Here is a 142,111-nt window from a genome sequence, read left to right as displayed (position 1 = left end):
AGTCTACTAAAATATACTAATATATGGTTTTAAGGAAAGTTTAATTCATACTGAATACATTCCAAAGATACTACTGCACGTTCCAGCATATGCTATGTTAGTTGAAAATAACATATTGCTATTACTGCAAAGAAAATATATTAGTCTTGACAACAGCATTAATTACAGCTGTGTATGATCCTGTGTTATGCCAGTACACTAAAATCTATTCTACATGAGGAGAACTGTTGCATCAGTGGAAATGCAAGTTGGGTACAGTTGTTCAGGTTACAGTTTACAGATATAGTGGCAGCCCAATATGCAAAAATGTACCCACCTTGTTTTCATCATTTCAAAAAAAAACAACTTATGAAACACTAGAGATTTCAACCAATCAATTTTCCCCTACGAAGGACTGCTTTGGAATGCCCAAATATATTTCTGGTAGCTTTAGATAGGTTCCAATAGGAATATCACATCCAGATAAACTGTCAGAAACTTGTCTTGGAAAAACTGGCAAACCTACTCTTCAGATCTATTAGCATAACATCTTTCAGAAAACATTAATTACAATCATTGATCACTCACTTGATCCTTTGACTAAATTGTAATACAAACTGGCCACAAAAGAAAGAATACATAAAGCAAAACAGTGGATTAAAAAAATTAAAATCACTAACCTGCATCCAGCCCTTCCATTCCTCCGTTTGATGGCGATTAAGATAGAGTATAGATTTCCCTGAGAATGCTGATTTATCATGGTGCTTCTTAAGTGATGTTAATGCCGATGCTATGATGAGAAGAATGTACAAAAACAGAAACAGGTCGCGGTTGTAACTCTGGAAAAGTCAAGGGGAAACCAATTATTATCAAAAGATGGCCATAATATGATAGCAGAAAAGAGGAGAACTGTCTGAAGTTGGTTAATTATCTAATATGTTAAAAGTTTAAAGGGGGGTTTGATAGAAGAGCCTAATCAGTGAAATTGATCAATATTATTTGGTTGAGAAACAAAAAAGATTACAGCATATGTCCTCTTATGCCCATTCATTTGAGAAGATAGAATACAGTATTGCAAAACTCAGAGAAAGGCTAAGCAAAGAAATGAAGATTCTACTTATTTATTAGTATAAGTTATGAATGCAGAAGTGTTGGGAGTTTAAAACAGAAAAAAGAGGGAAACGTATAAAAAGAAGCAACACTAGTAAGGTGGGAAGATGGCACTACACTAAGGCCCCGTTCGGTAGAGGAGGGAGAGGGTGAGTTAGTTATCCGGCGCGGAAAACGTAGTAATAGATTAGTATATGATTAATTAATTTTAATTATTAAAAAAATATAAAATAGATTAATATGATTTTTTAAAAACAACTTTTCCTATAGAAAATTTTCGCAAAAAATACACCGTTTAGCAGTTCGGAAAGCGTGCGCGCGAAAAACGGGGGATAAGATAACTTATGGGGGGCTGCCAAACACGGTCTAATATGATAATCCAGCAAAGAATACCTATTGCTTTCCAAACATATGCTGCGATGCATCATTAAATATTAAATGATCATTAAAAGAACAATGTGTTGATACCTTCTTGCTTTCTGGAAAAATATTTGTCCGATCACAAATGTAGAAATAAACTAGAACGATGCCAAATTCTGCCCTGTAGAAAGTTAGGGCCTGTAAATATCAACGTATATTTATTTTCAATAAAGGCAAAATAATTCTATAGGGGTCTTACATTGCTCTCAAGACAGCACGATTTTCCAACAGGAAAGACTCGTCCATTGTTATGAACCTAAAGCTCACAACATTGTTAATTTTCAGCATTCCACGTTGGCATTCATGAACCAAACATCTTCTATCATTCAAATTACCTTATGAGGTTTGCTTTTGTAGAATTGATCCGAAACTTTGTAGATGGTGACTTTGACAGGCCTCCTTCAAGCAATACTGTTTTATCATCTTCTTTGACAGTTCCATTCTCCAAATTAGAATCAGAATGACTACAGAAAAAGGAATAAGCATGAAGAGAGCAAGGTTAAGTATTTGGTACTCAATTGCAGGCTTATAAAAATCATAAAAACATCAATGTAATACTGAGTTAATACTAACTTACACTTTCATAGACGAAGATTTTCTGTATTCCAAGATTTCTGAATAGACCCATGCAATGAGGACAGGGAATAGAGCAAGCAAAAATGACACCTGAAGGGATGGACAAAACAAAAAGAGTCATCAATTGTACTGGTGTCGAATCTAAGATGACTGAAGTTCATAATTAACATGTGCCCTTAGCTTACATATGTTGCCATAAGACAAAAAAAATTGTGCCTTCAGCTTGCCTACTAGTACCCCAATATCATGATATAACTTAATTATAGTCTCTTACTCTAAATAATATCTGTTTAGTAGTTTCCTTTTTTAAGTGCCCCATAATCAAGCTAAGAATATACAGATCAAAACAACGAGCAATGCACATTTCCTGTAAGCAATTTAGGTGGAATTCGAAACTTTAACTTGGCAGAGCAACCATGTTCCTGTCACAGGTGGTACCAAACTAAATACTACTAACTTCATATCTAAGACACCTGCAAGGGAACATAAGTACACCTAACCTCCTAAAGCGTCAGATGCAAGATACAAGACGACAAGCAACCAACAAACCAGTGGTTGCTCATTGCAGAGGCTGGAGTGTGTCAACTTTCAGTCGCATCCCACAGGACCATTCCATGAAAAATGTTTTATTCCCATACCAATATATGCCCCCCAGTAATAAAGCAAGCCGCATCCATCAACGATCAATCAATGCTCATCCTCATGCTCTCCAATTCAACGAACGCCACGACCACCGAGGAATGCGTCCATTTCAAACTAATCTTCATCCTTTTCGCTGAACGTGCCAAGCAACAAACCAAATCGAACTTACACCGCGCAGTCTAGAAGAAACAAATCATAAGAGCGGCCACCGCAAGTCCAGAACAATACGCATTACCCAATTGTTTAACACATCAGTCGATACGGAACAAGCATTGAAACCTAAGCCCCCCCAGTTTCGCTACGCGCACGCAGCCTATCGAGATAGCGCGAATCGCGGGGAAGAAGGCACGAATCCAGCGTTCGGCCGCGCACGTACCTGGCCGGCGGTGACGGGGCCGAAGACCTCCATTTCCGCCGGGAGCCCTCCCCGGAGCGTGCCACGACCAGATCCCGGGAGCTCGACGGGTCCGGCCGGGATCGCGGAGGGAGGGAGGGAGGGATCAGAGGTCGCCGCGCGTTCGGTGAGCGGTAGGGAGGGGGCGTTGTTATATGGGACAGAAAGCGAGCGGGCGCGGGGCCCGGCCGGCGGGCGGGAGGATGAGGAGATCTGAAGCAAGCGGGAGGCGGTGGGCGGTCGCCGTCGGAGGCCGGAGGGGGGGGGGGAGGCGCGGGGCCGGCCGCGGAGGCGAAAGAGAGAGAGGTCAGAGCGAGGGAGGCAACGATGGTTGGGAGTTTGGTTGGTTTTCTTCGGAGTTCAGACTCGCGTCGCGTACTCCTGCAGGGCTACTCGCGTCGCGTGCGTTTTTTGCCTGCTGCTGCTGGTGATGGCCCGTGTCTGTGTGTTTGGGATTCGGGGCTGCTTGTTTGTCTAGGAGAAAGGGATTTGGGTTTGATGGATTTGATTAATCGGCGGTTGAGACGTGGGGTTTGGAGGTTTGGTCGTGGGATTCATTCAATCATCTGACTACAAAAGGTGAAGCGACTAGAGAAAGGAATCAGTGTACCCTCCTAACTAACGTGAAGATAAGTAGAGGGGAAGGAGAAATACTGGTGTTATGTGTGTAATCTTTGCATTCTTGTTTATTGTCCATGGTTGCGTTAAATATGGAGACGTGATAAAGTGATTTTAACACGCTACGTCCAATGATGATCGTTGTGGAGAAGAGAGAGGGCAGAGCGCGTAGCTTTACCAGGCTGCTCACGTCTTCTACCGGATGCGAGGGCCTTGACGAAGGGTGGCGCAGGGGGGTGACTAGGAATAGCATTGTGGAGGTTGCGTCTTCGCTTCCTTGCGTCCCAGCATGGGCCATACCACTTGCAAGGAGAGAATGGAGAGGAAGTGACGTCGGCAACAGAGAAAAAAAAAGAGAAGGGTGGCGACAACGAAGAAGGCGCACAAGCTTGATTTACCTCGTCGAGTGACTGCCACCGAGTAGATCTCCACGCGAGCCTAAGCTCCGTTCCGGCGGCGTCACAATTATCGCGCGGGTTGGAGCCACTGGATCTGGAAGGCCATCGTCCGCCGAGCTTACCTCTACGACGCTGGAGTCTCTCACCGCTAGGCTGAAGAATATCGCGGCGAGCATCAAAAGGTAGGAGCATCATCCACTCCGAGCTTGGTACCACCGCTGTTGCATCAGGAGGTTCGAGAGGACGAGGCAGCAACGAAGCAGCAGTTTTGTCAGAGAGGGGAATAGGGAGAGGGAGAGGATGAGAGGGGAGAGGGGAAATAATATAATCTTGAGTATATTTCATGAAACCCCAAGTTTAGAGGCATGTGTAATATAAAATCACATGTTTTGAGACTAAATGTTTCAAATAACCTCACATTTAAGCTTAATATTATCTATTTGGCTAATATATTTATGCATAATAGTTTTAAAAATACTACGTGATATCTCTCTATATATATACACATTAGCTACATTTTCAACACTTGTTACTTATCAGTATTATAACTTTTTTAGATATAATTGGTTAATATATCATTAGTATTAGTAGTATGGATTGTGATAAGTTTTTGTAATCATGTATTGCGAGAGTAAGGAAGAAGATAAATTAGGTGGGAAGGACTTGCATTTTGGACCTATTTACATGTAAATATATATTAAAAATACTCCATCCCTCCATAATATAAGACACAACTACTTTTTTTATGTCTCATAATATAAGGCGTGCATATATCATAATGGAAATACATATTTTACATAAACATGTGGCTTTTGAAATATTTTGCCTCAAAATATGGGGTTTCTTGAAACAAATTACAATAATCAGGGTTTTGCATTACATATGCCACAAAACCTCGGGTTTTGTGAAATTTACTCTATAATCTTTTTTGGACTCTAGGGTATTTAATGTAAACTTTGGTTCTTTAGCATCATTTGACAAAATATAAGGATTAAAATAGGTAATGGTAAGAGCTGACATGAAAATTTGAAGCCACTCTGCATTATGGACAAATAGAATTTTAGACTCATCTCCTTGACCTAGGTGGCACTATGAGGCCACTCAAATGAGTTGCTTGCACTGGGAATGGTCCTTAATGAAATGGCAACCATAGTTTGCAATCTTGCAGTGTCTGATTAGGGCATTCACAGTGCAGTGGACGTCTGTCGCGATTGCCAGGGAGAAGAGAAAGGGATGGGGTGAGTAGCCTAAGGAGGCTACTCGCATCTTCTGTAGGGCGTAGAGAGCCTGACCGAGGGTTGCACAAGGGCACGACGGGGATACGCGTTGTACAGGTTAGGGCTCTACCTCCTCGTGACCTAGCGTGGGCCCTACCATCGACCACACGCGACCAGAGAAAGAAGAGAGCAACTGCCGGACTTACCTCGTCACCGCAAGTCAGAGCCGCATCATGTCCCCAAGATCTCCATTGTCAAAGCTCCATGCCCCGTTGCCTAACCGTCGCTGCCATCACCCGAGCTCCACCGCATCTGCCCGAGCTACGTCACTACCGCCCAATCTCTACCGCTGCCGCCTGATCTGCCCCTCTGCCGCCCGATCTGTGCCACCATCACCCGAGGTCTGCCGCCCCAACCTGATTTACGCCACTGCCCGAGCTCCACCGCCGTCACCACCTATGTGTGGTTTCTGCTCAGTTGAAGTTGAGGGAATACCCCCATTCTGAATGACCTTAGTCATTTGTATGTTGCGTCGTGTTCTTTTTATGTGAATGTTCTTGGCGTTGAGAGTGCGGTCGTTCTTTGGAGCTTTTGTTTTTAGTTTGAACCGTTTGAATTTTGAACATTAATTGTGACCCAGATGGCATCAACATCGACATGGTTCCACGAATTTAGGAGATTAATTTTGTTTCAGTGCAGTAATCTCTTCATATTTTAATAAATGATACCATCAATTTTTTGTTAGAACATATTTTTATCATTTATCTTGTTAAAAAAAATTGTGCAGATATAAGAAATGCAAGTTATAATTAAAATATATGTAATAATAAATTCAATCATAAAATGATTAAATATACAAACAATTCAATAGTGATATATATTAAAACTAGCATGGTGGCCCGCACATATTGCGCTGCTAGCATCGTTAATTGTATCTATATATGGTCTTTTATCTTAATAATATTTCTTACTTGTTAAATCGAATTTAATTTTTTTTCTAAAATATATTTTTAATGGAACCATATTTACATGTATTTTAAATTGTACTCGTACATAACTCTTTTCTGCATAATATTTAATTTGTGATTCAATTTTGATATACTTCTAAATTGTATTTATCTCATTTAACTATATTCTAAACTGTACTTTGCATAAACTCTTTTCTGTATAATATTTAATTTGCAATTCAATTTTTAGACTCTTTCTCTTAATTTTATCTATTGGTGGCATCTTTTTGACCAAATTTGGATTTTTAACTAAATTTGTATATTTACGTGGACTCTTATTTCAATATTTATTATTATTTGTTTCAAATTTTAGATCTTTCTAAATTGTTTCCGGTTGGATTGTACTTTTTGGCTAATGTGTAAATTTCTATATGTAGTGGCTCCTATTTTATCACTTTATTAAGATGTATTTCTATGTAGACTCATAGTCTTAATATATTATTTCAAAATTGTATTTATTACTATTTTTAATTCAAATTTCCTATATTTATAATTTGTATTTCTACTAGGACTCTTCTTCTCGTTCCTATTTCTGTTGCTAGCACGGATTTAACAAATTGTTAGACTGTTTTTTTTATAAAAAATAAATTCTTGTCCGATTTCACACAAATATGTTTTTTTTATCTCTTATTCTCCTTTCACACGGTTGTAACAAACTAACTACACGGTTTTTTTAAAAAAAAATCCTAGTCCGATTCCACACAATTACACAAACATGATATTTTCTTTTTATTTCCCTCTTATTTTCCTTTGATTAATCTCAATTTTTCTAGCCTGTCCGAGAGAACCTGAAGACTTTTTTCTGTTACTACTTCGATAAGTTAATAGATACGAACTGTGCTTCTGGGAGCTAATAACGACATGGTCAGTGTTTAATAATAATATTGCTGTGCGCCTTAAAAGCAACGGATATTCTGCCGTAACTTGCGCCGGAGTCGTACTCCATGTCACGAGCCCACTGCAAACCAAAAGAAAAGCCCCATCATTTTCCTATGGCAGACTCTCTGCTTGGATCACATGAGATTTTACGGCCCAATGTGGGTGGGCCGTGGGGGTAGGCTCCATCTGGCTAACCTGCAAATCGGGCGCCCGTGCGCAAACGAGGCCCCATGTCTCTTTTGGAGATGGTCAAATGGCGAAACTTTTTTCAAAATTGAAATTATAAAATATTTTATCTCGTTTTGCAGTCATATAAGCCTATCAGAGTAATTTGCAAAAATATACATATGCGCCATGTGGGTTTGAGAAAAAAATACACGTGTCACACGATGGGTTTGTGGCACCGCAAAGTGTTGTACCGAACCCCTCGGTGTCGTGCAATCCACCACCATCACGCGATCCAAATTATTGTCATTGATTATCATACTAATTCTATTAATTGGTTTATTGGTTCTTAAAAAAAGGTACAATATTACTATTTTAGTTGGAAAAATATATGAAAAGTATAATTGTGCTAATTTAGACACAGAGGTCAGTTTAAATCTACGAATTTAGATAGTATTCACAACTAAATTAGTAATATTAAATTTTGAGAAAAATCAATTAAAAATTATGTTCATAGACTAATACGATGGCCAATCATGGGGTACCATGGAATAAGACATAGGACCACGTGGTGGTGCGGTACCGGGATAGGGATGTAGCACCATGTGATGTCAGCATGGTGATGTGGAGGATGTGGCACCACCGTGTGACACATGTATATTTTTGAAAAGTTTTGCCGTACATACACATACAAAATGAGATAAATATTATATGTTTTCAACATATTTTGGTCAAATGGCTCATCTTATTTACCAACTGTGATCACGAGTACCAGACGGGTAAGATGTCCCGGTTAAAAAAATCAACTAGTAGCGTGGATGCGGTGTACTGGTTCACAGTGCGTAACTACCGACTTGTCAGAGACCATGGAGGGTATCTCGGTTTTGTATTGAACAACCAATGCCTGCTGAAGGTGAGAAACAATTTGAAGGAAGCGGAAAAATTGTGAGAAAAATATAAGTTATTGGCAAGTGATATACATGTTTGTCTTTTTTACTTTTACTTATGTTTACGGGCCAATCTTTTAATTTTTAATCTTAAAATTAGAGTTGATTTTAGGATTTTTATGGTAGTCTATTTTTTAGACTTGGTTTTTAGATTGCGATGAACACATATAAAAATTTTATTCATAAATTATTTTTTATGTTTAAATATGTTGTTTCACATTTTTCATAAAAATATCAAGGAATCACCCTCATATTCTAGGAGGTGTCATCAATAAACTTGAGTTCTACGAAATACTATAAGAAACCGTTTTTCTCATGATTTCTCCATCGCCTTGTTACCGTTAGTTGACCTCCATTAGCCCTTAAAAAGTCCATTTTACCCTTACAATCATACTAGGGAGTACAACTATTCGAAGGGCAAAATAGACCTTTTGCATAGGCTTAAACTGAGTTCAACTGACCGCGATGACACAAATAGGAGAAACATGCTTTGTGTGATGACATTTCCCGAAACTCATATTCACCTATTGCAATTTATAGAATCAATCACTTGTCAAGGGAAAAACATAAAATTACTCATATTTGCAAAAAAAAATTGTAATTAAAAATTATATATATATATATATGTTCTTAGTGATAAAAAGCAAAGTCTGGAAAATACATTACTATAGAAACACCAAAATCAACTCTAAATTTAAAGTTAAAATTTTAAATTTTAACCTTTAAATATAAGCGGAAAGACCCGCGGATAATTTTGGTGAATTTCTGACCGGACGTCTCTGCAAGGCCGGGTATCCATATGACTAAGGAAATATGCTACTTTTATTGCAAGTTTGTACGGTTACACTATTACATGAACTTTCTCGGTGCCAATTGGGAACCCCTCGTATATACCGGTTATTTCAATCAACATCCAGCAGCAGGCAGCACCAATAACTCAGCGAAAAGGTATACGGACCATTCTTCCGCACCGTATGTATGTACTGTGCGTCCCTTAGGAGATATGGGCCCTCCGCCCTCGTCATTTGTTTTATAAAAAAAAAAAAGACAAACACCATATTTATAAATAAAAAATAATTTATGAATAAAACTTATATATACATGTTCTTAATGATATAGAAGCAAAAGCTTAACAAAGAATTACAATGCAAAAGCTTAAAAAAGAAAAGAATGATGATGTCATCATTAAATCTGTCACTCACCAGTTCTATTGCATATACCACATGCACTTTAACATTATAAAATAGTTCTACTCGTATTGGTTCTATCTTATTACTAGCTAAATGTCCATACGTTGCAATGAGATTTTAATAAAAGAATTCATCATGTATATATGAACTTGTTGAGTTAAGACTTGCGCAAAAGTGACTTAAAATTTTTGACAATGTAATTATAATTAACACATCATTATAATCCTATACCCAAAGCATCATCGTGAGAGTAAAAAGAAAGAGCGAACCACTGGATGGCTAGCTATAGGTTAGAACCAATCTTTCGTTGAACATATCACTAAGAAAAAAAGAAAAAAGAGAAAGAAATGGTGTTGCCAGATTTTAATAACATATTAATGTAATTTTTAAAATATAAAACCCTGAGGAGGTTCGTTAGACTTTTAAATGTTGGCCCAAAGAAAGCCCAATCAAATATCTAACCTAACCTCTCCCCACCTGCTCTATCTCCCTCACACGCAGTGGCAACGGTGGCCCGGCAGCAGGGCAGCGGTCAGGCACTCCGGCGTGGCGAGGGGCTACGAGGTGGTGGCCGGGTGCGATGGCAGAGCGGTGCGAGCTCCGGCGCAGCGGCCGCCATCTTCACGCCCTCTCCGGTGAGTCCTTCTCTCTGTCTTTTGCCCAGCCTGGCCTAACCCATCCCTTTGCCAACCCTATCCTCCAGATCCGGGGTGGCGTGGGTCGCGGCGGCAGCGGATCGACGCGGTGGCAAGCGAGGCTAGGGGCGGCACGCCTCCTTCCACCGGCATCGTCCTCCCTCCATCGGCCCATCCTCCCTCGGCCACCACGATACTTCCTCCTCTCTCTTTGCAGCATTTTTAGTATGGTACAAATATTTGCCCACTACGAATAAATATTCTGTACCCCTCCCATCTCTCCTGGTTTATTTTCCAAGTTAACTATATATATTATTTTAATCATTAATAAATGAAACTATTTTAATTGTTAATAAATTGTTTCATTTATGCTCAAATTAAACTAAACAATCAACGAGTCCGTGAAACAAGGGCGGAAGCGAAACGCGGTGAAACGCGCCAGTCTCCTTGTGCCGCAGTGTTGCTAGGGCCGGGGCGCCTGGAAAGAATGCATTTGTCATCAATCTGTGCGACTGTGGCCTGTGGGATTGCGCCTATGATCAGATCATCGGCGCTGCGCTGCTCACCTGCAGGCTGGCTCACGCAACGGCCAACTGGCTGTAACGGGAGGTGGCAGTAAAGAATAATTGCTCTACCCAGTGCCCGGCCAGGAGGGGGCAAAAGCGTGGACAAGTCACAAGTGTAGAGTCCCCCGGCGGGCACGTGGCGCACCAGCTGCTGGTGACCCCGCGTTGCGTAGCCTAACATGCCCGCACATGTTCATGCCTATAGCTACCTTACCTAGCTCGGCTCGCCCGGGTTCCCTTCGCTTGCCACGACGACGGGGCGTCGATCGGGAGTACAACCTGGCCTGCACCTGCGCGCTCGATCCATGGGCACAGGACACGTACGTACGTAGTGTACGTCCGGGTGGCAGCCTGACGCGCGCCTCCCCCTTCCCGTCCCGGCCCTGCCGCACGTTCCCCTCGAGCAAGGCCGGCCCTGATCTCCTCTCCGCGTACGCGCGCCAAGCGTGGCTGCGTCGACAGTCAAGTCGCCGTACGTGATGCATGCATGCGGCGCGGGACGGGGAGGGCGGGCGCGCCTTCGCTAGGAATTCGCGTCGATCAAACCATGTGGCGGGACGGATTCTCCAGCCGAACCGGCCGGCCGGCATGTACGGGGACCGGGGAGCACGGCGGTGTCGTGGGTGGGTAGCTTGATGTTGCGTTTACTGCTTACGGCAGCTCACCGCGCGCGAATGCGTCTCCGCCGGCAGCATCGGTCGTCGCACTTAGGTGGGGGAAGGCTGGAAGGGGGGTGCCGCGGCGCGGGGTCGCCATGTACACATACTCGCATGCACGCAAAGGTGCAGCCCAGCAGCCGTGCAGCTGCCAGCTGGTGTCACGTTCAGATGATCCGGAACCCGGGTTGACCTGTCAAAATAAACGCTGCACACAAGCCAACATATGTATGCGAAGATCCTAGCTAGTATCACCGTGCGTGATGCATGCCACTTCTCACTTCTGCACGTCTGGCTTGCAAATTAACAGCACAGCCTCTCAATTTGCGGTGCCGATATAATAGTACAGACTTTTATGATCACACGATCAAGACTCAAGAGTAAACAAAAAAAAAAGAGGAAAGAGAACTCAAAAAACAAATAGGAGAGATTTTGAGAAGAGAGATGCTAGTATTATTCAGTACATTTCGTGATTTACAGCTCAACGTTTTATTGGGTGCTATATAGCTTTCATGCATGTTGGCTTGTCTGGTTGCACGGCACCTGTTCCCCGTACAGGACATGCATGACATCCACCCTGAGTACGTACTTCTTAGCTAGCCTTATCGCACAATCAATGAATGTCACCACTCACTAATAATATGTGCATACTGCATACATATCCTGTACGCGAGTACCACGTCTGAAAAGATGATAAGATTGAGTTACCAGATCAGATGGAGATGAAGGAAGAAGAAAAAAAAAAGTGACGTATCGTCTTCCGTGAATGTACAAGTCCACAACACACTGGCTACACAGCTAAGGTAAGCCCCCACAAGGAAACCCCCCCTTCGCTACACGTAGCAAGTTGACTAGAGGCGATTACAGGCTAGCTCGTACTAAAGCCACGCCCAGATGCGCTGCACTCCCCCCACGCCCGCCCACATGCGCCTGCCACCCCGCGCCGTTCACTTCCCCCCCCATCGCGACAAAACCAAGACGCCGTTACGCCGCGCAAGCTAGCAAATAGCAATATTTCTCCATTTCTGCAGCGCACTAGTGGTCTACCTCAGCAGCGCGCGCCGTGAGATTCTCGCCGGCTACCTCCCCGCGCGTAGACGATTTATAGGAGGCGCCACACATGGTGCGTTGGTCACTCGTCACACGGTTGCTAGCTCAGAAGACCACCCAAGAAAAGAAAGACGCGCGCGGGTGGCATGGACCGCCGTGTCGTGGCCGTGCAGGCGGAGGACGTCGACGAAACGGTGCGACAGCGGCAGCGGCTCGTGCGCGAGCGTGGCAGGCGCATCAAGGCGGCCGCGGAGCTCGGGCTGGCGCGGTCGTCGGGAGGCCGGCAGTGGGGCCGCGCGCTGGGCCGGCGCGCCCTCCTGCTCCGGAAGGGTCCCGCGACCGCGGCGCTCTCGTCGCCGGCGCTACTAGAGGCTTCGGCTGGCAAGGAGGAGACGAAGCAGGGGAAGGCGATGGCAGGGGAAGCAGGGCAGCAGGAGGAGGAGGAGGAGGAGGAGGAGGAGATGGTGGACGAGAAGGTGGAGCTGCTGCGGCAGCTGGTGCCGGGGGGAGAGGCGATGGCGGTGGAGCGGCTGCTGGACGAGACGGCCGACTACATCGCCGCTTTGCACGCGCAGGTCGGCGTCATGCGCGCGCTCGCCTGCCTCCTGTCCGGCCTCGGCTCGCCACCAGAGAAGCCTCAATGAGACTGATCGATCGATGGAGTGATGATGCCTCGTAAGAGGTCTCGGTGTAAGCACGCGTTCTGATCCTCCTGTAGTAATTAAATTTCGTCCGTTTCCACTCTTCGTATGCATCACTAGTTACTTTTTTTTACCTCTTCCGAGGACGGCAGGCAAACGCATGTTATGTATAGTGGGGCAGCAAGCTAGATGCAATTTAGTAGGGATTTTAGTGTAAGTTCAGCCACTTGAATTTCCCACCTCCTGGTGTGTAACGCAGTGGTGTTGTTGGAACATGGAAGTAGCAGCAACACATGCAGCTCAGCTAGCTAGTTAGCCTAGCTGTATGGAAGTAGGAGCTGAATGCATGGCACACCAGAGATTTTATTGTATTTTGATAGTCGGAGTACATTTGTAAAGGGGTGGAAAAGGCCACAACAAGAGAGCATGCATGCATGCTCGCCCTAGCATCCTAGGCTGATAAGAAGTATAGCGATGCGAGCATGCATGTGGCTCGATGTTTGCGAGGTACTTTTCCCATGTGGCGAGCGCGATCGTAGATTCGTCGGAGGGATCACGGATCTGTAGCTTTGCGGTCATGCAGGTTCTCTTCTTAATTCAGACAGCTGCCTCAAACGCTATGGCGGAGAAAAAGGGACTTGCACACTCAATGCTGCGACCTCTTCTGCTTCCGTGAAGTGATTCCCCCGCGTTCCTTTCTGGGTGAGGCAGAAAAACATCACATAGAGTGAATTCTCGGTTGGTCAAACAAAGCGATCAATATCAAATCATAGTCTATCGGTTCTTAAAAAAGACAGATCCATCGCGTTATCAAATCTCAATTTATTAGCTACTCCAAATCCGTAATAGCAACGTTGCAATGAAGCAGCTATTGACGGTAGTAATAGTAATAAGAACAACGACCAAGTCAAAATCTTCGATAGGCCACACTTGGTTCTCCTGTACTCGGGGAGCACGGCCAAACGTTATATCTGTAAACCGAAAATTGTTTATAAATAAAACTTTTGCATTATATTCTTAATGATTTTTAAAACATTGGATAAAAAATAAAATACATTAAAAATGATAAAATTAATTCTAAATTTAAGATTAAAATTTTAAATTTCTACTTATAAGAATAAGAATAAGCAGAAGCAAAACGATGAGAGGTTGTTTTACTTCCCAAATCCCAACCGTATACTCCATCTGTAAAAGAAAAAAGAAAATTGTGAAAACCCACCAAATGCCACTCTTTGTTTAAGATTATCCATATATGTTGATTTGTTACAAATACTCCCTCCTTCATTTTGGTTTGAGATTTTCCTAGTCTTTTCATAGCATCGCATCTTACCGTCAATGTGGTTATGAAACCTGCTATATCAATCGATCTTAGCAACTAGTTGATACTCTTGCTGCTGCAGGAGCTGGATAAGACTACCGCTTGCATGGAGCTACTATCACGGTGATATAAGAATGATTGAGCTCCAAGATCCATGTGGATGCACACTTATTAAGCTCATGCTCAATGTTGGCGCTCGGTGTTCCATCCATGAGCATACTTGGCTTACGGACTAGGTATTCAGTTATGACACAGACAAAAATCGTCTTTGTTGACCTACAATGCTAGAGTAGGACTTACTGACAATGCATCTAGCACCTAAATCGTGTTTTGGATCATTAATAATAATCCTAGTCAAAGCATGTATGCGCTAATGATTTATGATTGTAGAGAAGTAGAGAATTTGACTCATGTATATATGGAGTGCGCAAAAATAATTAAAGCGAGAGTGATCCAAAAGGCAAAAAGCGAACGGAGTCAAGACGGTCAAAGATGTTTATCTTTTTCATTTTGAGTCGTAGGACAATCCATACTATTAAGAGTGGTCACTAAGTTGCTACATGCATCCCTGAGTGAGTCATGAGAGTATGAGATTTAGGTGAGTAAAAATTCAAGAGAGCCTGGACTAGACTGTCCGGCCCCTGGCAGTAGCTAGAACATAAGTATTGGCCCCTGTAACTTTATCAAATGGCTAGCTGACGTTTGACAATCATATATAATTCACCTCGAGATTCTAGCCATTAGTGAGGTTTTCAGTTCAAACCCTAGGGTTACTAGGTCAGTTCTAGCCCCTACCAAGCCTCCCCCACTATTCCACACACATCCTAGAGTGATTAATATGAGGATCAAAGCCTAGGTTGAGAAATTAGGGATTAGTGAGTGATGTTGAGAGCCAAGGATGGATGCATGTGGAGACGCGGTAGCCTGTTGCTCTTGGAGTTCCTGCTCCTAGACGGATAGACGTCGCCCGCGAGCCTCCAAGCTTTATGGATTTCCCGGGATCAAGTTTGTGAAGGTCCGTGCCTAACCTCCGCAAGGAAATAGGTAAGTTTTCTAGTGGATTCTTGTGCTTTTTCATAGGAGGTTGCCGGGTAAAGCGGGTTGCAGCCTAGGACAAGGCATGTCGTCTTGATATTGACCTTGGTGGTCGATCAAGGGCTTGCTAGTGCCTATGTGTGAATCCGAAGACCCGCGTTGGTCTTGTGGGAGGAAGCCAAGAGATGGAAAGAATCGAGAGAGATCCCGCTCATAGGAGCGCCTCAACGTAGGATCGAAAGATCCGAACATTGGGATAAAATCTCTTGTGTCCATCTTTGTGAGTTTCTCGGTTTCTTGGTGTTCATGTGATCTTTATGTGTTCATCTCTTGCACACAAACACAACACGTTTCCAGGAACTTCACAGAAAAATGAGGACTTGAATGTCTCTTCTTTCACTGACCGGACGATCCAGTGTTTATAGCTGAACGGTCCGGCTAGAGCCCTCGATCCAACCCGTGAGCCCTGACCGGATGGTCCGGCCCCTGAGCCCGGACAATCCGGCCCTACTGGCCACTGCATTTCGAAAAAAATTTTAGGACACCGATTCGCCCCTAGGCTGTCTCTGGGACTTCACTTACCTAGTTTATCTGTACGAAGCTCATTAAGAACAACCATGTGTACCTATTGCTTGTTGCATAGACTTTATACTTGCCGATAAATACAAAACAGATTACTCGTTCAATCCACTTGCTCGACCCGTACTACGTTGGCTTCTGCGCATTCAGTTAATTTATTATTGAAATCCGTCTCAGACTGTGGATGAACATACCTATACAAAAAATACATGAGTGACCATAATAGAGGTAATTTTAAACTAAAATAAATTAGGAGAAAGTATTTGAAACAAATTAATTTATAGGGGATCTCTAAGTAGAGTGATATTTGGGTGGTTTTTGCAAATTTCCCCTTAAAAGGAGTGTCTCTAAAATGCCATGCAAAAATAGTTGGAAGAACAAAAGACTAAATTGTCTCTATTTAATGCAAAAGTAGCGTTGGTTGATGGTTGCTAGGTAGGTAAGGATATTGATGGGATAAAATTTCTTGAATTACTGATGCACGGTACTCTTGAAATATTAAAGTTGATTTATTTTTAAATACTTTTAAAATTAATTTACTTTGGGATAGAGAAAACATCAGTGTATGCAGTTCCCATGTCAAAGTCAAAACACCTCACCATCTACCGTTGACACTACAAATCTTTGGGATTGTGGTCAACAAGAGCAAGACTAATAATATAGCCAACAAGCTGGCTATAAGACTATTTATAGTCTTTTTATAGCCCACTCATTTAATAGTTAGCTCTCCATCTTTAATACATGACCCATGTGTCTCTCACATAGTATTTTGGTTCTGGTGCCTGAGCTGGCTATAAGTTTATAGTCAGTTTCTCCTCTCTCTCCTCCCTTCTCTCTTCCACATCAGCATTTAGTTGGCTTATAGCCTGTTATTATACTTGCTCTAAGGATGCTAAAGGGTACTACGGCCGTGTTCGAGAGGTGGGTTAAGTTAACCAGATTCTCTCTTTTTCCGTGCGCACACTTCCCGAACTACTAAACGATGCATTTTTTAGAAAAAAATCTATTGAAAAGTTGCATGAAAAATTGTATTAATCTATTTTTCAATTTTTATAATTAATAATTAATTAATTAATCACGTACTAATCCATTGCTATGTTTTCCACGCCGGATAACTAGCCCCCATCTACCATCTCCCGAACACGGCCTACGTCTATTTTATAACAAAGATATTTTATTTTCTAGATTCATTTATAAACACACACAAATATATACATATACATACATATATATATATACACATATACATATACATATATATATATATATACATACATATATATATATATATATATATATATATATATATATATATATATATATATATATGTATATGTGTGTGTACACACACAAAATATAGAGAAAGTCAAAATATATTGTAACATGAAAATTTGATAATATATGATAAAGAGTAGCATCCGTAGAGTAGGTACAATAGCAGACTATAAGCCAACTATAAGCATATTTTAAGGTGATAAGAGAGGAGAGAGAAGAGCAACGGGCTATAGATTTGTAGCCAGCTGCAGCATGGACTCCAAGACACATGTGCGTATGACAGGTGGGGTCAAATATTAATTATGTAGTATATGACTATTGTATGAATTGACTATTAAGTTGGTTATAGATCATTTGTAGCCAGCAGTTAGTTGAACTTGCTTTTTTTGGCATATTATGCTACCACGTGTATTTTTCATTATTGGGCTTGTGGTCTCATGTTATCATCGCACAGCCTTTTGTGCGGTTTCGGCCCACAACGCGCAGGTTCTTTTGCCGGTGCAGCGAGACGTACGGAAGAGGGCCGTGTCAGTGTGTCACGGCCTACGCCACCGCCGCCGGTACTCTACCAGTGAGGCCCAAATGCCCAATCCTTGTCTGAGACTCAAAACTCAAGTCACTTGAATTCATTCCGGGTATTTTTACAACGCTTTTGCGTTTGGTCAGTTGCCTGAAAAATTCGTATGTGTTAGTCGATTGTTTTGACCATCAGATTTGCTTCATGATGCGTGCAAGCTGCTGGGCTTTGGCTTGTTGTGTCTTTTGTAACGCACTGAACTTCTTGTTGTGTCTTTTGTTACGGGCTGTTTTCACCTAGCCCATTAACCATGTGAACCATGTGGGCTTGGGGAGTTCGAAGAAATAATTTTCCACCTATAGATCTGAGAGAGGGTTTACAAAACCATGATTATCGCGACGATTATCATGATAATCAGCAAGATATAGTAACAGTTTTTTGATACGGTTTCGCAAATATCGTCTCAATTAAAAAAATTAAAAAAATTAGTAGAAAAATCCAAAACAATCATGGTGATAGTTGTACTTATCCTAAGCTTAGAGGTGAAGAAAATTTTTAAAAACAAGACATAAACCAATTAAAAAAGTTAAAAGGTGAGAAAACAATTAAAAATCTCACTATTCCTGAGGCCCAATACGGCCCAATGCGGAGAAATTTAAAATCGTCGCGATAATCGTAGCAAACTATGCGATAATCGTATAAAACCGTGTGATTATCGTGATCGAAACCATGATTATCGTTGTATGCAAAATCATGCGATAATCACACCAAACCACGCGGTAATCGTGATCGAAGCTGTGATTATCGTCGTCTTCAAAATCGCCACGATAATCGTACCAAAACACACAATAATCGTGTCAAACCGAGCGGTTTGACGTCTAAAAACCATGACGATTTCTTTTGAGTTTTGAATTCGCATGATTTTTTTAACGATAATCACAATTATCGTCACCCCGCCCAGGAGGCTATGTCCGGTTTCGGTCCCCTACGTGGTTAATGAAACCCTGTCTAAGACTCATCGTCTCCCCTATCGTTGTTTCTCTATCTACACTTACGACTGCATCCATTCCTTCGAATTAATAAGTCGGATTTTTCTTCTTTTCATGCGCACGTTTTCCAAATTATTAAACGGTGTGTGTTTTATGAAAATTTCTACAGAAAAGTTGCTTTAACTAATAATTATTTTACACTTTTTTAAACTAATAATTAATTAACCATATACATTCATATACATTAGTATGTTTTCCGTGTCGGATAACCACCTACGTCCGAACATGGCTTATGTCGACTGGGTCGACTGACTCCCATCGCTCTACTTATGGGTGTTGCGTCTACTTCGGCGACAACCTCATGTCCTGGTCCTCCAAACGCTAGGCCATCGTCTCTTGCTCCAATGCCAAGGTGGAACACCGGCCTGTTGCACACGCAGTTGCCGAGACTTGTTGGCTCCATCAACTACTCTGGGGAATTTCACCATCCCCTCTCCTCCGCCACAGCAGTCTTCTGTGACAATGTCAGCCCAGTCTACATGTCTGCCAACCCCATGCAACACAAGCGCATGAAACACATCGAGATCGACATCCACTTCGTTCATGAAAAGTCACCCTTGGATTTGTGTCCTCCATATCTATTGAGCCTAATTAGTTCATGATTAGCGAATATGATGCTACACTAAATATTTGCTAATATTCGCTAATCGTAAATTAATTAGGCTAAAAAAATTTGTCTAATGAAATAGTCTTTATTTATGCAATTAGTTTTATTATCAGTCTATATCTAATACTTGTAATTAACGTTCAAACATCCGATGTGATACGGCGAAAAAAATCCCTAAACCCAAACACCCATTATTTAGCATTTCAGAGAATATGTCTTCGTACACGAGGAATTAGCTCATACCATAAGCAACACAGAACAGGGCCTTTGGATGTTTAGTCTACAATTTTTGACTTTCATGAAATTAAAAAAAATACGATCACTAAAGTAGAACGTGTCAGAGACTGATAATAAAATTTAAGGCTCCTTTGATTCAAGGGAATTTCATAGAAATTTTAGAGAATTTCATTCATATAGAAATTTTTTCTATAAAGCCATTTGAATCAAAGGAATGAATCCTATAAAATTCCTATGGAATGCATCTTCCTATACAAGTTTTGGAGAAAATTTAACAAGAGGTTGAAACCTCATGGAAAAAATCCTTTGAGTCTATCTCTCTCCTCAAATTCCTGTGTTTTTCCTACGATTCAATCAAACGGTCATTCCTACGTTTTTCCTGTGTTTTGCAATCCTCTATTTTACACTTGCATTCATATTAGAATCCTATGTTTTTCCTATCCCTCCATTTTTTATTCCTGTGATTCAAAGAGGCACTGACACTATCCTTAAAACAATATATAGGAGTACCATAGAAGAAATGACGAATGCATATCAAAACGTGGCCCGAGCGACCCGGAGGCCTGAACCTCCGCAAAGTATACAGTCAAGGTCGAAACTCGAAAGCGAGTCCTTGTCCTGGTCTCCCGGTCTGGCCCTGTGTCGCCGCATCGCTGTCGCTGCCCTTCTGTCAAATCACCACGTGCACCAGTGCACCACACACACACCACACGATCCCTACGCACCGCCGCTGCGCTGCTGACCAACAACTGTGCGGCTGTTGCACACACTCCTCTCCACATCTGGCCGCGCGGGCGAGCGCGACTCGCCGTTTCGTACGCCAAAAGCCCTTCCGTTCGCCACGCCACGCCACGCCCGGCCCCGCTCCACCGCACGCGACACCGGCAGTACCCACCGCACCCAGCACGCAACACACAGATGTCTAGCGGCGCGGAAATGGAGAAAAGAAAGAGAGAGATAGGGAGAAAAGGTTACTACAGCCTACTGTACAATGCATAGTGCGCACGCATAATGGCGTACTAGGCGCGTGGCGTAGCACAGGTGAACGGCACCGATCCTACGTGCGGTTTCGGCGATTTTCTTTGACGCGTACGCCAGTGCAGCGACAATCCAACCGAGTTGACCGGACCACCTACCTAAAAACCCAAAGATCCGTGTAGCCCAGCAGCGAGCAGAGAAGCTGTCCAGCCATGACGTGCGCTCCTGTAGCCTAGTCTCCCTCCACTGCTCCTCTCTGTCGGTCGGTCACAGGGAACAAACATTTGGTGGAGGTGGTACTTCAGTACATAGCACTAGATCCTTCTATGGGACCTACATGGGCCTAGCAAGTAGTACTTCTCCGTATCCAAATAAATCAACTTTTTAGTTTTTAGTATAACGATTAATAATTTTATTTTCATTAAATATTAAAATATGAATAGTATTTTATATGTGACTAATTTTTTAAAAAATTTTAAATAAAAATTTTAAATAAGACGGATGGTCAAACATTCGACACAAACACGAAAAAAATTTTCTTTTGGGAGGAGGGAGTAGAGCACAACTTAACACAAATGATCAATCATCTTACCCAGGATACTTCTATAGACGCCATTGGTACTGCCTCACTCCCGTAACTTCATTTTTCGTTTTTCCGTGTTTAACTTTTGATCATTCGTCTTATCTAAAAAATTTGTACAAAATATTAAAAAAATAGTCACACATAAAGTATTATTCATGTTTTATCATTTGTAAGAATAAAAATATTAATCACAAAAAATTTAAATAAAACGAAGAGTCAAAATATTGTATAAAAAACTGAAAATGATCTTATTTCGGAACAGAGGTAGGTAGTAGTATTTTAATTCGAAAGAAGTACTACTGCTGCCAGAGTTCTCTAATTACTCTAATTACTAAGCTAGGCCGGCCATGCCATAACTTGCCCTATATTATCTCATTTTTCGCGCGTACGGTTCCTGAATAATTAAACGATGTTTTTTTAAAAAAATTTATAGAAAAATTATTTAAAAAACATATTAATCTATTTTATATTTTTATAATTAATAATTAATTAATTATATACTAATCTAATACTATGTTTTCGCACCGGATAACTAATCCACCCTCCCATTCCTCCTAAACACGGCCTAATTAATTGTGGAGATAAAATGTTGCCATAAAAATCAAGCATTACAATCCACGAGAGTCTTTGTGTATTAAAGATCGGACATAAGTAGAATATATATATGAGTTACATGGGGTAATATTATTTACCAACATTATATATACAAATATACAAAATAATAGTCGAGCAAGGTTTTCTTCAGAGGATTAGCTTACCATAGGGCAATTGTTTTTGGCTTTTTCATAGAAAAGCCAAACGGCATATTTGGAAATGACATAAAATTTAAATCATAAAAATATTTTCATTTTAAAATGGAAGAAATACTACAAATCCTCATACATCAAACGCTTGCCAACACCATCTATCTAGAATCTTAAAGCCGCCCCTGTTTTGACGCTTTCGGAGCGTTCGAAGCTGTCGTGGCCTTGCCGCCTTGCTGCCACGTTGTCAGTGGTGCTTTTCGCTCTTGCGTACGCTCGGTCCACGCTGCTCCCCGTGACCGCTGGGTGGGGTTTCCTTGCCTCTTGTTAGAAAACATTAAGGCGCGCGCTGGGCGGCCGCTCGCGCATGCCAGCCACGTCGAAAATGAATAGTGCCGGTAGTACATGAACAGTGCCAGTTTTTGAACATGCGCTCGCTCGGTTGCTGTGTTGTCTGCCCTGTGGGCCCGCCTCTCTTTCTCGCGACGGTAGCGATTCCTTCCTGGTTTCTCCGTGCTCACCTGGTTGGCTGCCTCCTCGGTTTCTATACAGTCGGGTGGAACTGTAGGGGTACATTTTTCCATTCCCAAATTGCAGTGTGCTCGGGTAGAGAAGCGAGGGGGCTGTTGTGTCAGGCTAGGCTTCTGTTTTGCCTGTTGGACATTGCTGTGAGTGGTGTAGTTTCCCAAGTGACTTTTTTTTGGGTATAGGCTGCTTTGCCTGTTGGTCCACTGTCATATGGGTCCAGCCTTTGTGGGTCCTGCATTTCAGCTATTGGTTTTGCATGTCTCCGGTTTTGGATTTTTTTTCTCCCTCGATTTGGTCGCTGCGTCCTAGGGAGGGGCTGCTTCGTCTCTGCATCTGATTGGTTCGCTCGCTCAGACTGGTCGGTGGGGTACATTCCGCGTGGCTTGTGGCGGCCGCTGGCAGGTGGCCCTCCTGAAGGGCTGGTCCCTATCATCAGTCTCGGGCTGCTTGGCATTGCGCTCGTGATTTCTCTCTGCCGTGCTCTGCTCGGCTACGCTTTCCCTTCTTTCCTCTCGGTGGTCTCGCCTTTTTCTCACCTCCACCGTCTCGCTCCTTGCTCTCTCCGCTCTTCTGTTCGGTTCTTTTGGTTGCTTGCTGCTTGCATTTGCTTACTTTGCTTCCCATTCCCTACTCTCCGTTTGCTCCGCGATGGGTTCGGCCGGCTGAGCAGGTGGACGATTTGGTTTATTACGAGCAAGATTTCGCTGCTTGGTTGCTTTTATCCTTTTGTTTTAGTCATGTTCTTGTTCTTTCAATGTTGTGGCCTGGTTTTTGCAGGGCCTCTTCCTCGCTTCTGCGCATAAGCGCATTGCGTCGGCGCGATCCTCCCCGCTCAGCCGTCGGTTTCGTCCTCACTGCAGGTGCGTTCTGTTCTTTTTCGTCTTCCTCTCTACGATCGTGTTCCCTTCTTTTTCGTTTTGCTCTGGTTACGCTTTCGTTCATTTGTTCCCATTGCTCCTGCTCTTTTTTCCCTCCTTGTCTGCCGGTGTGGCTCGCTCCTCGCTCCCACTCTGCTCGCCTGCATTCTGCCTCCTTCGGTCCGCCTGCACGTGCCTAGCGGTGGTGTCGCATGCCGCCGCCCCGATGTAGCTGTGCGGCACGCCACGCCAGATCTTGGCCCAGCGGAGGTCGGCACGGCGGACCCCGTCCAGCTGTAGGTGGACCGGGTGGTCTGCCCGCAGTGGATGCGGCAGGTGTACGACCTTGCCACGCCGCGATGCAGCCTTTGCGACCGATCGCATCGGCGGGCCATGGTGTCTTCTGCTGGAGACCAACCCGGCGGAGTCCGCTGCGCCGTTTTGGTGCCGGCCTGGTTGGCTGTGTTGCGGTTCGGTCAGCCCGACTACATGTGGCTGGCACCAATCACAATATTGCGGTCGTCTCGCACGGTGCCGCCCCCGGCGTACATCTACGCGCCGCCGTGGCGGATCTCGGGCCAACGGATGTTGGCAGACGGGCCCCGGCCGGCTGCCGACGGATTGGGTGGTATCCCAGCGGCGACTGCGACAGATCTACGAGTTTGCCCCGGCGCGGTCGAGCCGGCCGTTGCCTCCGGTGACATCGGCGTCGGCGCCGGTGGCGTCTTCTGCTGGAGACTAACCCGGTGGTCTGCACCGTGCCGCCTCGTCCTCGGCCTGCTCACCTAGGTTGCTTCTCGATCAGACCAGCTGTAATTTTCTTTCTGCAAGAGGTACTCTCTCAGACTCATTTTGTCCTAATGGAAATGTTGGAAGAGGTACTGGATTCAACCAGTTAATAGACCAATTTCTTGATATGTGATGTTATCCTTTTTTCTAATTGGAAAATAATTACAGGAGATTGGAAATAATACCGAGAGAAATAAGTATGTACTCAGTACTCAACACTTATATTGGTTCCACTCATTGTGTTCTGTGCTTAAATATAACTGTATGTGGTTTTGAATTTTATGGATTACTTTACTCAGACAAAAACCCATGGACTTTTCTGTGCTTACATATTATACTGGGGTTATTTCCTAAAAATATCTCCTTAGTGACTAAGTTTCAATGTTTGATAGGTGTCAAGGCTTTTAACTGAAGTTGTGAGCTTAGTTGGGTTATGCTTCATAATTTACATATAATTTCCTAAAAAAATTTGAGTTTGGTAGGTCTGGATTTTATTATGTAGAGTTATATGTTTTTTTAGAAAGATTATGGTGCATTTAGGTTTACCGCCAAAAATAGTATTTTCTGCTCCCTACATGGTTCGACTGCATACCCCAGCTCAAGTTTAGTATGTACATCATTTCTGATCATCTAAACTTATATAAGATATATGCTACTACGTATCATTTAGTAGACATTCTACACATAAGACTGCCTCAGCTTTCTAGAGGGAATTTTGTGCCTACAAACTACAAGGATAAACATACAAATTTTCGTGAATACTCACCTCTCTAATATGTTTCTCATTTCCTTTCCAGATTTACATACAGTGATCTTTGCGCTCAAGTTCCTGAGTCCAAACTTAGGCACTGCTTATTAAGAACCCTTGAGAGTTTGTTTTTATTGATGTGTTCATATTATATTATAATGAGCTTCTGCCCACGAGCAAAGGTAACTTCTATTCTTAAATTTTTGATAATGCCATATGTCTAGATTGACGGTTATGAACTGAAGACAATCACTTACAAGGCCCAGCAGGTCAAAATTTGTATGTAAAATTGTAAACCATCATAAGAAATTGCAAAGCCGGTCTTTCTATGTCATTTCAGTGTTCAGACTGTACAATATTTTAGGAAGTTGAAAGAACAACAGTAAAAGCTGTCATAATCTTAGAGCTGAACAAACTTCTTTCTATAATCTCCAGCACCCTCCTTTCTGTCTTGTCATCACGTTTCGTGTTTTTGATTCATTCAACTTTCGGTTCCAATTCTGTATCAAATGGTAATCTTTTGTTGTTTAGGTGCAAGTGCAGACACAAACTCCAACTCTAGCACACAATCGGTATGGTGAGACAGATAATCGTGACTGACGTACACGAACAGTTCCGCGTCCGGCAGCTAATGAAGAGATGTCCCGGACAACATTTGTGAAGCTAAAGAAGCACTTGCCTCAAGTGGCCGGCAACAAGAACATGTTAACACTTAACAGGCAGGATCAATTACACCACCAATTTGCTTGAAAACCTAAGTATGTTAAGACAGCAATTACATGGTTGTTATTTTTGTTGTTCCATTTGACCTTACTTATTACTCCTATTTTTGCAACGTGAATAAGCTCATATTTCTTGCTGCGCTGAACTATGTTACTTTGGAAGTAGGTTTGCTTTCTGCTTGCCATTGATTCTGAATTAAGGTTGCCTCCCTCTGTTAATCATGTGTGATTTATTGATTTAACCTACTTGGTTAATCAATGGCTATGATTATTCATCAAGTTAGTAGAGCAACTTGGTTTTGCAGTCGCTTCAGGTGTTGGGATGATCGACCCAACTGAATGGTGTTGTTTAAGCATGTTTTGCTCCCCCGTAATACGAAATTGATTGTTACTGCCATGTATGTGCTATTGACATATAATTTTTACCATATTTTCCAATCAGTGCTGAAATGTAGACCAGTAAAGAAGTATCGGCCTATAAACATTTTTTTGCTACATAATAATGTCAATAAGTCTTAGAAGTGCATTATTCTATTATTTTGTTATGCAATCAATTCACATGTAATAATGTGTTGTTTTTTGGCAACTTGTATACTTTATTTATTGTGATCAGGCCATTGCTGATGTATGCCTTTTTATACACTTATATTTTTGTTCATATATTATCATCATTCCATGTCATTTTTGTTAATAAAGGTTGGTTCGACTCCTGCTCTTAGCAAGGCTGAAGTACGTTGGTCTGCCCGAAGAGGCAATGTCTCAGAGAAAGATAGAGTCCTGAACACAGTCAAAGGGTAACATAATTATCATGCATATCTTTTTTATTTTTTTGTTCCTTTTTTTAATGTTTTTATTTTTCTTTCTTTATGGACTAATTAAGTTTCAGATGCATGTAACTATTGTGCCAAAATTATCAGTTTGCTACAACTTTAGATAGAAACTTCAGAAAACTGCATCAATAATTTATGATTTATCAGAAAGATGCAACTTTATTTGTTCAAAAAGTTTTGTGTCCACATGTCATACAAACATGCTGTTGTAAGTTGGACCCACATATCATACATACGAAAGGGATAAAGTTGCAGTTTATGATAAATCGTTTGCTATTATTGCAGTTTTATGAAATGCCAATATAAAGTTGTAGCAAATTGATAGTTTTGACAGAATAACTACAGTTTTTTGAAATTTACTCTTCATAATACTGAAAGTTGTCTTACAATCTGCTTACTTCTCTTGCTTATGCAGTATATTAAACAAACTAACACCAGAAAATTTCGATCTACTCAAGGGCCAACTAATGGAGGTTGGCCTTACTACTGCTGATATTTTAAAGGTTCAATGACTTTTGACTATCTGGTCTCAAGCTTCCTTTTCTAGCTAGCTTTTGTGATTAATCTATCTTTTGCTTTTGGTTCAGGATATTATTTTCCTCGTATTTAAGAAGGTTGTTTTTGAACCCACCTTCTGTCCAATGTATGTCCAGCTTTGTTCTGATCTCAATGAGAAGCTCCCATCGTGCCCTCAAGAAGAACCAGATATCAAAGAGATTACATTCAAACGTGTGTTGATCAACAATTGTCAAGAAGCATTTGAAGGTGCTGAGGGCCTAAGGGCTGAAATTGTAAAATTTACTGGCTGGCTCTTTCCTCGAGAATGATGTCCCTATCTCACTATCTCTGATCAAGAATATGTCTGAACATGTACATGAATCTATCAGTTTCTTGATTTGGAAGTGACAGTTTCTGCTTAAAGGAAACGTTGGTGTAGCCAGCCATATTTATTTATGCCTAAGATTTGGCTGATCCCAGTGGTAATCATATTTCTTGAAACCTTTCTTTTCCAGAATTCAACCAACATATTTTGTACTAAGACATCAAGTTGTTCTAGGTTTTTTTAAGAGTGTTGAGTTCTCATTTAATGTGACTGAAAATACCTGTCTTTTGTTGCTGTGAAAATGGATTGATGATATTTTAGTATACCTGATTTCTATCTGTTTGTTACTTTTCTATATTTTTATTTGATTTTGAACCCTCCTTTCTCACAAGGAGTTGCAGTGATTTGGTTGTTGCTTGTCCATAAGCGGCGTGCGATAGCGCGCCCCAATCCAATCCTAGTACTCTTCATTCTTCAACGATTCTCTCACGCATGTACCGCTCGATATGGTCTTTTTGCGCGCATAAGTGTCAATGTCATCAGGACCCATGCGTAATCAAATGGAGAGATGGGCCATATCATAGTATACACAGGAATACAGGACGCCCATGCATATATGGGACACCTATTGCTATAATGCTATTGTTCCATTTCCATGGCTCCATGGACCGACAAAACAAGTCCCTTCTATAACTTCATTTGTGTGTGAAGGCCGGTCTATTTTAGCAATGACTTTGGGACAGCACCAAAAAAGATTTTGGCCGGTCAGCCAGGCACATCACTGGACCCATCGAACGGGCAACTAGTTATGCAACATGTGCATTTTTTATACATTTGGACTGCGATCCCATCAAACGTGTACAAAATATAGCGAGCAACGTTTGAGAGCTTTTTATTTATTCCACCAACCAAAATATGAGCAAAGTATATAAGGAGCGGCCAAGAACTATTTGTAATGATGTGTGCAGTGCAATTATATGCCAATGAGTGCCCTGTGTAACGGCTTTTTTATTAAGATATGAGTGGCTCATCTGAGGTCTAAAGTCAGGGAAAAGGTCAGAGGAAAATAGGCAGCAATAACCTTCTAATTAATCACGTGAGACTAGTGTAGACGATCGTCACTTCGTCAGTAGGTAAGGTATATTTCTCCAATAGCTGGCGTGTCCATGCGGGCATACGGTGTCAACCATCATTTAATCAAATTAGCTTATGCGAAGTGTGTCACTGGCACACTCCACACTGCGTCATATTTCTAATTTAATACGTGTATCACGTCATAACTTTATTTTTCGATTTCCGTGTTTAATTGTTTGACCATTTATCTTATTTAAAAAATTATTAAAAACATAAAAAAAAATTAGTCACATATAAAGTATTATTCATGTTTTATCCTCTAGTAACAATAAAAATAGTAATCGCAGAAAAATTTTAAATAAGACGAAAAGTCAAAATGTAGCTAAAACACCTAGTACGGCAGAGTCGTATATATATAGCTAAGAAATTATATATAGCTGACACAGATTGTATACCAACAGCCTCCGAGTTCGCCCAATTGTGCAACTAGCATTCAGTCACATGGGTGCATACCTCGCTGCTTCTTCCGTCATTTCTGGACCAGAGTAACACAACAAAGGCAATTTCAAATATGTTTATGAGGTAATTTCATCCGTATCGCTGAGGCTACTAAGAACAAAAATTAATTTTGAATCGCTTATGTGTGAATAATGTGAGATTGTGGATAAGTCCTCAAAGACTCAATTTTTCTATCTTTATTTGTCCCACAAAGATTTCATCTTTAAACTAATCAATGCATTAGAGGTTGCTAAAATGGAGGATAAATTGTACAGGTCGTTTGCTAAAGTGAGGATAAAACTAGGGACAGCCCTTGAAACTTTGTATTGGTACTATGATATATATATGCTATATAGACTTTTTTTTTCTAGGACGATGGATGTAGTCAGCCGTTCCTTTCATGCAATAAAGTTAGTCTTCAGCTCACAAAGTGTCATTCAGTTTGGAGAAATTTCAACAGTCTTCAGCTCACAAAGTTAGTGTCATTCAGTTTGGAGAAATTTCAACACATAGAAAGAGAAAATAAATAAATGAATATGAGTGCATGTAGACACCAATCCATATGAAATTTTTCCAAGAGGTTGGAGTGAATATAATTTTTCACTAGTTTTCTTTCTATAGGAAAGAAAATTTTCTTTTGATTTCCCTATACTTTATTCCTACTAACCAAATAACACTAGAAATTATTTCTTATGAGTCCAAATATTTTGTTTTTCTTTCGAATGGAATGGGCCCTTAACAACAATGATTGATATGCTCTCAGAGGCCATTTCACTTGTTAGAAATTATGGTGTACTTTGGGGAGAAGCAAACTTTGGATTCTATTTGGGAATTAAAAGATTATGAGAAACTGCTACGAGTAGTTAGCCATTGAGAATGAAGGAAAATGTGTGTGTTCTTTTTAAAATTTTTTAATTTTAAAATTTGATTTTCACAAGAGCCCGTATGGACGACTTAAACGACCATATGTGAAATCAATTTTGTCCATGAAAATGACTTGATTTCTTGCATCACCTCATATACCTTTTTTTTTAAAAAAAAAGAAACCTCATATACTTTTTGTGGGAGGTAGATTCTGTGGGAAGTTACACATGCTAGAAGCTTAGATAAACATGATTTTAAATATATGAGGTGATGAAACTTATGCACGAAAGTTTGATGCTTGGATAGTTTATTGTGATGTGCCAAATAGTGGCAGCTGCTATTGCAAGTGAACTAGTAGTAGAAGTTTTTTTTTTAAAGCATTTTCGTTCAAATGAGAGTAACTTTTGGCACGGGCAGTTTCTTGTGGTTAACTGGCAACTTTGTACTTGGGTAATGATATTAGCCTTTTCTCGCAAGATTTGTATAGCTGTAAAGCTGTAAGTACGACGTAGACTACCAAACGCTCGCATGTATTTCTGTTGCTCGAAGAATTAACCGAACGGAACAGTCAGTGACGAGGCCTCGGGGGCAGGGGTGTTAACGGACTGGATTCGGATGGATAACCATATCCTAAATCATAATTTTTAAATGGACGCGGGTGGATGTGGATGTTTTCGGATGTGGATGCGGATGTCAGAAATGGTGTGGAGTCGGTGCAGAGTCGGCTCGAAAATGGATTATTATGACCGGATATGATATGTACATGTTATCAATACATTATCATTTAATATTGTTGAAAAATATTTGGACTATTGATAGACTAACCAACTCGGATTATCCACTAGAATGACTATTGGATAATCCGGTAAGAAAATCGGATAATCCGCATCCATTGATATTAATGATACCACATCCGAATCTGAATCCACAACTCACTGTCCAAATCCAACTTCGTATCCACTGGATAGTTACAAACCTCTATTATATCCTCAATTTAAACGGATTCGGATTGGATCGGTCCGATAACACCCCTAAGAGCAGGTATAATAGCAGGCTATAAGCATATTTTAAAGAGATAAAGAGAGGAGAGAGAATAGAGGTAAGCTACTAATTTGTAGCCAGCTATACACGGACTTCAAGATAAAATATGTGTATGACATGTGGGACCATGTATTGATGTTTTGTAGATAACTATCGTATGAATTAGCTATTAGATTGACTATAGATGAATTGAAGATAGTAGTTGGCTATATTATTGAAGTTGCTCTGCTCTAAAGGGGGAAACCGTGATCGTGGTCGGTGATTTGATCTTACTCCATCCCCTCGCCGTCATGCATGGCAGCGGCTTCACGGCCTACGAGAAACCAATGGAGTGAACTGTGTAACGCAGCCTTCCCGAAGAAAAATGAAAAATGAATGAATCGGAAGCGTGCCAGTGCCGTGTGCGTACGAACGGGAGAAGATCTCTCCTCCCACACTGCCGCCCCCGGACGATATGATGATTCTATCTGAAGCTAGACAGCTAGTAGTAGCAGTAAAAACAACTCGCAGTCAACCCCGAGCGAGCGAGCCACAGGCCTCGCGACACGTCGCGCCGCGCGTCCACCGGCGACGCGCGGGCGTCAGTCACAACAGGCTCACCGCTCACGGCTTGTGGTTGGCGCGCGACGCGATCGAGCGCCACCGACACTCGTCACGGGCACGGAGAAGACGACCGGGCCAGAGCGCGGCCCCGGCCGGGTCAGGTGTACCGCGCGAGCGACGCCATCGCGCGCGGTCAGCGCTTCAGAAAACGCATACAAAAATACGGCGAAACTTTCCCCGAGGAGGAGAGGGGGATGGCGACACCGCAACGCAAAACCGTTGCGCGGTGCGTGTAGCCGTGCAGGCGCGGTGCGGTGCGGCCACACGTATGCATAGGCGATTGACTATATATATATTTTGCTTCTATGTGCTGAGTACTCCGCCCGTCCTAAAATAAACTAATCTTTCACTTTTTATCTTTAATTTTTAACTTTTCGTCTTATTTAAATTTTTTGTGATTGATATTTTGTTTTTTATTAGATGATAAATCATAAATAGTATTTTACGTATGACTAATTTTTTTTTTAATTTTTTGAAAATTTTTCAAAATAAGACGGATGGTCAAACGTTGGACGCGGAAACCGAAGAATTCGTATTTTGGAACAGAGGGAGTATGAGGGAGTATGTAGGAGTACACCATAGACAATTAACTCTGCCCAAGGTCGGTCAAGATATAGAAAGAGAATCCTGCTAAGATATGCCAAAATGCATACACCCCGTGCCAGATGTGTGCCTTTGTAGAACTCGGACGATGTTTTAGAGAGGTGCAGAGAGCTCTCTTTAAGAAAACACGCACACAGAGAAACGGAGGTGCAAGAAAGAGCTTCTAGAACTGTAGTTTAGCAGTCCTGTCAATGTGTGTCAAAGTGGTAGTTGATTGGAAAGCTCTTGTGGCGTGATAGTATATTTTTCTTGAACACTGATCGTGTGGTGCATAAATTAACAATTAATCAATTATAAGGAGCAACTAAAGCCATGATGCCAGTGGTTTACAATCACCCACCTGTTACTTCCAATAATATGCATATGCACATGCTTTGCATGATCGAATGAGGCATCTTGCACGCCTGTGTTGTTGTTGGCAAAAAAAATAATCACTCAACCTGTGGAATTTGGGGCAGAACTCTGTGGTCGGATGAGACCCGCTTATGAAACAAGCCAGATAACAAATTATGTACCCCCTCCGTAAAAACAAAATAACCTCTAGCAATGAATTTGGATGTATCATGTCTATATTCATAGCTACAATTTTTTTTTCTAGGACGGATGGTGTACTCCCTACCATCCCAAAATGGAAATTTAAAAAATTACTTGTCAAAGTCAACAAGATGCTATTTGACTATGTATTCTTGTACATAAAAATTTCGGCCAAGCGTGTCTATGAAAACTTACGTTGTAAACAAAATAATTTTGGCCAAACTAAATTGCCCTTCTGATCACTCAAAGTGTAATAGACCAACCTTCAATGGTTTTAACATCTATTTATCTATGACAAATACATTCGAAAATAGCTCAAAAAAGAAGGTTTGCTTTGGATGTTAAAAATTATCGTGTTAATGTAAGAAACCGCTGGATCATGGTATGCCTAAATTATAATGATATAATTAATTGATATAGTCGTACAGAAAATTATTTTATAACTACAGAAACATAATCTAAAAATTGTATATAAAAATCCAATCCAAACCCATGAAATAGTATATAAGCGGTGTATATGAAATTTAAACCTCATAGAAATATAAGTTACGAGCTGTACGTAAAATCCAAATATATTTCTAAATACAATGGTATCTATAAAAATAAAATTTTAGAGTTGTATACTAAATATAATTATATGTAAATTATGTAGCTCGGTACAAAACTATATAGGACAATCCCCTAGTTTGTACTATTGTATATTACACGATCGAGTGATATTAAAGGTCCAATAACTCACAAATTGGTCTACGCTGGATATTCGGTGGGACCTAACTAATTTTATACCTATAGAACAATATAAATAATCATTAAAATTATATATGTACAATAACTAATGGTTTGATACAGTGAATCCTAGCCATTCTAAATTTTGGAGCGTGACTGGTTGCATTCATGGCTTAGATTATTCATTTATTCTTAATTTATTTATCGACTTTTGCATCCATGCTCCTTGAATTGTTAAATACAATGTATTTTATAAAAAATATATATACATAAGTTCATCCCAACATCTTTCTAAAGTATCCTTATAATCTTGTTATAGTTAATTTCATTATTTATATCATTAAATAACTATAAAAATCAAAAAAAAAATCTTTCATCTTCATCTTCTCATCTACAAAAGAATGCATGCATATACGTATTCCCTGCAATATATTTTGTGAGAACATGCATTAGACGTGTACAATCGCTATTATAGCAATGTTACAGAGTTACAAATAGAATGGCACAGTTTTTAAGCTTATTGTTATTTTTATTACTATTACTATCATTAATAATTTGTAATAACTAAAACCTATGTTTTAAATAGTACCGCGCGCACTTGTACCAAATTTAAGCTAGTCACATCACAACTATGAGCTCCTTGAGAAATTATTTTCTTGATGAAAAAAAGGGCAGCACTGGATGAACCTCGAGGATACAGCAAGAAAAAGGAACCTCGGGGTGTTTAGATTGTGAAAATTTTTGGAAGAAGTGTCATGTCAAATGTTTGACAGGATGTCGGTTGGGGATTTCGGACACGAACGAAAAAACGAATTTTACGGCTAGCCTGGAAACCGCGAGACGAATCTTTTGAGCCTAATTAATCCGTCATTAGCATATATTGGTTACTGTAGCACTTATGGCTACTCATAGACTAATTAGGCTCAAAAGTTTTATCTCAAGATTTCTTTCATAATTATGTAATTAGTTTTTTGGTTCATCTATGTTTAATGCTTTATTTAGGTGTCCAAAAATTTGATGTGATGTTTTTGAAGAGAGATTTTGGGAACTATATAAGGCCTTAATTAGTTGAAACCTCAATTCCAACCCAAATGCGCACCACCTAATGCACCACCCAAGCTAAAAAAGCCACTCATGTATTGACGTAGGGCGCGTTCGCAACCGACCAACCATGAAAATTTTTTTCCTCTTTTTCCATAGACACGTTCCTCAAGTTGTTAAACGACGTATTTTTTTTAAAAAAAATTTATATGAAAGTTGTTTAAAAAATTCAGATTAATTGATTTTTTAAGTTTAAAAAACTAATACTTAATTAATTATGTACTAATGACTTTTTTATTTTACGTGCGTTGATTTGATAAGCTAGCTACGTCAACTTCGAACGCGCCCGTATGCACCTAAAGAGAGAGAAAAAAAGAAAATTTAACATGTGTGCTAGTGCAAATACGTCTCCTCTTTCTACAAGCGCATTGGCTGTCTACCACGTTCTTTTACCCAACGGAGGCGTATCCAATGGCCAACCAAGCTACAAAGTGAGCAGCAGGCTAAGAACCCGAAACGCAAAGTAAAAGAAAAGAAGCAAAGTTTAAAACAAAAGAAAGAAAAGAAGCAAAGTTTAAAACAAAAGAAAGAAAAGAAGCAAAACATCGGGTGAGAAAACAGTGAGAGAAAATAAAAGGAGAAGTAAAATGAAGAGAGAAGGGGAGAAAGAAAGGAAAGTTGGGGAAAATTTTTTTGATTTTGCGCCCGCAACGGTAAAGAGGAAGATTCGGGTGGCGAGGCGCGCGCTGGTGCGGCGTGCGGTTGTTGTTCTGGTGGGAAGGAAGATGCCTGTGAGGCACGCAAAGCGGCCGCCGGATCCGACCGACCCGACCGATCCAGCGTTCGAGCGGAGCGCGCCTCCTAAACTTCGTCCCATCTAAAATATAATTATTTATACCATATAAATATAAATATATATTATAACATAAATATTTTTATTAATTTTATGATTTCAATCATTTTAATAATATTAAAGCTAATTAAATTAATATAAATATCGAATTAACTATACTAAGGAATACTCATTTCGTCCCAAAATAAACCAATTTTTTATTTTTTACCTATAATTTTTGACTCTTCGTCTTATTTAAATTTTTTTATAATTGATATTTTTGTTTTCATTAGATGATAAATCATAAATAATATTTTACGTGTGACTAATTTTTTTCTAATTTCCTAAAATTTTTTTAAATAAGACGGATGGTGAAACGTTGGACACGGAAACCAGAGAATTGATTTTTTTTTGGGACAGAGGATAGAAACGAACCATCTGATATCTTTTAATTAATTTATAGCGATAAATGAAATAGAGGTAGCTATGTTTTGAACGGGGGTTGGAGTATGGAGGGTACTTCAGCCCACCGACGGCGCCGCTGCGCTGCCCACGCCGCCCCTGCCCCGCGGCGAATTTACTGAGGCTGCCACCGCCCCGGCCGGCGCATGCACGCACGGGACGGCTCCGGCGGAAAACACGCAACGGGCAGAGGACGCGAGCCCGTTAAAAAGCGCACAGTACTTTGGACGGATCGCCTTGGCTTTTATCCGTTTTATCCGATGCGGATAAGCCTCTCTCCCTCCCTCTCGTAACCGTCCCCGCTGCCAAACACTTCCAGCCTTGGCTCCCAGGGTGGTCAACGATAACACGCCAATTTCTCGTCCTCTTGCTCTTTACTACTACTAACGTCCGGGTTTTACCGATAACGGCAGTTCATACAAAATCAGCCAAAAAAGGTCGGTAGTTATCCGGAGAGGGTAAAAGCGACCAGGTTTTGACCATACTTGCCCACCGAGCTCAGCTGGTACGGAAAAAAGGGATTGCGCGACGAAACTGCCGTATCCTGATTTTTAAAATGAATTAACAAAGGGATTGACCTTGCCCCCGGATGGCCCCGTATTTTTCCCGTTATTCGCTGGCCGCCCACCGTGCGTGCAAATGCATGGGGCGCATTCATAAGAGCAGGTTCAATAGTATAGACAACTAGTAGCTCTAATTCATCTATAATCTATTCATACAATAGTTACCTATAAAATATCAATATATGGTTCCACATGTCATACATATATTTTGTCTTAGAGACCGTATATAGCTGGCTATAAATTTAGTAATCCACCGTCCTTCTCTCCTCTCTTAGTACCGCTTTAAATGAGTCAGATGGTGCCGGGGGAAGCAAAAAAGAGACCGCCGATCGGACGGCTGCGGCGCAGCCCACCGCACGCGACCCACGACAGGTCGCCAACCCAACCGGGGGTGGGGCCCGCAGCAGCAAAGCGGGGCGAGGGGGCAATCTCGTCCGGGCGCGAACTTTAAAGCAAACCCGCCCCCGAGATTCATGGCGAGAAAAGAAAGCGCACCGGCCACCTTCCACCTTCGTCTCCACCCCGTCCTCCGCCTCCGCCCCTCTCTCTCCGTCTCCGTCCCGTGCTTCTCTCTTATTCCTCTCTCTCTCTCTTGAGGGCTCGCGCAGACCGCGAGAGGAGAGGAGAGGAGGGGAGGGGGATAGAGAGAGAAGAGGGAGGGAGCCCTAGCCCTGCCCCAGCCGGCGCAGGCGTCGCTAGGGTTAGGGTCTGGGTCTCCCCCGCCTCCCTTCCTTCCTTCCTGCCGGTTACGGCCTTTTCCCCTTCCGTCGTCCCCTCCCCCGATCCGCGCGCGCCCTGCGGCGTGTGCGCCTCTCGGCCTCGGCGGCGCGAGCCAATGCCGTGTGTCTGACCGTCGGTTTTGGCGGGAGTCATCTGGAGGTGGGCCTCTTGTTGCTGCTACCGGAGGAGGGGGGCTGGGGCCCTGGCGCGGGCGTTTCTAAGGTTGTTTGGCGCGAGATCCGGCGAGCGGCGAGATGCAGCAGGATCAGCGGAAGAAGGTTGGCTCGGCTCGGGAGATCTCTCTTGGTCTTCGAGCGTTCTTGCTTTGGTTTGAATTGGTTCCCTGTTTCAGATTGGCCTGGCGTTTTCGTGCGCTTTGAGCTGCTCCCGCGGTTTCGTTGCGATGATTTGTGTCTCCGTCCGTCCAAAAGTTGGAAATTTCCCCCTTCGGACCTCGTTGACGTTCTTGCGTGAACGGATTTTTTTAACCTTCAGAGTTAAGTTCGCGAGAATTTTGACGTTGTTACATCATGGCATCATTCTAATAGTAGGATTTTTTTGGGCTTCCAGTTCGGTAGAATGTTTGACACCGGTTGTGACCTTCTGGCATCTTCTGATGGAGCGTCCGTTTGTTTTATTTTTTCTTTCTTATTTCGATGCCGTGTCAATTCGAAAGTTTGAATCATCGTTGCTGTTCTGTACAAATGTCTTCTTTTCTTCTTGTTCTGTTGTTGGTTAGCCGTTTATGATCCTTTTCCTCCAAACTGAGCCCTTCTCATGATTATGGCGCCCTTCTTCCTTCCTTCGTGCTGTTGCTCCATTCGTTTTCTGCAATCTGCATTCCCCTCGCATTTGCACTGTGTTTAGAAAGACCTTTGGCTATATTTGGGAAGAAAAGCTGAAATTTGGTGCTCCCATACTATAACAACTTGTAATTCACATGCAAAAGTTGACCACACCCTTGTGTGTCATCGAGGCGCCGGCCACGCAGAGACATGGGGGCCATCCCTTTTCCTTGTCGCTGAGCAAAGCTGTTGCCTTTTCTTGTGGGGTTCTCCCGATCTGTGCACGAGCACTTGGCTTCACAAGTGTTGCATGCGAGGATGCCAGTTCTGGCAACTAGAGCTTCAAGATCTCTAGGTCCTAAAGATATTTGTCTTGATCTGCAGAGCAGCTGAAAATTTTGCACCATTTCGTAAATGCTCGTTCTAGCACCACAATTGTCTGTTCATTTGCATTTCGGCCATCAAAAGTTCCTGGAGATCTGCCATGTTTTTTTGCGATATACATTTTTTTGTGCCATTCAGTCTTTCTGGGTTAAGCACTGACCATTTTGCGTGCATTGCTTGCATATGCTTAGAGCAGGCTGTCCATTTGATCATTGAAGCTTCTTTGACGCGGCGAGTTTCTAAAGGCTGATTTTCTTTATGGTTAACTTGATATCTGCGATTGTTTTACAGAGTTCTACAGAGGCAGATTTTTTCACGGAATATGGGGATGCAAGTCGATACAAAATTCAGGAAGTTATTGGCAAGGGAAGCTATGGGGTGGTGTGCTCAGCGATAGATGTCCACACTGGAGAGAAAGTGGCAATCAAGAAGATACACGATATCTTTGAGCACATATCTGATGCGGCACGGATTCTCCGTGAGATCAAGCTTCTGAGGCTGCTAAGACATCCTGACATAGTTGAGATCAAGCACATTATGTTGCCTCCATCGAGGAGGGATTTCAAAGATATTTATGTAGTTTTTGAGCTTATGGAGTCTGATCTTCACCAAGTTATAAAGGCAAATGATGACTTGACGAAGGAACACTACCAATTCTTTCTTTACCAACTACTCCGGGCTCTGAAATACATCCACACTGGTAGGGAACTGTCACTTTCAGTACATTTTTGTTTTTCCTTTGAAGATCATATGTTATGCGAATTACACAATATATGTGCTTAGGGAATCTGCATTGAGCCAGTGTCTCATGGTTTGATATATTATTACCTTTGGAAACCTTTTTAGTTAGTGTACTATATGTAAGAGGCTCTTACGATATTTATTCAATTTCCGTATAAACATATGGTTAGCATGATTTGCAAATTTATAGCGAAAAACAACTGGTCTCAAGTATCACCAAGCGCCTTGGGGTGGGTATGGGGAGAGAGATGCTAACATATGGGCCTCTTGAATTCAAAATGAGCTCTAAAAGTTCTGTGTTTTTGAAACCTTAAGAATAGGAAATGCACTGTGGATCCCAGGCATTCTTGATAGATAATGTGTTACTTCCTCATTATTTTAGTATTGTTGTATTAAATAATCTGCTAATTACATGCATATTGGTTGATTCCAATGATACTCCGGCTTGCTGTAGTCTTTCCGAACAGCACACTACCATTTACCTGTTTTCTTGTCAGCAGAATGTGCATAAATTTTCTATTTACCTTTTCCTCTTGCAATCGTGCTTATGCTAAGTCCACGTGACTGCAGCTAATGTTTATCACCGGGACTTGAAGCCGAAGAATATATTGGCTAATTCCAACTGCAAACTGAAAATTTGTGATTTTGGACTGGCGCGAGTTGCATTCAATGATACCCCAACAACAATCTTTTGGACGGTATGTGCATGGGAGTATCTATGTTTTACTTAATTCTGTCTAAACCTTTGGTTTTTTAGCTTGCTCGGTGTATGCTGATCACTCTTTATCTCTTTGCTCATTTATCTGCAGGATTATGTCGCAACAAGATGGTACCGGGCTCCAGAGCTCTGTGGATCCTTCTTTTCAAAGGTTAGTTTTGTGGTGGTCTCTACTCTCTAGCATTCTTGGTTGAATTTGTGTAAGACTAGGAGAGGTCAATGATGCTATACTGCTATACACATTTTGGTTGACTGGCATCATGTCTGTAATTGTGATGGCCTGAAGGATACCAAATAAGTATTCTAGAAGATATAGAATTATGCAAAAGTAACATCCTCAAGTAATCAAGTTTAACAACTATATGCATAACCATTCGAGTTCAACGGACTGCTCAAAGAATGTAATTTTAGTACAGTATCTTGCAAACAACCCATATATATACATAAATCTAACCACATAGCATCTCCTGGAATATGGTATGCATAATGCACCTCCAACTCATTTTAAAAGTGCAGATATCAATGAACCATTTAAATATGATGAATTCTTCTGTGAAGTTTCAGTTAATTTTTGTCCTACTTTACACTTTATAATATTGAATCATTCTCCCTTTACATTGGTAATTCGAGTTTCAAGCATATGAGTTACACTAGGTCAAGAATTTTGAATGCATTTTAGGAAATAGAATGTATAGCCCTAAATAACTTTATCATCATACTGATTATTGTAAACAGTGAACGTCTTTCTTCATCAGACACATTTTTTATTTTCCATCTATGGGTCTGTCATTAATATATACAAGCTGTTATTCCCAACAAAATTGCAGTATACACCAGCCATTGACATTTGGAGCATTGGATGCATCTTTGCTGAGGTGCTGACAGGAAAGCCTTTATTTCCTGGTAAAAATGTTGTCCATCAATTAGATTTGATGACTGATCTTCTGGGCACACCATCCATGGATACAATTTCTCGGGTATGGTACTGGTTCTTTTTGGGGGAGCCTTCTGTTGATTATCTGCCAGGCTTTACCTAATGTATCGAAGGTTGACATTGCAATTTATTCCCAGGTTCGGAATGAGAAAGCAAGGAGGTATCTGAGTAGCATGAGAAAGAAAGAGCCGATCCTATTTTCGCAAAAGTTCCCAAGCGCAGATCCTTTGGCCTTGGATCTTCTGCAAAAGCTATTAGCTTTTGATCCAAAGGACCGTCCAACTGCTGAAGAGGTAACTATTTGAATAGTGTGTACACTTCTGTTTAATCTCAGCAGCACGAAATATTGTATCCTTAAACTGTGACAATAATTTAGTAATTCATGATTCATGTCAGGCATTGGCTCATCCATACTTCAAAGGGCTTGCAAAAGTTGAGAGAGAACCATCCTGCCAACCTATCACAAAAATGGAGTTTGAGTTTGAGCGTAGAAGAGTGACAAAGGAAGATATACGAGAGTTGATATTCCGTGAAATACTGGAATACCATCCACAATTGCTCAAAGACTATACCAATGGCACTGAGAGAACAACGTTTCTATACCCAAGGTTTTTGCAATCATAACTTTGGATCTCTATATGACTCTTTGAACATGAATGTACCAATGAACTTTTGTGCTTTTAATCCAATCAACTCCTACTCAGAAGTACTCTCATTTTTGCTATGCAGTGCTGTTGATCAGTTTAGAAAGCAATTTGCGCATCTTGAAGAAAATAGTGGAAATGGCCCGGTAATTCCAATGGATAGAAAGCACACTTCTCTTCCCAGGTATTTTCATCATACTTTCTGTTCTATTTAGCTTGTGTTTTGTCATATCGGCTTTGTTATATCGGCTGCAGTTGTTTAGAACACCTTTAAGCACATTATAGAGCTTGATAGATCAGTTCTTTTCATGTGGTCTATGTTTCAAATGGTGTAAGAATCATACTGGAAATTTTATTTTCGTCTGAAAGGGAAAGGGCCACAATTTTAAAAGCTTCACATTGGCCACGCTTCAACAAGGTATCTCAAATCAAAGTGGACATAGACAAGACTACCAGTTTCTCCTTTAATACCTGAATGTTGAATATTAGTACTAGACTATGAACCGGAAGTAACCACACTGGTCAAGTTGATTGTCCTTGGTGTTTCTTGTGACTGCAACCGTTTTTTTAAGTAATTTTTCTTTGGCCATCGATGAACTTGTATCCTCTCTTCTACGCATTTTGTTCTTGTGTTTTAATTAAGATTGAATCATGAATCATTTGCTAACTGTTTTGCAGGTCTACTATTGTTCACACAACACCAATTCCTGCCAAGGAGCAGCCCCGTAATGGCCTATCAAGGGATAAACCTTTGTCCGATGAAACCTATAACAATCCCCGGGAATTTGACAGGTTTTCTGGCAGCGCGCCAAGGACCTCACAGGCTCCACAAAGAGTGCCAACAGGTGCTTTGTGGTTAATACATTATACACATGTTCAGTTGATAATAATCGAATCTAATCTTTCATTGGTTCTTAATTTTGCAGCAAGACCAGGAAGAGTTGTTGGTCCAGTATTACCTTATGAAAATGGTGCCGCGAAGGATTCCTATGAGGCACGGAGATTGGCAATGAACTCAGGGTATCCTCCCCAGCAACAAATCCCTCAAGCTTATGGTTATTATCAGATACCTGGTAAGTCAGCTTGCTCTGAGCCGTTGCAGGCTGAAAGGTATACGCTGCACCAGCAGGCCTATGCTTGCGCAAACAGCACCGCTGTGCCCGATGTTGCTCTGGACATGAGAGCACCCCCGTTCCATCTAACAGGAGGGCCAAAAAGTGATTCTTCTGAAAGGTTAGCAGCAGAGACAAACCTATACACGAGATCTCTTAATGGCCTTGCTGCTACTGCCGCAGGAGTGGCAGCAAGTGCTCACAGAAAGGTCGGTGTTGTTCCCTACGGCATGTCAAGGATGTATTAGCGCCCAAAATCATGGCACATCCTACATGCCTTATCGGAGCTCCGATGCTAGCCTGCGGCGAATCACTGAGAACGAAGTGCAGTTCAAGCCTTGGGAGGGCACCATGATGTTCGGAGCACAGGGCGACCTGAGCTTGACGACGATGACTCCATAGTTGCAGTGGTGCACTGCTGCTACCGTTCCTGCTTGATCAGGATTCAGGAACCACCACCTCCGAGGTATCTGCCTGTGTGTAAGAAATGTGCCCTTCATTGCACAATTGAAGGGGGTAGTCCAGTGGCTTGTAATCTGAGCTATTTTAGGCGCCATTTGTATTTCTAGAGTGAGGGGGACAGAAGGGAAAGGAAGGAACACTAACATCTTTTTTCTCCAATGTTGTATAGAGATTTTTCTCATATCAAGGTGCTACATCTGAAATTACGAATGACTTGAGAAAGATATAAAAGCGCACAGCTGCTCGGTTTTCAGTAGCTTTATCGTGCGCACCAGAAAGAAACATGGATTATGAGCTGTGTCGCTACCTATTTGGTAGAACGTCGAATATCCGTTTGTTTATGTTGAGCTGTCTTCGCTACGTTCTGAAAATACAACGAAAGTGACACGGAATTAGGGCGAGTTCTCAAAAAAAAAAGAATTAGGGCGAGTTTTTCTTTTGGCAAAAATAGACTGACCCACGTTCGGCTCTTCCCTTAGCCCAGATTCTCATGTGCTAAACGGTGTATTTTTCTTAAACTGCAAACGGTGTATTTTTTAAAATTTTTTGTAGATTTTTTAAAAAATCATATTAATGTATTTTATAATTTTTATAATTAATAATTAATTAATCGCGTACTAATTTATTACTGTGTTTTTTTCAAATAACTAACCATCGTTCCATCGTGGCGTACACGGCCGGAATCAACTAGGTAAGTTATGGTTATATGATTAATTATGTTTTCGCAAAACAAAACTCTATAACAATTACTTTAAAAACCACAAATAAATATTTTTAAGTTAGAAAAATAATAATAAGTAATTAATCCTATGCTAATAATTTATCTCCTTTTACCTGAGTAAATTGATACTGTCTATATCTGTCCACAAGACCTCGTCGTTAGCCTCTTGTGCAAAAAGTAATCGAATCTTTTAGTATTGCTTCCAAGCAACTAATTCAGCATTAAAGCATGATGTCAATCAATGGTCGTTTCCACGATTTCGTGCACGGAAGTTCATCCCACGACTGATCGCGGATTACTAGCGGCTCCCATGACTCGTATACAAGTCAATTTCTATGACTTCGAGCACACGTCAATTTTCAAGCTCCGCTATTATCTGCTACATTTAAAAGGGTCTTGCTATTATCTGCTACATTTAAAAGGGTCTGAGGTTGAATCATATTATTTTCATTTTAATTTGTTATTTCAATACAAAAGGATGAAATAAAATTTGTCTTTCCAGAAAGAAGAGCCTGTTTTTTTAGGGGAGGGGGGAAGGTTATGTTTCCAATTGAAGAAATTGATTTCGTATGGGCGTTTTACAGACAGCTATGCAAATAGCTGCTCTAGATACTGTTTCGGATACTCCGTCCATTTCATAAAGTATTCGATCTGGTTTATCAACGGCTCCCTAATATTTAGAGGATCTCTTTCCTGAACCCATATATATTTCTGTGGATCTTATTGTAACCGGTTTGTCAGGAAATATACATGCCTAGAATTTTTTCACCACAACGTGCATATCATGTCATTGCTCTTTATCCCGCTTCTATCCATCTCGCTGTAATCCAAGTGGGTTCGCATATCTATCAAAACAAATACGATTGCCCTGGTAGGAGTTCTTTTTTTAGCTTATTATTTCACGGCTTATGCACACATATTTTCCTATCTATTGAGTTATGTGTTTATATAGAAGTTGATCATTTTAAATTTTTAAAGTAAATTTTTAACTTCATATTTTTAAAGTAGATTTGGTACGGCTGATCGATTAATCGTGCTGTTAATCCTTTAGCGCCTAGGGGCACTGTCTTGGTGGTTAGAGCAAGCATGATGAAGTTGATTCTGATTGCTGAAGCATGTAGAGAATGATATATCCTTTCTCAAACTGTGCAGTGAAATCTAATGATTCGCATGCATTATGTTTGCAACATTTTGTTAGCCAAATATTGAGCTATATGCCCCCCTTCTCTCTCCGGCTTGAGGATAGCTCGGTAATTTGGGACTGGTGCTGATGAGCTAAGACCAGCCCCACTGTCAGCCTTGTGTCCTCAAGTGAGGTCTTCGTATTTGCTTGGACCACCTTCAAGCTCTCTCCTACTATGGGCCGTGTGGCCAACATATGGTCTGGGCTCACATGGCATACGAGGGAGTGCCCTCATTATTGATGACCTAAAACGACCTACTATGTACCTTAGGCTCAAAGATCAACCTTATTGACAATAAAATACTATCGAATATTCATACATGGTAGTAGTATAACCTTCAAAACGATGTCTCCGATGAGTATACAATGTTTAAAGATGTTGTTGCCACATATCTAAATATTTAAAAAATTCACCTAAAAAGTGAAAGCAACACAATGATACCTCTAAGGAGGAAACCTGCCATTGGCACCATCGGTACCGACCAAACATGGGGCAGGGCTTTCACTGAAAACTCCCACACCCTGTCGACCATGAGTATCATCTCTGGTAACAAGAAAAAAGAGAGAAGCATTATAGTTGTTTAGGCTCGTCACACTCAGGCCTGTTTAGTTTTTAAAAACTTTTATAAAAACATTACATCGAAATTTTAGACACCTAAGTAAAGTATTAAATATATATGGATATTAAAACTAATTATACAGTTAGGAAAAAAATCATGAGAGGAATCTTTTGAGTCTAATTAATACATGATTAGTCATAAATGGTACAATAATAAACATATGCTAATGGTAGATTAATTAGACTCAAAAATTCATCTCACAATTTTCAGGCGGAATCTAAATTTATTTTATAATTAAAATACATTTAATATTTAAATATATAACCGTACGGATCGATATGACCTCTCTCTCCTAACAACTTTTCCCAACTAAACCGGCTCTCAGCGGAGCAACTGTGACTTCAAAACAACTACTACAAGCAGTGACCCCACCCCCTCGCATAGTACCCGCAGACCACCAAGTTTGCACAGTTAAAGATGAAAGACATAAGAGCTCTGACTTTATCCCAGAGAAATTCAAAAAAGTCATACTCGTAGCATTGATACCAATGCGTTACATTTTGTATATATAATATTGGTGATAATAGCTTGAGCAACCATAAGGATATAAGTATTAAACATCACTCATGCTAATTAGTCAAAGTCAAGCCCAGCCGTGAGTTAATTTAAGGAGTCAGGACTCGTTGACTACGTTGTCCCGCACTGCCGCTTCGCCGAACGGCCCCGTCTGCAACACCCATCCCTCGATCATCGCCTGAGCGGCCGGCCGGTTGTCGCCGGGCGCCATGTGCCCGGCCCCGACGATGACCGCGTTCGCGAGCGCCCCCGACCTCTGCACGTACCCAGCGAGCTGCCCGTCCCCGAGACGCCACACGGCGCGCTCCGCGGCGAGGAACGCGCCCAGGCCAGGCCACGCCAGCTCCCCCACCCACGCCTCCACGGACGCCGGCCCGCTGTGCAGGTCGAACACGCCCTGGAACAGCAGCACCCGGGTGCCGTTCGACGCCAGGACGGCCTCAACGTCGCCGATGGCGCTCTTCATGACGTCCTTGGCGAGCGCCCGGGACACGGCCTCGCTGCGGCGCGCCCACTGCACGTCGCTCCTCGCGCCGAGCGCCGCCTTCGCCTCGCCGGTGTTGAGGAAGTCCCGGAGCGGCTGCGTCGGGTGCGGCTGCCCTCGCGCGTAGTTGAAGGCTGTCGCGACGCCGGTGACGTTCTCGAGGAAGTCTATGATCTTGCCCCTCTCCCTCCTCGCCGCGACGTACTTATTGGATTTCACCAGGCTCACTGCCCTGGTCTGCATTTCCTCGACCTCGGCCTTCTGCGCGGCGTTGATCAGCCCGGCGAAGTAGGCCTGGTCGGCGTGTACGGTCACCTGCGCCACCGGATGCGTCATGCCGTTGCCGATGGCGACGCCCTGCAGGTTCACCCGACGGTTGCTCGGGAGCTTGGAGTTGGCGCCGAGGATGCGCGACGCAGCCGCGGGGATGTACTTGCCGGCGTAGCTCTCCCCTGTGAGGAACAGCGGTCGCGCGCGGAACGCGGGATCGAGCGCCATGAACGACTGAAGAGCCGCGAGGAGGTGGTCGGCGATGGTGGGTTCGTCGGTCGGGATGTCGGCGTCGGAGGCGGCCACGCTGAAGCCGACGCCGAGCGGGTTGTCGATGAAGATCACGCCGAACCGGCGGTTCCATCGGTTGGGGTTACAGGAGAGGGAGGTGTCGGAGTCGAGGAGGAGATAGGGACCGAGCTCGGCGAAGTTGCCGATGAGGGAGGAGCTCCCGGGCCCGCCCTGGAGCCAAACGAGGAGCGGCACGGCGGAGGCGGCCGGCGTGGTGACCGGGTCGGTGGCCTCGTAGAAGGCGTAGTAGAGCGAGTTGGTGGACGTGATGCTCAGGTACCCTGACCTCGTCGGGCGCGCCTCCTCCGGGAACAGAGCGGCCGCAGGGGAGGTGGACGTGGTGGCAGTCAGGACGACGGCGAGGAGGGAGACGGCGCCGGCGGCGCGGGAAAGAAGAGACGCCATGTGGTGGCCGTGCGGAACTGTGACCATTCGCTGCTACTGCCGTGAATGCCCAGGACAGTGCTCCACTGCATTACAGTGATTGACACTAGCCGCATTTTCCGTGCATTACAGTGATTGACACTAGCCGCATTTTCCGTGCATGTGGCATCTACCATGACGCCTCGAGATGTCCACAATTCAATATGATACTGTACAGTACCACTGAGGCAGGAATATCCACGAATATCCACGAGAGTTTAAAACAGTTTGACCGAATACAGAGCCACTTAGGCCGCGTGTTCGTTACCCCCTCGGTTAGCTTATCGCTTGTATTTCACGCGCACGTTTCCCGAACTGCTAAACGGTGTATTATTTATAAAAATTTTCTATAGTAAAGTTGTTTAAAAAATCATATTAATTTATTTTATATTTTTTTAATAATTAATAATTAATTTATCATGTACTAATCTATGTTTTTCATACCGGGGATAAGTTAACTTACCCCCTCTATCCGAACGCGGCCTTAGGCGGTGTTCCGCAGAGCCGCATAAGTTTAACTTATGCCTGAAATATATTAATATATGATTAACTAATTATTAATTATTATAAAATATAAAATATATTAATATGATTTTTTAAAACAACTTTTCTATAGGAAATTTTTGCAAAAGAATATTTAACAGTTCGGGAAGCGTGCACATGGAAAAAGAGGGGACTTAGTTAACTAACCGGTGGTGTCGAAGGCCACGTTCGTCTGGGGTAGAAGTGGTGTTAGTTATCCAACGTGGAAAACGTAATAATAGATTAGTACATGATTAATTAATACTTTTGCTATTGATCAAACTTTTGATTTTTTGTTCTCCTGTTAAACACCCACGAAATGTATGGGGGCTAAGGGGAGGGCGTGCAAGGCCATTTTGACTTACGTGCACGTCTTCATATTATCATCCAATAACAACAGGCACCAGATTTGATTAATGGAATTAAAATGTTTAAACATTTGACATAGGAAGACCCTTAATTAATTATTAATTATAAAAATTATAAAATATATTAATATGATTTTTTAAGCAACTCTCCTATAGATTTTTTTTTGCAAAAAATACACCATTTAGCGGTTAGGGAAGTGTGCGCATAAAAAAGTAGGGAATACAGCGCTGGGAAGAGGGGCGAACGCGACCTTAACTTGATTACATATTTTCACCAGATAAAATCCACTAAAGCCATGTTGTATATGTGTGTTTTGCGGTGTCATTTGGCAGCAATGAATTTCTGTTAAACTCCATTAGAAACTATAGTTTTCTACTGCATATTTGTAGTGTGATCCTATGAAGCAGTAGAGGTGACACCAATTATTTCTGATTCTAGCTCTGCCCCTGCGTGCCTTGTATCTTTTGATTGGGGCATGCAATAAATTTCAACCCTCTCAGTAATCGAGCAGTAAAAAGATCCACCCAGCGAATGCATTGACTTGCAATGTTGTAGGTGCTTGTCAAGTTGTCACCAACGCCTTCCACCCGAGGTTAAATAGATAGCCACTGCCACCATCACAAGGGAATAAATCCTTGAAAAATGATTCAATATATATCCAGATCCACCACGACAATTACCGATCAAACCTATATTACCTAGATTAATTCCTTTGCTAACAATACTACTCGAACTCAACTAAATAGGTGCAACAGCTATCTTCTCCTGTTGCACACCGGAGGCCAAAGCTTCCAATCAGAACGACACATGTAGCTCTATTATGCAAAATTTCAGAAACATAACAGTAAAGATGATTGTAGGCTTGTAGACTCGTTGGTTACATCAGCAGACACTAGACAGGGTTAGAGACTAGACCTTTGTGTTTTCTTTTTCCCTTCTATCCATTATCCATAAAAAAGATAATGTCATCTCTTTTCTGGGAACTCTGGAGTATGGTTTTGGGAGTATTGGAGTTTGTATTACAAGAAAAGACAGGAAAAATTGATTCAGAACCGTTTTATTCAACACTATTGTTCCTGTACAAGGATCTGAAACAGAAAACCGATTCACATATATACAAGCCATGGCGACTACTGCAGTTTATGCTCGCTATTTTGTAACAGCTAACATAACATAAATGGTGAATCTCCTATGCCTAATTTCCCAATAATGGAGTGCACCCTACGGAGTGAACCTAGCTCCAGTGACAGGCTCAGTAGAGGAAAATTATGAATATCTAGACCTAATTCTGCTCAAGTGTATGGTGGAAAGTCCTCGAGATTATTGGCCTAACGTCATCCACACCAACAAGGGTCTCCAGGAACGGGAGCAACTCAACCAATTCCTGGTCTGAAGGGTCATCAAACCAGCTCTTTATTGGTATACCATTGTCCACTTGCAACTGGAAAACCTGAAAAAAAGACGAGATTTACTTAATACAACTTTGGAAGCCATAGAACTACAAGAAATAGCCAGCTAAGAAATAATAAGTATACGTCCTACATATATATTCTCGACAAATTGAAGAGTCATAAAGCTCTCTATTCGTTTTAGTCTAAAACTAAAGAAAAGGAAAACATTTCCACCTGTCAATATAAAGCGAATTCTATTATGCTGGAAAAGGCATGCTACCTGTGGAGTATTGTCAACAATCATGACTTTTGCCAAGTCAACGCCAAGAATCGTTAGATCCTTGGTATAGCAACCGTCAGAGAATATACATGATTCACGATAAATTCGGTTTGAAATCAACCTCCCATCAGGGTCAAGTCTATCTATTAATTGCTCAGCATAGATTCTCTGGCTAGCTGTGAAAATGACAAGCTCAAACATCTGAGCTGCCTTCTCAAGAAACATCTTTAGATGAGGTCTTTGCCTAACATATACGGTATGATTCTTCATGTTAAAGAAAACTTGAAGGGTGAAATCAGCATCGTCACAATGATCCAATGTTGAATGCACAAGAGTCTCTGCATATGAGAAACAGTTAAGACTATGTCAGAAAAGAAATTGTGGTAGTAAGTATGCTGATATATTAACCGAATTTCATCATCCTCGAGTGCATCCTACACCATTGGCTAACTTTTTACCCCATAGAAAACAAATGCAGAAGCTGGCTCCAAGAAGAAAGAGCATTAACCATAAATAGCACATTGGGACCTTAAATTTTTCACACATAATGTGCAGATGTTTTATAAAATAAACTCAGCCAAATTGCCACTTAAACTTCCAGGAGAACAGAAACGTGGTCCACTTCATCCCAGATATTGATGACCACATAACAGGGTAAACTTTGATCATTGTAGAGCATAATCAAATAGTTTTTCTTATAATCCATTTTATTATTTTGGTGGGATATCGTTCAATACGTTGGTCATCAGCTGTTATAGCTTTCAAATGATGTAGAATAATTCAAAAGTTCAGAACAAAGTACACTCATGCAAAAGCAAGATTGAATGATGTGAAGCAACTGCCAGCTTACCATCCAAATCCAGAACAAGAGTAACTTGTTTTGATCTTGCTGATTTTGATAGACGACTGGGTGAGTCGACATCCATTAAATCAGGCAGGCCTCTAGAAAGTGGCTTTTCAAGATCTTGAGAGGCACAATTACTTTCAGTTTCTAAATCTGAGGGTTTCATTTGAAGGTACAATGATGTATCATCAGGGTCCATTATTGTATGATCAACATGGGCCTCATCAGTAGTGTTACTTTGTTCCTCGGTATCATTGAGGGACAGGAGCGCAACAGGCCGTTCTACCATGTCAACAAGATTCATACACTCGTGATGGGAAGAACTAACATCATTTGTAAAACCCATTAAGCTATCAAACTGCATGGCAGAAAAGCTTTCTGAGAAATAGAAGTCCAGAACATCCCAAACTTGGAATTCATTTGCAGTATTGTATCCTTCATCATTGCTACTAAGAATCAGCTGAAGGAACTCGCTACTTTCATCCATCGCTGCAGAGACAAAAAATGACAAAAAGAGGTAGAGAAAGCATTCAGCTACCAAAATATGAAAGCCTGGTTCGAAATACCTACGATAAGCAAACTAAATGATTGGAAAGAGTCAGAAGTGAAGCCAATATTTACCTGTAGCATTGTGGTTCATCTCTTTTACCTGAAGCTCGCTGTATGTTGGGTCAGGTGAGAGGATAGTCTCCAAGCTAGATGATGATGGTACTGATATTGGGAGCTACAAAATACACAATAGTTTGAATAGTCCATATGGCTCCATAGTTTTCCACAAATAGAAACATTTTATACGGAGATACAGAAATATCAAAATTTGATTGTTCCGTTATATTTTACAGTAAACCAGTTATGGTTATATTCCTAGTCATTTTTACTGATACAGATTATAATCTTAGTTGTTTTTACTGGTACAGTATATCTTGTATGAGCATTCACATCTCCAGGCACTGGCAGCTTTATGATAGTGGGAGCTGATGTGCAAAAACAACATTCAGAGTTAATAAAATTAACAACTATATTTATGGAAAAATCACAGTTGAGTATGCATTAGTAATTGAAAATGCCCAATGAGCGACCAGTACAGTTTTCCTAACTTCACCCATCTGCCCATGGCAGTAGATTATTACAGCTTCATAATTTATATTACAAAAAAAGGCTATCTGAGTTGTAAGTTATCATCAGCACTTTAAATTTAGACATTTTGGGCACTAAACAAAGAACACAAACTCTGTCTCTGCACAGATGTATAATATGATAACGTGAGCCTACGCTGTCCCTACATCCTATGCATACAACAGTGCAGCTGGGCTGTCATGGTTAGGTTCCTAATGCATGCAAAACTAGCTACCTCAATACCTCATTGATAAAAAAAGGTTCACATCGTTTTATCTCTATGTTTGAAACAACCTACACCAGTAAGCAAAGCATTTACTTCTGAATAACAGAGAAATCTGATTACAGAGGATATTGAGAAAATATTAGCAAGTATCAGGAACATAAAAATAGTAATTCATGAGGCAATTTATAAAGGAAAAAAATAGTTAATCACCATAGATCTAGGGCCACAAGACAACAATGACGGCGGCAGAACACCAGTGGTTGTTGTGTTAAATTCGTCCTGTGAAAAACTGACTTCAGTGATTCCAAAGTTTGCCCCGGGTACTTCAGAAGTAGAGCAAACTGCAAAATAATAACTAATTAGAATTAAACGTGTAGATTCCATCGTTTTAAGAAGCCAAATTACTAGTATATCTACTAATTACTGAATAGCATTTATATGATAAACTATCAATCCCATCTTTTCGTTTATGTTTATGCTTATAAGCCAAATTTTAAATCGCAACCTTAAATTTGAAGTAGATTTTAGAGTTTTTTTTATCATAGTTTATTTTTCAGCCCTAACTTTTAGATCGCTAAGAACACATATATGAAATTTTTATTCACAAAATATTTTTCATTTGTAAATATGCCATTTGACTTTTTCTCTGAATAAGCCAAACAATCACCCCTTATATTTGTGCTGGACATGCCTGTATCTCCAACTTTTTTTTTTGTAATGGGGCAGTTCTATCTTCTGCGTAAATCATAAATGTGGAATTATAAACAGTAAGGGCATCTGTGGAACACATGAATTTTACAGGGTTTTCACAAGAAACAGTTCAGTTCCTCAAATTTTCTTTTGGTCCCAAACTTGATATTCTTTTATCCAGGAAGACGGTGAAAATAATCTACTTCTAATATTCCAGTTTTTGTGCTCAGCAATTAGCACACAACATAGCCAACAGGATGAGCACGTTTTCATTTACAGAGAAGTTTTCAGGATGACCACGTTTTCATTTACAGAGAAGTTTTGATTGTACCTTGCAACCAGTGTTGAGCAAATACAGCATTACAGGCATCTGAGAGCAAATACTACTTCCAGTGTATTAAATAAATTCAAGGTGTAGTGTTCAGGTCAGCATTCACCCCCTGCACTCAGTACTTCTAAAGAATTGTGGTATAAGTATTAAGTATTCATTGGCACATTTATAATTTATATTTCTAATCGGGAAAAAAATAAATTTCCCAATTGATAAAATGGTCAATATCACCAAAAAATCGAGTGTAACATCATCATATAAACAAGAAATATCACAGTTTTTAGTTCACCTTCTTCCCTTTCTTTTTGTGAAGGGGCAAGTAGTCACATATGCATTTTTCACTGGTTGTTTCCGTTGTGTTGTTCACACAACGAACTATGACTGCTGTTAAAGTGCTAACTCAACATTGCCACACGTCTTGTTTTAGTAACATTTTTTAGATAATGGATATCATTCCGGGCTCTACACTTGTTTTAAACATTCATGATCTCATGCATCCTAGGAAGCAGTGTCGCTACCTCACTGGTGCTAGAAGCATATAATCAAAATCAACTTTTGAAGTACGGCACGTTCAGGTGTATGCTCAGCAGAAATTCTTGAAAGCCAGACGTAGCAAACAAAATCAAGATTAGTGTAAATTCAGACTTTACCATTTTGATGGCTCAGTAGTGTTGACCCCACCGCTGTTCTATCGAACGCAATCTCTTCACACTGTGAGTCTTCCAATATTTCTGTGGTCTTGCAAAATGAATGAAGCTCCTGCGTCCCTAAATAGTCGGTGCTTAACATTTTATTCATCCTTAATGCAGGCATTTGCAAAAAGCATGTTGAAAGTACTGCAGTTCCAGTAGGAAAAGTCCAACTGTTGAAAAATTTGTATACTAAAGACATTAGTGGAGAAAAGTGAAGCTAGTAAAACATCTACAAGCTAATGATCTAGTGAAAAGAACATACTTGACCCATATGTTCTCAAGAAATTAGAACCAGACACTTCTTTTCCCCCAAAATCCACCACTATACTATCTAGGAGAGGGAAAAAAACACTCAACCCAGTGGATTCACCTATCGAACCAACCCTGAGACTTCAAATTCTTTTAACCCTCCTAGCAAGCAACAACTTTAACACCAACTAAAGTCCCTTCCTTTCCCCCATATTTTCTTTGTTGTATGCTTTCTCAGGAACCAAATTTTCATTCATCTCGCCAGGACAGTAGTTAAGATCAGAAACTAATCTATCACAGCCTGCAGAATTCCCCACACCCACGCCACATCTCAAAAGCTCGCTTCTCCCTTCCTACCGTGCAGCCACAGAAACATATCTGCCTCCATACTTCGGCCCAAATTTTGAGCTCACAAAATATTTTTTTTTCACATAGGACTAGAACTCACAGAACCACCCAACAACTTGCAGAAACGTACTCTAACCAGTCAAAACATGGTCGACCCTACAAATTACACAAACCCCACCGGAAAAACACACACACACGAGACGAAACAAGCGAGAGCGAGCGAGAAATCGAGCTCAGGAAGGAAAAACAAATCCCCGACCAAAGCAGAGCTCGAGCGAGACAAGGAAGGGGCCACGTACCACGAGCAGCTCCAAGCTCTCGCCACCGTCCCCCCCTTGCGGAGCACGATCTCTCTCTCTCTTTCTCTCCCCCCTTTCGCTCCGCCTCACTCAATCTCTCGCGCGCGCACACAGCGAGAAGCGAGCAAGCGCGCAAGAGGGAGGGGGAGAGGGAGAGCACAGGTAGGGGACAGCTCGACCGCTCGCTAATCCCGCACCACATATAATCTACGCGACCGATCCGCGTCGCCGGAGTCAAGGTCCCCCCGCTCTCCCGCCACGGCCACTGACGCGTGGGCCCAAATTCCCCCGGCCCCACGGGAGGCGTAGTAGGCGGGTAGCAGTTTACGTAGCTTTCGCATTCTCCTCGGTGGTTTGCGGCTCCTACCCCCTCGCCCACCATTCGTTCCGCTTCCCGTCCGTCCCCGCGTGCCAAGTCGATCAACCACTGACTGGTGGGCCCGTGGACATGTGGCCCCCTGTCGTCAGTTGGATGGGTTAGTCGTAGGGCGGTTGGTACAGGGTATCAGGGGCCGAGGTGTCCACGTGGACGGCGAGGATGGGGTAGCTCATCATGCCCCAGCGGAGTCCACCCGTTAAGTTTAATATTAGCGGTTAGTCCCCACTTTATCTAATCGGGGCTACTGAGCGTACTCGTCGGTTTGGTTAGTCACTGACAGCTCGGGCCAGAAAATTCCGGGCCCAGATGTAAGTGGCCTTGGGTTGGCGACGGCCTGGAGGTTTTGGCATTCATGGAGTTGGTGGGGTACACGTGGACGGCGCTTGATCTTTTGCTCCGCCCTTTGCGGCTGCGTCCACTGGCTAGCCGACGCGTGGAGCGAGGCGGGGTTTGGGGGGTGGTGTCGTCCGTGCCGCTCTCCGGGACGGAGCTGCCGCCGCGCCCAGCCGCCAGGTTCGCGGGAAGCAGCGGCGCAGCGCAGCGCGCACGTGCGGCGGGGGAGCACTGGGGCGCCGCCCATCCGGCGTGCTCTCGTGAGTCGTGAGTCGTGAGGTCGTGAGCTGTTCCATCGTCAGCGTTGACATGCCGTGGACGCCCGGAGCGGTATCAGAAGAAGTAAGGCAGCCCATGCGCCCATGGTGGCTGTGAAGAAATTGAGGTGAAAAAAACTAGCCCTAATCGCAATTTCTTTTGCGGGTGGATGAGATTATGCTTTGATTTTGCGATACAACGGAGGAGAGTATATGGTAATAAATTAGTTATAAGGCCAGTCGCAACATTCAGTTTCACTAACCAGTTTTTAAAATAGCTAACTTAATAAGGCAATGCATGAAACAACTACTTAGAGTGTAACGTTTCATGTCCTATTTCCATAGCTAAATAAAGCATTTTAATTACTGCTAAAAATTTAATTGCATGCAGAGAGTGTTTGATTCCATAAAACGCCTCAAACCACTCAATACAAGTTTCACTAGATTACCGAGAACATGGTAACGGTGCCCAAAGGTTTCATGGCCATGAAACTAATCCCCTCTATTTATGCAAATATTTTATTTTGTGCTGATGTGTAACCTAATTAATATACATGACATCTTTATAAAACCTCCATTAAGACTGACCTAAGATTACTCTCCGATCTTTTCGTAAGTGCTTATGCTTATAAACCAAAATTTGAATTTTTAGACTTAAATTTGAAGTTGATTTTGGGTTATTGTTACCGAAGTTTATTTTTTAGCCTTGGCATTTAGATAGTTAAAAATACGTACATAAAAATTTTAATCACCAATTATTTTTTATTTAAAAATATATCATTTGGCTTTTCTCATAAAAAAACCAAACATCATGTACCATTTTTCTATCTTTTCCACTCACTCATACATTAAATTGAACTATTTTATATCGTAAGATATTTTGACTATGATTCGTCATTAGTATATCTTGTGTGTATATATCTAGATTCATAAATATATATAAATCTAATCAATTCTAAAATATCTTATATTGTGAAACAAAAACAAACTGAAGTGAAATCAATAGATTCATTAGCATCTATTATCATGTAGTATGTGTATAACTTGATCCTTCTTCTTCTGTCCTAAAATAAGTTTATTCTTCAATTTTTGAGTACGATGTTTCACTCTGTCTTAATTGAAATTATATTGTGATTAATATTTTTATTTTTATCAGATAATAAAACATAAATAGTATTTTATACGTGACTATTTTTTTAATTTTTAAATAAAAGGGATGATCAAACGTTAGACACAGAAACGAAAAGGTGAATTTTTTTAAGGGAGTTAGGTAGGTAGTATATAAGAGTCAATACCCACACTTTTATATTCCATGCGCTCTGTGTATGTTTATAGCTAACTTAAAGTTTACCATTATACTTACTCTGATGTAATAAGCATATGAAACAACTGTTAATCTTGTAATGCATTTACTCCTTAAACCCTAGAAATTTATGCCAAACTAACTACATCGCACTCCACAAGAAAACTAACTATAGTACCAAAAAAAAAAAGCAGTATCGCCACACCAGTTATGCAAATGCAGCGTTTCTCGATGGCCGGTCGGATGCCCGAATTCGCCAACACCTGCCAACTAGTAGTCTCCAGTAATTAGCTCCAGCGAACAGGCGGCCGTAGCTTCATCATGGCGCCCATTGATCCGCCTCATCACCTCGGCCAGCAGGCAGCTGTACACGACGACGCAGTAGCCTCCAAAGAACCTCTGCCCGGCCGCCTGCGAGGCCGCATCCTCCGCGACCGGCTTCGCCATCGCCGTGACGACGGACGGTGGCCGGCTGCAGCAGCGCTCCGCCGCCGATCGCGCGCTCCGGGCGACGACCCTCGCTGCGCTCTGCATGATTAAAGTTTCCTGTGTTTACGGGCTTGGGTTTGGCGGTGAATTGGGAGCTTGTGCTTGTCGTGATCGAGGCGTGGAACGCTCGGCCTGATCTTGCCCCCGATTATATGTACCACGGATCGGAAGATTTTTGGTGTCCTGCTCGGGTTCGGATCCACTAATCCGTATGTGAAAGGAATTAAGGAAGCCGAGTCGTCCATCGATGAGAGCCGGACAAGTTCGGCCGATTCGCCGATTCGGGGCCTCTACCTAGGACGTCGTCGGCAGCGGCAGAACGCTCGCCGTGCAACAACGGAATGCGACAGTACTTGCAGTTATCTCGGCAACTAATCCGCTCTCTTTTTCCACTGTTTCTTGTCGACGGAACTAAGGGGTTGTTTAGACTTTTTGGCACATGTCACATCAGATATTTAGATATTAATTTGAAATATTAAACCTAGACTAATAAAAAAACTAATTTCATAAATGAGTGGTAATCTGCGAGACAATTTTTTTAAACCTAATTAATTCAAAATTAGAGCATGTTTACCGTAGCATCACATAAGCTAATCATGGATTAATTAAGCTCAATAGATTCGTCTCGCGAATTAGTCCAAAATTATGGATGGGTTTTATTAATAGTCTACGTTTACTATTTATAATAAGCGTCCAAACATTCGATGAGACAAGAAACTAAAAATAAGTTCCTTATCCCAAACACCACCTAAGTTTGGGATATCTAAATAATTCCAAAAAAAGTTTAAAATTTTGACACGATAGATAATATGAGATATATCAAGTACAGATTTGAATTTATAAGTTAGTGAAAATAACCCGTCCGATACTACGGGTAAAAAATACTTCGAATATACACAAGTACCAACGGAAACACATAGTCCTGGTATGCAGACAATGCAAACAACAATAATAGAAACAGAACAAGATATAGGCCAACTGTAGGTTTCTTATGGTAGAAAAATTTGTCCATCAAGTTTAAATCCTAAATCTGACATAGATTATTATATTTATAACTAATTATCTTTTCTATAGTTAATGATGTATCATCAACAGAGAGACACCATGATAATTTTGTCAAACTCATAAAACACGAAGTTTTACATGGCCTTCTTATAATACAGTAGGAAATATCAAGTTGTCAGCCCCACCATATGACTAATGATCCATGAACAGTCACATGCATAATCTTAGTTAGATGATTGATAAACTCTTTCAGGTTATCGATGAATCGTATGTCAAGTTTAACCTCGATATTTATCCAAAAGATGATTTCATATCAATGGCAGACGGACAAGAACAAGATGGGCGATTAAGAAAATATCGTCAAACAAATCCTAGTTTTTAAATCGCGCTTTTCCTCAAAAAATATCTATTAGAACACAAAAACCAAACTCAAGATATATATCATGAAAGCGATTACCAGCCAGCCATCAAAGCCCAAGTAAGCAGTCAGCTCTGTGAGCCTTTCGTAGATTTCTGCACCTTTCTCCCACTCCATGATGAACGTTCCCATAACCTACGCTCGCAACGGAGACAGATGTACAGCGAAGTCGAAACAAAATCAATGCAATCAATTTGAAGCTGGCATGCAGTCATCAGTGGTATCACACCCGGACCGGACGACACGAGATGTAACTATTCGTGTTCGCTCTCCTTTGACTGGTTGCCAATGTTTTCCAATTAATATACAACACGCTCTCCTCCGTCCGACCGGTCTGCCAATGGGCCTGACCTGATGTGGGCCTCGTTGGGCCTAATACTCCCTTGTCGTTGCCGTTGCTGATCGGACACAAACGACGATGTAACAAATACGATCTGGACAAATACCAGACACATACGTCAACCTAACGTATGCATACGTCAATGACGGACGAAATCTATAGGAAGAATCGTTACCGTTTTTTATAATAATATAGATATAACAAAATATAAAAAAACAACTTTGAATGTGCATATATTAGTTTTAGTTTAGTTTATTTTTTTTTACCATAGGTATGAATCGAATCCAAAGTTTTATATTTATAAAGTGATATATCTTATGATAAATCATCTTATCAATATATGTAAAACAGCAGCGGATATCCAACCGAGCGATCAATATCCATCTCCCCGCAAACATGTCCAATATACGTAGTTCCCAACTGGTCAGAACACCGTCACCGACCTTTATTCAAACTAAAGCATCCCAAACAGTAGCAGAAAAGCAGAGGCTGCATATCAAGCCAGCCTCAATCGCTGGCATGCCTTGATAATCTAGTGCCACTAAAATGATCAGATTTTTGCGAGCTTAATCTGTGCCCCATACTGTGGCTGGAGAGTGGAGACCGGGAACGGTGCGTGCGTGTAGGACGGCGACAGCTCGAACGAAAACCGCTGCAGGATCATGCTCAACGCCATCTTGGCCTCCAGCAGCGCGAAGCTCTGGCCGACGCAGATCCGAGGCCCCCAGCCGAAGTGGAACAGCGCCGGTGAGTCCCTGGACGCCCTGGAGACGCCCTCCGCGAACCTCTCTGGCTTGAACTCGCCGGCGTCTTCACCCCACAGCTCTGGATCGTGGTGAATGCACGCGATCGGCAGCGCGAATGTCACTCCGGCTGGATACGTGATTCCCCCGAGCTCAGCCTCTTCATATGCCTCTCGGCTAAGGAGCAGGATTGGTGGGTACAGCCTAAGAACCTCATGTAATATCATGGTCACCTGTGACAGAGAGAGAAGCCAGAGCTAATTAGAGGGGAAAGCAATAACCAAAACCTGAATTCTGTTTATGTTGGTATATTTGTACAATTGTACTCACAACTTTGAGATGATTTATGCCCTCAAAATCAGAGCTGTTCTTTCCGAGAACCCACAGGACCTCCTCCCTGGCACGGTCCTGCCATTCAGGATACATGCTTAGCAGGACCATTGTCCATGTGAGCAAGACCGCGGTTGTATCCGATCCTGCAAAGTAGAGCAGCTTCAGCTCCCCGATGATGTCCTCCGTAGTCATGATTGGCTTGGAGCTTCCAGTTTCTTGGCTCTCCTTAATGTTGGTCTCCAGTAACAATCCAAGTAGATCGTCGTTGTCTGCATGGCCATCCTTCATTGCCTTCTCCCTCTTTGTGATTATGCCTCTGAGAAGCTCTGCAGCCTCGCGTGCATTTGCTTTTGTCCTCCGGTTGAGCTTTGTAGGCAGGAAGCTGCATAATAAGAAAATTAGCCGGTCACATGTAATCAAGCTGCCTAAACTTACGTGAGCAACAGCAGCTGAAATACCATACGGGCTTACCTGTAACCTGGAAAATGTGTTGCTCTTGACATCTTTACAACATTTTGCGCCTGCTCTGACTGCAACTCGAAGATCCTTCTCCCTTCACTGAAGCTGCTGCCGAACGCCGACCGGGAGATGACGTCTCCCGTGAGATTCTGGAACTCCGGCCAGACATCGATCTCCTGCACACCATCATCCCCCACAGAATCCTGCCATCTACGTATCAGCTCACTGGAACATGTAGCAAATGCCGGCAACATCCTCTGCACAAGGCATCAAGCAATCCGTTCGTTCGTCATCAGAGAACTTTTACAGTTTAATGATATACTGATTCCATGACAAGACTAGCAACGAGTGCAAAGAAAAAAAATTGCTTTGATGGTGTGTCATGGAAAATTTTATGATACTTGAAAAATATTTTTTAAGTTACCAAATATTTAGCGTAAAATATTGGTACCTCACGATACCTAATAATATTAGAGGCACCAAATTTTTTATACTAGAGGTTTTTTACCAGTTTAATTTACCCATCTTAAACAAATATCTTTATGTATTAAATTTTACGTTCAAAATTTGAATTTTTTTCCATCTTTGAGGAGATACTATACCATGATGTACCACTGTTTTCTATGAGGTACTAGGTGGTACCAAATTTTACATAGAAAACAGTAGTACCTCCTCAAGTATGGTGAAATTGCTCTTAAAATTTTAGTAAATCGAGATTCAAAATAAACACTAAACGTTGTTTCTCTTAGTACTTTTAAGGTGCTCCACTTACCTCTCAAGAGGTAATACCTTGGATTGATCCTAGCCTTCTATTGCCTAGGGGCAGTTCGGTAAAACAAACTAGGGACCATGCATGATTTGAGTAAAACAAGCAGCATAATAAATAATTAGGCTGGCATTGAACCATGATTGATGGTTTGATTGATAGCAAGGATGCATGCATGCATTCAACACAACGAAACACGTTCAATATTAAAATCATGATATTTAAGTTCAAATTTTACACAAGAACTACAATTGTTTGCTTTCAAACATTGAATTTGATTAGTAGGATCTGAGTTTTGTTGTTGAAATTCAAATTTATTTTATCAAATTTTAATTTTCTAGATTAAATAAGAATTTTATTTGGTACTTCAATTTTGTAATGCACCAAAATTATTTATATGTATGCATGTAATTATTTCTTTTGAAACACTTGTTTTTTTTTTTGCAAACTAGGTAGAAATACTTGCTTATTATTTATATAATGGAATATTAATAAATGGTAATTGATTGTGTTGTCAAAAACATGCTCTTAATTACAAAGTTTCTATATTAATTCTTTTAGTGTTTATTGCTGCCAAAAGTCATTATTACCCTTCTGTGGTAATTAATTCCATATTACCTCTTAGGAAGTAAGATACTTTTCAACCATTGGATCTTCATAGATGAATGACCTGCAATTAGTAAGGAGTACTGAAAAAGAGCCCTACTTTTAAAGATAGTTAAATTGCTGAATAATACTTTTAAAATGCTTTCCAAAGGGCCGCAAATTACCATTTCAAAGATATTAAAAAAGCTCGTTTGTTATAGATTTTCAGGACAATAAGGTCACCTTCAACTTCTCGAGATGGAAGGCGTGGTTGATTATCCTGCGGTGAGCGACCCATTTCGAGCCTTGGTGGCTCGTCAACCCGTCCGCGAACAAACCCTGGATCGAAAGGATGGACTTCTGCTTCCCGAACCGCCCGTTCTTGTCCGACAAAATCTCCCGGAAAAGCTTAGGGTCATTCACGATCACTCTCGGCTCCGATCGGAACCAAGTCAAGCAAACATTGCCTGCAGGCCAATACATACACTTCCGTTTGATCTCTCTCTCTCTATTTTGTTTGCATATGTAAGCTGATTAGGAGGAGCGCCTGTAGTATGCACCGTGCTGCTTGATGGCGGCGTGGTCGAACGGGAGCGCCCGCTGCGCGACGGCGTGCGACGACGACGGCGGCATGGGCGCGGAGAGCGCGGCGGCGCCGAGCCGCACGTACTCCTGCATGTCGCCGGACGGGAAGCGGTAGGATGTGCCGCGGAGGCCCTGCGCCTGCAGGGCCCGGGCCAGCCGCCTCGGGCGGAGCCAGGCCCCGTCGAGCGCGCGCCATGCCCACCACAGGGCCGCCAGTGCGCCGAGCGCGTAGAGCACAAGCTCCATCGATGCAACGGCCGGCGACGCGCCGTCGACGGTCGCCATGGCGCGCAGCTAGATTGGCCTCTGGATCGATCTCGTCGCGTGTTAGCTACTACGTGTCTCGGTGTCAGCGTGTTGATGTGATATATACTCCTAATAAGTTGCATCGACGGAAGAAAAACATGGGCAGTGGCAGTGGCTCGAAAGGAGACCAAGGGTGGACGTAACAAGTAACAACACGCCCGCCGCCATGACCAGTGATGCCGATGATACAGGTTGGTTTTGATTCGTCTTTGGTTGGTGTCCTTGTGCCATTGCTCCACCGGTCACATCGCGGAGGCAAACCGCGAGACTTTTCGGTTGATTTTTCTGCGTCTCCATCTGTGGCTAATCCCTTCCCGGCTCAAAGCACGGCATGACACGGTCTACGGTGGGCTGATCCGTGAGCCCACGTATAAATCATTTTAAGCAGGCCAATCTTTATAAAAATAATCTATATGAGTTCATGGATCAATCCACTTACATACCTACCTAGAAAAATGCAAGATGGGTCAAAAAGACCAAGCATACCCGAAAACTACTAGCCAAAAATAAACTATCGCATAACACGTCAGAAAAATACTTAGTGAAGGGTGTGTATTAAAACTATAGATTTATCATGAAATTACATATTTAAGATATCATATAAAAATATATTTAGCATAGATTTTTATCATAAAACTATGACTTGTATAACTTTATAAGAGTAACAATGCTACGGAAGTAAACATCAAAAATATGTATTTATTAAAATAACTTAGGATTTTGAAACACTACATTAAATTAGTACTTATGATAAATTTAGTATCGACAATGCACTACCTTAAATTTATAATTTGGTCAAAATATCTATTGCTTCATGAAATTTACTCATAAATATCGTATCATATTGGAATTGTGAATTTATACTGAAGAACCTCTCTAAGTGGGGGGCTAATACTTGTGTGCATGCCAAAGAATTAAGGGGTGATTGCTTGACTGTTTAGGGAAAAAGTCAAATGACATATTTGCAACCAAAAAATAATTTGTGGATAAAAAGTTTATATACATGTTCTTAGTGATATAAAAACCAAGACAACAAAATAAACTACGGTGAAAAAACTTTAAAATCAACTTTAAATTTAATGTTGAAAATTTAAATTTTGGATTATAAGTATAAGTATAAGCGAAAAGATGAGGATGTGAGTCACGTGCGCAATGACCCCTAGCCCTTCTTGATGTGATAGGTTCTAAGAGCATTACCAATAGATTGGCTAAATTATATCCTTGAAATTTTGTTTTTGAGAATCTTGAATATAATTTAACGTGTGAAAAAATATACTTTCAAGAGGTTGGCTAAAATTAACTCCCTAAACATAAAAGGTGAGCCCATAGGACTCTACCAACAAAAATCAATTTATTTATCGAGGCGGAAACATTTTCTACTGAAGGAGCTGTGACCTGCAATTAGGAGTAAGTGTCGCTCCTAACCTGTGAAGACTAACATTACTGGGGAATCAGGGGCGGATCTACCACTGGGGCTAGGGGAGCTTCAGCCCCTCCTATCGATCTGCGCCATTGAAGACCCCCTTAACTCTCGCAACAAAATTTTTGGTATTACTAAAAGGAAAAAAAGGCGAGAAACAGTTCTCTTTTGTCCAACCTCTCCTAATATATTTTTTGATCTGCCGCTGCGGGGGAATGGACATCCAGTTCTTAGGGGATTCGTTGGAAGATCCGTTAGAGAAATGTTTTTAATCTAAAATCCCTAAATTTTGTTATAAGTAGATAATTGAGTTAGACGTTCAAAATATGTCTTGGAAGTTTAAATGTTTTTAGTAGAAAGTTTAGTCCATTTCTTAAAAGTTTGAGTTGAAACATTTTGTTGGAGAAATTCTCTACTACCAAAAATGTACTTAATTTTCAAAATATACAGATCAGTGTGCGAACCTAGCCGACCGTCCCTGTGTCTGTTCTTGTTAGTTATATGCAGGTTACGTATAAGTTATTTGCAGTTCCGCTCAAGTTACAATGTAGTTATACTATATACACAAGTTTTTTAAAACTGAAAAACTTTTGAAAGTTAGTCCCTTCTTTTTAACTCTTTCAAATTATAGTGTGTATGGATATGCATCCTTTTATGGACCCGTGCAGAAGATACTGAAATCACATCAAACTACTTCACTGTAGTGTCCCGTAGACAGACGTACAACATTACGAAAGCAAAAGCCGAGGGGAATGCAGATTCTTTACTTGGCTACTCGCCCACGACAAAATCTTAGCTGCAGATAAACTTCATCTAAGAGGTTGGCCAAACAACGCCATCTGTCCAATGTGCAGGATGACAAACGAAACAGCCTCACATCTCATACTACCATGTGTTTATGCTACATAGACTTGGGCAATCCTATTGCATGGTTTAGGTCTACGGCTCCCCAATCAAGCGGATGACCAAGAGGACTGCCTCCGGTGGTGGAAGGAGATTAGGATGCGAGTTCTTTTGGACTTAGATCGTCTGACATTTGGAGGTAATGGCAGACAAGCACGGTAGAAAACCAGGAAGAAAAATGGTAAGCTCCTGTAGCAAATTTACTGTAGCAAACGACTGCAGATATAAGCAATAATAATTATACTGTGCCGCACTGTAGCAGAGAGATCTGGCTGTCCATCTCGAAATGGATGGCTTAGATTCTTCTCATGGCACCCTATCGTTCATTCTCTACCACGAGAGCAGGTAAAATAGCAGGCTATAAGCCACCTATAAGCATATTTTAAATAGATAAGAGGGGAGAGAGAGGAGAGATCGATGGGCTACTAATTTGTAACCAGCTACACACGGACTCCAAAACAAAATATGTGTGACATGTGGAGCCATGTATTTATGTTTTATAGCTAACTATTGTATGCATAAACTGTTAGATTGGCCATAAATAAATTGGAGCTAGTAGTTAGCTATACTATTGAACTTGCTTTTACAATGTCAGAGGATCCAATTCCCAAAAAGATGCTCGGAAAAGATTTGATGGCATGGTGGTTTACACTGCTTGGGAAATTTGGCTGCATCGAAACGCACACATCTTCGACAATGACTACAGCAACACCCCTCGAGAAGCGGCGGATACAGTCTCTCAATTACTGCGAGAATTCAACTCATAATGACCACTTGGTAGACTGGGTAACCCCAGAATTCGTACTTTGTCTTAACCCTGCGACCCAGGGTTGTAACCTTGTTTCAAACTTCTTAACCGTAATGAAAAGGCAGAGCTCACCTAAAAGAAAAGCATTACTCAACCCTTTACTCGTAGAGGTCCATAATCGCTTTACTAGCTACTCCATGAGTTGTTTGTGCTGAATTACATCAGATAACTTTCCATTATCTGATGTATGTATATTTGAAAATTACACTTTAAACATTATTGTTTTATAATATATTATAGGTATATTATAGCACCATAGCATTAGCACAAGCATAATACCAGTGGCCCGTAAAAGCACTTGCTACACCAATTTTGTAAACATCCGAGCAAACCAAAAACACTTCGCTTATTCATATGCTTCACACTTTGCAGGTAGTTTGACTAGTTCTGAGCATATCATGTCCCTGCACCACATTGGCTGTCTGGGAGGTGTTTCGTGTTTACCCTTTTCTGAAATAGAGTGTTTATCAGTGACGAAGCCTGGTGAGCCTGACCTGCGCGCCGTGCTCCGGCTGAAGCAGGCCGACGGGGAACGGCGCGTGCGTGTAGGACGGCGAGAGGTCGAAGGAGAAGCGCTGCAGGATGACGGAGAGGCCCATCTTGGCCTCGAGCAGCGCGAAGTTCTGGCCGATGCAGGTCCTCGGGCCCCCGCCGAACGGGAAGAACGCCAGCGCCTCCCTGCCGCCCCTGGACGCCTTGGCGATCCCCTCCGCGAACCTCTCCGGCCTGAACTCGTCGGCGTCGGGCCCCCACACGTCCCTGTCGTGGTGGATGCACAGCAGCGGCAGCACCAGCACCACGCCCGCCGGGAACCTCACCCCGCCCAGCTCCATCGGCTTGTACGTCTTGCGCTGCAGGGCCGTCAATGGCGTGTACAGCCGCAGCACCTCGTACAGCACCATTGTCACCTGCAAAAAAACCAAACCCAGTCGCAGTTAGGACATGAAGACACACCATTGCACTCATCATGCATCTTTGTGGTTAATTTACGTACGATTCTTAGGCGATTTAAGCCGTCGTAATCCGGGGCGCGTGAGCCGAAGACTTGCAGGACCTCCTCCCGGGCGCGGTCCTGCCACTCCGGGTGCATGGAGAGCACGACAATCGTCCACGTGAGGAGCACCGAGGTTGTCTCCATGCCGGCGAAGTAGAACAGCTTGCACTCCCCGACCACATCGTCGATGGTGAGACTGGTGGTCGAGCTGCTGCCATTGCCATTGCCATTGCCCTTGCTGTGCTCCACGTTCGACTGCAGCAGGATACCGAGGAGATCGTCGCTGCTTGCTTCCCCGGCCTTCAATGCGCGCTCTCTCTTTGCGATGATGCGTTTCAGCATCCCCTCGATCTCCGCAGCGATCTGCTTCATCCTTCTGTTGGATTTGGTCGGCAGATACCTGCACCACAAATACGTTACAATCTTTGTCCTTGTAGACTTCATTCTCACGAATCTGCAGAGTAAATGGGCAGAACGAGAGACACTGAAGGTAAGAACTCACATGTAACCAGGAATGTATATCCTATTCATGGCGACGCCGACGTGCAGAATCAGCTCTCCCTGAAGCTGGAAAATCATCTTGCCTTCGAGGTAGTTGCTGCCGAATGCGGCGCGTGAGATGACGTCCCCTGTCAGGCTCTGCATCTCAGGCCACACATCAAGTTCATATGGCTCATCACCTCTGGCTAAACCTTCCCACTTGTCCACCAGCTCCGTGCAACACGCAGCGAAAGCTGGCATCATTCGCTGGAAGTGGAGCAAGAAGAATTAGTCTGAAACAACACCGGTTCATCCCCATCTGGAGCCTCAGCTCCGGTCACTACTGCCGTATTCATGTAAGAAATATCACCTTGAGCTTCTCTAGATGGAAGGCAGGGTTAATGATCCTCCTGTGCTTGGCCCATTTCTTGCCCTCGTGGCCACTCACACCATTGTGCAGCAACCTCTGCAAACGTCCAAACGAGAGCTTCTCAAAGTGGCCGAACTTGTTGGACAGCACCTCTCGCACCAGCTCAGGCTTGGTGATGGTCACCCTAGGCACTGATCCAAACCAGGTGATTGACATTTTGCCTGCAAGAAAATCTTTTGTCTTATTAAAATGATAATTAAAAAAGCCTCTAGGTTTATTTTCAAGGTCATGAAATTATTACTTCAATAAGAGAAAAAAGTATGATCCAAGTTATAACGGCCGATATAAAATCAAACAGTCCACTCAGAAATATACTTTAGCAATATGTGAAATTCAGATTAAAAATTAAATAATATTGAAAACAGAGTGGAATCCAATTTAGAAATATATAAAATTTGGATTTAAATTATACTACATCTATTTCGTATCGTAAGACTTTCTAGCCTTACCTAAATTCATTAATTGATGAATATATATAATTTATATATATGTGACATCTATATGAATCTGTGCAAGGCTATAAAGTCTTATATTGTAAAATGGAGGGAGTAGGTCGTATTCAATACCGAGTCAATGTTGAAATACCTTCAATTTGGAAAAAAAATAATACTAAAAAAGTTCATATGAAACACAAACATTTGAAAAGCAGTAATTTGATTTCATTATGATGATTCCAATACGAAGTAAAACAAAAATCACCAAAATTGGAATTAAACTAAAGTGGTAACAACGAACGTACAAAGAAGTGCCCATACTAAATATGAATCGAGAAGAATATTTGTCAAAAGAAAAAAAACACATGTGAAATACCATCTAAGAATAAATTTGCTAGTAAATAAGATTGAATTAAAATCAATATTTTGCTTTTAATGTAAATGTCAGAATAAAATACCCAAAGCCCTATAGTTTAAATATATAGAATATAATAAATAGGAAAATATCATGTCACTACCATCGCATCATTGCCTATTGTAACTTCATATTAAATTGACAATTTTGCCTTTTTGTGTTGTCAAACAACAAATAGAAATGCTACCGAACGGTATACCGTTTCAATGGTATTTGTGCCATGCCATAGGGAGAGAAACCGATGCGGAAGCGAGCATGGTCAGAGTCGAATTGGTGTGCTTTTTTTGGTTGGGGCTTGTTTGCGTCATGCTGATTCATATCAATCCCCTCGCCCTCTCCCTTTCTGTTTTTTTGGGTGGAGTGCATGCACGCATATGTATAATGTATGATACATGTTATACATCCTCTGGTTTTTATTTAATATTGTCGATTTTTATCTACATTTAATCGTTTCTTTTATTTAATACAGAAATACTATAGCACGGTCTACCGTTTCGACGGGATACAACACGGCGGCTGCGGCGGCGGCGACGAGTACAGCGGCTCAGACGGTGACGGCTTGTGCAGAGCCGGTGGCCTTCCAATAGTCGAAGCCGGTGGCGTGGTTTGGCCCGTACCTGTTTGGGTACTTGTGGCCCCGATGGAGAAGAAATACCACATAACCACATCCTTCTTGCACGTGCAGTGACATTCCTGCATGCACACATGCATGGATTATATGTGCGGTGGTGGTTTGGCCCGTGAATCAAAGGGAGAGAGCTTGCATGGGTGAGTCGATGGAGGACTTACTCGGCGACGACAACAATGGCGGCTACCGGGAGCAGCCACTGGCGTCTGACGACGACGAGATGACAATGGCACCAACGACGACAAGGATTCAATAGCTTTATGGTACTACTAGTTGATTATCAGATGTTACCGTACTGGTATCACCTAGTACTGAGGAGGTATCATGTTTGATACCTCGTCGGAATCACCCCGTTACAGTATTAGATCTGATGCCGATAAGGTATCATATTTGATATCTCGTCGAAATCATCTTGTTTCCCGTATCAGATCTGATACCGATGATTTATTGTGTTTGATACCTTGTCGGAATCATCTCATTTCCAGTATTAAATCTGATACCGACGAGGTATCATGTTTGATACCTTGTTGGAATCATCATGTTTTCACTATCAGATCTAATACCGAGGAGGTATCGTGTTTGATACCTCGTCGTAATCATCTCGTTTTCAGTAGTAGATCTGATACCGACGATGTATCATCACATTTCAAAACGGGATCTTATTGGGTAGCGGTCCCCAACAACAAAAAACACCCATTGCTTTATGTGAAAACTCTTGATTGGTAGGTAGCCGACTCGTTAGCCTCACCACCCATCCATTACATATTTCTTTCCCATAAATCTGATCCTTACCTGCTAGCACTGGCAGGTAGAGATTTACAATAGGAACATAAGACAATGTCGACATGCTTAATGGTATTACAGGAAGGGTTCCGCAAGCACACTGAATTAACCATGTAACACTTCATCAAGGAGTATTCTGAGGTATTGCATTTATATTTTTCCAAAGTAAGTGCTGGTGTAAAACAAATATATTCTTCTACCTTGCATGTCTAATTAAATTTACACTATCCAACCATGGGGTAAGCTCGAATGAAAGATAAAGTTGAAACATGGAAGACATGGGATAAAAACACATGTCTAGTTCAAGAGGATTAGAAGGATGAATCGAAGTTGAAAAGAATTTGGCATTCGTAGAACTTGGCAACCTCATTTCTACAAAGAGATTGTTTACTTTGGTCACTGAAGAGCTATTTGTAAAAAAGCATCCTGGTCTCTAACGCCAACACACTAGAGGCGATGTTAACGATTAGAAATGACACATGTTTGTCACCACCCGGTGACTACGTCTAAAAGAACATTGCTATCGCCTAAAGGGGACTTAATAGGTGACTTGTGAAATTTAGAAACTTCACAACTGATTAGCACTCAATACTAGAACTTCCGACCGGCCTTCTCTATCCTGAAAGCTTGTAGGAATTTCCAATCCTATTTGTAGGAACTTCCGATGGGTATTCTCTGTCAACAGAAAAGGTGAATAGAAACTTCTGACCATATGGGTAGGAATTTGCGACGGTAGGAACTCTCGAAGGAGATGCAACTAGGGACAATGCCCACAACACCATGGTGAACCAAGGTGTAAACAACGACAGATGCACATGAAGATATACAAGGGAAAATACAAAGATAATGTAAAAGAGAGTACAAGACACAATTTTTCATTGAAGTTCGGATCCAATGGTCCTATTCTTTATTGAGGGACACCAAGTAGTGGGATCTCTCCCGACCCCAAGCCTTAGCAAGCAAGCACCAAGGATGGAGCTTTGATCTCTAAGGAACTTCTAAAGTAAACCCTATTTTCAAGCGACCACCAATGATCTAAGCTTAGACACAAGCAAGTAAGCAACCATTTTCGATAAAGCTTGCTCTACCGAGCAACCTTCAAGAACAAGCTTGGTTCTCACTCAATTATCTATTCTCTTATGGACGTAGGCAAAAATCACCATAAACTTTTTGGAGACTCATCACAACCTCGGGAGCGTCTCCTAGCCATCGAGGAGACCACGATCTCCAATCTAGATTTTCATTGTTATGGATAGACATACCACGTAGACCCATATCGGCAGGACTATACGAAAGAAGTTACATACATATAGATTCCCCAATACATCACCTTAAAATAGTATTTAGAGAACAAGCCCTAAGACACCCCTTGTGCATGTGAAGATAACTGAACTAAAGAGGTTGCTCTACGGTTAAAACCATGAGCTTTTTTAACATCCTTAAAAAATACCTCGAGATGCTATATTTTCAGTGTAAAAATTTAGTACATCAAGGTATCAAAATTTTATAGTAAAATTTTTGATACATAAAGATATTTTTCAATGATAATAAAAAAACCCTAAAATCATACATCAATAATAGATGGAATTAATGCGCGAGCAGCAGTGATGCTTCAACAGTTCCATCAATTAGCCTCTACTAACATGCACACTGTTTGACAAACCAGCTATTCCTTTGATTTCCTTCATGAAAATTACACAATTCGATGTTTATAATTAATCGGTAGATTTTTTCTGTGCCTCTACCTCGTTCACTCAAGATTTCGGATGGTGGCAATGCAATTGGTTCTTAAACAACTGAGAGGAACTGGGAGACAACAACGTCCAAGAGAGCACCAGCAAAGTCAAAGAAGTTGGTATGGCCATTCTCTTGTTGCAGCAAGCCAACAATGGTCTCTCTTGACCAAAAATCTATTTAGCACGTGCGCGGACACTTCCAAAAACAACTATTTTTTACTTTTTTATATTTTTTATTTTATATGTATAAAGAGATATATATATATATATATATATTTTATATCTATAATATTTTGTATATATATAATTTTGCATATATGTATAAAGTTTATATGCCATATACGTCTAAAATTTATTCGGGTAAAGTGTATATATTCGATCGTGTAGTCCTTGCGCGTGTCAGACTGACCACTCTTTGGAGACACTAATTTTAATGCCATTGTAGCTCATACTCCCTTTGTTTAAAAAAAATAAAACTGTTATCGCAATAAAATAATTAATAATCATGTATTTTTTTTAAAAAAATAAATAGTCGGACGTAGGCTAAAAACTCAATTGGGTTAAACTAAAAAACAGAGTATCCCTGTGTATGTTGGTACTGCTCGATCTATTGCCTCGACCACGAAGATTGTTGTCTGTTGGATTGCTTAGCAGGTTACGACGGCCACATTCATTGATCCTGCTGGAATTGCTGGCTGTCTGCCAGAACCAGTGAGCTAGCAGCCAGCAGCCAGCAGCCGCCACCTGAGCTGCCTCTAAGCGGTAGGAACCAGTCAACAGTCAACACGAGCTCCACGTCCGCTTCAATCGCCGCATCCAACTTCTGCCTCCACGCCTGGACGACGACACACCAAGCGCCAGATCAGAGCTTCTAGACACTCCCCAACACACGACGCACCTCCCACCGCCGCCGAGACGACGACGCCGGATTCCGGCGAACTCGAGCACATAAACGCTCGAACCACAGGGAGCGAGGGAGAGGCCCGACCTGCCTGCCTACTCCTACCACGAGTAGAAGAAGAGATCGAGGAGCCCGAAACCCCTCCTTCGCTTCATCGGCGGCGATCCGCTGGGCTAACGTAACCTATTCTGTTCCTCTCCGCCTCACTAAAAAAGCTCAAAATTCTAAAGCTACGATCAGATGAGAGAGAGAGAGAGAGAGAGAGAGAGAGAGATTAGTTATGCCATACCGTTCTCCTTGATGGCCTGGTGGAACATCGGCATCGCGCGGGGCACGACGTCGTGGCAACCGAGCGGCATGGTCCGTGCCCTCGCCTCGCGGTTGAGCCGCGCGTTGAGCGGCACGTCGCCGGCCGGGGAGCGGTACGGCGTGCCGCGGAGGCCCTGGGCCCGCAGCGCTCGCTCCAGCCTCCGCGGCCGGAGCCAGGCCCGGTCGAGAGCCAGCCATGCCCACCACAGAGCCACCAGTGCTGCACCGAGCTGGTAGAGCAAGCTCCATGGTTCCCATGGATGCGCCAGCGTTGACGCGCCGTCGAGGGTCACCATGGCCGCCTCCTTGCTACTCTGTTTTTCGCTCTCGTTGTGTGTGTGAAAATGAGCACGTGTTGATTTAGGATCAACACGGAAGAAGAAGAAACAAGGTGTTCTTTGTGTCAGTGATACACGTCGTTTTTAATTATGCTTATAATTATAAACTTGAATTTAAATTTTTTTATTAAATTTACAGTTAATTTTAAAATTTTCTCAGCGAAGTTATTCGGTCTGGTTTCTAGACTGTTAATATATATAAATTTTTATTTATAATTTATATTTTAATTTTAAATATATTATCTGACTTTTCGTGAAACACCTATTCAATCGTCTTTTCTCTGTTGCTACCGCTTTATTTACACGAGTCCTTGGGCAATTGTCCCACCCGTCACATCATGGAGCCAAACAAGGTGACTTTTGAGTTGATTTTTCTGCGCCTCTATTGGAATTTGTGTGAAGTAGTAGTAGCTACTTTGGATAATCAAGACAGCCTGGTCGGCACGTGCTCGAAACGGAGCGGCTAGGATACGTCAGGCTCGGCACGGAAGGAACTTTGGCACGTACATGCCCATCCAGAAACTAGAGGCAAGATGGGCCTAAGGGATCAAAGTGGCCCAAAATCATTAGTCCAGAGAACTTCGTATCGTAGTGGAATTCTGTACTTGTACTGAAGCAACCAACTCTTTAGAATTTTAGTGGACTTATACATTTTTTTTTATGAACTGTACTGAAGATACTAAAATTACATTAAACTACTGCACTGTAGGCTGTAGTGCCCAATAGGCACAAGTGCACGACATTAGTCATCATCCTCTTAGATGTACATAGGACTATAGGTGATACCGTGAGAGATCCACTCTTCACGCTAGCACTTGTTACGAGACACATTTGTACAACTATTCGAGCAAAATCAAAAGCACTTAACAAACTTCACAGAAGTAAAGAGAGAAAAAAAAAGAAGTCCGCAAACCACTCCTTGTATAGGTAGTTTGACTAGTTGTGACTTCTGAGCATATATGTCCAGCTGTACATTCAGACGAGACGAAGTTAATTACTCAGTGAAGCCTGGTGAGCCGGACCTGCGCGCCGTGCTCCGGCTGAAGCAGGCCGACGGTGAACGGCGCGTGCGTGTAGGACGGCGAGAGGTCGAAGGAGAAGCGCTGCAGGATGACGGAGAGGCCCATCTTGGCCTCGAGCAGCGCGAAGCTCTGGCCGATGCAGATCCTGGGGCCCCAGCCGAACGGGAAGAACGCCGGCGACTCCCTGGACGCCCTGGAGATCCCCTGCGCGAACCTCTCCGGCCTGAACTCGTCGGCGTCGGGCCCCCACACGTCCTTGTCGTGGTGGACGCACAGCAGCGGCAGCTGCAGCATCACGCCCGCCGGGAACCTCACGCCGCCGAGCTCCATCGGCTTGTACGTCTTCCGCTGCAACGACGTCAGCGGCGTGTACAGCCTCAGCACCTCGTACAGCACCATCGTCACCTGCAAAAACAAACCAAACCAAATTGCAGTTAGGACTCATGCAGTCATGCGTGATTAATCTTTCGTTAAATCATCGTTCGATTGTCAGGTGCTTACGGTTCTTAGGCGGCTTAAGCCGTCGTAATCCGGGGCGCGGCTGCCGAAGACTTGCAGGACCTCCTCCCGGGCGCGGTCCTGCCACTCCGGGTGCATGGAGAGCACGATCATCGTCCACGTGAGGAGCACCGACGTGGTCTCCATGCCGGCGAAGTAGAACAGCTTGCACTCCCCGATCACGTCGTCGATGGTTATGCCGGAGTTCGCGTTGCCGTTGCCCTTGCTGTGGTCCAGGTTGGACTCCAGCAGGAGGCCGAGGAGATCGTCGCTGCTCGCTTCCCCGGCCTTCAAGGCTTTCAGTCTTTTCGCGATGATGCATTTCAACATCCCTTCTATCTCTGCAGCGATCTGCTTCATCCTTCGGTTGGATTTGGTTGGCAGATGTCTGCATCGTAAAATATGTTAGATTTTTTTTTGTCCTTTGGTCACTAACATGCAGGAGGAAGGCATAGGAATTTGGGAGTAAATGACCGAAATGGGAGGCAGTGAAAGCGAGAAAAGAACTCACATGTAACCAGGGATATGTATCTTATTCATGGTCATGACTACGAGCTCAATCTGCTCCCCCTGAAGCTGGAAAATCCTCTTGCCTTCAAGGTAGCTGCTGCCGAATGCGGCGCGCGAGATGACATCCCCCGTCAGGCTCTGCATCTCAGGCCAAACATCAACTTCGTATGGCTCGTCACCTCTGGCTAAACCTTCCCACTTGTCCACCATCTCGGTGCAACACGCAGCGAATGCTGGCAACATGCGCTGGAATTGGAATTAAAAAAAAAAAAGATCAGTCTCAAACAACGGCTTACCACACAGTCGCGATCACTGCTGCCATGTTCATCATGTCGTCAGACGATATCTCACCTTGAGCTTCTCCAGATGGAAGGCAGGGTTGATGATCCTCCTGTGCTTGGCCCATTTCTCGCCCTCGTGACTACCCAAACCATTGTGCAGCAGCCTCTGGAAACGTCCGAACTTGAGCTTCTCAAAGTGCCCGAACTTGTTGGACAGGACTTCTCGCACCAGCTCAGGCTTGGTGATGGTCACCCTAGGCACCGGTCCGAACCATGTGATTGACATTTTACCTGCAAAAATATATATGTTCCCAGTCACGGTGAGTTCTCAGTTTCAACCAGGAAAGGCGGACAGCTCTGAATTTGTAATCGTATGGATCCCTTCTATACGTTTATTCCTCGAGGTATGACCGAATCAAATATCATATTTTGTATATTCCTTTTTCATCGCTTTCAGAAATATTATACAATAAATAACAGGTATCAACGTTATAATTTCTTGATTATATATGATACAGTCAACATCGTTCTTCCTTAAAAGAAGAGGAAAACAGATAGTTTTCGCAAAACAAAATGATAGTGAATATTAAAAATGTGAAGAAAAAAGTGGAACCATATCACTCCTCTATTATTTACTTGAAGACCCTGTTTATAATACTGCATTGTAGATGACGGAAAGTTATGTGAAATATCGCATTCCAAATGGAATGGGCATCTCATGTAACTGTAATGTATGAACTCCAAGGATGCCACAAGATTAAATCCATTAGCAACCCTTGTCCTTCACAAACCAATTACAGTTAACCTGTCATCATCATCATCATCATCATCATATATATATATATATATATATATATATATATTGTGTGTGTGTGTGGGGGGGGGGGGGGGGGGGGGAATGTTCTCTACGTGCGTGCCTCTACCATGTCGTTGGACTTCTCCGTATTGGAAATGTCGTAAGGGGTAGATTTGAGAGTAGTATATATAGGCAATAGGGGAAAAAAAAAATCCTTAGATGCCATACGGAAATTTCCTGCTAACATACACTGTTTTATATAGGAGCCACTTTACCATAAATCTTATTTTCATAGATTTTTATAATAAAAATATGTTTACTGCTATCAATTAGTATATCCCAATAGAAAATGAAAAGATAAACACTCATTAATTTGGCCATCCAAAACATACCCATGCATGCTAAATTAAGGACCAATAAATTTAGTGTACTGTCTATTTCTTATGGAGACATGCACAACAATTAAATTCACAAATTTGTAATATTTGAAACCACTCTTAAATAAAATTCAAACACCCTGGAAATTCAGAAATTTCTTCTGTTGCTTTAGTTAAAAAAATACAGTGTCTTTAGTGTCTATAAATATGTAATTTGGAATTATCTGTTTAAGCTTTGAGATCTTGATTGAATATGATCCGAATGTGATTTGAAAATTTTCATTGAAGGTATAAAATTTAATTGGCATATTGTATTATCACAATACGTTCCATTATTGTACTTATTACTTCACTTGCCTTATTTACATGCTACTTCATCCATTTTAAAATATAAAACTTTCTAGCATTGTCTACATTCATATAAATACTAATGAATCTAGATATATATGTAACAATATACATGGATCAATATATAGATCTAGATATAGATAATAATGAATTTAGATATATATGTAACAATATACAGGATTAATATATAGATCTAGATATAGATAAGAACGTCTTAAAATATGAACAGACTGAGTAGATCTGTTATATTGCATGAAAGCAATGATTAATTTTCTCAACAGTACTAAAATTTGGCTTTTAGGTGGAGCCTGAAACTATTTGCCAGTGAAGCACGTACGCCTTTTTCTGTTATATAAACGAAAAGCAGGAGCACTAGCTACCAGATCATTGCTAGCAGGAAAACAGAGAGGTCAGTCCATTTACAGAGACGAGGAGTTCGGCCACCCCCACACCCCCGCTCTGATTGAAAGCTCAAACTTTTATGGCCATGATCCCACCCCGTCGAGAGAAAGTTAGAAAAGAGATCGAGCACGCGAGGATGCGTCTTACCGTGCTCCTTCATGGCCTGGTGGAACAGCGGCATCGCGCGCGGCACGACGTCGTGGCAGCCCAGCGGCATGGTCCGCGCTCTCGCCTCGCCGTTGAGCTGCACGTTGAGCGGCGCGTCGCCGGCCGGGGAGCGGTACGGCGTCCCGCGGAGGCCCTGCGCCCGCAGCGCCCGCTCCAGGCGCCGCGGCCTCCACCACGCCCACTCCAGCGCCCGCACGGCGCACCACGCCACCACCGCGCCCACCGCGACCGCCCACAGCAGCAGCAGCTGCTGCGGCGGCCCACTCCCACTCTCGTCACCGGCAGCGGCGACCACCATCCCCATCGACCCCGCTTAGCTTGTCGCGCGCGCCTCACAGAACGGGCAGCCTAGCTACTGCTTGCGGCGCCGGCTGCAGCAGCAGGGTGCAGCAGAAGGATGCTTTGCTCACGACCGGCGGTGTCTGCTTCTCAGTGCTCGCCACCACCCTCTCGCTATTATATAGGAGTATATATAATCGTATTGACGGCTTGTGGCGTGGTTTGTTCGCGTGTTTGTTTATTCTGCCTTCGGCACAAAATGCTCTTGCTATTTCCGCGACGGTTCTACACAAGGCTGGCCATTCCCATAGGTACGGGAAAAAAAAGGATACGCGAAAATTAAGACTTTTGCTTAATTCGCTGACCCTTGGATTGTTGGCCACACTTTTCGTCCGTCCAGCCGAGGTCAAATGATTTTTTAGCGGCACCTGGGTCTCCAAGATCACACACGGTCAGAAGTAACAAGTCAGAAGCCAGAACAACCGCGAACCGTTCCCCCGAATGTATTTCAAACTTTCGAGATATGGCGTATCTCCTTTCAAGATATATTATTATACAAGTTTAAATTAAGCACTATAATTGTAACCAATAACAAATTAATCCCTCAGTGGTACACCTATGTTCTATAAAATTTAACCACTATATATATTTGCAACTTCTTAAAAAAAATTAAACTTTCATGTTTATAGTGATATATTACCTATCATCGTATTGTTTTGCAATATTTTTATAATTATTTGAATTATATAGTGATATATTACCTATCATCTACCATGTTTATTTTTTACCATATTTTTTTTGTGATTATTTAGATGATATGCATGTAAGAAACAAGAATTTAAAATCGTATCCTAGGACCAATAAAATAATATATTCAAAATTCCCTCTTACTAGCTTACTAATTAACCTTCCCACATGCATGCTCCTAGTGCTATATGGCTGAATAATAACGATTTAGTTAGGCTAGACCTGTTGTCTTAATGAATTATATCTCCGTTCTACAGTATACTAGTATTTACTGGTTAAGCACTTATCGAAATAATAGTTAAAAAGTTACTGTATATTTAGGATGTATATAGGGATAACTTTTTAAATAACTCATAAATGAGGTAGTTTGATTTGTTTTGCTATCACTAAGAGCATTTTCAGCAATAGCCCCTATTTTTAAAGTCCCCCAAGGTTAAATGTGTGTTGTTCTCAATTTGTTAAGAGCATCTTTAAGAGATTACTCATCTCACTTGCTATACTAAATTTTTTCAATTTGTAAAAAATTATCCTCCAAAAGATTAACTATTTGACTTAGGCCGTGTTCAGCTTGAGGTATATTATCCGGTGTGAAAAATATGATATTAGATCAGTATATAATTAATTAAATAATAGTTATAAAAATTAAAAAAACTAATATGATATTTTAGAGCAACTTTCTTATAGACCATTTTTAAAAAAAACACACTGTTTAGCAGTTCGGAAAACACATGCACAAAAAACAAGTGAATCTAGGTAAATAAGAGGGGTTGCCGAACGTGGCCTTAGTATGCCATTTGAATGGTTAAATATGGTCCCTTAATATATGGTCAAATTTGGCAAGTCATTCTTCTATTAGCAAAATTGCTATCCATGGTCCCACCAGTCATCATCCCCTTGCCAAATTTGAAGAGTGAAGATAGAGAGTCTGTTGGAGTTGGTCAATCAAGTTAACACCCACACCCTACTCGATGAGATGGCTTGTTTCACTGAGTTAACAAGACGAGTTTCCATATCTACTCTTACTATATATAGTTCAGCCATAAAGCTTGATTTCTAGGAGGCCACATCATTGTTAAATCACAGCCGTCCGAACAAATCCGGTGAGCTCTAGATTTTTTTCACATGACCATATATTTCATCTCTTCATATACCTATTAAAGTTCACCCCCAATAAGTACAATTAGTAATATCCATCTAAATGATGGTTCGACTGCTTTGGGCCAACAGCTTATCGTTGCTCTTCTTGATGTTTGCAGCCCTCTCCCCTTCCCTCTTTGTTGCCCTCACATGAAACTGTTGTTGTCTAATCCCTTTTTAATTGATGCGTTTTCTGTAACACTTCTCATTCTCTTCCCCATCCAAACAATGCTCCCCTTCTTCCCTACCTGGTGCTTCTTTTTTCATTAATGTTCTCAGTGTAGCAATATTGTTGGCACTAGGCCATTATTACAGGGGATGGTAATAGGTGTAATTTGTTGGCCTATAAAATTTAAGCGAAGTTTTAAAAAGATGTGGGCTGAAATTTTATAAACATTTGAGCTAAAAACATATTAGGAATGAATTTGGTTGTGAAAGAATCCATTGATCTTGGTCTTGTCACTCCTAGACATGATTCTATATGAGTTTGTCAGAAAGTAAAAAACAGTTTGATCTAGAGCCAATGCATAATTACCTAATATTCAGAACACAAGAAGTAAAAAACATATGCAACGATTGCATGATTACATAATTTAATGCATTGTACAATATTCAGAACGTTTTGCTCTAAATGTTCTATAACAAAAATATTAAGTGCAATCATCTTTTGCTATTGTCTAGCTGCATATACGTAACACATCGATTTCTACAAATTCTCACCGCAACGCGCGGGATATCAACTAGTATGGAAGATAGAGATGCCATCGAGGAGCATTGGGAGTGATCACACCATGGAGACTGAGTATTAAACATGGGATGACATGCATCCTCTTCCAATTTGCCTATCCCAACCAAGCACTAACAAACTATCTTCGCCATCAAGCTCTCACACCAATCTTTTCACTTCGAGCATTTTTCCCATTCTTGATAAGGTACTATGAGGTACCAAATTTTTTATGAAAAACAGTGGTACCTCATAGTACCTTCTCAAGGATGGTAAAATTGCTTTTTCACTTTTGCTTATGCTCATAAGCCAAAATTTAAATTTTCAACCTTAAATTAAAGTTTTTTTCACTGACGTTTATTTTTCAGTCTTGAATTTTAGATCACTAAGAATAGTTTAGATCACTAAGAATACATATATAAAAGTTTTATACATAAATTATTTTTTATTTCAAATATACCGTCTGGCGAACAATCACCCCCTTCACTTTCCTTCTTAAGTTTGTTGTGTTCCTGGTGCTACCTTCTTCCTTATTGAGCTATAATACCCTTAGCTATGCATTGGATAGATGTGGTTCTGCTACCCGTCATGATGCCAACGTTGTGTTTGATAACTAGTCAGCTACTACCTTTATGATTTTTATATGACGTCGTTGACTTTAGATCTTGATCATTTATCTTATTTAAAAAATTTATTCAAATATATAAAACTATAAGTCATACTTAAAATTTCTATAATAAGAAATCAATTATCACAAAATAATTAAATAATTTTTTTAATAAAATGAATGGTCCAACGTAAAATAAAAGTCAACGGCGTCATATAACATAGAGGGTACTATGCATATATTATCTTCTTTATTTCTCCTTTTCCTTTCATTAATTTTCTGCTTTTAAGACCACTTAATATTGATTTCCTATTTTTGTGGACTCATTTTCTTTCTTCTTTTTATGATTTTCAAAAATTATATATATATATATAACCACTTTTTACTCTCTTTTTTACTCTCTGTTGGGTGCAAACGAACTGGACGGCGGACATGAGCTCATCATCGACATCAGCGTAGCAGATAGTCTAGAGACCCAATGGCGCCGAAACCGGCCGGCGGTTCGACGATGAGAAAGCTAGCGATTAACGGATATCTTCTTTTTCGCTCTTATTTATACTTATAAACCTAAATTTAAAAAATTAAACTTTAAATTTAGGGTGTTTAAGTTTTGTCATCATAACCTATTTTATAGCCTTTACTTTTAGATCTAAAAATATGTGTATAAAAATATTCACAATCTTTTTCATTTGTAAATATATTATTCGGGTTTTAAAGAAAAAAACCAAAAAATGACGTGAATGTATGAAACCGTCACGGCACGACACGGTCGGATGGACCATTGAATGGTCATCGGGAAAACGGAGACAGGCGAGACGACCCGTAGCAAGTGGGTGTGCAACCGTGCTGCCTATCCCTGCGACCTCTCCGAAAGTGACCGCAATCTATCAAAGGAGAGAGGAGTCGAACTGGACTTCCCCGGCCACACGGGAGATCTTTGCCGCGTTGTTGAACGGCCGCCGGAAATCAAACCGAAGATTTGGACTCACGCCCTGCACGCACGCATCCATCGACCGATCGATGGACGAGGTATACGCGGCACGGTACGTGGCGGTGGTCACGCCATCCGCGGCCGAAATTTTTTTATTTTTTAAACATTTTTAAGAAATAATTCTATTACTATACCTCTGAAAAAAATATTTTTAAATCTAAATCTTTTGGTCACGCCACCAACATTGGTGTGATAAGATAATGCTGCCACGTAGCCTAATCGACGTGCCATGATGTGATAGTCTTGCCTCGTCATTGTCGGTGGCGTGACAGACCGTTTGGCCACGCTAATGTTGGTGGCATGACCAAAAGGTTCATACGGTAGAAATATTTTTCCCAGAGATTTAGTAATAAAATTATTTCTTAAAAATGTTTTTAAAAATAAAAAAATTCTCCGCGGCCCTCGTTGCAAACGAAAAAGGAAAGGAAAACGCTGGTGGCGCTCGTGTAAAATTAGTCGCTGGAACAAAAAAAAAAATTGGAAGGAATACACGTGCGTGACCTTGCTGCCCGTGTTAGTGCGTGCGCCCTTTTGTCTTTCGCTCGCGGCTTTTGTTGGTTTGCCGCCGTGAGTGCCTGACAAACAGCTGCCGCCTGCTGTCTGCCGAACATGCGCCGATCAGCTCGGGGTGCTTTGAGAGTGTTTTTTTAAGAACAAAGTATCATATAGACGCTCATAACGCACGTATATTAACGCACGCATATAAATTATATCTTTTGACGAAGTCACTGTAGACGTCTTGTTGTCGATGAGTACGTCGTCTGTCACTGAAAGTATAAAGCCGTTAGAGTCCTGAAAAATTCGCTCTAACTAGAAATCAAACCCAGAACCTCAAGTGCTACTGAGCCCTTTGTAATCATTAGCTATGTGCGGGGTGCTTTGAGAGTCGGGAGAACGCATCGGGAATTGGGAGCTAGCTAAGCTAGCTTGGCGGCTCCCCTGTTGGCGACGAGCACGTAACGGCACAGAGGACCATACGTTCTGACGAGCTGTGATGGGATGGATGGCCACGGGTTTTTGTTCTGATCGAGCAGCATGTATATCGATCGGCGTCGAGCTCAGCTTAGCTTAGAGGAACTATAATAGTAAACTATAAAGTAACTATAATAGTAAACTATAAGCTGATTATATGTTTATGTGAAGAAAAAGGGATAAGAGAGAATAAACATGCTATTAGCTTATAGCTAGCTTGGGCATAGGAACAAAAAGCTCTATAAAAGTGACATGTGGGTCTGAAGAGCTAACTAGTATATAGGTGGACTAAGAAAAGACTATAAAAATAACCAGTTTGTTGACCTTGCTTTCTTGGATTAGGGTGGGTGCGATGCATGGGTCGGCGGACCGGCGTGCAAAACTAAGCAGCAGGGAGACGATTTTCTAGCCGAGAATTCATTTGGAAAAGTGTGCGTATGTGCATCGCTGGGTACAAGCAGAACACGTGCCACGCGCTCCTATCGATGCTAGCCGGAGCACGTTGTCTCGGTTCTAAACGTGCCACATGTATGTATGGTACGATTTTCAGGTGTTTGAATTTGACCTACCCTACACCTATCCCTAACCAAGTTTTTCTAGCGGTAGCTAGCTTGGCTAAACTTTTGTGATCAACCTTTGATTTCATACCAAACAGCTAATGCTGCTGGAATTCTCGGCTCGTGTCGTGAATTACGTACCCGGCCCGCGTGCCTGCGCTAGCTTTCGCAAAAGAGGTTTGGCAATTTACTTCGGAAACGTGACGAGGGTTACTTAACATTTTTTTTATATTTGGTTGTCTTGACATTGTCAAACAAGAGCTACCAGTAACTCCTGGCGGGATAAACATTAGCTACTTGTTGCAATCAAATTTATATATTCCAGTATTGGTTAGCGGTCGCGCACACCGTCGAGAGGTACGGTAATCGTGATGATAAGGCAATGACACTAGATTCAAACAAATATAATTCTAAATTCTATTTCTATGTCAAATCTTACTCTAAATATTATTTATGTTTAATTCAAATTTAAAATATTTCTAAATTGTACTCCATAAACTCTTTTCTCCATAATATGTATTTAATATAAACTTTAGGTACTTCTACATTACTTATTTTTAATCCAAATATTAGATATCTTTAAATTATTTCTAAACGAACTCTTCAATCAATATTAATTATTTTTATCCAAATTTAATTGTTTACCCAATTGTATTTATATATGGATTCTTATCTTGAAGTTGTTATTTTCAAATTACATTTCTACAATATGGACTGTCATTTTACTTTATTTCATTTTATTCTGAATTTGTATTTCTAATTAGATTCTGAATTGTACTCCTACATGATATTTTCTGCATAATATTTATTTTTAATTCGAGTCTTATATATTTATAAATTGTAATTCTACATATAATCTTTCTCTTAATTCAACTTATTTTAACCACAATTTTAGATTTTTCTAAAAAGTATTTTTTAGATGGACATTTATCTTGATATTAAATATTTTTTATTTTTTTAATTTATATTTTGTTTTTTTTTAAAAAATATTATTTCAAGATGAACTCCTATTTTACTTCTCCTTATTTGGTCTTATTTGTGTTTACAATCGGATACTACTTTTAAAATTTGAATTTAGATATTTCTTGATGGTATTTATACATGACTATTCACTCAATATTAATTATTTTTATCCTGAGTTTCGTATTTTTCTAAACTATATTTCTCCATGGACTCTTTTTTGACTTTTTGAATATTGAATTCCAAAGTTGATTTCTAATCAGATTCTACTTTTTTGACTAATTTAAGAATTTTTTAGCCTATGAGAGTAAATACGACGGCCTCGTTTTTTTATTACCACCTCCATCTCAAAACTACAACCATAAAAATATTTTGAGATAGATGGAGTAGTACTTGATAGAACATAATGCTCCAGATTGGTTGTATAAGTCGTCACATGCTATTGTTACTAGCCACGAACCGAAAAAATCATGGTAGAAGGCCTACCAAGATACACTTGTGCCATGATCGACGACATAGATGAAGAATCATACTGTTGTTAATGAAGCTATGTACATATCACTTTCGAATTGGATTTAGATATTAGCTCTATCATGGATAGATTCTCTCCCAAAAAAGGATGCTATGTTTTTACATCTAGATTCCTATTCGAAGAAGGCCTACAAACAGGAGGCATATCTGTAGGTTGAGGTTAAAGCTTTGATGCTATTAGGAATGAAACGAGCCAAAAACCCAAAAGAACAATTAATTCTTATTAAGGAGGAAAGGGAATAAGAATACAGGAACAAGGTGCTTCGATATGAACCATCCATTGTAACCGAAAGAATGCACGTCAATCCCTGTAATGTTCGAATCATTTCCCATGAATTATATGCCTGTCCTATAAGGCGCAAATGTTAGAAATTAGAAGCGTGCATAGTATTGTTTAGAATATATCCCGTGTATTGTCTTGGTGGTGTTTGAGATGACCAGGGGTCAAGGGTCATGATTTTGCATGCACATCACATGATCGTTATAGCTTTCATTTCAAGACATAATTTCATCATGAATCTGTAATAGCATCTATTATCATCAATCTTTCGAAAAGACACAGCTAGTTGAGCATGTATAGGACAAACATCTAAGGGAGTGATTGTTTGGCTTTTTCATATAGCATATTCGCAAACGAAAAATAATTTATAAATAAAACATTTATATGCGTATTATTAGCAATCTAAACATCAATGAAAACAATCCAAAATTAACTCAAAATTTAAGGTTAAAAAATATTAAATTTTGACTTATAAACAAAAATATAAGCGAGAAGATGCGGTGCAAGCCTTATCAAGTAACATAAATGCACGTACTCAATTGTAATCCAACTTGTTAAACCAAACATGCAGAGCAGGAAAACAAGATAATCTATTATGTACTATATACTAAAAGTTCATTAAACTTGCTCTAGAATAGGGCTGTCATTGGGTATCTATATATTACCTATCCGCATATCTATATCTAGATAGGGTACGATAAAAAATAATTACCATTTAATTTATGAGTATATGGAGTGTATGAACTATTTACCAAATCCACACACATTTAATACGTATAAATTTACATCTAGAATTTTTAAACTCACGTTCACGTTACAAAAATTTATTAAATTTAATTAAAATTTAGAGTGATGATTTATTATGTGGACAAATAACTTTATACAAAATTTGATCCATTTCTACACGTGAGACCCACGTATTTCTATCGTCTTACCTATTTAGTTTCGATCTATCTAATATATTTGAAAATGATTATCGATAAAATTGGATATGGGTATATGTGTTACCAAATACCGTCACAATGACAGACCTACTCTAGAGCACTCCTAGGACCGGAAATAATTAACTTTTTACCACTCTTGCATTTGGTCATAACAGATTTTTCACTTGACCTACATGTCATAGACACATGATAGCCTATATGTCATAGATAGCGAGTGGCAAATATGTTATCGTCCATTTGTAAGAGTGACCAAAAGTTAAATGCCCCCTGGACCTAAAAGTTTTTTAAAAAAATCTTAAGCATTCCGAGACAAAAGTAAAATATCTGACCATTATTTAATCTGACGGAACCATCATTTATATTAGACCATTAGATTTATGAAGCACTAATCTCCTAATCATACATGGGCACGAGCCCACGACACCCTCGCCTCGTCGTCTACTCTCACGCGTGCGCATATGCAGATATTCACGCCCTCCACTCCATTCTTTTTCTCCGTAGTAGTTAAGATCCCAAAACACATCATATTAGGATCTCCCAGCCACCAGTGTCATGTTCTGTTCATCATGTATGGCTAGATGCATATACACATGTGCATATGTGACCTTCTAGCAATAATTTTTGAATTATATGTTGCGTTTTTTATCAGTTTAATTCTTTCTATTCTAGAGAATGAAACCAATACTTTATTACTATCAATATTGGCTACGTTTTGCTGTCAATTAAGAAACCTTCTTTCAAAATATTTTAACCAATTATGTGAAAAACCCATAACTTAGATTACGTCATTATATGCCACTATGAAAACATTTTGAGCTAAAATAAAATAGAAAATTTTTTAACATAAAATAAATATACTATTAAACATATATTTAACAGTATATTTAATTATATAAACTAATTTAGTGCTGTAGATATGATGTTACTATATCTTTATGTAATCTTAATCAAACTTAAAGATGTCTGAGGTAGGAAAAAGCCCAATGTGGCCAATATATTCACTTTTTAATTTATATTGTTACTATCTCATTTTATATTAAATACATTGCAAAGGAAACAAACATACATGCTATAAATAAATAAACTAAATCCAAGTGATTGCTTCGATGATTTATTTGCTTATATACGATAGTCCTTGAAAGTTATTTAAATTTGAGGAGATAAACACAATTATTAAAAAAATTAAGAAGAAGACACAAATTTTTCTACCTTTAACATGTATTTAATTTGGTGGTATTTTTTTAAGAACTAATTTGGTGGCCGTTGCTTCAAACTCTTGCGGGAGTTGATCATGGCTACTCAAATATTTATCACTTTATTTTTTTTTTTACTCTAAAAATATCTTACGTTGCACAACACGACTGGAAATGGCAGGCACGATTGGGATTGAAGAAACCATTGCAAATCGCTCTATGTTCATAAAAAGCGGACGTTTGAGTTTGCTTGAGATTACAAACTTCTTTGTATTGTTTCAATTCATTAAATTTCCAGTTGCATTTTAAACTTAACGAAACACGGTCAAACCTGTTAGCGATTGTCAATGGTTTTGAATTCTTTTGTTGGAAAAAACATGAATCTTCGCGAGAGATAACCGATTAGACGCACTTGGTGTACAAGAAGAACACATCCAAAGAAAGTATGAATCTTTCCAGCACTCGCGCCCTTTACTGTAAAATGTAAATATACGTACGAACTTAATATGTCTATTCTGCTTCATGAAGAAACAAATCTATCTTGTGTCTTAGAGTTGATGAATGCTTTTCAGGATTTACTAAGCATAGATATAGAACAACTAAATATTCATTTATAAAATGAAAATTACCGAAGTTCAATAAATTATCATCCACACAAAATTATTTACATGTTTAGGGCAATAAAATTCTAAGCAACACTTCATGAGATGCCCATGCATATGGGTGGGCTTCCATTCTATTTGTCTCGATGGGTATCTCCATCTTTTCGTTTCTGATTATACTTATAAGCTGATATTTGAATTTTCAAAAATATAGAGTTGATTTTAGAGGTTTTTTTTTCACCAAAGTTTATTTTTAAAAATTGACTTTTAGATCGCTAACTTTATACATATAAAAGTTTTATTCATAAATTATTCATGAAAACGCCAAACAATTACTCCTAGTAATGATGCTTTGTTTGCTATCTGATGAGGGGCACTGAAATTGAGAAGATGCCTTGCAGGAGTATAGTGACCTCTCTTTTTGGGAAGGCTACCTTCCTAAGAGCACGTACAATAGCGTTAGCGTTTGTCTATCGTTCTTACGTAGGATTTCTACACATACGAAAGTATGAAGCACAGAAGACAAAAATAGGAGAGTTGTCACAGCTTAACGTTGCCATGCGTCGTACTCCAAACATGGCCGTGAAAATAGTTGCAGCGAGGTGCCCTATTGCTGATGCTCAGACTGGACGGACGGTTATCTTCGCTTTCAAGTTGTTGGATTGACACTTGACAGTTAGCATCCAAATACTATTTGGCCATTGACAGGCGTCGAGGCGTTGTTCCGAGGGACATGTTCTTTGTGCTCAAACTTGTAGTTAAAAAATCTTGTGTTTACATGTATGCCTTTATATCGTAGAAGTAAATACTATATAATAAACTATGATAAAAAATCTTAAAATCTACTTTAAAATTAATTTTTAAAGTTTAAATTTTAGCTTATAAATATAGATGATAATATGTTATAGTCTTCGGCTTAGTTTGCTGGCATCGGATTGTGCAGAATGTGGTGATTTGGTGGCTTTGTCTGATGTCTACTTCAAACTGGCTATATATCCATCATGGCCGTAAGATTGGTGACATTTGCATTTGTTTTGAAGTCGAAGCCGCTATGTTGTTTGGACGACATGACACGCTTTCACAATCGAGTTGTTTTGTTGCTTTGGTGGTAAGTTTATCTTCGTCATTTTTGTTGGGCTCTATAATTTGACGATATTTTTCTCATCAAAAGCTATTTTCTGTTTCATGTAATCCTATCTCGATTTTTTTCAGGACTCAAATAAAATTAACAATTCTCCTACAGGTTTTAGTTTTAAAAAAAGACGAGGCATTAATATCTACACGTGGGGAGCTACTCTCCCTACGCAACGTACCCTCGTGGCTTCACCCACAAATTGCGCACATGTACTTGCCTTTATTCTATGGACGCGATATGTGCCATAATTAATGTGGAACAATATTCTATGACATGCATATATATGTTCCGCGTCATTATCATAAGTATAGCGCACATGCCGTTGACACCTCAGCGAAATTGTCACGGTCTTTTGGACAAGCACATAGCAGAGCAGCATGCAGTCTAGCAGACAAAATAATTGAGCATTCTCTGTAGTGATGATAGTTTAATTGTTCTTCCATTTAAAAATAAACTGACGCTTTTGTCGCATATACCCGTCTTGTCTTTGTGCCTCGGCGCCTTTCATTAGCACTAAGCGATCATATAAGCAGGGCGTTATTAGTGGACTAATTGTTTATTGCCGTTTCTTGTTTAATTGGTGGGCCAATTAATTCCTACTTAATTGATTGTGCTGTTGAGATGCTCTGGACAGTATCCAGTGGTATGTATATCCAGGGCCAGGACCCCACTACGCTCCAATGTAAGACGGGAATGGTTTTGCAGGGAGAAGTGATGGGGGTGGAATGGGATGGAGTGTGGGGTTAAGCAACAACAAAAAAATGTTTGCGATAATATATTAAAAGCTATATGTTGGCCTAAAATTTTTTCCTGCTTAAGTAATTTGCTCCTCTACAAAACTAGATTAAAAATACAATTTTTGTTACATACTACCTCCGTTTCATAATGTAAGATGTCTGATTTTTTCGGTTGCAACGTTTGATCATTCGTCTTATTCAAAAATTTAGTATAAATATAAAAAAATGATAAGTCTTGCTTAAAGTTCTTTAGTCACAAGCAAAATAAATGATATTTTCATAATTTTTGAATAAGACAAATGATCAAACATTACGAGCAAAAAAAAGTTAAACATCTTACATTATAAAACAGAAGGAGTAGCCTTCAAAATTTGTGTGTGATTAAAAATATAGTAATTTGTTATAGGACCATTATTTTATAATATTGGGCTAAAACAGTGAGATTTTTTTCTCACTATTGCCCTTGATCGGGCCACCACATTCTAACAGAGTTGGATCTGGTTCAAAGCTAGACCCGAGCTCCATCCTTCTATACCTTTTTTCTCTATGAAACCCTGAGGCATACGGCGGTGGTGGCTTGTACCATTATTAGAATTATGATAAATTTTATAATTAACTAGTTGGTCGTGGCGGCGTATACTAGAACTTTCTAGAAGGAGTGGGAGGAGATTGCAGGCCAATGCGGATCTGGTTTGATCTAGACCCAACCATGTTGGAATGCGGTGGCCCCAGGGCTTTAGCGGCTTTTAGGGAAAAAAAAATTCTTGCTCCACTTTGTCTAGATATTATAAAATAATTACCAAAGTGCTCTAAAAAAATATCACATTTTTAGTCTGCCTATGTCCCGCCCGGAGTTTCATTCCAAGCCTAAATCGTAAAAAGAAATTCGTAAATAACAATTGGCTTAATTAACTCAGGAAAAATCCCTCTAAAAGGAATTAATTCAATTAAATCGAGGCTCGCAAATCAATTAACTGGATTTAAACTCAAATTGCAGAAGTATAAAATTTGGCCAAACAAAATAATTTAAAATTCGGCAAAAATGGGGTTTTTCTTTTTCCCTCCTTTTTCCTTTCTTTTTCCCTTCCTTCTCAAATTGGGCCGAAGTCCAATTTTCCTCCCTTCCTTTTCTTTTTCCTTTTTCTTTTTCCTCTCCTCCTTCCCGGGCCGGCCCAGCCGAGCCGGCCCACCTTTCCCCGCCCGGCCGGCCCAGCCGAGCCGGCCTTCCGCTCCGTCCCCGCGCGCGCGCGCGCCTCCTCCCGGCCGGGCCGCCTCGGCCCAGCTCGCCCGCTCGCGCGTCCGCGCCCGCGCCGCCACGAAGTCCGCCTCGCCTCCCTTGCGCCACTGACAGGCAGGCCCTGCCTGTCAGCGACCAAGCTTTGTCCGCGCCGCGCCGCGCCAGCCGCCTCCGCCCGACTCCTCCGGACGCCGCGCCGCCGCCGCAACCGCCGCCGCCGAGTTCGCCGCGTCGTCGACTCGGTCTCCACCGGCCGCTCCGCCCTAGCCGGCGCCACCGCCTATAAAATCCTCGCGCCGCCGCCCCGCCGCCACTTTCCCCTCTCCGCCCGAAGCTCCCCTCCGTCGCCGTCAGCTGCCGATTTCCCCGTCGGCCGTTGGACGTCGCCGCCCACCCGCGTCACCACCTCCGCCTCGTCTTCGCCGACCTCCCGCCGGCCTTCGTCGCCACCGGTGGTCGCCGAGCTTCGTCGCCGCCCCTTCGTCCCTTCCGCCGCCGTGCCCCGTCGTCTCGACGCCGTCGGCCGATCTCGCCCCCGAACGTCGCAAGCCGTCGCTCGTCCGCGTCTCCACCTCTGCCTCATCCTCGCCGACCTGCTGCCGCTCCCCGTCGCCACTGGTGAGCGCTCCGCTCCTCTCTCCCTCTTTCTTCCCTCTTCGCCGCCGCTGCCGACCTCCCCGTGCAATCGGTAAGTGCCGGTCGCCGTCCGTCGCGTCGCCCGCTTGTCGCCTTCTCATCGTCGTTGTCACGCCGTTGTTGCCGTGCCGTTCGCCATCGCCGCCGTGCGCCACTGCTCCGGTTGCGCCGACGCTCCGGTCGCGTCCGCCGCTCAGCCGCCAAGCTGCATCGCTGCCTGGCCGACTCCACCTCACTCCTCCCTCGTGCTCCCGCCTAGCTCCTCTGGCCGCACCCGCTCGCGCCGGCGCTCCGCAGCGCCGTCGCGCCACCATCGCCTGGCGCCGACCGATCTCATCGCATCGGCCGTCGTCGCCGCGCCACCCCGGTGAGCCCGCTCCCCTCCCTTCCTCTGTTTCTTCGTGCGACCGCAAGTGCGCCCCGCCGCTCGCCGTCGACCGACGTCCTCCGCCGCCACCCGATCCCGCGAGCCGTCGTTTGGTGTCGGGCGCTGCCGGTGCCCGCCGTTGCATCTCCGCCCTTCGCCACCATCGTCGCGCGGCCACCAAGCCTTCGCTGCCGGCGCCCGCCGTCGCCTCCACCTTCCGGCGCCATCGCCATCGCCCCTCCACCTGCCGTCTTCGTCACCGCGCCATCGCCGTGGTGGCCCCGCCGCCGCTAGAGCGCCGCCGAACCTGGCGCGTTGTCGCCGCCTCTTCCCCGTGCCGGCGTCCGTCGCCGTCTTTCCCTCCCGCCGCTCGTCGCCGCTCCGAGCCGCGCCACCCCATCGCTGTCTCCGCCTCCCCCACGCCGACTCGTCGTCGCCGTTCTCGTCACCACCTTCGCCATCGCCGCCGTCCCCGTCGCCTCGCGCCAGCGCTCGCCGACGCCGTCGTCGCTCTCCCGTCGCGCCGTCGTCGTCATCCTCCCCGAGCCGCCGCTGTTCTCCCTTCGTCGTCGCCACTCCTAGCGCCGTCGCCAGCTCTCGCGTGGCCACCCACTGGATCGCCGCCGTCTGCCACATACCCGCCGGTCCGCGCCGCCGTCCGCCGGTCGCCGCCCGCCGCGCCGTCGCGCCGCGAGCCGCGAGCCGCGCGCTCTGCTCCCTTCCTCTCTGTTCCTCTCTCGCTGACAAGCGGGACCCACTCGTCAGTCGCCACCCCGCCAGCCCCTTCCTCCCTCTCCTCCCCGGGCCCGCGTGTCAGCCGCCCATTCCCCCTCTCTCCCACTGACAGGTGGTCCCCACCTGTCAGCCGTCAGTACCCTCTCTCCTCGCTGACGTCAGCAGCCCCATTAATTGCGCAATAATTGATTTAGGACTTTTCTGTTTAGCTAAAAAACCCAGAAAACTTCTAAAATTCATAAGTAATTCATCTAGTCTCCGTTTAGGTCCATTCAAATTTCATTAAATTCATAAAATTATCAAGAATCCATTAAAAATAGTTTCTTTCTCTGTTTCAGTAGTTTTATAGCCTGTTTTGTTTGTTTTGCCTTGTTTGTCGTAGGTTTTGACCCCGTCGCAGCGCCGTTCGTTCTCGAAGTCGTCGCCGAAGTTCCTCGTGGGTCTAAGCAAGGCAAGTGGCACCCTTCTTTGATCATATTGAACCTATGTTTATAAAATCCCCCGCTTTTACATTCAAACATGCGTTGTTTTATGCAAACCTATTTATTGTATTTATCTATTGGGCAATTACCAATATATCCGTTGATCCCCATTTATTATTGTCATCCCAGGGTTAATTTGACTAGAATTAGGGTTAGTCAATGCTTAGCCATGCTTAGTTCAACTAGCTCACCAATTATTATTTAATTATTGTTGCACTTTGGTACACCATCAATGGTTGTTATCATTATTAATCTCCCGAGATGGATTAATACAACTAAAATATTGCTTATGGTGGGCTGTGGGTGCATGGTTTTGAGAGTCGCACCCATGGCAATTAAGGACCGGTTCTCAGGAAACCCTGAAGGTCTTACACGTACTAACCACAAGCCAGAATGGGCAACGGTGAGACTCGTAATCTAGCTTGTCCCTATTCGACGTACCCAGGCAAGGGTAGGCGTGATGGAGTATGGACGGGCAATCGTGGTGTAACGAAAGCTTCTCCTGCTTCCGGATCTACCAAGGCACAAGAGGGGACTGCCCGACTTGGTGTAAAGGAGGGGATGAAACCTGAAGTGTGGTACGATTGTCTAGGGAGGGTTAGGCGAAAGGTCTTATCATGGTTTCCGTACTGAGGTATCGTGGTGATACGTTGGGGCATGGTAACATGCTTGGCAGCCATGTCTTGTGGGTAAAGTTGTACACCTCTGCAGAGTAAAACTATTCGAATAGCCGTGCCCGCGGTTATTGGGCGAACCGACAGACTCACTGGGATTAGCTGAACCCCTTTAATAATTTTATTAATCTTGGAACTGGTTTGACCCTGCGCAATGTGGTGTAACGTTGGCAGTGGTTTGGGTCTGTCGCAACGTGGTTTAACGTTGGGCAGAGGGTTGATCCTGTCGCTACGTGGTGTAACGTTCGACAGTGGTTTGGGCCTGTTGCAACGTGGTGTAACGTTGGACAGTGGATGTTTATTTTAAATGTTTACTTTACTTTTACTCCAGTCTATTTTCTTTATCTACTGTTTTGCTAAATTACTGCAGCTTTTGTGCAAGTTGACCTTAGCCTATCCTTGATACCCTGTTGCATGTATTATTCTCCCTCTCTTGGGTGTTACTTGTTGAGTACGGTGGTTTGTACTCAGCCTTGCTTAATTTTTTCCCCCACCAGAGCAAGTGCCAGAGCCTATGTCAGAAGAAGGTTGCTCCGAAGGTTGAAGTGAGGTTCAGTCCGCCGTCGAGAGTGCCTGTGGTGTGGAGCCGTCTTCGCCAGCTAAAGCTGAAGATTAGATGGTCTAGTCTTATTTTCCTTTTCCGCTGCATTTCGATAGATAATTGTTTTTATTTGTTTTTAAGTCGTGGAACTGTGTATTAATTTGTCATAGTGTGTACTCGGGCTGATGCCTGGACCGAGATTTAATACATGCTATTGTTCAGAAATTTGGTGTAAATTTCTGGGCGTGACAGCCTATGAGCAGCGTTACATTTTCCGGTGTTAATCAGTAAATTACAAATCTTTAGTTATCTCGTAGGCTGTACCAAAGGATGTTTACATGTTCCAGTCCATCATTCCATAGGGTACAGGCTTCCTTCTATGAGACTATACGGCATTATTGATTTTCAGGTCATACTTTTGTAGACGTTTTCTTGGAGATCATTTTATACCAGTTAATACATTCGGTGATTATTATATAAGGTGCAATTTCGTTTCTGCCTCTGGTTTAGATTCTAATACTAACTTTGCTCCTTTTTTTTAGGGTTTTCGTTTTTACCATTGAACGAACTAGTTGCCCCTCCTTTGGATGGAAGGACTAACGGAATTAAATGACACGTTAAAGGACTTTTTTACCCTTGACACGAGAATATCATTTTGAATCATTTTTTTAGTCATTTGTGTTGTAACCCTCCGTTCTAAATCATAGAAATATACAAAAGCAATATATTATTAATTCAAATGAAATGTTTAAAAACTTATAATTTTTTTTAAAATATTTGACAGAGTTTCAAAACTATGTCAATTTTTTTAAAAAAATTATAAGTTTCATATAAATATACAAAAGCAATATATTATTAATTCAAATGTTTAAAAACTTATAATTTTTAAACAGGGGTAATTTCGTCATTAGTTATTTCGGGAATTAAGCCTTTTAATTTTTAAACTTAATATATTGGTTAACTAACAGTCAACCTAACTTTCATCCAAAATAGGGGCAAACGGTTCATTCGGTTCAAAAACAGAGGGGCAAAAACGAAAACCCTAAAAATGAGGGGTAAAATCAATATTAGACTTAAAAATCAGGGCAGGAATGAAATTGTCCCATTATATAACGATACTTCTTAAGTGAGCTTAGCTTAACTTATTAGTCCTTGTGATCGAACCAGTTCGTCTGAATTCAAATACAAGATTTTAGGTCTCTCCGGTGTAGTTTACTGGTAGTATTATACTACTAGTAGAACTAATATCATCTGTTGATTTAAAATGGTATATTTTACTTTGTTAATTAATTGATTAGTACTATTATGTAATTTTGTTTTTTGGCAATAAGGATCACAATAAAAAGAACGATATTATCACTTCAAATTTCTACTACACATAATGTTGTTGGTAGTATAATCTAATCACAGTCCAATAAAAATAGATCAATGGTATGGATTAAATTCTACTACAAGTAAAATACACCGAAGTTAGCCCCCAAGATTTTACATGAGTGCTTTTATTTACGACTAATTGTTATTTCAATGGTAGATGATATACTCACCAATAACGAAGTATTAATGGTGATTATTCACTTTTATTGATCTCATATGCACATTTTGAGAGATACTCATAAGAATAGGGTGTATGTACGCATATGCACATTCATAGCGGTGAATGTTTATACTTATAACCGTGCATTTATACCGTGTTTTAGAAAAAGAGAGCTTTGTATAAATGAGGTTAGTCTGTAATAGCATCTCTCTAAGAGAATGACTAGATTTTGACTCTCTAAATCTAAATTTAGCTATTGATATTAGGTTCGACAACTCTAAATCTGATGTGCACTCTAATAGACTCTTTATCTCCATCCTCCAAATTTGGCAAGGGGGAGGATGACGGGTGGCTTCCACCCATGTGGGACCCATGGATAGCAATCTTGCTAATGGAAGAAGGACTTGCTAAATTTGACCATTAAGGAGTCATGTTTAGGTATTCAAATGACATGATAAGTTAAATATGTAATCTCTTAAGGATAATTTTTATATAAAATTATTAAAATTTAGCATGCCAAGTAAGATGAGTAGTCTCTTGGAGATACTCTAAGACCTATCGAACGGGTCTCATATGATACTCCTAGTTTGCTGTGTCAAGAATTATGTCGACTAATTGGGTCGAGAGAGAAAAGATGGGACAGATGCTTAAAAAAGTTATGGGAAATCACATGTATTATAAATTGTGGCATATAATTAGGGTATTATAGTCCTAAGGTTTCTTTCATTTCATGATCCTCGGGTATGAGGTTTCGAGCCTAAATACTCATATTCATAATGTTTGGTTGTGTGTAATACAGAGGCCGGAATTCCATCCATTATCTGAAAATTATCTAAAAGTATCATACTGAATAAGTTCGCTACCACCACAAAAATGAAATTGGGAATTAAAAATGATGTTCACTATCGTCAGGTAACTGATTCTTTCCTAAATTTCTAGTAAATATACAATTAAAAATAGTATTTATATAATAGAAAATTGATTGCACAAAAAGGGTATTTCTACTTATATAAATTCAGAAATAACTCTAACGTGTGTGCATGTGTGTGTGTGAAAAATAATAGAATAGGTCTGTTTTATCAAATTAAAATGATTATGACCCCTATGCATTGAAAAAGTATAAAATGGTAATAATGAAAATTTTTAACCAGCCAGCTTGATATCTACACTACACCTAAGTATGAAGTACATGTCAGGTTCTATATATAATTTCCGGAAAATGAGTGTCTTCCTCTTGTGACCATTACCGAAACGTGGCTGTATAGTGTAGCTATATAAGCCATCGAATTGTAGAAATAAACATTAACTTAATTATTATGTATCCTCGATAAAAAAGCCTATCTCATACAAATAACAATTGTACAGCACTATTATTGTACTTTTGAGACTAAACTAATAGCCTGCTTATATTGAAAGCAGAAATGTAAAGAATAGTAAGTCACATTTTCAAGGTTCACCAATTTTATATACGCCATACCAATATAATAAAACAACATACAAATATACTTTTTTTACCATCCTTGAAAAGTATCTTGCAAAATATTTAATACTTCAAGGTGAACTAAATTTTTACGTTGAAAATTATGATAACTTGAGTTATTTTTCAAGGATGTTAAAAAAACTCTAAGAATTTAGTAACAAATTTTATACTAGAAAATTAAATATTTTAGGGTACGTTGTAACTTGATGTATTTAATTTTACGCTAGAAAGTATGATAACCCTGATATCATCTTAAAGATTATATAAAGAAACTATGCATCCCCAATTTCTATTTTGGAAGTAATCCAATGTATCAAAAATTGTATGCTCGACAAAAGAACTTCTATAATAACTCCCAATTTATTCAAAAGGTACAAATATCACAACTCGCATCCAACAATCTCAGCGAAATTAGCGCATGACTCTCTGCCTGCCTGGTCAAAATGATCATATAGCTCTAAGCTTAACCTGCGCACCATGGATCGGGCGCAAAGTTAGAACACTCTGTGGCGCGTGAGTGTACGACGGCGCGAGCTCGAGCTCCAAGCGCTGAAGGATCATGCACAGCGCCATCTTCGCCTCAAGCAGCGCGAAGTTCTGACCGATGCAGATCCGCGGCCCCCAGCCGAACGGGAGGAACGCACCGGGATCCTTGGATGCCCTGGAGATCCCTTCCGCAAACCTCTCCGGTTTGAAGTCGTGCACGTCGCTCCCCCAGATGCTGGGGTCACCGTGGATGAGCAACACGGGGAGCTCGATCATCACGCCGGCGGGGTAGGTGACGCCTCCGATCTCCATCTGCTTGTATGTTTGCCGAGTGAAGGTGACGGCCGGTGGATACAGCCGAAGAACCTCGTAGAGTATCATCGTCACCTGCATGCAAATTGAACACGCCTTGAGTTTTAGTGCTTTCTTGGCTACACATTGTATGGTCAAATACTGCAGGGACACACTCACGATTTTGAGGCGATTCAGGCCTTCGTATTCAGGTTTGTTTTTCCCAAACAGTCCTAGGATCTCCTCCCTTGCACGGTCCTGCCACTCTGGGTGCATGCTGAGTAGCAGCATGGTCCAGGTAAGTAGCACTGACGTTGTCTCCATTCCTGCGAAGTAGAACAGCTTGCACTCCTCGATGACCTCCTCGATCGTCAGCCCCTGGCTTGACTGACCGTCCTCTGCCATTTCCATTTGCCTCATGTTTGACTCGAGCAGCAGGCCCAGTAGATCATCTTTGGTGCTCTCACCTTCTTTCAGAGCTTGCATTCTTTTGTCAATTAGACCTCGTAGAATGGAATCGATCTCTTTCTTTATGTGTTTCATCCTCCGGTTGTTTTTAGTAGGCAAGGACCTGAAATGGAGAATGGGCCAAGTGTTACTACCAAAGTAACCCTGAATTTTAAATTAGTAAGTGCTTGTGAACTTTATTCGGTTTATGGAGTATTGAATTCTCACATGTAGCCAGGAATGACAGTCTTCTGGATGCATTTCATGACGCGATCCGCTTGCTCTGCCTGCAGCTGGAAGATCCTTCTTCCTTCAAGGTAGCTACTTCCGAATGCGGTGCGAGAAATGACATCTCCGGTGAGGCTCTGCATCTCCGGCCAAACATCCACCTCGTACGAACCGCCAGAACCAACGGATTCCATCCACCTGCTGATCAGCTCTTCGCAGCACGCAGAAAACGCGGGCAGCATGCGCTGCAGAGTCTCGCGTGCACGATCCAATATTCAGATACAGAAGACAGCATGCAAGTTTAAATTAATATAAATCATGAAAAAATATGAAAAACTTTAACGAGATAGATTAATATGAGTTATAGAGACGGTACTAGGAGTAGGGCAGATTGGGCTAGAGCCCTACTCCTAGGCCTAAATATCCATTAAAATTATACTTCAAAATTTTAAAAATAAATGATAAAAGACAAATTTATGCAAATTATACTAATTCAGCCCTACTCTTGTGCAAATTTTAGTTTCGCCCCTAGTTATATTACTTCACAAACATTGTTGAAGTCGAATTTAAGCTTATATGTTTGTGGAGTGATACAACTCGCAATTTTACGGTTCTTGAGTAGATACCAAGAGGTACCTTCTAGTAACTAAGTTACCAAGAGATACCAAAATTTACATAAAAAAAGAGCAATTTTATTATCCTTAAGAAGGTATCAGTAGGTACCACTGTTTTCTATGTAAAATTTAATACCTTCTCGAGAACTATAAAATTACTCATTTATATAATATGTAAACAACGGATGGAAATTCACCCGTGTGCTAAAAAACACATCCCTAGTCTTCTAGTGCAGGCACAGCATGGGATGATGGGAAACATTTCTGTGTGGGTTACCTTGAGCTTCTCGACATGAAAGGCTGGGTTGAGGATCCTCCTGTGCTTGGCCCACCTCTCGCCCTCGTGGCTGGCGAGTCCGTCGGAGATCACCTTCGTCAAACCCTGGAACTTGAACTTCTCGAAGTGGCCGAACTTGTTGGACAGCACGTCCCTGGCCACCGCCGGGTCGACGAAGGTCACCTTGGGGTTCGGGCCGAACCAGGAGAGGAACGTCCTGCCGTGCTCCCTGCTCGCGTTGTGCAGGAACGGCGCGACGCGCGGCGCGATGTGGTGGCACCGCAGCGGCAGCGGCAGCGGCCTCGCCCAGGCCTCCCTGTTCAGACGCCCGTGCTCCCCGAGGTCGCCGGTGAGGAAGCGGTAGCGCGTGCCGCGGACGCCCTGCGCGCGCAACGCCAGCTCGATCCGCCGCGGCCGCCACCACAGCCGGTGCAGCAGGCGGACGGCCTGCCATAGGAGCAGCAGGCCGAGAAACCCGCGCGCCAGGAGGCTCCATGGCACGGAGGCTGGACTCGTCAGCCCTCCAAGAACCATTGCTAGAGTGATCATCTTGTGAAGAAGCTGTGAGTGGCTGAGTGCAGGTGAGTCATGAGTGGACTGAGAAGAAGTTCGATACAGGTGTGCTTTGTCCACTGGAGATGGAGATGGTACGGTGTTGCCGTGTTGGGGGTGTGAGGTTAAAAAGAGGCGTCGCCACTTGATTGCATTTTAGTCAGCTGTGCTGATCTGCTCAAGGTTCTTCATGGGGCTAATCAACATGGCTGCTTGTTACTATCTCTAACGACAAATGTATTTTTCAATATTTATGTTCCACGTCTAATAGTCTATCTTATTTAAAGTAATTATGATTAATATTTTTATTATTGTTAAATGATAAAATATGAATAGTATTCTACGTGCGACTATTAATTTTAATTTTTTTTATAAATTTTTCAAATATAACGAATTGTCAAATATTAAACATAAAGATCTACAAATACAATTATATGAGGAGTCAAATGTTACACATGAAACTCCATACATTCAGCTATATTTAGGGAGTGTTTAGTTGGGGAAATAAAAATTTTTGGGTGTTACATCAAACGTTTGACCGAATGTCGGAAGGGGTATTCAGATACGAATAAAAAAATAAATTTCACGGCTCGCCTAAAAACACCGAGACGAACACTAGTACAGATCCCCTCATCTGTGACGGCTCATCGTATGCCTAGGCCATTGGGCCGTTAGAACGAAGTCATCTCAATCGGGCCTAAAATGAACCTGTTGTAGATATAGTCGCACAGCTGAATACATGTGCATATATTTAGAGCCCGTCAGAGATGATACTCATCTGTGACGGGCACAAAATGTATGTCCGATTAAGATTGTCTCAATCATCTCAATCGGGCCGAACTATCAAGCTCGTCAAAGATGACACTTATCTCAATCAAACCTAAATTTTGGCCCGTCACGGATGTCTCTCATCTCTGACAGGCCTGATGACCCTCATATCTGACGGGCCTAAATTATGGCCCGTCACTGATTACCCTTATCTCTGACAGAGCTAAATTGTGGCCCGTCACTGATGACTATTTTTAAATATGACAACTTCAAACTATATTTTTAAGTACTAAATGATTCTAAATGGAAAAATTATCAACAACAAAGTTGTATAACTTACGAAGATTTACAACTTTTTTGGTCATTTTTGTATATAACATTTTTCTGAAGAATTTGAATTCGAATTTAAAAATATGACAACTTCAAAACAACATTTTCAACTACTAAATGATTTCAACTAAAAAAGTCATCAACAACAAAGTTTTATGACTTATCAAGATCTATAACTTTTATTTTGGTCATTTTCTATATAACTTTATTTAAAATAGTTTAGATTTGAATTTGAAAATATGACAATATTTTTAAATACTAAATGATTTCAACTAAAAAAGTTATCAACAACAAAGTTGTATAACTCATCAAGACCTATAACTTTTATATTTGTCATTTCTTCATCCGACAAAGTTCTAGTAATACTGTTCATAAAATTGACATATCTGTGCTATAGTTTAAAACCAGATGAGAAATATGTAAATTTCGTGAACAATGTTACTATCACTTTATTAAATGAAGAAATGACCAAAATAAAAGTTATAGATCTTGATGAGTTATACATATTTTTTGTTGATGACTTTTTCAATTGAAATCACTTAGTATTTCAAAATGTTGTTTTGAGTTGTCATATTTTTAAATTCAAATTCAAACCGTTCAAAAACATGTTGTATAGGAAAATGAACAAAATAAAAGTTATAGATATTGATGAGTTATACAACTTTGTTGTTGATGATTTTTTTCAGTTGAAATCATTTAGTATTCGAAAATATTGTTTGAAGTTGCCATATTTTTAAGTTTGAATTCAAATTGTTCAAAAAATGTTATATAGCAAAAATTCCAAAGTAAAAGTTATAGATCTTGATGAGTTATACGTCTTTGTTGTTGATGACTTTTTTAGTTGAAATTATTTAGTATTTCAAAATATCATTTGAATTTGTCATATTTTCAAATTCAAATTCAAACTGTTTAAAAAATATTGTATAGAAAAATTCACAAAATAAAAGTTATAGATATTGATCACTTATATGATTTTTTGTTGATGACTTTTTTAGTTGAAATTATTTATTATTTGAAAATATTTTTTGAAGTTGTCATATTTTTAAATTTAAATTCAAATTGTTCAAAAAATGTTATATAGCAAAAATACCGGAGTAAAATTTGTATGAATGAGGTTGTGTTTAATATATTGATGGTTGTGTTTGGGAATGAATGTATATGAATTGAGGATGTTAGGATGTGACATCCTAGCCTAGGGATTAATAGGATTAAAACGATACTTATATCAACAAATTATAATTTCTTTTCCAGAAGCAATCTTCAAAGAACTATGAGGTTAAACGTGCTTAGGTTAGAGCAATTTCTATATAGGTGACCTACTGAAAAGTCATATGAGTGAGGACAAAAGCTAACAAGATGCCACTCAGAGATGAGTGACCAACAAATGCACGTTAGAGATGACCAAAGGCACACATATTATAAAATTTATTTTTTTCGGATTATACTAATTTGTGACGGGCCATAATCTAGGCCCATCAGAGATGAGAGTCATCCGTAACAGGTCATAATTATGGACCGTCAGAGATGAGAGTCCACAGATAATAAAATTTATTTTTTTCGAATTATACTCATCTGTGACGGGCCATAATTACGGCCCGTCAAAGATGAGAGTCATCTGTGACGGGCCATAATCTAAGCCCGAGTGAGATGAGTATCATCTGTGACGGTCGGATGGCCGATTGAGATATTTTCTCACATCACTGACATTTGTTTAGTGACGGGAGCCATGTCCAATAGAGTTGATACTTTAAGCCCATTAGAGATAACCGGTTCCGTTCTAGTGGAATATTTTGAGCCTAATTATTCCATCATTAGCGCATATCGGTTACTGTAGCGCTTATGGCTAATCATAGACTAATTGGGCTCAAAAGATTTGTCTCACGATTTCTTCCATAACTTTGTAATTAGTTTTTTACTTTATCTATATATAATGCTCTATTTAGATGTCCAAAAACTCGATGTGATGTTTAGACGAAGATTTTTGGAACTAACGAGAGCCTTAGATGAAGATACCATGGTAGATACGGAGTACCTTGCTCGTAAGGAACTTGGTAGAGAAGAAATTGGAGGGGTCTGATAATTTGATTGGTCAAAGTCCTCGCGGGTAGTGACGCGCTGGACGGCTACCCGCCATGTGAGGAGTGCTCCGCTGCTGCTTCGTTTTGTTTTGTTGCTGTTTTCGAACTCGGATGGCTTAGGCTCCTCGAAAACGGGCCATGGCCCACAGGCCACATGCAGCCCAACTAGCATTTGGACGTCCATGACATACGGGCTATATATTTGTCCCTGAACCAATTTACTCACTAGTATTAAAAAAAACTCTCAAGTTAACCAGAAAATAGTTCTAGCTAGCCATCTAGCATATATACCAAGTCATAGTTTGTGGCAAAGATTTAGTTCATATCTCAACTATCAAGTAGACAAAAATTGCAAGGCCTGAATAGAAACAGAAAAAGGTAGAAACTGGTAACAAACTAACAATGTTTCGTACATTGTAATTTTTGTTCAGAATATATTCCTCAAATATCTCAACTGATAACAGAAATGTAAAAGCATGATCACAAGGTTTTTTATGTCAACTATGATTAAACTGAATTCGAGATATAAAAATACTATGAGAATAATGATCAAAATATTTTGTATATATTGATAGGCCCAAATTACAGCCCCTCAACTGTCTCGATTTGTTCACAAAACACCTCTGAACTACCAAACCTAACATTTTACACTCCTTGACTACCAAAATTGGCCACATTTTTTTGACAGCACAATATATTATTTTTACTTACACATAACTACCTTTTGCACATCTTTATCTGTGTGCCATACAAACAAAACATATTTACTACGCGGAATTTTATGGTTCATAAGAAAGTACCATAGATAATATAACTCCATACCAAAAGTATTGGTAACTTGGGATACACAGCACTAAAATGTACTAAATTTTACACTAGAAAATATGATAACTTCCGGCAATATCTTAAGGATTATTAAACAATGTGCATTATGCGATAGCTAGGTTGTATTGCCCCTAGGATATATTTTGACTGGTTTTGACAGTTGGGGATATAAAATGTCATGAATATAGCTCCCATCATTTTTCTTTTGCAACTATTGATAAGCCAAATTTGAATTCTAAAGCTTAATATTGGAGTTGATTTTGTAGTAGTTTATTTCACACCATTAATTTTTAAATCACTATGCATAAGTGTATAAATGCATCCACAAAATACTTTTTGTTTGCAAATAAGCCATTTCGCTTTTTCCAAAAAGAGGAACAAAATATCCTAGTTGATGGGTGTTTTTAGACAAACTTTTCAGGAGATGTATGTGGACTTATCCCAACATACCACTATGTGAAACAACATAATTTGAGTTTGGAACTAAAAAACAGTAAAACATTAATAACTTAATTCAAGTAAGGCCAATCCAAATAAAAAAATGTAGAGGAATAAGGTTGCGTTATTTTGTTAGATGAAGATACAATATTGTTTGATTTTTATTATAACTATTTTATGGTATAAACAATATAATTAACTAATACAAAGTTGAAAATTTATTTTAGAAATATGAGATGATCAATTTATACATATTTTTTTAATGAAATATACACCGTTTAACAGAACAGGAAACGTGTGCGTAAAAGATAAGGAATTTTTTGATAAATTAAAACATAAGGAATAATCTGGGAAATAGATCCTTAGTTGTGGTGTTTCCTCAACAATCATAAAGTAAGTGAAGTGAATAAGTCTACAGTCGCAAACACAAAACTAAGAACCATAGTGGAAACATGATTATTATTTAATTAACTGGCTTGTAGTAGCTCTATACCTTCACATCAAGCATCCCTTGCCTTTTTATTTTCTTTCACCTTCATCAGCACACACAAAGTGCCTCTGACATTCGCCCACAATTAATATACCTAGTCAACACGTAGTTACCTACTGACTCTTGAAACATCGATAACCAACCCTCTGGTGCCACCAGAGCTACCATATAATTAAGACGATCAAAGTTTCTTGAGTATAACTTGCGCACCATGCTGTGGATGCAGTGTGACACTGGCGTAAGGCGCATGGACGTACGAGGGCGACAGCTCAAACTCGAAGCTCCGGAGGATCATGCACAGCGCCATCTTGGCCTCGAGCATCGCGAAGTTCTGGCCGATGCAGATCCTCGGGCCCCAGCCGAACGGGAAGAACGCCGGCTGGTCGGTCTTGGTCGCCCTGGAGATCCCCTCGGCGAACCGCTCTGGCTTGAACTCCTGTGCGTCCTTGCCCCACACGTCGGTGCTGTGGTGGATCAGGATGATGGGCAGCTCAAGGGCCACGCCTGCAGGGTACGTGATGCCCCCGATCTGCATCTCCTTGATTGTTCTTCGGCTCAGCGAGATCGCCGGCGGGTACAGCCTGAGAACTTCATACAGTATCATCGTTACCTGAAAAAGATAAACACAGTATATATCCAGCTTCTCTAGCATTGTGAGCAATACTGAAATTCGTTCAGGTTCGACGAACACTTGCCGTTTTCAGTCGGCTCAAGCCGTCGAAGCTGGGTTTGTCGCGGGCGAAGGCGCCCAGGACCTCCTCCCGCGCACGGTCCTGCCACTCGGGGTGCATGGCTAGAACGACGAGCGTCCACGTGAGCAGCACCGACGTGGTCTCCATCCCGGCGAAGTAGAAGAGCTTGCACTCCTCGATCACGTCCTCCGTGCTCATCCTCAGGCTGGGCGGCTCCCCGCTGTCCGTGTTGGACCTGAGCATCAGGCCGAGCAGGTCGTCGCCGCTGAGCTCGCCGTTCTCGACGGCGCGGCTCCTCTTCTCGACGATGCCTCTCAGGAGCCCTTCTATCTCTCGGCTGTTCCGCTTCATCCTCCTGTTGTTCTCTGTTGGAAAGTACCTGCACGAAACAAGAGCAAACCAAACCATGTCACCGGAGATGCATACGTATGTACGTACAGGGGAGCAATGTTTAAGTTGGTTCTCACAAGAAGCCTGGGATGTAGATATACTGGATGGCCTTGATGACTCGATCGGCTTGCTCTTCCTGCAGCTGGAAGATCCTTCGCCCTTCCTTGAAGCTGCTGCCGAACGCCGTCCGGGAGATCACGTCTCCTGTGAGGTTCTGAAACTCCTGCCAGATGTCTATTTCTTGCGGTCCATCAGAACCGGCTAGTTTGCTGTCCCAGCGGTCAATCATCTCGCTGCAGCAAGCTGAGAAAGCCGGCAACATGCGCTGAAAACATGTACATGAGTTCAGTAAGCAGACACAACAGACAGAGATATAATTAAATCACTCTCGATCATGTTAGCTAGTGGTAGTATGTATGTATGTACCTTGAGCTTTTCGAGATGGAAAGCAGGGTTCAGGATCCTCCTGTGCCTCGCCCATTTCTCTCCTTCGTAGCTCGCGAGACCGAGGGCGATCAATTTTCCAAGACTTTTGAGGGTGAATTTCTCGAAGTGACCAAACTTTTGGGATAGGATGTCCTTCAGTAGCTCGGGCTCCGCGATGACCACCCTCGGCGTTGTGCCGAACCAGGTGATGCAAACATTGCCTACATTCAGTTCAGCGTTCCGTGCCATCAGACAGAGATCATCGATAAGCAGAGTAATTTGAAGTTATCAACACCTATAAAGTACGAGCTCGTGTGCAATTAACTACAGTATTTAGGATTTAATTAGGAAGCAAGAAAGGTTTAGCAGTGGAGCTCACCATGATCCCTGACGATGTCCAGGAGTAGCGGCGCCACGCGGGGGACAATGTCGTGGCACGGCGGCATGGGCTTGGCCCGCGCTTCCTTGCTGCGCCGGGTGTTCTCCGTGAGATCACCGGCCGGGAACCGGTACGCCGTGCCGCGGAGCCCCTGCGCCTTGAGCTCGCCGGCGACCCGCCGCGGCCCGAGCCAGCACCTCTCCGCCGCCCAGTAGAGCGCGCATAGCACTGGCAGCACCGCGACGCCGTAGAGCAGGCCCCACGGCGCCGTCGCCGGCGACGATGGGCTACTACCTTCCAGTGATGCTCCCCCGAGCTCCATGGCTTCCATTCGCTGACTTGTTGCGACTGCTACCACAGCTGAGCGAGTGAGCGTGGGGTAGTGTAGTGTGTGGGTACGAGTGGCAGACGCTGTCACGCTGAGCGTTTTATAGGCACACGCCGCGTCGCCGGTGGCGGCAGGTGCTCCGCTTCGCGTCACATGTCTTTTTCTCCGATTTCTAAGCTTTCTTGGCGGCCACGGTCATACTAGGGCCCGTTCAGATTACAATTTTTTTAAAAAAAAACATCGATGGACACATATTTAAAATATTAAACGTAGTCTAAACATAAAACAAATTATAGATTTCGGCGAGAAACTGCGAGACGAATCTTTTGAGACTAATTAATCCATCATTAGCACATATAGATTACTATAGCACTTATGACTAATTATATACTAATTAGGCTCAAAAGATTCATCTCACGATTTCCCATATAACTGTAATTAATTTTAACATTCATGTATACTTAATGCTCTATTTAAATATCCAAAAGTTCGATGAGATGTTTTTGAGAAAAAAATTTAGAAACTAAACCGGGCTTTCATACGTAGGTACGCCCCTGGCCTTGCAGCTTGCACGATTTGCATCGACAAAGTGTGGCAGATAGCCAGGGTGCTCGCCGCTGATTGCTAACTTGCGGCAGAAGCTGCTCGCTTTTTTTGGAGCTGGCGAGCTGCCCCTGTAGAAATCAGTAGTAAATGGGAATCTGTTGCTTTCATTTTGTGTGGACTCAATAAAAACGGAGAGTTCGAAGAAGCTGTCTGCCGTGTGTAGACACGTAGCCAATGACCAGTAATGGGCCGAGGCCCAACCAGAACCTAAAAGAGACCATTATGTGTTTTTTTACCATACTAAATCTGATCGGCAAAATTTGGAATTCTTCAATTGGCCCCTGAACCCTGAAGGAATTTTTTTTTAATTTTTAACTAGCGTGGTGACCTGCGCAAATTGCGCGGCTAGCATTGATATGTTTTTTTACATAATTACATATTAAAAACAACGATGATTTTAAACTCCTACATAAGTATGATTTTATATGTTTGATATAAGATTATTATAATAAATCCTTTGTCTATAAAATTTTAAATGTTCCTGTATTTTCATATGGACAGAGTCTTCTCCCAATAATAATAATTCTTTTAAAAAATAATTTGATTTTTTTTCTAAATAGTACCTCTATATGGACTTTGATTTTAATATAAATTATTTTTTTATTACGTTTTTATTCTGAAGTTGGCCGCCGAGGGCAATCTCGTCATTTTTAGAATTTTTGACTCCGAAAATAATAAAAAATTAGTCGGAGTGTCCTATAGCTAATTACCACACTTTTGTGGTGCCCTGCAGCAAATTCGTGATATTACGGTGTCCACCGGTTAATTACGCGTTTTTTCGATGCCCTTTAGTAAATTTTGCCTTTTTTTTCTTTGACTAATCTCATAATTTCTAGCCCTTGAGAGAGAACCTAGAGACTTCTTTCCCGCACATATTACATTGCTAGCATCGTTATAAATTGTATCTGTATAGGGTTATAATAATTACTTTTTAATTATTAATTTGAATTTATATTTTCTAAATTGTATTTTTACATAGAACCTCATTTACCTTTATTCTAACCTGTACTTCTGCCTGAACTCCTTTCTGCATAATAATTAATTTGTAATTCAAATTTTAGATACTTCTAAATTGTATTTATATATTGACTCTTTCTCTTAATTTTTCTATTTTAACCAAAAATTTTGATCTTCTTAAATTGTATTTATAGATGGACTCTTCCCTCAGTATCAATTATTTTAAAACTTTTAATCTGCGATTTAGTTTTTTCTAAAGTGTATTTAAACATGGAATCTTTTCTTTATATATATTTTTATTTTCCTTGTGCGATTCAAATCCATCCTGGTCAATGCATGGAGGTGGATCGATGCATGATCTTGTCCGATTGATCTCTACTTTATTCCAAAAACATGCTCTTCAATTTTTATCTTTTCTTGTTCGATTGATCTTTCCTTTTTTTCTCTTATTTTTATTCTATTAATGTTAGAATTTCTAGCCCATGAGAGACAACGTGTAGGCTCATTTTTCTATTACTTTATATATATAATAGATAGATCATTTTCTTTTTTTATTAAAACACGTTATTTTTTATCCAAAAAAATCACGTTCTTTTTCTTTCAAAAACTTCTTATCTGATCAAACACGTTTTTTATCCAAAAAATCATGTTTTGTCCGATCCCAAAAAAACTCTGTCGGACTCACGTTTTTTTTTATCCAAAAAAAAATCCGGTTCATTATCTTTTCTTTTTTTCTCGCATTTTCCTTCGATTAACGTGAGATTTTCTAGCCCGTGAGAGCGAACGTGGTGGCTCCTTTTCTATTATTTTATATATATAATAGATTTTATTTAATAAATAATTTACAAAACTATATTTTTCTTTTCAAAATTTACAAATCTAACCTTCTAACGTGGCAGACGGCAGGGAGGAAGCCAGGGACAGGCAAGGACGGCGTGGTGGCAATTTAAATTTTGGCCTCGGGCAAATTGCAAAATTGCCGCTACGTCTAGGAACTTTTCAATTGAACCACAGTTCGATACATATATGTATAACGTATGTAATAGTTTAATTATAAGCACTACATTGGCTCAGTGGTCACCGCACTCATATTTTCTTTGATTTTCGTAAAATAGGATGAAATATGCTACTACAATGGTTAGACCTCTGGTCTCTTGTATAGTAGAGGGGAGAAAACGAAAGAAGTATACATAGAATTGTAAAAATACTATACATAGAATTATAACAAAATACACATAAAAATGAACACACATATACATATAGGCATGTACATGCTACTTATACATATTAATTTTATGCATAAAAACCTTACATATATAAATTTTATGTATGGATTTAAATAAATTGAAATTGCGTACAAACTTTATACCATGGTCAAATATTATATAAGCATTCTATATATGAATATTATATATAGATTATTTATATTGAGATGAAAATAGAAACCTCTCATTAAATGATGAGATTATTCATCATACATAAAGATGAGATTGTTAAGGTGGAAGGTTGTGAGGGATAAGAGAGAATATGTTTAAACAAGATATATGATATGGATGTTTATATTGTGTACAAATTTAAATGTTGAAAATCTAAGTTTGGGAACAGAGGGAGACATGGAATACTTGATAAATAAAATTAGCACAACTATCCAATATAAGACTAGTGTGGCAGCTCAAATACACCATGACATCTCACTAATCTAGGAGTGAAAACAGATCGGATAATATTCGCTCCAATCTTCTTCGAATCCATCTAAAAGGAAGATATGATAAGGGTTTGTAGATATCCCACGGATGCGGATAGCACATGTGGATGTGATATTGGCAATATCCAATCGATGCAGATTATATGATATTTTAAGGCCGCGTTCGGCAGTGGGTTGGGGAGGGTTAGTTATCCGGCGCGGAAAATATAGTAATAGATTAATACATGATTAATTAATTATTAAATATTAAAAAAATAAAATAGATTAATATGATTTTTTAAAACAACTTTTCTATAGAAAATTTTTATAAAAAATATACCGTTTAGCAGTTCGGAAGCGTGCGTGCAAACGAGAGGCGTTAGATATCTAACTTGCTATGTCGAACACGGCCTAAGAGAATTATCCAATATTTCAAGCAGATTATCCAGTAGTTGGTTTGACGAATAATCCATTTTTAGACCATGTGGCCACACTATTAAGCCCATTTGACATGACCTAGCCCATCCAACCATCTAGTCATTCAACCTAATAGACCATACCATACTACCATGACTCTAGAATTCCAAATCCTTACTTTTCGACTTTATTATATGTTGTTATGTTATTTTGCAACTTATTAGCCGTTGTCTTCTTTTGATTAAGTGATATTTTTGTTATGTGCTTGTGATTGTTGGATTTATGACATAATAATATATTGATTACATATACACGTCAGATCCAATGATTTTAATCTATTCCTGACCCAAGTCTGCAATAGCTCCACGACACATTCTCCATCTGAAACAATTTGCTTCTTATCCGCATCTGCACACTATGTGTACCACTCCAAAATCCATCTAAATTATGGTTTCGGATATAGCACGTCATATCCATCGTAATCCGATTCATTTTCACCCCTAAATCCAACTGCTGCCCCTTTAATAGGATATGTATGATAGGAATTGTATGTAGAGCTTGTATCTATAGTGGTGCACCGACTGTCGTTGATAAGTAGGCTACGTTTGGCAGGAGGGGGAGGTGGGTGAATTATCCGATGCAAAAAAATATAGTGATAGATTAGTATATGATTAATTAATTAATTATTAGAAAAATATAATAAATTAATATAATTTTTTAAAACAACTTTTCTATAAAAAATTTTCTTAAAAATACACCGTTTAGCAGTTCGGGGAGCGTGCGCGCGAAAAATAATCAAATCTAATGTAGAAATGGAGAAGCCGAAAGCGACCATAAAAACCAAATCCATCTATCAGTAATAATCACTGGTGGAATAGTACTGCAAAAATCTGTATTTGCACCTGTAGTTGTTCCACTCTTTTTTCTGCCCGATGCTTTGTCTCGCAGTTTTTATATCGGGGTAGATTGGATTGGATGTTTATAACTTGGGTTTTTTTTTTACCAACTACTGAAAATATTAATATAAAATTCTGATATCTTAAGGCATATTGTACCTTGAAATACAATTTTTTTAGGCTGAAAAATATGATACCATAAAATAGTTTTTTAAGAATGGTAAAATAGCTCTTATAACTTAGGCACTCTTTAACGTGATCTTCTGCTGATGTTGTGAGCTAAATTCAATCGACACAATAGACCATTGTTTTTTCTAAGATTTTATTTCCTAGTTTGACGAAGACAAGGACAGCGCACAATTTTGCATGCTGTTAGGAAAAATGGTGACGCGGGTTCAAGCTAAGAGCTTTTTTCCTATTCTCCTCACGTATCATTTTTTTCTATATAAAATTTAATATCTTCTGTTATCTAAGGTACTAAAAGATACTAAATTTTATATACAAAACGGTGGTATCTCTTGGTACCTTTGTAAGAATGTTAAAATTGCTCTTAAGCTAAATACTACCTCCGTCCAATAATAACCTCATTTTTCGTTTTCCGTGTCCAACGTTTGACCATTCGTCTTATTTGAAAAATTTATACAAAAAATTTAAAAATTTAGTTACGCATAAAGTATTATTTATATTTTATCATCTAGTAAGAATAAAAATATTAATCGCAAAAAAAATTCAAATTAGATAAAGAGTCAAAACATTGTATCAAAAAACTAAAAAATTATCTTATTCTAGAACGGAGGTTGTATGCATGTATCTACTTATTAGACTTGTTTCACAATGGTTTTCTTGTTTTTAATCAGGTTATGGTTTTATAGTTTATTGTAACGTGTAACCTCCGTAATAATTAACGTGAGCTTTTCATTAAGAATGAATTCTATCCTCTTTATTTTTTATTTAACACCGTTAACTTTTGAATCTATATTTAATCATTCGTCTTATTTAAAAAAATTGTACATATAAACCGTTAAGTTTATTTAGTAATAAGTCAAATTATAGGAAAACAATAAATATATAACATTTTAATAAGAATAATTGTTAGATATAAACATAAAAATCAGTTATAGTAAATAGAAAAACAAGAGTCAGAGGGTGAACTATCTTGGAAACGTACGTTCGGCAGTCACTCCTGTGCAGTGTATCGACATGGGAACCATAGGGCCAGGGGAGGCCGGTTCTTACGTAAGCGCTTGGGTCATCCTCCCTCTCAACGTTCTGGAACGCCCGCTTCCGTGAATCGCGCGGCCCTGACGTAATGCATGACAGCACCAACCGGCCATCAAAGCGCATATATATATATTTTTGCATGAGAACACAGTACAACCCCAATGAGCTGACTGATCGGCAAATCCTAAATTCTAGAAAATTTACTCTAACAAGGAGTCGAACCCAGAATCTCAGGTGTTCGAACCCAGAATCTCAGGTGTTACTAAGGCCTTATGTAAGCACTAGCGCATATAATACCAGTGAGTTGTTGACTTTTTGTTCCATCTTTTCGTTTCTAATCGTGGTTAGAAGCCAAAATTTAAAGTTTTATCTTTAAATTTATGGTTGATTTTAAGAAATTTTTCATAAAAGTTTATTTTGTAGCATTAACCTTTTAATTGCTGATAATACGTATATAAAAAATTTATTTATAAATTATTTTTATTTATAAAAATATTGTTTGTTTTTACCAAAAAAACCAAACCATCACGAATCACCTCTTTAATTGACAGGGATTGACTGCGTGACGCTTTTAACTTGTGAGCTTTTAGGGTGTAATCAAGAAGTTTGACATTGTCATCGCTTCATTGCTTGGACGAGAAGAATCCGACCAACGATCTCACTTGGACCAACCGAGAGAGAGGACAGCATCACAGCAAACGTACCAGCAGCATTTTTAATGCCCTGACGACGACATCGTCCGCTAATAATGTAATTAGCAATCGAATTATATCTGCTTACGTTTAAATTTAAAGTTAATTTTAAATTTTTTATTAAAATTTATTTTACAACATTAGTTCTCGTCAAACAAAAGAGGGGCGACGGCCGATGGCCGACGGAGACGCGATGATTTCCATCGTCGCGGACAAACATGTTGATAGCCCCAACAGCTTTCGTATCCTCGACCTTGCATGTATATCTCTTCGTTCCTGATCTGATAGCGATTTTTCTTTTGTCTCTATAGAGCTCTCTATGTGGCTTGCATGATTGCATCTAGAGATTCTAGTAGTGGCCGCGCGCCCATGTCCGCATAGCTACACACCTAGCTTTTCATTTATTTTTGTAGTTAAAATTTTAAATTTTTAATAAGTTGATTTTGGAGTTTTTTTTATCATCGGATTTTATTTTCTAGCATTATCTTTAGACTTCTAAGAATACGTATATAAACGTTTTATTTATAAATTATTTTTTATTTAGAAATACGTCATTTGCTTTTTCCAATGAGCTAATCTGTCCGTTTTTCCCTTTTGCATCAGGCGTGTGAGCTGCGTTTAGTTGATCGATCGGTACATTATAATATAAGATGATTTTAAATTGTAAATGATTTTACGAATATCTTAGACAATGTTTTACTTGTACTTTTAACTGTCATCAAAAGCGCGCTGTGCAACAAAATTGGTAGCAACAACCTAATTAAATTTAGCTTCTAAAAATCCTAAAGTTTGAAAATCAGCTACAACCTCCGTTTCATATTATAAGTCTTTCTAGCCTGACCTAAATTGATTCATAGATGAATGCATATAATTTATATATATGTCTAGATTTATTAGCATCCATATGAATCTAGGCAATACTAGAAAAACTTACATTATAAAACGGAGCGAGTATCTATCTTATCCTCCAACGATACATGGGCTATAAGATGGCTTTGGTAATAAGACAATACAAGGAAACAACCAACTGTCACGTTAGCTAGCTAGAAATATTTGGCTGGATATACTACATCTAAAAATTCTAAATTTGTAATAAGTATGATAAGAAATTATAAAGTTGTTCTATCTACAACTATCATATTTGTATTCTATGAATTTAATCTAGAGTTAAATTAATAAATAATGAGTGAATTGTGACTCTTAATCTAATTTAGACGGGTATATTGTAAAATAACCAGGATATTTAACACATAATTAAATTTTAACATTTACGATAGAGTTAATTAGATTCATGCCTTTACAAATATGACGGTTTAGAAAAATGCCACTACAATTCACTTAATCATAAATATGTCATTACAATTCTCACTCTTTCACAAACATGCCATTTTATACACCTTGAGAGTTATTGGACCCACATACAGACTAATGTATTTCTGTATTGGCTAAATTACCCCTGCTTCATCTCTTCTTCCACCACTCAACCCCACTGCGCACCCACCGGCGAGCTGCTCCGGCTCCTTTCTGCTGCGCCCCCCGACCTCCGACCTCGCCCGCGCCGTCTTCTCCGCCTCCCGCACCGGCAACGTCGTCCTCGCCGTCCTCCGCTTCCCTCCTTCGCTGCCCCGTTCTTCCTCCTCGCCTCGTCCCCGCACCCCCTCCCGGCCGTCCCAACCCCGCCGTCGATGGCAGCGCGCCGGCCACCCACCTCCGCTGTTAGCGCGCCGCCCGCTCGCCACTGACGACTGCGCCGGCCACCCGCATCCGCCGTCTTCGCCACCGAATTTAGTGTGAAAATAATCCATCGCCAAAACCACGACGCAGCAGCATGTCATCGTCGATACACACGAAGAAAAAACTTAACTACGTGTGACACAACACTATTACATGAGTCTTGCATGCAGCATGCTGCTAATCTGCTTTCTTCGATTCCGGCATGGCGGCAGTACTTGTCGAAGACACGGGGGAGGAAGTTGGGGATGAGGAAGACGAGGAGGTTTGTGGAGTAGAGCAGGTTGGCGACGGCGAGGTACCGGCCGAACCACACCCAGGCGGCGTCCTACACGGTGGCGGCGGTTGGCCACGCGTCGTAGACCTAGTCGACGATGACGAACACGTGGCGCACTGTGGAGAGCAGCGCCACCAGCGCCCTCACCGGCGGCGAGAACAACCCCACCCGCATCCGCCGTCTTCGCCTCCGCGGTCGACGTGCCGCCCGCCTGCCGCCGTCGATTGGGTCGGCCGGCAGCCCTTCGGATGGGGAGGACCAGAACCCAGCTGCTGTCGCCTCCCCTTCGCCGCAGCCATCGGCGCGCCACCGTCCGCCGTCGTCAACTCCGACGTCGCCACGCCGCCCTCCCGTCATCGTCCACTCTAACTTCGCCGCGCGCCGCGCACCTGCTCGCACTGCCCGCGCTCATAGCCGCGCCGCCCACCTGCCGCCACCCACTTCACTCAGCTCCTCCGGCCACTTTTCTCCGGCGCTTAGCAACGTGGATATTTTGGTCAATATGGAATTATATTAGTTTGCATGCGGACCTAATAGCTCTCAAGGTGTACAAAATGACATGTTTCTAAGAGAGTAAGAATTATAATGACATATTTACGATTAGGTGAATTGTAATGATATTTTTCTAAACCGCCATATTTGTAATAGCATGGATCTAATTAACCCTTTATGGTATCAAAATATAATATGGGTAACCAAGGGCTCGCAACCATACCGAACTATTTGTATTACCTCTATTTATAAATATAACTACTTTTATTATACGAAAGATGTCGAGGTTCATAGCTAAATATGTTTATATTTATCAGAATGGAGGCAGTAATCGATCTATCCACAATCTCAAGTACTGCTATAAATACATCAGGAAGATTAAAAAGATAACGGACAAACTGCGTACGAAAGTCGTGCCAACTTTATAGTTTATAGACATAGTATTTCCTCCGGTCATAACTATATCACAATTAACATAAGATTTGGTTAAATTATTTGATCATCAATAATTTGTCAAATGCTTAGCTTAGAAATTAAATAACAAAAGGTATTATTAAATTTGATTTGAAGAATACTATTGTAATATTATAAACCCATTAAATTTATAAATTTATTCTAGTCTAAATTATGGCCACAAGTTTGAAACATTTGACTGAGGTGGTGTTTGGGGGCAAGGGACTTATTTTTGTCCCTTGTCCCATCGAATGTTTAGACGCTTATTATTAATAGTAAACGTAAACTATTAATAAAACTCATCCATAATCTTGGGCTAATTCGCGAGACGAATCTATTGGGCCTAATTAATCCATGATTAGCCTATGTGCTGCTACAGTAAACATGCTCTAATTATGGATTAATTAGGGTTAAAAAATTCGTCCCGTTGATTACCACTCATCTATGAAATCAATTTTTTTATTAATCTATGTTTAATACTTAAAATTAGTATCCAAACATCCAATGTGATATAGGGCTAAAAAGTTTAGTCCCATCTAAACAACCCCTGAATCTTTGCACTAAACATTAAATATTTATGATAGCAGGAAGCAGTACTTCCCTGTCCCGAAATATCACACATCATCAGTGTGGACACTAATTATATATAAAAAAAAGTCTAGATGCAAAGTATTTTTTGTCCATTGATCCCCATTTATATTTATGCTATACCAAGTAATAGTTTACTTGAAAATTAAAAGCAGCATTGCTGGACAGTAGAATGGGATAAAAGTTAATAGTACATGTATGAAAAAACTCAAAACCTCTTGATCGATCAATTCATCCGATGAGGTTGCCTTTTATCCATCACAAATCCGGACGGCCACTAGAGTGCCACATGGCAGGCCGACTCACGCCGGAGACGAGCTAATCCGCAATCTCCACCAAGGTAACGGTCGAGCTATAGGAGATTTGGGACTTATATGCGTGCCCCAAATCTTGTATACGAGCGGGCATTAGGAATGTAAATTTTGAAAGCAGATTTAGTGACTTGTTGGAGACATTTTTCTTGTCTAATATCAATATTTTAGGCATGTGGTTGAGAAGCTTCCTTATTTTCTTTTGTAAAGATCAAAAAGTGCTTAGAGCAAGTTCAATAGTATAGTCAACTACAAGCTCCAATTCATATATATAGTCAATCTAATAATTAATTATACAATAGTTACCTATAAAATATTAATACATTATCTCACATGTCATACACACAATCTGTGTCTTAGAGCACATGTTGCAACTGGCTCTAAATTAGTAGCTCACGCTCTTCTCTCTTTCTGTTATCTCTTAAAATATTCTTATACATGACTTAGAGCAGGTACAATAGCAGGCTATAAGCCAGCTATAAGCATATTTTAAATAGATAAGAGAGAAGAGAGAAGAGATGTGATCTACTAATTTGTAGCCAGCTGCATATGGACTCTAAGATAAAATATGTGTATGATATGTGGGACCATGTATTGATGTTTTGTAGGTAACTATTATAAACATTAGTTATTAGTTTAACTATAAATAAATTATAGCTAGTAGTTCCGTTAGGGCCGAGGCATCTGGACGTACGTCGCCGCCCTGATCGATGGCGTTGATGCTTCTACGGAGAAAACAATGCGTCGGACTCTACTAATTTTTTTATTTTTTAAACTGTATTAATAAATAAGTTTATTACTATAGTGCTTGTACTACGCATAGGAGACGCATAGGAGATTTACACTATTTTTTCCAAAAATATCACATCGAATCTTTAGATACCTGAATAAATGAAACATTAAATATATATAAATATTAAAACTAATTACACAGTTATGGAAGAAATCATGAGCCAAATCTTTTGAGCCTAATTAGGACGTGATTAGTCATAAGTGCTACAGTAACCAACATGTGTTAATGACAGATTAATTAGACTCAAAAGATTCGTCTCGCGGTTTTCAAGCGGAATCTGAAATTTGTTTTATAATTAAACTACGTTTAATATTTTAAATATATGTCAAAAAACTTGATGCGATGTTTTTGCAAAATCTTTTTCAAACTAAACAATACCTCAGCCATACTCTCTCTTTCCAAAAAAACGAATTCTCTGGTTTCCGTGTCCAACCTTTGACCATCCGTTTTATTTGAAAAATTTTTAGAAAATTAGAAAAAAATTAGTCACACGTAAAGTACTATTTATGATTTATCATCTAATAAAAACAAAAATATCAATTTCAAAAAAATTTTAAATAACACGAAAAGTCAAAATTTGAAGATAAAAAAATAAAAAATTGGTTTATTTTGTGACGGGCATTAGAGTACAGGAATAAAAGCTGCCCACGTGTCAGCCCAGCGCTCTGACATGTCTCTATTTTAAGCCCACACGGAGCCCGCGGCCAGCATCATCATCGACCATAAGATTTGAGCTGTGTGTTCCCAAGTGCCCACGCCTCTGCTTTCCCCTCAACCGCACCGCCGCGCCACCGGCGAGGGAGGGGCGCGCTGCCGCCGGCCGATGCTGACGCTGGGGGAGGCCTCGCCATGGGGGCTGGCGGCCGTGGCGCTGCTGTGGCTGGCCGTATGGACGCTGGAGTGGGCCTGGTGGACGCCGCGGCGGCTGGAGAGGGCGCTCCGGGCGCAGGGCGTCCGGGGCACCCGGTACCGCCTCTTCACCGGCGACGTGCCGGAGAACGTGCGCCTCAACCGGGAGGCCCGGACGAAGCCGCTGCCGCTCGGCTGCCACGACATCACCCCGCGCGTGCTGCCTATGTTCAGCAAAGTCGTCGAGGAGCACGGTATGGTGTCTTGTTTCCCTTGTGTGTTAAATTACCAGTTCAATTCATTCCTATACCGTCTTGTTTACAGCACTGAGTTAGCATCACAGATTGCAATCTGTTCTTATCAATAGATAGATGCTATATATAAAGGTCAATCGGATGTTGAGCTCGTGCATCATGGTGGAGAAATTAAACTATCACTGGCTTAGGCCCCAGTTTTGCTGTGCTTGCTGATTGGCCATTAATATTCAAGTAGAGTTATTATAACTTTTCATGTCTTCATACATGTTCTCGATGGGACAGCTGAGAGGGATGTACAAAAAATGGATTAGGATATCTGCACTTGTGAGTGCCTGTAGTAACTGGAGGCACTATCTAATTGGAGTGTGCACTTAGATTAAGATATGCTATGATAATCACCTGCAGGCTGCAGCATGTTTGGTGTAGTTCTTATTTTGTCTTCCCCTCTAATAAAAGATTGAAAACGTAACTGCAGGGGAACCATCATTCACTTGGTTTGGCCCAACGCCAAGAGTGATGATTTCAGACCCTGAGTCAATAAGAGAGGTTTTGTCTAACAAGTTTGGTCACTATGGCAAACAACGGACTACCCGTTTAGGAAAGATGCTAGCCTCCGGAGTTGTAAGCTATGAAGGCGAGAAATGGGCAAAGCACCGGAGAATTCTCAATCCCGCCTTCCACCATGAGAAAATAAAGGCGAGTTCAATGGATTTTTTTTCCATGGTTCCCATTTTACCATTTTTAAATTTCTTCTTTCCATGTTTTTCTTGTCGTGTAATGTACAAACTTGACTAACAATAATGTCTTGTTCACAGAGGATGCTACCAGTTTTTGCTAACTGTTGCATTGAAATGGTCGATAGATGGGATAATTCAATGTCTCTTGAAGGGGTATCTGAGTTAGATGTTTGGCCTGAGTTCCAGAATCTTACGGGAGATGTCATATCAAAAACAGCATTCGGTAGCAGCTATGATGAAGGAAGGAGGATTTTTCAGCTGCAAGCAGAGTCTGCCGAACGCTTAATACAAGCCTTCCGGACTATTTTTATACCGGGATATTGGTCTGTTCTTTTATTCTTACATGGCAAAAGAAATCATCTGGACTTGCATATCCAAACGTTCTATGAATACCCATGACTTATATAATGTCTTTATTTAGTAATTATGTGATATATTGCTGCTAAAAACGTAGTCAAAATGATCCACTGGTTTGTGCAATTAATGTAGTAAAAGCTAAATGCTGACTTGCTTGTGGATAAAGTATATATCACCTTAATTCATGTTTTCAGATGTAGGGGAAATCAATAATGTGCTACTGAATCATTTACAATATGGTAGTCATCACAACCTGACGTGAGGTTAGTAGTGAGACATCAAAGAGTCATATAAGTTCACATCACTTTTAGTAAGTGGATAATTACATATTCAATCTTTGGATTAGAAGAAACAATTGGAAGTCTGAGAAAACATGCAATTATGATAACAAAATGCAATTTCTTATCTGACTTGGAATATACTTTTAGAAAGGTATCAAAGGTACGAAAGTTATGACTTGAAATATACCCAAATTTGCTTCATCCTCTGAGTACTTTGGCACTACCTCTGGAAGTATAATTGATACTTCATATTTTTGCATTTTTGGATGGTTGCAAGAAGAGACTACCTGTATGCACTTTTTTTTAATCTAAGCTACATTTATACAATAGCAATTAAGAATTTATTCTTGCATGATTGAAAACATCACAGGTTCTTACCAACTAAAAACAACAGAAGGATGAGAGAGATTGAACGGGAGGTCCGCAAACTTCTACGGGGAATAATTGGAAAGAGAGAAAGGGCTATCAAAAATGGTGAAACCAGTAATGCTGACTTGCTGGGATTATTGGTGGAGTCAAATATGAGGGAATCAAATGGGAAAGCAGAACTAGGAATGACTACAGATGATATTATTGAGGAATGCAAGCTGTTTTACTTTGCAGGTATGGAGACAACATCAGTTTTGCTCACTTGGACGTTAATTGTACTAAGCATGCACCCAGAGTGGCAAGAGCGAGCAAGAGAAGAAGTGCTACACCACTTTGGAAGAACCACACCAGACTATGATAGCTTGAATCGTCTGAAGACTGTAAGTATGAGATCAACGCTATTAAATGTCCAAAATGCGGTTTACTAAGAACACTGATTTTTTTACTATGATTGACATGCGATTGTTTGATCAATTACGTGTAAAATCTGAAATATTTGTATTAAATGCTAACTACTTACCACCAAAAGCAAAATTGCTTGTGCTATGTATTTTTCACATTCTTCTACAATGCTTTATTTTTCGTATAGTTCAGATAATGTTATGTTTAAACTTTATCACTTATAACCGATTGCCCCTATATGTAAGTGAAGGAAAAATATTCTGATAGTTTGATTAAGCAAGGATTCATTTGGTCATCGTGAAGATTTCATGTTTCAGTTTCGGATTAAATAACATTGTTATCTTGATCCCCATTTTGTTATTGCAGGTAACAATGATTCTATATGAGGTTCTTAGGTTGTATCCGCCAGTGGTGTTCTTAACCAGACGAACATACAAGGAAATGAATCTCGGTGGCATCAAATATCCTGCTGAAGTGAACCTTATGTTGCCCATTTTATTCATTCACCACGATCCCAATATTTGGGGGAAAGATGCAAATGAATTCAATCCAGAGAGGTTTGTTGATGGCATCTCCAATGCAACGAAGTACCAAACCTCCTTCTTTCCGTTTGGATGGGGTCCTCGAATCTGCATAGGCCAAAACTTTGCACTATTGGAAGCCAAGATGGCTCTCTGTACGATCCTTCAGAGGTTCTCCTTTGAGCTTTCACCGTCGTACATCCACGCGCCATATACTGTAATAACTCTCCACCCACAGCACGGTGCGCAAATTAAGCTCAAGAAAATCTGACCATAATGCTCACTTGCTCGGACCGGCCACGGGTGGGGGCTTAAAGTCAGTTAAACATATTACCTGTTGGTATAGCTTTGTATACAGAGAAACATGGTGAGTGAAAATTTTCTCTTCTTTTTCTTGTAAACAAAGGTAGATTCCATGTTTTGTACTTTGAACTAGAATAAAGATGTTACCTGTTGGTATAGCTTTGTATGCAGAGAAACGTGGTGAATGGCACAGTAGAATGAGTTCTTGTGTCACTGTCATTTTGCTCCCCGAACTATTTCACTACGGCACTTAGCCTCCTAAATTAATTATTTTTTGACTCATTTTACACACCAAACTGTTGAAAACGGTTCCCTTAACTCTCTAATGCTACTTGTATTTTTTTTATTTCTCTCTATATTATACTTGATTTGCATTGAAATTTTGTTAGGATGATAAATACATTAAAAATCAGCTTAAAATACAACTGTTATTAACAATAGCAAAAAAAAAGAAAACTATTATGAAACAGTGAAGTATTTTTAATAGTTAATGTGCTAAATAAGCAAAAAAATAGTTTAAGGGGTTAAGTGATCAAATCAATTAGTTTAGGGAAGTAAAATGGACTTTCATTCATGAAGAGTAGAAAGAGGTATACAAGGTATTTGGATTCAATAGCATGTTTGTTACTCGCTGAGTAACTGCTCTAGGCCAGTTCAAGTCTAGCTCAGTCCGGTAGGTCAGCCCTGCATGACGCGACACAAATAAGTCCGAGCCTAGCTCGAACCGACCATGCATTGAGTTGGGCTCGGGCCTAGACATCAAAGCTCAAAAGCCTGAAATTTATGGAAATGTCTGAGAAAGTCTAAAAAAAGCCTGGCTTAACCCAAGAAAGCCTAGGGTTGGGCCGAGCCCATGCTCTTTTTTTTTTCTGGAATTGTCGTGCTTGGGTTTGGGTATTGACCGGGTTTTTTCCAAGCTTGACCCGAAGTCTGGCGCTGCTCGGGTTTTGAACAAGCCTATGGGCTACCAAGCAACGATGAAAACAACTTGAATGCACGAAACTCATCTGTACTGTTCTATATCTTATTCGGAACCGAAAATCTCGGATGCGAAAACGGAATCGAACATTATCAAAGATGAAAATGGGGCCAATAATAATCGGAGCGAACATAGTAATGGAAATTTATTGTATTTTAAAACCATCCAACCAAGCTTCTATTTTTTTGACAAAACAGCAGATAAAAAACTCCAAATTTTAGAAACTAACAATTCCATCTTATATCATAAGGTAACAACCAAGTTGATAGATCGCTTTATCAATGCCGTCTCAATGCTAAGTAAAGGTCACACAATTCACGAATTATTATAAATTAAAGTACACATAATACATGTTATTACAAAGCACACATCTCATACTATAAGGTAAAGTATACATTGTACAAGTCATTACAAAGTAAATTGGTTGTGTATATATCCTGACTAGTGAAGGCCTTAACGTTAATTTACTGAAGTGGGCTAGGCTATTTGAGTTTCTATTATGGATTTATGGCACATGAGCTTGTGAAAATTTCCAGAAAGTTTCCTACAGGTTCCAATTTCTGACAGATAGTGTCCATACCATATCCACGTCCATTTGTAAGAAAATAAATGCAAATATGTTTCCATTTCCAATAATTTCCTGAAAAAAATCCAATCGACGATTTCCATTACCGAAAATAGGTCTAGGGGTGATTATGAAAAAGGCAAACAACATATTTGCAAACGAAAAATAGTTATGAATAAAACTTATATATATATGTTCTTAGCGATCCAAAGCCAAAGCTGGAAAATAAACTACGATAAAAGTCCCCCAAAATTAACTCTAAATTCAAGGTTGAAAATTTTAATTTTAGCTTATAAAAATAAATAAAAACGAAAAGATAAGGATATATAATATAGAAAGTTTTCAAACTATTTTCATCCCCTAGCAAGCACCCCCATCTCGTCAAGGGTATATTACACAGTGCCAATGGTTACCATATATGTGAACACATGCCAAGCTAGACACCAATGTAAAAACAACGGATCAAGGTAGACTTCTACAACCGATAGGCATGTCTCAGCTGGTTTCCGCCATGCCTGCCACCCACAAGATCACCAATCCTTTGTGATTGCTTCAACCAACCTTGCCACTCTCCTAAGCTTCGATGACTGCCTTAAAGGCCAAGTGTTTTGCACTTCCCATACACTACTAGAAAACACCTAACAGTTGTTGGTTGCTAACTTAGCATAGGTGCCGGATTGGCAACCGGCACCAGGAAGGCATTGATGTGTCACCGACACTAATGAGGGATGAAGAACCTATGAGTAAACAAAACACCGAGTTCGACTGGAATCAAGCTAACGTTCTGAGCCAGAGAAAGCAATGATCAGATCTATAGTGAGGCCGTGGTGCCTTATAAGGGAGAAGCAGTTGGATGTAATGCCTGTGCTTGAAGGAGAGGCGGATGTCGTCATGCTAGAAGAAGCGATCGCATGCGCACATCCCTGTAGTGGTCATGTGCACTGTCGTTGATCACACCACCCTTCTGCTAGGAGTGAAGTGGAAGTCACTATTGTCTATGCCTTTGAGCTTCGCCGGGAACGGAGCAAGAGGAGATAAAAGCTCAAGGAACTCAGATCTAGCTACCGTCAAGCACAGGTAGGACTCGGGGAGCCACCACCGCTTGCTGCTACTCTCTGCCTCTCATCGAGAAGTTATGCGAGGGTGAGAGAGAAGATAAGATCACGAAAAACGATGCTCGGCCACTAACTTAAATCGGTCATCGGTTCAATGCCATGTCGGTTTAATAAAAGGGGAATAATTATTATTGGTGCCACCCATAATAAGTTGTTGGTGATATTTTTTTAACTTCAAACCTGCATGGGATGGTGTAGAGGACAAAAAAAAAAAACCTATAATGACTGGTTTTTGCGAAACCGGCACGGATTGAACCGTCCTCTTTTTACTGCTTTGTAAAGTGATACCAATTGACCAAAATTACCCCCATCAAAGTAACCGCGGATGTGCTTTTCTAGTGTCTACCCATCCTCTTGCAGTGCCTCACCGTTCCACGAAATCATGTGCCCCTGCTGACAAATGTGATAACCTTAGAATAGATATTGTGTGCTACTCTGACTACTTACAATCTTATCTTTTTGTTTTTAATTATACCTATAAGATAGAATTTATTTTTTCAATCTTAAATTTAAAGTAGATTTTATGGTTTTTTTATTGTACTCTAATTTTCAGCCTTAGCTTTTTTATAAATGTTTTATCATGAGATTTGTTTCGGTCAAACAAAAAGTATCTCGAGGTACCGATACCTCGTGGTACTAAATCGTTTTCCACCATTAGATCTGGTTAAGCAGGATGAGCATGATGTATATTGTTAGATACAACGATTAGAAACTATTTGGTACTATAAGATACCAGTGCCTCGAGATATTTTTCGTTGGACTGAAACAAATCTCTTTTACCATAAATTGTTTTTTATTTGTAAATATATCGTTTGCCTGGTTAAAAAGCCAAGTAATCACCCCCTTACCTGGCAAAGCATTTTCCGGTAGTTTCAACCATTTAGGATTCAAGTGATACACAATACTACGCAAAGAACTTTCAGCGGCTAACGAGTAACGACCATAAGCAAATCGTGTTCTGCTTTGACATCAGAGAGAGCGATTCAGAGCGCCCAATGCCTAGACCTGTATATCAGTATATACTGGTGATACCCTTTTTCAACACGACGATCGGAGTCGGCGCAGCCTGACAGGAACGCCGTGTTGCGGGTGCAGCGTCAGCACGGTGTAGGGCGCGTGCACGTACGCCGGCGAGAGCTCGAACGCGAAGCGCTGCAGGACCATGCTGACGGCCACCTTGGCCTCCAGCAGCGCGAAGTTCTGGCCGATGCAGACGCGCGGGCCCCAGCTGAAGGGGAAGAAGGCGCCGCCGGGGTCCCTGCACGCATTGGCCACGCCCTCGGCGAACCTCCCCGGGTTGAACTCGCCGGCGTCGCGGCCCCAGACGGCGGTTTCCCGGTGCACGAGCAGCACGGGGAGCGCCAGCATCACGCCCGCCGGGTACCTGACGCCGCCGAGCTCGATCTCCTTGTACGTGCGGCGGTTCGTCACCGGCACCGGCGGGTACAACCGCAGCACCTCGTTTAGCACCATTGTCACCTGTCAAGATCGACTCCATTGATCAAAAAGAGTGAGCAAACTTTGTACCAGCGGTGCAAATTTTTCGTTTTTTGGTAGCCACTCACCACTTTGAGGCGGCTTACGCCATTGAAATCAGGTTTGTTTGGCCCAAAGACTTGCAGAACCTCCTCCCTGGCGCGATCCTGCCACTCCGGGTGCATGCTCAGGACAACCACTGTCCAGCTGAGCAGTACGGCGGTTGTCTCCATCCCGGCGAAGTAGAACAGCTTGCATTCTTCGATGATTTCGTCGACCGTCATCCCTCCGTTGGGTTTGCCGTCCTTGTCGTTGTAGTCCATGTTGGATTCTAGGAGCAAGCCGAGCAGATCGTCTTTGCTGGCTTCGCCGTTCTTCATAGCCTTCTGCCTCTTTTCTATCATGCCTCTTAGGATGGTCTTGACCTCTCTGTCTATTGCCTTCATCCTTCTGTTATTTTCTGTTGGTAAAATACTGGAGGGAGAGTATTATGTTAGCTCGATGGGTGAAATTAGACTGTTAGCTCGATGGATGAAAGTGAAACTAGACGGTTGCAATATGGATTTATAGTTTTTATGGTAGATAAAAGCTGGATGAATCCATTATCTTAAAAAAAGTAGTACACAAATAAATGCACAGATAATGAGCACATTGTACTAAATTTTCTGTTAATATTAAGAAATTCAGCCGGCTTTTGTTTTCTGGCCCAGTGAATAAAAATATTAGGAGCACTCTGGACTAACTGAAACTAAAGATTTTGAGACGGTGACGAGAATCATACGAAAAGCCTGGGATGTAATTAGTCCGGAAAGATTGAACAAGGCGTTCAGCTTGCTCGGCTTGGAGCTGGAAAATTCTTCTGCCTTCCTGATGTGTGACTCCAAATGCTGCTCTTGAAATAACATCCCCTGATAAATTCTGAAATTCTGGCCAAACGTCCAGGTCAGGTTTTTCAACAGAAGCAGCAACCGCAATCTCCCATCTGCCAATTAGTTCGCTGCAAGATGCGGAGAATGCTGGCAACATCCGCTGCAATAAGTTCCAAGAGAAAATATCAGGAAAGGGAAAAAAAATCAGGAATAATCAAATTGACCTCCAGTGCTAATACGTTTTCGACCTGTCAGTGAATGGAAAGCATTCAGGCATTCATCAGATTAATTTCACGTCTGCACAAATAGCTAGACTAACTGATCGTCTTGCTAGATGATAATTCTTACATACGAAATTCTGAATACTAAATACAGGTCTCGTGTTTAGGCATTTTTTTTCAGTAAATGCTACTAATAATACCTTTAACTTTTCTGCATGAAAAGCTGGATTTAAAATCCTCCTATGCTTGACCCATTTCTCGCCATGAAGGATCACAAGCCCACCGACAAGTAACCTGGATAGCCGAGTGACTTGCCGTGACTTCTCAAAGTGGCCAAATTTATTTGTCAGAACTTCACGAACCAGCTCAGGGTCTGTGACGGTAACTCTTGGTATTGGCCCGAACCACGTAAACGACATTTTACCTGCATTGTCATACGCAGGGCAGGGATCAGACAGACGAGCATATAGAACACTGAAACAAAGCGAAGTCACATTACTGATCAGCTAGTGGCATTTCTAGATCAACTGTATGATGAACTTATTATCAACTTAAAGTTGCATCAGATCTTCTCTAGAAAAGAAGTTGCAATATAGCAACCAGATCTTGGATGTTCAGAGAGATTTATTTTCACAAGAATAAGCAGAGAGGGGACAGCACCGTGCTCCTCCAAGGAACGGTGAAGCAGAGGAGCGACGCGCTGGAAAATGTCGTGCGGCCGGTCCGCGGGCACGGGCCTGGAGAGGGCCGCCCTGACGAGCCGCAGGTCCTCCTTGAGGTCGCCATGGAGGAACCGGTACTCGGTGCCCTTCAGGCCCTGGGCCCTAAGGACCCGGTCCATCCGCCGCGGGGCTAGCCAGGCCCATTCCAGCATCTGGACGGCCCAGACCAGCAGCAGCGCGGCCGCCGCGCCGCCGAGCACGCTCCACGGCGAGGCCTCGCCGGAGCCGATGCCGATGACGATGCCCATTTCTTCGTTCCTGCTGCATGCACCGAGCAGCAAAGCGAATGGCGGTGTGGGAACTGGGAACTACGAAATGGAATGGTGTCCAAATATAGGCATATAGCACTGTAACATATTAAATGATATAGATTCGCTGACTAGGACGTGCGCTATTAGATTCAACGATCAGAAATGATTTGATACCGTGAGGCACAGGTCAAGATACCTTTTATTATCTTCGTCTCAAAATAAGATCATTTCTCAGTTTTTTGATACAATATTTTGACTCTTCATCTTATTTAAATTTTTTTTGTGATTAATATTTTTATTCTTACTAGATAATAAAGCATAAATAGTATTTTATACGTGGCTAATTTTTTAAAATTTTTTATAATTTTTAAATAAAATAAATGGTCAAATGTTAGACATGAAAAAACGAAAAACAAAATTATTATGGAACGAAAATAGTATTAATTTTTATTAAACGAAAACAAATCTCTAAACGATAACCATCGATTATTGCCTGCTGGTCCAACCTCGAATAGAGAAAAATGTTCACTCGTGCCCACCATCAAAACAGCAGGTTGGTTAGCCGTCCAAATTCATCTGGAAGGCAGTCCCACTCCCACCACATGCTACGGAGTACTGACGTCACTCTAGTCACTCAAGGATAAGATAATACTGGCCCTTGGCCACGTATCTGGAGAGGCGAGAGGGCACGCAGTGGCTGCGGCCACGCCCACGGTAGAGCAAGTCATGTGAGTCACGGTGGGACTGTACCATGTCCGCTAGGGAACGGGGCAGGCGCCACCGGCGTGCATGGTCGCCGGCGCTCCCGGTGGTGGATCCACCACCGGAGTTAGGAGGGCTTCATCCCCTCTAGCCTCTCTGTGTTATTGAAGCCCCTCTTTAACCCTAACAATAAAATTTGTTTGATATTACTGAAGAAAAGGATGAAATAGAAACAATTCAATCTCATCTAGCCCTTACTAATATTTTTTTCTGGATCCGCCGGTGGACGCTCCGATGGAGGGGAGGCCAAGGGCTTGAGACCGGACGAGCATGTGGGACGAACGGCGCAGGCGCCGTGCGCTTTGATGGAGGGGAGGAACACGCCAGGGGATTTGGGAGGATTATAAACAGAAAAGACGTGGCTGGGTGGCCACGTTGTCATCTGCAGAGGGAAAATGAAAAGACAACGGCAGAAAGCCTTGGCGCATCTGGACATGACAACGGCTGCACGGACGGATGCATGGTATGTCCACGGGGAGACGCATTAGAGGTTCACTCACACAGTCATTCTCAGTCACAGCACACACCTCGTGGAGTGGTTCCGCTTTTCGCATCACCCGTCAAACGTTGGTGCTCGGTACTGCTAGCTTTTCGAGTTTCGACTACAGAAGTATGGAATTGTGGAGCCTATCTATTGTAATCAATTAAAATTTTGAGACGTTTAATTGAAATCAAACGGTAAGAAAGGAAACCAAATAAATAGCCTATGGACAACGAAAACCGATCTTAAAACAAATTAATGGCTAGAAAAGTCGATTGATCAATTACAAAAATTTCATGCGATCGACGGATAGCAAATCTAGGAATTGTGAATTATGGACCAACTTGATATCCCATCAAACCATAGGGCTGGATTTTCAACTATTTTCCTAACCATACTTTCTCAGAAACGGTATCGGAAGTTGTAGACCCAAAGAAAAAACATTGAATTATATAGATACTAGAATTGCTCATAAAACATAATTAATGTCAAAACATTGAACTACAAAATGACATATTTAACTTACATCTTCTGGTGGCTAGCTGTGTGGCTCTAAACTGTTAGCGAGCGACCCACTCAAGTTTTATTGGGATTACTCACTATGAGGATTTTCTCCGTTTTCCTAGGACGAACTTCGGTTGGTCCTATAATGATTTACATATATTCGTGTTTAGTGAGACTGCATATTTCTTGCATATTTCTCATGCACTATTGTCTTGAGCCTCCAGTATATTCGCAAGCGTATAAAGGAGACATGCATATGTGTGCGTGTGAGTATTGTGGTGTGAGTGTGGTGTGCTTTTGTGTGCGTCCTTATTTGTACCCTTAAAAACGAACTACCATAATATGAATTTTCGAAGTATTTTTTATGTTTTTAACAAAAGAACTTAATATAGAATAAGCTATCAGAGCATGAGCTCACCGAGCGGGGGACCATGGGATCCTCTTTTGAGTTTGGCCTAGGGGTGCGAGTTAAGACCTGAAAGCCTGTCAAGAAGACAGAAGGAGAAAAAGAGAGATTCGAGGTGGGTCAGACCCCTCGATGGACACAGAGTTACCCAAGTTCAGGTCACCGCGAGATTTAATACCCTACTCCTGTCACTTGTAAACCGTCGGAATAAAGTTATAAGCTTTTTGTGTGAATGTTTTGTTTTTCTTGCCTTTTTCCTTCCGGTTGGCCAGAGCCTCTTTTTATACTGTAAGGGAACACCACAGGGGCCATGGTTTTCTCACCCGCGACATGCAGTGGATCATTCTCCTCAGGTCTGCCGCTGAGGCCACGATTAGTCTATAGCCTCCTCATGCCATCGTGTCGCCATCGCCTAGGCCCACCGACCAATGGGTGGAGGAGGTGGCAACCCCTTGAACCTAGCAGTCCAAATAGGGGAGCCACTTCTTAAATTTAAACTCAAAACCACAGTATATACCGTACCGCGTCTTCACGGTAAGGCCGGTTACCGTGGTAACGGAAACCATGGCGAAGAGTAGTTACATTTCCGATTGCTTCTTGTTTACAATTTTGCAAATTATTAATCAAGTGCTTACCCAAGATGAAGAGGAAGGCAGTTGATTCCTTTTACGAGCCGGTTGCCTATTTGAGGGATTACTTGGTAATTTACATTGAAAGGGATTTGACAGCTTAATGAAATTATTATGGCCTTTGACCTAGGTAACCGTCGATCTAAATTTAAGCTAATTGAGATGTAATTTCCTTGAAGGCAATTGGCAAAATACTAAACACATGTTGCTTTGTTTCGTTGCTTGTGAGATGTTGGAGCTTTCTTTTATATCTCAAATTATTTATTGATTGCTTATGAAGCTACATGAAAGAGTAAGATATGATCAATTGGTCATGTATATGTGTATACTCTCTCCAATATAATAATATTTGTTGTTTTGGAAAATGACGCAGCCTCCAAAATCCAACTGTGACTATAATTTTCTATTATAGCATATATAATAAATAAATAAAAATGTACTTTTCTGAAAGTATTTTAAGGCTTTAACTATCCAAGTTATTGATAGTTAAATTTTTTAAAAGTTTGACTTTAACTTGTCCAAAACCACGATAACTATTAAACTATATTAAACTAGAGAGAGAATATATCCGTCGTTTGATTCAGTCTTGTGATCTCTTCGGCTGTCTCCCCATAAAAAAAATCACGAGTTCCCTCTGAACTTATACTACAGTTAAATATATATTTAGTACGTCATTAATATTTATCTCCCATACACATAATATGGTGGAGTCTATGCTCCCGTTGCTGCTTATAAATTTGTAGCCAATATATTTTTCACATTTCTATATATAATCACAAATATTATGTGATAATTTACAGAAACCGTACGCTTGCTATTTAAAGAGGATAGGAGAGGATTGATATGGATTTCTCTTCATCTAACCGCATGCGTATCGCCTATGATGCCTACTGACCTGACCTGCGACTTAGGCATTGCCTTGCCCCCGGCCTCATTTTTCTAACCGGGACATGAATCGCTCATGCGTTCCCTGCAGATGACAGCGATTTCCCCCACCCCCCACGTTGCGCTCGCGCGCACCCGCGCCTCGCGCCTGACGAAAAGACCAGAGCGGAGCGGGCGAGGGGACAGAAGGGGGGGGGGGGGGGGGGTCTCAGTTAACCCGAGTCAAACACCGGATCAGGAAAGGAAATAAAGTTTGGTGCCGCGTCGCTCTCGGCGAAGGGAACGCTTGTCTCCCCACGGAAGCAGCTGCGCGCCTTGCGCAGTTGCGCTTGCACGCCTGCCACCCCCGATCCATCCAATTTTAAAGAGGATTTTTAAGACTACGACTGCGCACGCATGTCATGTATGAACGGGTTAATTTCTTCGGAGAAATTCGCACAAAGTCGCCTCTCGCGTACTCACCGATATTATAGATGACAAGTGGAGACCAGCAACGGCAAGATAAATAAGCGTGCGTGCGTTTGTGCTGTGACCCAAGGTCAGCAACAAGGAGATGAATAAGCGACCAAGACAACTTCACCCATCCAGCTAATACGAATGTGAACGAAATACTCAAATACTGATGCAATATATTTCTCAAATTATCTCCCCTTTTACATTGAGGATGACATGTTTGTATAGCCCTAGACCATCTTAGAAAGTTAAAAAATACCCCTAGATCCGAATATGAGTTGTCAATCTTAAGAGTGTTGGTATCTAAGAATATATTTGGTTCGATAGGATGAGTTGGAATAGAGTCGCCTCATTCCTAACTCTGTTTGGTTTAGGAATGGGTTGCACTCTAGAGAGAAATATTTCTTTCAGATTCGGTTTCAACCCATCCCTCTAAATTAGAGGGATCAACTTATTCTAGAGGCTAATTGGTTATGATATAATTTTTTTGTTAGCAGTACGTAAAAGATTTAGACGCCTATTTTTAACGGTGATTGTCTATTCAAAGAAAAATACGAAGGCGCTAGATAAATCTCAACATGAGAGAAAAAATAACTTCATTGTTAGTGACCTTGGTTATGTCGACACTTTCGTCTGTTATGTTGACATTTTGGTCTAAACACATCCATTAGGGGCACCGGCACGACGGCAACCGTCCTGCTCTCCCTATGGGTAACACCCTAACAGCACAACTGGAAAGGAAAGTTTATAACATCAAAAGGAAAAAAAAAACATCAGTACTCTGTCTGCCAATATTCGTTGGATTTAACTTCAAATATATTTTTAACTGCTATTTTGAAAATTATGGAAGTGAATAGATCTAAATGTAGACAACTAATATAGCAGTTTTGGTTACAAACGTTAAATACCACTTTGATAAAAACAAATATTATATATGACATGTTTAGCTAAGTTATCAACCCTACCAAAATTTGGTCACGTCACGTGAAAATTGCATATTTTGGCGTCGACAAACTTTTGGTACTTGTGAGTTGTATTTTGTTTGAAACGTCAAGAAACTTTGGTATAGCGTTTTTAAAAGTGGAAGCTTTCAAAATTACCAAATTTTGGTAGAGTGGCGTTATTACAAGAATATGTTGAGTTCGCTGCCTCCCTAAATTGTGACAACAAAGCGAATGATTTCATAAAAATGTTAATGAGAAACAACCTTTTCATAACAAAATAATCATATAATATAAAGCTTTTATATGTACACACTAGCGCTACGCGTGGAATAACTACGTAGCGTGCATCCATCCTCTCCTCTCACATAATCTAGTTCTTCGTAAAACAATTACTTCAGAGTATTTTCCTTAAGTAACATATTACTATCCTTCAGTTCATTCTAAAAAAAAACTATTCCACGCTCTTTTTGCTCAAGTAAATATACTATAATCCTCCTATTCTTGGTAAATAAAATTATTCTGGTAGTCTTTCCTTTGAATAAACATATTACTATCGTTAGAAAGGGTAGTAAAAAAAATACTCTTAACATTATGGATTCTCCACTACATGGTCATGGATGAAAATTTTACTAGCGGTCATGATTATTAAAGGGCGTTTTTACGATACATTCCACATAGAGGGGAAGTAGTGTAGTAGTTAAATTTATCACCGTTGATTCAAATGGATATTTTCATCATTTGCTTAAATAAGGTGCAGGGATAGTATAGTCATTTAACTTAATTGGGCTGGGTTTGCTAGTAGGTGGGATCGATGCAACACGTAAAACGCAAAAACAAAACAAAAATCGTACTTTGCCACCGCTTCTATCTCTGCATCAATCTCCCATTGCATCCATCCAACTCCGACGCTACCTCGATCCATCATCGACGCCCGCTTCTGGATCGACTCGATTCATACGGAAGGAAATTAAGAGACATGCGAGGAAGGCCAAAAGCGGCTTGGCTGAATCTAGGAAAGAGGCAGCACGAAACAGTCAGGAGGAGGAAAGGGATCGTCTAGCATGAGGAAATCGATTCGGCAGAATCAACATACGTAATTAGCGCATGTTTAGCTCCATTCAACCATGTTCGGTTGAGCTTCATCTCCTCTTCAACTTCAATGTCAGGTGCAGCCCATGATATATATACACGGAATACGTCCTCTACGGCAGATGCGGCTAATCACACGCCGCTGCCGCCACTAATCATCGTCACTCCGCTGCTAATCACCTACCCTTTGTTAGTTATTTATTTACTTACAACAATAACATGGATTTTTTTTCCAATAATAACCTTCTACTATATTACTACACGACCTAAGAACCCCAATATTAACTCATCTGGACCGTTGGATGAACTGCATTTGACAGCTAACGTACACTTTAAGGTACACAAAAAAATCCTTATTAAAAAGATGTAAATAAAAACTTTAACCATTTAATAGACAAGAATCAATTATTATGGTGATGAGACTTTTCTACGTATCTAATATGAAGTAAACAAATTACTTGATGTACTAATACATATGTAATTAGAGCAGGTACAATAGCAGGCTATAAGCCAGCTATAAGCATATTTTAAAGAGATAAGGGAGAGGAGAGAAGAGAGGTGGGCTACTAATTTGTAGCCAACTGCACACGGGCTCCAAAACAAAATGTGTGTATGACATGTGGGACCATGTATTGATATTTTATAGGTAACTATTGTATGAGTTGGCTATTAGATTAGCTATAGTGAAATTAGAGCCAGTAGTTGGCTATACTATTGAACTTGCTCTTATGTTACTCGATTGCATTGGTAGGCGTTGGGGGTGGGTGGGACTCCCTGAGGAGCATAGTATAGTTACATAATACACCGAGCAGGTTACAGTAATATCTTATACGCCTCAAATTACACTTTAAAGACTTCAATATCTTATATGGGCATGTTCAGTTTGGAGAAATTTAACATATAAGAATAGAAAATATAAATGAATAGAAATACATACACATATTAATCCATAAGAATTCAATACATTTGAGTACATGCAAAAGCTATTATGTTTTCTATCTGCAACTTGTAGGAGATGAAAACTTAGTTTGTTTTTTCTATACTTTTATTTTTATAAACTAAATGAAAACTATAGAAATTATTTCTTAGCAATACAAATCCTTTGTTTTTTCCTCCAACTCGAACAAATCCTTAGGTTGGGCATAGTTCTGTGTATATGTCTCAAATCAAACTTTAAAGCTTTTTCAACCTCCATAGTATCATATAAGCTTTTAAAAAGGAGTTCATTTGGTATGAGCCTTTAAGAAAGGAGTTGAAAGCCTTTAAATTTTGATATCCAAAATGATATGCCGGATGAATAAATATACGTTTACTCGTATTAAAAAAAGGAGTTGAAAACCTTGTGGTGTTGATGTTCGTTTTGTTTTGAAATTGGTATGAATTAAACCATTCAAGTGTCTGATTGCTCCTGTTACTCACCACCTGAAAATTACAGAGTCCAAACGCTAGTGATGATTTCCTAATGGCATAACTGGCCAGCACATAGGTCAACCATTTGGCACCTTATATATTTTCCAGATCTTTTTACCCCCCCTAAATCCCAAGCAGTAACAGAGAAAGAAGGCAAAGCTACAAAAGCAATAGCACTCGAGAGAAAAGAGGGGAGAAAAGGTTAACATCCACCTAGTGCTTAACCCCCTTGTGTGTGGGTGCATCAGCTGCAGGCAGCACTACTACACATAGACACACATCCCATTCTGCTACTAGTGCTGTGCCCTTTTGCCCCTGTTGTCTTCTCCCCCAAATCGCTCTCTTTTTCTTGGTGCTGCTGCTGCACGAAGCCCTCCACCTCGTTACCTCGGGATCTCCTCCAAGGTCCGATTTTGATCGATCCGCCGACGAATTCAGGCCCTCGTCGGACCAGACCCGCCTCGCGGTTCCGCCCACTGGTGCTCGATTCGTTTGTGATCTCCTGGTTCTGGTACTTGTCTAGATGGAGCTATCTTGATCTTATTATGATTCTTGTAACCGTTTTAATCTGTTTTATCGATTGTGAGTTGTAATTAGGGGATCGTATTGCCCAGCAGAATTAGGGGATCGTATTAGAAAACTGGAAGTTTGAGAGTTTTCCATGGTTAGTTGTGCTTACCAAGCAGGGAAGCAAGCTTGTTGTTTTCTTGATAGACAATTAAAGATCGGTGCTTTCTTTATAACTTTGTTGGATTTTGATGAAGGATGGATGTTTCTGTTACTTTCTGAAGACGATGCTATTCAACAGTTGCTTGAGATAATTATGATCCAGTTATCTAATTTCGCGTAGAACTATGCTACCCAGCCTTGGAACTTAGTTTTCCCTCTAAAGCAAAAAAAAAAAAGATTTAGAATTGAACTTAGTACGAATGAAATTGCGTGTACCAGTACCACCAAACAAATGGCATGCTTGAAGTTGTATGCTATTTGGCACCTTCTATTGCTATTTTTAAGTGTTGATGACATATTCACAATGAACAGGATTGCAGGAATATAACAAAATTTATGCACTGAGCAGCAGCATGCCTTGGACTCCCTTGTACTCGACTTATTACAGCAGCCGAAAGTCTGTTCACCTTGTTGTGTTTTTCCGTGTGATTGTGTATGTCTCTTGATCTCCTGAGCATTTCGTATTCATGATCACAGAATCTCATTATTCTCCCTGAATTTTTAATTTTGCATGCATTGTAGGTGAGGCGGTCACATTTACAGGAGAATCCTTTTCTTTGTGGCTCTTTGTTCTTGACGACCTTTGGTGTGTAAAGATTGAGAATGTATGTTAAGATTGAACTTAAGAGATTCCGTATTGTGGAGGAGGTGGGAACAATAGTAATGAATGTTAGGATCTTTGCTTATTATCAGTTGATGCAAGTGTGCCAGGTGAGCTACTTATTTGTTTACCTAAAGAATCCTGTTTTCAATATGAACTATAGTTGTTGCTAAACAAAGAAACAGAGTCAGGTTCATGTTTCATGGTAAACTCTTGGTAGTTCGTTTGGAATTTTCACAGTAATCTTGGATAGTAGAAAGTACCATCCATCAATAATCTACACTGAGTCACTGATGGAACTGTTGGAGATTTTTCAATTATGGAATAGCTAATTTAGTTGGATTTTGGAACGCATATTAGATATGATGATCTTCTGTTAATGTTCTCATTGTTAACCTCAAATCCTGAACCGAGTAGTGCTATTGTAGATGAAATTTAACATGATATATTAGGATATTAATCAGCATGGTGGGTTTTAGCCTCTTCCCTGTCCCCTACTGACCATGATATTCTTAATTTATGCTAGAAATTTGATTGATCACTTTTCTCCTTTTTGTGAAATTGAACAGTGTTATCGATAAATGATTACTTGATTACCATAAATAGATTTTTTGTTTTTTGTACTTAAGACTTATTACATGTTTCTATTCTTATGGATATCTGAATGATATATATATATGTATATATATATATATATATATGCACACACACACACACTCCCTAGTTATCAGCTCTTTTTTTTATTATATAAAATTCAACTATTCAGACATCTTTATAGACCTTATTTTATTGTGTGTCTCTTTTGTATTTTAACAAGATGTTCTTAATTGCAGGCTGAGTACTTCCGTCAGTTGCTTAAGCCTGTCACGTAGTATAAATAGAGGAGTCGAGATTAGTCATTTTATCTGCTATTTATCTTTCGTCTGGTATAAAAGTCGCAACAACAAAAGCAGTGCATTCGTGGTGGCTTCCTTTTGGTAGGGACATACTTAGCCTCTTGTTGTTGCGAGCCGCAAACGTTTTGTAGAATTTCTCATTGTTTTGAGTAGTGTAGCTACTGCATCAGATCAGGTAGAGGTCTGTACTTAAGTGCATCCTGTCCAATACCAGCCGTCGACCCATGCAGAGGGATCCAACAGCATTCACTGGAAACCCTTCCTTTGCTTATGGACATGAAGCAGATGGTTGTATCGCAAATGGACCCTTGGGTGGTCAATGCAACTACAGGGTTCCTGTTTCACCTGCCTTTGGTGCCCCTCCAGTCATGACCACTCCTCAGCTCCGAACCTCACTCAGTGGATTTGAGTTTCAGCCTTCCAAGGTATGCCCCAGAAACTTCATCATCTTTGATCAAACCGATGACAAAGGGCGCATCATGTGTCATCCTGCATTGGTGAGCAAGCTAAACCCCACAGCCACCAATGCTTTCCCTTCCTATCCCGAGGAAATTTGCAGAAGTTCTGGCCAGCATAATGGAAACCTGGAAGAAGATTCCTCTTCCTTCAAGGAGGATACAAGAGAAATTGATGCGCTGCTAAGCTCTGATGAAGAAAGCGATGAAGATGACGTCAAGAGTACTGGGCGTACTCCAGACTTCTTCGATAGTGATTCCATTGATTCATCTTCACCACTAAGGTCTAAGAAGATGCATCATTCTTCTGAAAAGAGTTCGGTCTTCCATGGATCCATGGACAGTGTCACTCATGAGAGGATGAGAAACATGGTCACAGTTCTCAGGGGAATAATCCCTGGTTCTGACCAATTGGATACAACATCTGTCATAGAAGAAGCTGTTAGATACCTGAAGTTTCTCAAGATGGAGGCAAAGAAACTTGGCGTGGAGGTTTCAGATAACTAGAACTGGCGACTGGTACAGTGGTGATAGTAAAGCTCACACATAAATAAAATCTGAAGACATCATGTATATATATATATATATATGGTCTCTGGTAAGGCCCTTCTTGTCACCGTTACTTGATTGGCTTTGTGTGGGTGTGGAAGGCAAGGAAGGCAGCCAGCTTTTGCTTCTTTCTGCAGGCCTCAAAAGAGGTATTTGTTTGTGGGATTCTGATGCTTGATGTCTGGTAGCATGGTCTTGCAGCGCCTGTGAGCTTTCTCTCCCTCATCATGGTGTAGTACTGTGTTTAGATCGTGGGACGAAGCCCTGGATGATGCACTATGTTTTTCAGTTTCCTTTTGTGACTTAAGCACGGGAGCTCTACCTATGCTATGCTCAGGCTTTTATGGCGGACGCACTACCCAGATCAACTGTACGTCGCTCTTCTTCAAGCTCTTGTCATATTTGCTGCACTAGTTAAATTATGTACGTGCTTGCTTGGCTTGTTAAATTTTTATTGTGGTACCGATTACCGAACAAGATCATGTTATTGTAAAGTGTAAAATAAATAAACTACGATATGAAATGTTGTACTTTGGGCTAGCTTGTCATGTTGTCAAGAGGGAATCTGTCTCATTTTCATTTTATTTGCTTTGGAGATGGTGATGATTGTTTCTCACCATCGAATTAAGGAAAGATAGATGTTTGTGATGATGGTGTCCAAGAGATAGCACGACATTTGTGCATTCACTTATTCCTTGTGCTTTTTCTGAAAGCTATGAAAGCGAATCGGGCATTGGCACAAACGTGCAATCTTTTGCAAAGGGCAATTATGCTGGATTAAAGGCTGGTGTTCCCATGCTTTTGCCTTCATTTAGCCTGGCTATCGAGATGGATCGCAGAAGGAGTTTGTTCAATACTGCAATGCAGAAAATATACCTTTTGTTTTCTTTTGTTGGATCTTATATGAAAGCTTCTGTAGAACAGTTAGATGTACATAGGGGAAGCATTAGGGGTGCGCTGAAATCGTCACCACATGTTTTTATTTAAATCCTGATGTCCACATATTGTGTGTGTATATATATATGTGTAATTTTGGAGAGTTTTTTTAACATCCTTACAAAAGTCCCTTGAGGTACCTTATTTTTGGCGTAAAATTCTAGTACCTTGAAGTACAATGTATTTTGAGGTACCGTAATTTTGTACTAAAATTTTTGATAACTCAAGATACTTTTTAAGAATGGTAAAAAAAATTCTATTTTAGATGAGAGAAAACTAGTGAGGTCATTGTTACATTTTCAATAGTTATATCTATATGTGTTAGGGGCTGTTGTATCTATGTGGTAAGGGGCTATTTTATCTATAGAGATCTGCTCCGATACAACAAAAAGTATCTCGAGGTACCACCTCGAAGGACCAGTACTCCGAGATATCAAATCGTTTTTCATCATTGGATATAGCTAAGTAGGATGTGCACTGTTAGATCCAACGATCAGAAATGATTTGGTACCACGAGGTACTGGTACCTCAAGGTACTTTTTGTTGAACCGGAGAAAATCTCTTATCTATATGGTATGATGCATAGTTATGTGTGTTATTGTGGAGAGTTTTTTATCACTGTTGAAAAGTATATTGAGGTACCAACAATTTTGATACTTCAAGAAACAATATACCTCAAGATACTAAATTTTAACACCTAAAAATATTGTACCTGAAGATATTTTTTAAGGATGTTAAAAAGTTCTATTGTGGATCTTTGCCGTAAGAAAAGTAGATGTATACCATCCCACTTGCACATAACATGCACGCGCATGTGCCATGTGTGCACCTTCTCTACACGCTTGGAATATCGTTAGATCAATGCCTACAAAACTCTTGCATGTACATATATACCCATTAAATGTATCAGTGTATTTCAAAAACCAGTGGTATAGCTTTTTTTAAATATGTCTTCAAATGTTATTTGAACACTTTGTTGATTAAATTTGCATTTTTTTTCAAAATAGTTTAAATTTATTAATGTTATGATTGTTTGAGATATGATTGATAAGCCATCAGAAAATAAATAAATA

General features: G+C 40.9%; 13 protein-coding genes across 15 annotated transcripts in view; 4 read left to right on the top strand and 9 right to left on the bottom strand.

Moving 5' to 3' along the window:
- Window positions 1–3,494, bottom strand: part of LOC102719434 (protein REDUCED WALL ACETYLATION 3-like) — a 6,961-nt gene extending 3,467 nt beyond the window's left edge. The window contains exons 1-6 of the mRNA XM_006644337.3: window positions 3,104–3,494; window positions 2,087–2,175; window positions 1,845–1,973; window positions 1,709–1,765; window positions 1,558–1,630; window positions 660–818 (exon numbers count right to left, since the gene is read on the bottom strand). Coding sequence (XP_006644400.1) covers window positions 660–818; window positions 1,558–1,630; window positions 1,709–1,765; window positions 1,845–1,973; window positions 2,087–2,175; window positions 3,104–3,136 — 540 coding nt within the window. The 5' untranslated portion in view covers window positions 3,137–3,494. The remainder of the gene's footprint in view (window positions 1–659; window positions 819–1,557; window positions 1,631–1,708; window positions 1,766–1,844; window positions 1,974–2,086; window positions 2,176–3,103) is intronic.
- Window positions 3,495–12,547: 9,053 nt separating this feature from the next.
- Window positions 12,548–13,826, top strand: LOC121053252 (transcription factor PAR1-like). Its single transcript, XM_040519867.1, has one exon. The coding sequence runs from the start codon at window positions 12,596–12,598 to the stop codon at window positions 13,091–13,093; it is 498 nt and encodes a 165-aa protein (XP_040375801.1). The 5' UTR covers window positions 12,548–12,595; the 3' UTR covers window positions 13,094–13,826.
- A 22,914-nt stretch (window positions 13,827–36,740) lies between these two features.
- LOC102719155 (mitogen-activated protein kinase 10) lies at window positions 36,741–42,929 on the top strand. The gene is made up of 10 exons (XM_006644336.3): window positions 36,741–37,147; window positions 38,330–38,738; window positions 39,350–39,477; window positions 39,589–39,648; window positions 40,325–40,474; window positions 40,569–40,724; window positions 40,828–41,039; window positions 41,161–41,259; window positions 41,754–41,920; window positions 42,002–42,929. The coding sequence occupies exons 1-10, from the start codon at window positions 37,124–37,126 to the stop codon at window positions 42,433–42,435; spliced, it is 1,839 nt and encodes a 612-aa protein (XP_006644399.1). The 5' UTR covers window positions 36,741–37,123; the 3' UTR covers window positions 42,436–42,929.
- A 2,521-nt stretch (window positions 42,930–45,450) lies between these two features.
- LOC102718877 (serine carboxypeptidase-like 50) lies at window positions 45,451–47,268 on the bottom strand. Its single transcript, XM_006644335.3, has one exon. The coding sequence runs from the start codon at window positions 47,164–47,166 to the stop codon at window positions 45,787–45,789; it is 1,380 nt and encodes a 459-aa protein (XP_006644398.1). The 5' UTR covers window positions 47,167–47,268; the 3' UTR covers window positions 45,451–45,786.
- Window positions 47,269–49,082: 1,814 nt separating this feature from the next.
- Window positions 49,083–54,716, bottom strand: LOC102718595 (CTD small phosphatase-like protein 2). 2 transcript variants are annotated; one of them, XM_015843756.1, is made up of 7 exons: window positions 54,515–54,716; window positions 53,577–53,693; window positions 52,116–52,246; window positions 51,185–51,287; window positions 50,570–51,052; window positions 49,720–50,057; window positions 49,083–49,498 (listed from the first exon to the last, which is right to left on the bottom strand). In XM_015843756.1, the coding sequence occupies exons 1-7, from the start codon at window positions 54,714–54,716 to the stop codon at window positions 49,331–49,333; spliced, it is 1,542 nt and encodes a 513-aa protein (XP_015699242.1). In that variant the 3' UTR covers window positions 49,083–49,330. The 2 variants fall into 2 exon arrangements, with proteins under 2 accessions (XP_015699242.1, XP_006644397.1); XM_006644334.2 differs by having other exon boundaries at window positions 53,577–53,788; window positions 54,515–54,597.
- A 4,693-nt stretch (window positions 54,717–59,409) lies between these two features.
- Window positions 59,410–62,830, bottom strand: LOC102718312 (cytochrome P450 72A14-like). The gene is made up of 5 exons (XM_040526628.1): window positions 62,485–62,830; window positions 62,168–62,391; window positions 60,586–60,830; window positions 60,112–60,496; window positions 59,410–60,014 (listed from the first exon to the last, which is right to left on the bottom strand). The coding sequence occupies exons 1-5, from the start codon at window positions 62,792–62,794 to the stop codon at window positions 59,589–59,591; spliced, it is 1,590 nt and encodes a 529-aa protein (XP_040382562.1). The 5' UTR covers window positions 62,795–62,830; the 3' UTR covers window positions 59,410–59,588.
- A 3,266-nt stretch (window positions 62,831–66,096) lies between these two features.
- On the bottom strand, window positions 66,097–73,411 carry LOC102718032 (cytochrome P450 72A11-like). The gene is made up of 5 exons (XM_006644332.2): window positions 73,037–73,411; window positions 67,791–68,011; window positions 67,443–67,687; window positions 66,941–67,340; window positions 66,097–66,854 (listed from the first exon to the last, which is right to left on the bottom strand). Exons 1-5 carry the CDS (start codon window positions 73,350–73,352, stop codon window positions 66,414–66,416), a joined length of 1,623 nt encoding a protein of 540 aa, XP_006644395.1. The 5' UTR covers window positions 73,353–73,411; the 3' UTR covers window positions 66,097–66,413.
- Window positions 73,412–73,993: 582 nt separating this feature from the next.
- Window positions 73,994–78,229, bottom strand: LOC102719727 (cytochrome P450 72A11-like). The gene is made up of 5 exons (XM_015837609.2): window positions 77,776–78,229; window positions 75,776–75,996; window positions 75,426–75,670; window positions 74,918–75,302; window positions 73,994–74,821 (listed from the first exon to the last, which is right to left on the bottom strand). The coding sequence occupies exons 1-5, from the start codon at window positions 78,098–78,100 to the stop codon at window positions 74,393–74,395; spliced, it is 1,605 nt and encodes a 534-aa protein (XP_015693095.2). The 5' UTR covers window positions 78,101–78,229; the 3' UTR covers window positions 73,994–74,392.
- A 19,931-nt stretch (window positions 78,230–98,160) lies between these two features.
- LOC102717746 (cytochrome P450 72A15-like) lies at window positions 98,161–100,843 on the bottom strand. The gene is made up of 4 exons (XM_006644331.3): window positions 100,222–100,843; window positions 99,331–99,575; window positions 98,836–99,226; window positions 98,161–98,751 (listed from the first exon to the last, which is right to left on the bottom strand). The coding sequence occupies exons 1-4, from the start codon at window positions 100,768–100,770 to the stop codon at window positions 98,326–98,328; spliced, it is 1,611 nt and encodes a 536-aa protein (XP_006644394.2). The 5' UTR covers window positions 100,771–100,843; the 3' UTR covers window positions 98,161–98,325.
- Window positions 100,844–105,643: 4,800 nt separating this feature from the next.
- On the bottom strand, window positions 105,644–107,976 carry LOC102719446 (cytochrome P450 72A13-like). Its single transcript, XM_006646063.2, has 5 exons — window positions 107,590–107,976; window positions 107,211–107,431; window positions 106,862–107,109; window positions 106,398–106,773; window positions 105,644–106,312 (listed from the first exon to the last, which is right to left on the bottom strand). The coding sequence occupies exons 1-5, from the start codon at window positions 107,918–107,920 to the stop codon at window positions 105,884–105,886; spliced, it is 1,605 nt and encodes a 534-aa protein (XP_006646126.2). The 5' UTR covers window positions 107,921–107,976; the 3' UTR covers window positions 105,644–105,883.
- An 11,788-nt stretch (window positions 107,977–119,764) lies between these two features.
- Window positions 119,765–123,306, top strand: LOC102719167 (cytochrome P450 72A14-like). Its single transcript, XM_006646062.3, has 5 exons — window positions 119,765–120,138; window positions 120,617–120,837; window positions 120,957–121,201; window positions 121,887–122,265; window positions 122,654–123,306. Exons 1-5 carry the CDS (start codon window positions 119,859–119,861, stop codon window positions 123,077–123,079), a joined length of 1,551 nt encoding a protein of 516 aa, XP_006646125.1. The 5' UTR covers window positions 119,765–119,858; the 3' UTR covers window positions 123,080–123,306.
- A 3,207-nt stretch (window positions 123,307–126,513) lies between these two features.
- Window positions 126,514–129,533, bottom strand: LOC102718889 (cytochrome P450 72A13-like). Its single transcript, XM_006646061.3, has 5 exons — window positions 128,997–129,533; window positions 128,537–128,760; window positions 128,028–128,275; window positions 127,336–127,720; window positions 126,514–127,249 (listed from the first exon to the last, which is right to left on the bottom strand). Exons 1-5 carry the CDS (start codon window positions 129,304–129,306, stop codon window positions 126,809–126,811), a joined length of 1,608 nt encoding a protein of 535 aa, XP_006646124.2. The 5' UTR covers window positions 129,307–129,533; the 3' UTR covers window positions 126,514–126,808.
- A 7,535-nt stretch (window positions 129,534–137,068) lies between these two features.
- On the top strand, window positions 137,069–140,642 carry LOC102717472 (transcription factor bHLH144-like). 2 transcript variants are annotated; one of them, XM_040525787.1, is made up of 4 exons: window positions 137,069–137,383; window positions 137,922–138,034; window positions 138,124–138,312; window positions 139,036–140,642. In XM_040525787.1, the coding sequence occupies exon 4, from the start codon at window positions 139,323–139,325 to the stop codon at window positions 140,058–140,060; it is 738 nt and encodes a 245-aa protein (XP_040381721.1). In that variant the 5' UTR covers window positions 137,069–137,383; window positions 137,922–138,034; window positions 138,124–138,312; window positions 139,036–139,322; the 3' UTR covers window positions 140,061–140,642. The 2 variants fall into 2 exon arrangements, with proteins under 2 accessions (XP_040381721.1, XP_006644393.1); XM_006644330.3 differs by having other exon boundaries at window positions 137,914–138,034.
- Window positions 140,643–142,111: the final 1,469 nt, after the last annotated feature.

Source organism: Oryza brachyantha, chromosome 1 (assembly GCF_000231095.2).
Source record: "Oryza brachyantha chromosome 1, ObraRS2, whole genome shotgun sequence".
In the NCBI taxonomy this organism is placed as follows: domain Eukaryota; kingdom Viridiplantae; phylum Streptophyta; class Magnoliopsida; order Poales; family Poaceae; genus Oryza; species Oryza brachyantha.
Note: the sequence above shows the minus strand (reverse complement) of the source record. Positions and strands in the feature narration are given on the sequence as shown.

What these genes read in the sequence shown, in the direction of transcription:
- LOC102719155 (XM_006644336.3), top strand. Translation starts at nt 37,124, where the DNA reads ATGCAGCAGGATCAGCGGAAGAAG. An exon ending in AGCAGGATCAGCGGAAGAAG is followed by an intron (nt 37,148 to 38,329) that starts GTTGGCTCGGCT and finishes ATTGTTTTACAG; the next exon opens with AGTTCTACAGAGGCAGATTT. An exon ending in CCATGGATACAATTTCTCGG is followed by an intron (nt 40,475 to 40,568) that starts GTATGGTACTGG and finishes ATTTATTCCCAG; the next exon opens with GTTCGGAATGAGAAAGCAAG.
- LOC102719446 (XM_006646063.2), bottom strand. Translation starts at nt 107,920, where the DNA reads ATGGAAGCCATGGAGCTCGGGGGAGCATCACTGGAAGGTAGTAGCCCA. An exon ending in ATCTACATCCCAGGCTTCTT is followed by an intron (nt 106,774 to 106,861) that starts GTGAGAACCAAC and finishes TGTTTCGTGCAG; the next exon opens with GTACTTTCCAACAGAGAACA. An exon ending in GCTTGAGCCGACTGAAAACG is followed by an intron (nt 106,313 to 106,397) that starts GCAAGTGTTCGT and finishes TATCTTTTTCAG; the next exon opens with GTAACGATGATACTGTATGA.
- LOC102719167 (XM_006646062.3), top strand. Translation starts at nt 119,859, where the DNA reads ATGCTGACGCTGGGGGAGGCCTCGCCATGGGGGCTGGCGGCCGTGGCG. An exon ending in CAAAGTCGTCGAGGAGCACG is followed by an intron (nt 120,139 to 120,616) that starts GTATGGTGTCTT and finishes ACGTAACTGCAG; the next exon opens with GGGAACCATCATTCACTTGG. An exon ending in ATTTTTATACCGGGATATTG is followed by an intron (nt 121,202 to 121,886) that starts GTCTGTTCTTTT and finishes AAAACATCACAG; the next exon opens with GTTCTTACCAACTAAAAACA.
- LOC102718312 (XM_040526628.1), bottom strand. Translation starts at nt 62,794, where the DNA reads ATGGCGACCGTCGACGGCGCGTCGCCGGCCGTTGCATCGATGGAGCTT. An exon ending in CGCCGCCATCAAGCAGCACG is followed by an intron (nt 62,392 to 62,484) that starts GTGCATACTACA and finishes ATTGGCCTGCAG; the next exon opens with GCAATGTTTGCTTGACTTGG. An exon ending in ACACATTTTCCAGGTTACAG is followed by an intron (nt 60,497 to 60,585) that starts GTAAGCCCGTAT and finishes CTTATTATGCAG; the next exon opens with CTTCCTGCCTACAAAGCTCA.
- LOC102717472 (XM_040525787.1), top strand. Translation starts at nt 139,323, where the DNA reads ATGCAGAGGGATCCAACAGCATTCACTGGAAACCCTTCCTTTGCTTAT.
- LOC102718889 (XM_006646061.3), bottom strand. Translation starts at nt 129,306, where the DNA reads ATGGGCATCGTCATCGGCATCGGCTCCGGCGAGGCCTCGCCGTGGAGC. An exon ending in CCGTTCCTTGGAGGAGCACG is followed by an intron (nt 128,761 to 128,996) that starts GTGCTGTCCCCT and finishes ATGACAATGCAG; the next exon opens with GTAAAATGTCGTTTACGTGG. An exon ending in TTCATGCAGAAAAGTTAAAG is followed by an intron (nt 128,276 to 128,536) that starts GTATTATTAGTA and finishes AACTTATTGCAG; the next exon opens with CGGATGTTGCCAGCATTCTC.
- LOC102718877 (XM_006644335.3), bottom strand. Translation starts at nt 47,166, where the DNA reads ATGGTCACAGTTCCGCACGGCCACCACATGGCGTCTCTTCTTTCCCGC.
- LOC102718032 (XM_006644332.2), bottom strand. Translation starts at nt 73,352, where the DNA reads ATGGTGACCCTCGACGGCGCGTCAACGCTGGCGCATCCATGGGAACCA. An exon ending in ATATACATTCCTGGTTACAT is followed by an intron (nt 67,341 to 67,442) that starts GTGAGTTCTTAC and finishes TTTGTGGTGCAG; the next exon opens with GTATCTGCCGACCAAATCCA. An exon ending in GCTTAAATCGCCTAAGAATC is followed by an intron (nt 66,855 to 66,940) that starts GTACGTAAATTA and finishes GTTTTTTTGCAG; the next exon opens with GTGACAATGGTGCTGTACGA.
- LOC102718595 (XM_015843756.1), bottom strand. Translation starts at nt 54,716, where the DNA reads ATGTGGTGCGGGATTAGCGAGCGGTCGAGCTGTCCCCTACCTGTGCTC. An exon ending in GATGAACCACAATGCTACAG is followed by an intron (nt 51,053 to 51,184) that starts GTAAATATTGGC and finishes TTGTCTCTGCAG; the next exon opens with CGATGGATGAAAGTAGCGAG. An exon ending in TTGTTGACAATACTCCACAG is followed by an intron (nt 49,499 to 49,719) that starts GTAGCATGCCTT and finishes TCTTTTTTTCAG; the next exon opens with GTTTTCCAGTTGCAAGTGGA.
- LOC102717746 (XM_006644331.3), bottom strand. Translation starts at nt 100,770, where the DNA reads ATGATCACTCTAGCAATGGTTCTTGGAGGGCTGACGAGTCCAGCCTCC. An exon ending in TTCATGTCGAGAAGCTCAAG is followed by an intron (nt 99,576 to 100,221) that starts GTAACCCACACA and finishes GAGACTCTGCAG; the next exon opens with CGCATGCTGCCCGCGTTTTC. An exon ending in ACTGTCATTCCTGGCTACAT is followed by an intron (nt 99,227 to 99,330) that starts GTGAGAATTCAA and finishes TCTCCATTTCAG; the next exon opens with GTCCTTGCCTACTAAAAACA.
- LOC121053252 (XM_040519867.1), top strand. Translation starts at nt 12,596, where the DNA reads ATGGACCGCCGTGTCGTGGCCGTGCAGGCGGAGGACGTCGACGAAACG.
- LOC102719727 (XM_015837609.2), bottom strand. Translation starts at nt 78,100, where the DNA reads ATGGGGATGGTGGTCGCCGCTGCCGGTGACGAGAGTGGGAGTGGGCCG. An exon ending in CCAGGCCATGAAGGAGCACG is followed by an intron (nt 75,997 to 77,775) that starts GTAAGACGCATC and finishes ATATTTTTGCAG; the next exon opens with GTAAAATGTCAATCACATGG. An exon ending in GCTTAAGCCGCCTAAGAACC is followed by an intron (nt 74,822 to 74,917) that starts GTAAGCACCTGA and finishes TTGTTTTTGCAG; the next exon opens with GTGACGATGGTGCTGTACGA.